Below are 116,790 nucleotides of genomic sequence, written 5' to 3'. Positions count from 1 at the left end.
ACTAATTACATCTGAGAGGAAGATGGGTATTGAAGAAACTCATTATGGAGTTTGCTTTCAACATGGCAAGATTAGCCTTTTGGGTAAGAAACTGCTCTTGCCTGTACTGTTTGACTGATGCTGTATAAACTGGACATGCAGGACACACAGGAAAGTGACTGAAGAACTTATAGACAGTCCTACAGGGTTCCTGTTTCATGGAAGAGTCAGCCAGGAATTCTGCAGGACACAGAAAAATGACTGACAAACTGCCAATACAGATGGACAGTTTAAAATTTCCTGCTTTACTGAGAAGTCTGCCAGACACACTGTGACCTACGGGATGAAGTTACAGAGGCACTTCAGGCAACTGTCCAAGTAGTGAGATGTCTCTGTCAATTCTAGAGTTTATATATATCCTTCTGTGGTCTTTGATGGAGTTGAAGACAGCTAGTTATAATTATAGTTTTCCTTAGTTATGATAAAATATAAGCTATATTTAAGATTTTAGACTCATACAGATAGGATAGATGATAAAATACTTCTTTAAATCTTACTAAATATTAATGGACTAAATATTGTAACTATAGTTCTTGCTTGATAACTGTTCTGTTATATATAATTTGACTGTGTTAAAGTTAAAACCGTACTTTTTATTTAGACAGGAAAAAGGAGGTGATGAGGGAAGTCCTTCTGTGTATATGTTTTCTTATTGGTTTATTAAATAAAGCACTGTTGGCCAATAGGGAAGCAAGATAGGTGGGACTAGGAGTCGAGGAGGATTCTGAGAAACAGAGACACAGTCAGTCATGATGTAGGACACCAGAGGAGTAAGAGGCCTGGACCCTTTCTCTGGTAAGAGAAGACCAGTGGAAATACTCAGATTAGTCAGAGCTAGCCAATAAGAAACCAAGCAAACTGCCAACAGCTTCATAATGAATGTAGTGTTCCATATGTTATTTGGGGGCTGAGACAGCTTGGGACCCAGGCAGTTGGCGGGAAGACTACACATTACACAAGTGATTTTTGGCATAATCTCCCATTTTAACTGGAACAAGAAGGAATGGAGTAGGGATGTGTTGAAAACTAATTGGTAACTCAGCCAGCTCCAAATCATGGTGATGGTTTGAAGTGACAGAGTATTGGTTTGTATGTTCATAGTTTGTGAGTTTGTACGTGAGTATTTTCATCTGGTCAGTTTATCGCAGTACATAAAGTATACATTAGCTCTGCGGGTTAATAAAATCATAACTTGTAGGCTGAACTGTGGGTTGAATCCTTTCCCATGTACTTGTTTCTGTATCACATAAGTGGCAGTGAAAGTCTGATAACCAAAGGATCCATTCTCTGAGCTTTGTTGAATTCTTTGCAAGGTACATGCAGTCAGAAACCACAGGTTACTCCATATATGAGTCAGATGCAAGAAGGTAAAGGCTCTAGGAATCCTCACTGGTGGGCGCATCCCATGCCTCAGGGCTGTAGAGAACTTTAGTGGCAGTACAGTGGATATCGTTGGCTGGTAGGAACTGGCAAGCTGTGTTGTCCAGTGTCCTCTGGGGTAGCAGTAACATCTTCCCTGGACTTTCTATACTTCTGGTGGCCCAGTATCCAGATCTGGATTCCTAGCATTATTTCATGAAATTCTTCTTTATTTAACAAAATTGTACTGTTTGTTCTTATTTCTTAACAGATAAACACACATATTGGTAAAGTAAGCTCATTTACACATTCTAATGCATGGGGATCTGCCCTGCACTTCAGTGGACCCTTTGTTACAAGTTACACCTCTGCAGTGTAGCAAATATAGGTATGTGGGGATGTGGTCAAACTGAGAAGGTTCGTTACAAGGCTACAGGATGGAACGGGAACCACGGGGACTCAAACATCCAAACTGCAGTGACCATTTCTCCACACGTCACTCAGACCTTCCAAGCTTCTGAAAATTATTTCTTCCAAAAAAACTTTGGATTCACCTGGATTTAGAAACTCATTCACCATTCTGGCTCTGGGGGCTGGCTGCTGCTCCTATCAGAGCACTTCAGCCAATCACCATGACTAGTATAGGACAGCCGCTCAAGCTCTGACAGGGGCAGAACTTCTGTGGTACTCAATTGAGGATTGGGTGGGTTGGCAAAGGTTGGTCCTGATTGGATCTGCTCAGGTCCTAACATAGCCTAGAGCTTATTGAGATAGTTCTAATTCGTACTCATTGGCTGCTTTGGCTTCCAGAGCATTTACGTGACACCAGGTAGTTGAACAAAGTGGTTAAGTAACCAATCTTTGCAGGAAACCATTTTTCCTTGATGCTAGAGCCCAGTAGTTGGACTCCTGAGAAAGTTACTATTCTGGACCCCCTGTGGTTTAACTATGCCTCATTCTCACACAGGTTGAGGCTTGGCCCCCGGTTTACTGGTGTTGAGACCTTTAAGAGGGATCCATGCTTCTCTTAAAGTTCTGAATTCTTGCCCACTCGTGGCAGATTGCTCATCAAAAGAAAGGTTTGTTGTGAAGAGCACTTGGCACCGCCCCATTCTTGTACAAGTGATTTCCATCATGTTTGTTCCTCACTATCATAGTTGCTCATGCCGTATAAATCAGCCAACCTCACTATTTGTTACAGCTAACCTAAATCAACTAAGAAATGAGTTCCCATTTCCTGTTGTATTTTGACCTTCATGAATTCCCATTCCACTTGTTTTAACAGGCAGGGTTACATGTGTGTGAACACCAAATGAATCAGAATTTGTGATTTTTGCCCAGGAGGATATTTGACCATATGTTAAATCTGTTGATGACAATGAACTGTAGCAAAGGTCTTTCTTAGGAAAACTCAACAGTTCATGTTGAAACTCAGCCCATGTTAAACATCGAGCTCCATTCGGAATCATAAACCAAGTTCAAAATGAAGAACAAGCTGGCTATGTTGGCATATGCCTATAATCTCAGCACTTAGAAGGATGAAGCAAGAGGGTTGCCATAAGTTTAATACTGGTCTGTCTCAAAACATCCTGTCTCAAAACATGAATAAGAAATCAGGGCACAGAAAACCTCTCGGTTAAAATTGTTTGTATTTTTGCTACTTTGCAACCTAAACTTAGTATCCGGGAAAATTTTGCCTTATAAATGATTGATCACAGGCCAGATGGTGATGGCAAATGTCTTGAAGCCCAGCACTCAGGAGACAGAGGCAAATGGATCTGTTAGTTCAAGACCAGCCTGGGCTACACGAAATTGATCCAGTCTGAAAGAGAAAAGAGCTCACACAAAGGTGATCTCAGCACTTGGAGTGACATGCCTTTAATCCCAGCACTAAGGAGGTGGAGACAGGAAGGGATATGGCTGCACAGAGAGAGGAATATAAGGTGGGAGGAGACAGGAGCTCATGGCAGTCTGAGGCAGCAGTCTGAGGTGGCAGTCTGTAACAGGCAGTCTGAGAATGCAGTCTGAGGACAGGGTCATACCTTTGATCAGAGCACTGGCAGAGGTAAGAACTCTCTAATGGCTGGCTGCTCTACTTCTCTGATCCTTCAGCTTTCACCCCTGATAGCTGACTCTGAGTTTTAGGGTTCGTGCTGCAATGGAAAGTAAATGACAGTTATTGGTGGAGGTGGGGGAGCAGACGAGCAAACCTGCAAATAAGATACTCAGACCAGCTGAGCTGCCTGGAAGAGATGAAAGACACTCTCCAACCTGGTGAGCTACTGAGGACTACAGTATGCTCCAGGTTCCCAGCTTATGTGAGCTGTCATTCATGCTGAGATGGACTTTGGTGATGGAGCTGCCTTTCCAACATTTCTGCTCCTGTGGATAACTCTTCACTCATATTCCTATTAAGTAACCACAGTAAAACTCATTGGTTCACCAAGTTGTACTTTGGTGTGATTCCCTCCTTTGATCTGTCAGTTCCATACCAGGGGGAGTAGATGTTTGCTTATGTCTCTCCAGGGATAGTGTCACACAGTAGTGTCATTTTCGTAGCTTCTATAGTTTTATCTTTTCTCTTAAGGACTTATTATATGTCTGCTTGTGGCTATGTGTGCATGAGTGTCTGTGTCCTCAGAGGCCAGGCTGTCAAATCCCCTTGGAGCTGGAGTTATAGATCATTGTGAGCCACCTGATATGGGTGCCAGGAACTGAGATCCCCTGGAAGAGCAGCAAATGCTATTAAATCATTGCCACTCGCAGTTACACATTATGCTAACTGGCTCCCATTCATTACAATTACACCCCTATGGGAAACAAGTGAGGAAGCTAGTTCAGTAAACCCCCACGTCTTGCTTATAATACAGCTGGTAATTGGTGAGTTCCCAGTCTTGGTTATAGAGGCACAGACGTGGTTCTGAATGGCTAATGTGTTCACAGAATTTATGACCAGAGACTACCTGCGCTGTCTGCTACTGCATTCCACAGGAGAACTGGCCCTGGAGAAGAACATAAAGGAGAGCCTGTTAGAACCCCTGGCGCCCAGCCCGGCATCCAGCTTTCCTTCATTAAGCACTGCATTTTCACATCTTTCAGGGGTAGCACAAATGGATGTGAGACATCGCTGCTAGTGTAGCTCGCTACCTGCACTGACACAGACCCTCATGCCTGCCTGGGTGACTGAAGACTACGCTCCCTTCTCACTCAAAGGCCAGAGTCGGTTAAGTTTCTCAAACCACTGACACTAAACCTGGAAGAGAAACCAGACTCTATCCTGTGCTCAGGTACTAGGGATCTGGAACTCCATTTAAAGGTTATGACACAGGTTCTTAGTCACTTTTCCTGTTGCTGTGACAAAATACAAATGCAACACAAGGAACCAAAGGTTTATTCGGGTGCACAGTTTGAGTGTACAACATCATGGTCATGACTAGAGTGTGAGGTAGTTGGTCACATTGGGCCTGGGTGCAGAAGCAGAGTCAGGGTTCTCTAGAGAAATGGAACTGATTCTCTCTCTCTCTCTCTCTCTCTCTCTCTCTCTCTCTCTCTCTCTCTCTCTCTCTCTCTGTGTGTGTGTGTGTGTGTGTGTGTGTGTGTGTGTGTGTACATGCGCGTACACAGGATTACAGGCTATGGCCCTACTATTCCAACAATGGCTGTCTCTCCAAGGTAAGTCCAAGAATCCTGTAGCTGTTCAGTCCGCAGGGCTGAATGTCACAGCTGATCTTCAGTATATGCCAAAATCCCAAAGTAGGCTCTAATGTCAGTGAAGGAATGGACTTGCTAGCAAGGTGAGAACAAACAGGCAAAAAGAGAGACCGCCTTGTCCTTTATAGAGGCTGCCATGTGAAGATGTGGCCCAAACCAAAGGTGGGTCTCCTGACCTTGAGGATAAGGAGTTTAGGTGGGTCTTCTGGCCTCAAATGAACCAGTTAACTAAAAATCCCACAAAAGTGTGTCTAGTGTTTTGGGGTTTTAGTTAATTCCTGATATAGTCATGTTGGCAACCAAGAACAGACATCACAGAGAGATTTCTCAGCTCACTTTGCCATTATCTTTATAAAGTCCAGTCTAGGGGGTGGGGTGGTGCTGACCACATTCAGGGTGGTTTTCTCTCCTCAGTTCACCATCTCTGGAAATACCAGATAGATAGCTGGAGGTATGTATGCATGCCAGGTGCTTCTAAATCCAGTCAAGCTGATAAGCTCATCCATCTCATTGTCATGTTTATACAACACATGTGCTTTTCCTGATTTTAATGGTTCATGTTGCCTAGTAGATTTTTTTCAAAGGAGATGGAGAAAAGGCCAAGAATTATTGACTAGCATAACCCACATAGAATATCTGCTTGATGGATGTTTGCAGCATGGTCTATTCCTGAAAGAGTCTTTCAGTGGAAAGATTCTCATGACGGTTTTCTCTGCTAGGAACTCTCAGTTAAGAAGGGTAAGGGTCAGCAAATGTGTAAATATTTTTCAAAAAAATCTTTTGCTTTTTATTCAGAGCTCCTTGCCTCCCATTCTCTGCCATCTTTCCTGAAAGCTGAAAAAAGCTATGTGGAAAGCGTGAGAACATTGAATCCTAAGTGGTCAGTCTTGATTGCAATGAAGCCAAAGCAAAGGTTCACCGTATCTTTAGTTGTCTCGGGGTGGGGGAAAGGGTGTCACATGCAGCTGGTTGTACTCTGAAATAGCTACACCGTTTCTGTGGTTATAAGCAAGTTGCTGAAGGGAAGGTGAAATGAGATGGCAGAGCTGGGAAAACTTACAAGTGTGATGAGAAACCTTGGACACACTCTAGAAGGAACCCTCTCCCTACCCCACTCCGCCCTCCATACAACAGCTGTGTGAATATGTACACCGGTGCTCTTGGAGGTGGGAAATCAACCTGTCGGTCATGACCCCTTTGAGGGCTACATATCAGATATTTACATTATGATTCATAACAGTGGTAAAATTCCAGTTATAAAGTAGCAACAAAGTAATTACAGCTCTTATTTTGAAGAGAAACACCACAGCAGCGGTTCTCAGACTTCCTAAAGCTGCAGCCCTTTAATACAATTCCCCATGCTGTGGTGACCCCCCCCCCAGCCAAAAATTTATTTCATTGTTGCTTCATAACTGTAATTTTGCTACTGCTAGTGAATTGTAATATGAATATCTGATATGCAGGATATCTGATATATGATCCCCCAAAGAGTTTGCGACCCACAGGTTGAGAACCTCTGATTTAGAAACACAGACTAGAGATTTCCAAACATGTAGAACACGGAATGTAATATAAAACATAGACAAAGCAAAGCAAGCTCATGCTGGGGGGGGGGAGCCTATTTCCACCTCTTCTATATTTGCTAAATTGAGCCAAAGCAATTAGCAAAGGAAGCTGAAATTCTGTTGTGTTTTGTCCACCTAGATACAGTGGTTCTCAGCCTTGCTGTGGCCCTTTAAATACAACTCCTCACGTTGTGGTGACCCCAACAATGAAATTATTTTCATTGCTACATCCCAATGGCGATTTTGCTACTGTTAGGAATAGCAATGTAAATAGTTTTGGTGACAGAGGTTTGCCAAAGAGGTCACAACCTGCTTGTTGAGAGCCACTGACCTGTAGGCAGGCATGACAAAACTTTAGTTTTGTAGGAAACAGGAAGTGCAATAAATCCCCTTTTTATTGTAAGTGGATATGTTTTATGGTGCTTTCAAAAGTCATGTAACTGGGGGACACAACTTAAATTCTAGCTTGTGTATTAGTGAATAGCCTCTGCTGAATTACACCTTGCTTATCTATTTAACCGTGCTTTGTAAGATAACTGTCTTCGAACTGTAGGTAGCAGTTTCTTTAACTGCGATTCTGAGATGCAGGGGAAAAGGCACTTGACACTGAGCATGTGAGTTGTTATGAGTAGTTACATTGCCTGCTGAGTCTGAGAAGGGGATGGTATATTGTAGCTCATTAGTTTGAACGGAAACAAGTTGGGTGAGGGGTCAGGGAGATGGCTCGGTGGGTAAAGCACTTGCCCCACAAGCGTTGGGACCTGAGTTTGAATCCCCAGAGTCCATACCGATTGCAGTAGCAGCATCTGTGCTGCCAGTGCTTCAGGAGCAGCATGGGGGATGGAGACAGGGGAATCCCTGAGGCTCACCGCCTGCTCGTTTGGCATATGGACCATTAAACAGCAACGAGACCATGTCTTGAACAAGGTATAAGACAAGGAACAACACTGAATGTGTGCACAAGACTACTACACTTGTGTGAGCGCTCTCTCTCTCTGTCTCTGTCTCTCTCTGTCTCTGTCTCTCTCTCTCTCTCTCTCACACACACACACACACACACACACACACACACACACACACACACACAATGAAATCCATAGCATACCCAAGGCTCTGAATGATATTCTAACCCTAACCTTTCTTAGCGCATTCAAGAGAAAGTCAGGAGAGCAACTTTCTTCAAAAGTAAGAAGGGGCAGGCTGGGAGGTCCTATTTTTTTTTTTCTAGACCACAAATGAAAGCCAAGAAACTTAAAGTGCAAGGGAGAATCTCTCATGAGCCCTAAAGTCAAAAGCTTTTCTCCATGTGCTGTTTCCACACCAAGTGCTGTTTTCTCAACAGCAGCTCAGGAGGGCACAAGCACGGCACAGACGCCCCTTCTGCAGCTGTCATGCACTGCCCCAGGGCGGGTCCTCTGCTGGACACCAGGGAGGATCCCAAACTTCTAAGGCCGAAAGGAAATACTTTTATGAAACTTGGGACACAGACTGGTTATGCCATTATAAAGGAGACACTCGAAGGTGATAGCCTCTTGTGGACATGACCACATTCCCTTCTTTGTTATTAGACTGAGAAGACAGCCCTGATGGAAAAGCAAGAAGGAACGTGATGCCAAAACATATTTCCTGTCCCCAGACCTCCTAGCTCCTGGTAAGTTAACACAGAAAAATCAGTTAGATGGCTTACTCTAGGAAAAAAAATAGAATATTTAAGTCCATATATCATAAGAAAGGTCTTGCATAGGACTGGATACTTTGAAAAACCTGGGGTGTTCCACAAAAACAAAAACAAAAAACTTGAAATTGCTTAAATCATGTTTCAACTAATTGGTGGTTTAGCTTCCTAAAATTGGCCAGAGCACCTAAGAGATCAATAGCTAATGGTTCAGTTGTTGCCAAGTGAATTGTGAGACTGAGGCCATAATCACAAGCCCATATAGTCTGGGAAATACAGCTCTGCCTGCAACAAAATCCAAAGGGCAAAACACTACAATTAAAAACTGGGACTTGATGGGACCTGGAGATAGGGCTCAGTGGTCAAGGGCACTTGATGCTCTTCCAGAGGATCTGAGTTGGGTTCCCAGCACCCACATCAGTCCACTCATCACCGTGGCTCATGTCATCTGTAAGGTCCTCTTCTGGTCTTGTCGGCATCCACATGCATGGACATGTACTCACAGATAGACACACATGGGTAAAAAATAAAATCTTTTGACAAAGAAATATTGGAACTTGGGAAACAGTAACATATAAAATACGATATTTTTCTTTCAGAGTGATATGACTTAATACCAGATCTGATTAAGTCCGGCAATTGGTTGATCTATTTTAATTTTTCATAGTGCACACCATTAAAATGTTTTTTTCCTGCATTTTAAGTAATATTTCCTCCTGGAAAAACATTTATATATTTACTGAAGAAAATTCATGTTAACCCGGAAATTTACAGAAAATCAAAGAATACAAACCTTAAAATCACCCTGAATTTCATTCCTCAGAAAGTTTTTGTTAGATGTTTTAATATCAACAGCTATATGTAAAAGCATACTATATGGAGCCGGGCGTTGGTGGCACACGCCTTTAATCCCAGCACTCGGGAGGCAGAGGCAGGCGAATCTCTGTGAGTTCGAGACCAGCCTGGACTACCAAGCGAGTTCCAGGACAGCCTCCAAAGCCACAGAGAAACCCTGTCTCGAAAAACCAAAAAAAAAAAAAAAAAAAAAGCATACTATATGGAAATAAAAATTAAAATCCCATTTCTGTCCAAAAGCATATATAATAAACATCCTACAACTATGTGTTTCTATAAATATATTTATGTTTACATCTACAACTGTGCATCTATCCTGACATCTTCTACCATCTATCTCAGTAGTTATGATGACATACTTTCATAACATCATGCAATAATCCCTGTTAGAGAATAATTGTGTGTGTGTGTGTGTGTGTGTGTGCTTATGGGAATAATAAGAATGAGATACAAGGCCTTGTGCATGGTACATAAATGTGTTTGATAACTTCAAATTTTTGAATATACCCTGACCATTTCTCCATGCCATTTTCTTCTCCTTTTGTCTAGTCCAAATTATTTTAATAGTTTATGCTTATGTAGCATGTACCAATATCTGTTTCTTCATTTGGAACATTTACAGTCACAGAATTCTGGGTTAAGGTTGGAAGAATTCTACCCTTTTGTGACCCTTTGTTCTGTAAACACCACCTCTATTTTTCCTAATGGAATTTGACAGACTTGCTTCTCCACCTCTTACCAAACATTATTTCAAGGTTTTGTTGGCTCTTCTTAATATGGACAAGTTAAGTACCACATACACAAAGACACACACACAAAACACACACACACACTAACTCAATGTGGGAACACCAGACCTTGAGCAGAGACCCACTTCCCCTTCTGCCTGGGAGTAGGCAGCTGTAAGACAATGTTTACTAAAAACATGTTTACTAAAAACAATACAATGTCCAGGGGCAATAAGTTCCTGGAAAAGGCCTGCCCACAGAAACCACCCTCGACCTTGTGCAAAGACTAACTGCCTCTTCTGCCACGCCCAGATCAGTTTTTGGTGTCAGAGCAGAACCAGCCAGGGGAGAGGAGAGAGCAGAAGCTTCGCTGATGGGAGCCTTTCTTAGGAAGTTTTCTTGAACCGTTTTGGGGCCTGCTTAAAGGTTTCTTTACATCGTTGAACAAGTCTCTGTGTTGTCAATCCCCGACACCCTCCGCATGTTCTCGGACACAGGCCGCGCAGCAGACGCGACAACTCAACGTAGTCTTTGTAATGAATCCTGTGACGTAAGTCATGGGAATCTTCAGGTCACCTCTGTGACCTCTCCACCCTTTCATTTCCCCCAGCCACAGCCTCCTCACCACTCCTCCAACCTGAGACACACACACACACCCCTACCTTAGGCCCTATTGCCATTGAGTCTAGGACTCTCCTCTCTAAACCTTACCCTTCACTTTCTTTCCACTCAACTGCTGTGGAAAAGCCCCCTCCTGTAGAAGTGGGGGAAGAGCCTGCACTTCGTTTGAAAAGAGATTTTTAGCTCTTCTTAATAGGATGTTGAAATAGACAGTTATTTGAGGCACAATTTAAAATGTTGACTGGACTAGGTTTTCCATGCTCGCTGAAGAGTCAAACATTAGGTGGAGATGAGATGCAGCCCTGTGGGAGAACTCTGACCTACAACTTGCCTAGCAAGCATGAGGCTGCAGGTTCCAGCCGCTACCACACCAGCAGATTAGTGTAACTTCCCATGTTGCCGATGTCTCATCCCCTGAGGGTTCAGTCTCACCACTGCCAAACTATTTAAGGGACATTTTCAGCACCCCAAGAATTTATGTACTTTGTGCTGCTTCAACCTTCTCATTTTCCTGTGCTTTTCTTTCATTTTTCTAAGCACACACAAATCACTCACAAAGACATTTGTTTGCATGTGGAAAACATGACAGATAGTTCAGGAAAATGGAGAGGTTTCTATCACAGGGAAGTCAACATCAAAATGAAACATTGGATATTTCTGACGTTGGAAGTGCTCTGGCTGTTTCGGCACAGCACGCTCTAGTTTGTCTAATGACATTGAATGGTCATGAGGGTGACGTGACAGGGAGGGTGAACATCTTGAACGAAGCCCAGCGTGGAGAAACCATTAGCCCTCACGCATCTCTTACTCTCGTTTTAATCACTCATGCTGTTGCTGTGCAGCTAGATTCTCTTTCTTTTCCTTGCCCCACATCTCCTTCCCCCCCTCCCCTGTCATAACCCCTCTCCCTCCTCTCCCTTAGCCCGCTCCCCACCCCCAGGCATCTAAATTTGCTTTTGTTTCTGGTTGGCTACAGATCTTCAGTCCCACCCATCTGAGATGTTTATGAAAGCATTTCCTAAACAGATACTGTTTCTTTTCTAAGAATCCTGGTGCCAGTCATTAAGATAAAACATTTTGCCTCCCCCCTCCCCTAAGTACTTGAAGCCTGGGTAGAAGATTTACTTAAGTTAAGGATACAGCCCGGATTCAGATCACATTTCACCCCCACGTCCCAGATAATCTAGCTACACAATTTGCTTATTGACCACACAATGTGTTTCTTTGCTTTGTTGAAGGAGCACACACTCCTGGCAAGGTTATGTGTCTATATTTTGTTCTCACTCAAAAGCTCTGAGGGGAGACGTGCCCAGTCTTTCCCCTCCTCTGCCAATGTCATTATGTGGTTGAGTCCATTACTTATATGTCTTCTTATGAAACCTTTGTGATCATTTGGCTTTAGGTCAAGAAACAAAATCAGAATTATTCTACACTCTAGAGAGTTCAAATTAAAACTACTAATAAAGTCACGCTCATGACCACCACAAGGAGACAATGGTGCTGTGTCTAAGAGGATCTGGTGTGGGAAGCTATCTTTGCCTGGCTGCAGTCAGTGTTAGCCAACTTGCCTGGTTGGTACCTGAGAGGGGGAGTGTGGGTTGAGAAAGGGGAGGTAAAGCCAGTAAGACAAAGACAGAGACACAGGATAGAGTCAGGAGGGCAATCCAGTTAATACTGAATGCCCTAGTTTATCTTTCAACATTCTTAAGTACCCAACCAAAAAGGGGGACTTGGTAGAAGACGTCTGTTATCATGTATAACGAGCAAACAGACTTAACTTCCCTTAATCCTCCAGGTAATTGGTAGCCACACCTGTTATCCGGCCTTCAGGGTCAAGAGTAAACACACCTGAGCCCAAGTCAGTTGCTATTTAGATAAGACATCTGCTACCAAGGTGGAAAAATCCTGCAGTAGCCAAGCATTAGACCTTTAGATCTTTTGACTTACTAAGGACAGTTTTGAACTCTCTGACTTTGAGGCAAGATGAAGCGGACCCATCTTTATGGGCCCCAACAATCTGGCACTTGTGATGGTGCATATTTATACTGCACCAAGATCACCTGAGTGTTGTCTGACTGAGCTCAGATGGTTGGCAATGCATATTCTTTATGAGAAAACAATGTCTTTCTGATGCTTTTGCACTATTATGCTGATCTAGCAATAAATATATGGGAACTTTTATTTTGAAAACCTGATTAAGTGAATAGATCAAACAAAAATATATTCAGAATTCCTTTTGGTGGTGGATGCCTATGTCTCAGCACTCAGAAAGTTGGGACACAGCAATTCTTGAGTATAGTATGAGTCTAGCCTAGGATGCGTAGATGAGACCCTTTATGAAAACAAAACAAGCATGTTCAGTTCCAAGAGGAATATAAGTGTGTGTGTGTGTGTGTGTAAGGGCATTCTTTTTCAGATGGAGTAGCAAGCTTTAAATTATTCCCCACAGAAGCAGTGAAAAACTGAAAACAGTTACATGGAGACCATTTGAGACTCAGCAAGCAGCGATTTCAACTGGAGGAGACAGTTTTGGGAGTATGGTAGGGTATGGGCACTTGTGTGCATGTCTGCAGGAATTGTACACCTTTGCAGCAGCAGGGGGTGGTATTCATTTGTGGAGGCACTGTCTAGAGAGTGCGTTCCTTTCTTGTGTCTGGCTGAGGGGAGGTTTGGGGTGTGTTTCTTTTAAATCTTATAGGACATGTTGCATGAGCAGGGCCTCGACAGATCAGTCTTCACTCTCTTTAATATCCAAGGATTCATCAACACCCATTTTGTGTCTCCTGGTGTTAGTGACTAACAAAAAAAAATCCCTGAATTTTACCCTCCTTGAAAGGAAGAAGGAAGATGAAAGGTATCTTATACACTTCATAGTGACACTGCGACACTGATTGAAAACCAGTAAGAACAGTGTCATCTCTTGCCACCTAAACCCCATCTTCACAGAACTTGCCAGCCCTGGTATTCATACTGTAGCTAAGAAGGGCTATTTCATTTATAACCAGTGAAACAAAAGCATACAAGTGTTGTGTCAGAAAAAAAAGTGCAGAGAAATGGACAGTGGTAGTGAAGAAAGATCAAGAGAAGATAGATGGATGGAAGGGAGGGAGGGAAGGGGAAGGGAGAGGAGGGAGGGAGGGAGGGAGGGGGAAGGGAAAGAGGGAGGAAGGGAGGAAGGAAGTCAAAGGAGACAGGGAAGAAAAGGGGAACAGAAATGTGTTATGCAGAATATTCTGGGTCTGAAATTTATTTTATATTTGCTATATGAATGGAACCTGGAAGCAGGGTGGACCGGTTATTGAGCAGCTTTGTCATAAGGATAAGCATCATGCCATTGTGTTATTGTTGTAATCTCAGAGCCTGAAACATTGCCTAGAGCAGAGAAGACAGTTTCAGTATTTGCTGGATGAACAGATTCATGGTTTTCAGAAAGACAGGCTGCTTTGTGTTTGTTTCCTGTCTCTTAAAAGCAAATGTGAAATTTCCTTCCCCCAGCAAGGTGATATGGAACTGGACAGGCTGCACTGACTCAGCTTTTCTGAAATGGAATCAGTTTGACTTTGATGGAGATGTGGAGCAAATCACAACTGCTTTGACTCCTCCTTTCAACCAGAAAAGTAAATACTGAAACTTGGAGAATTTTCACTTCTCTGTGCAAAACTCTCCACACCAGTTACAGAAAGCATGTAGATGGTCTCCTTAGAAAGGAAGGACACTGTGACAGAAGCTATCACAGCCAAAGCCAGAGATTGTTTCACTGACAGCCATCAGGAATATCACTACGTGGGGAAAGCCCAGAGTTACTTTCCTGGCTTTCAGGTGGTCATAAACTCTTACACAGAACAGGATGGGCAATAATTTACTACCTAATTTCTTTAATGGAAAAATATGAGCAATATAGGAAAATACAAGGTCACTCTGACTAGTGAAGAGACCCAGTATAGTCGGTACCATAAAACCTGGGATGCTTTGAGGCACCCACATGACATGAGGGTACAGGATTTTCTTTTGGATGAAAAGAGAGATGATGATTTCAACAGCAATTAATAATAATTGCTAACATTTATTAGTAATTAGCAAGCACTACTGTAATTGCTTATACATTTTAATTTTTCATAGCAAACATGTGCAATCAAGGACTGTAATATGGTCAGCTCACAGGGGAGGAAATGAAGGCTGAGAAAGGTTAAGACCTTTGCTTAGGGCTACCCACAGAATTGATACCTTCAGCAGTTGGGAGGCGGGACAACACTACAATGTGATGAGTCAGGGAAGATGAAAGTCCTCAGGAGTGTGTCAGAGGTGAGTCATAGGCATAAAGTGCTTGCTCCATTTATAAGCTCTGTAATTCCTCCTGGTTGCATGTGCTGTCATCCTCTCAAATTTTTTGTAAAAAATTCTCTTGTCAACATTTTAAGTGAAAAGAACACAGAAGTTTATCTTTTAATGTAGTGGATGCAATTGAGCCTAAGACCAAGAAAAGATCAAAGATGGTGGCTGAGTCCACCAAACCTTCAGCAAAAGGAAAATTCCAAGCACAGGTTTTGGCAATAGCAGAGACATTGGATATAGCCAGATAACTGCAGCAAATGTAGACTATTTAATAGAGAAAACAGATTCAAGACATTACTAAGTGAAGGCTATGGAATGTTCTTTTCTGTAAGTGTTGAGATTTGGAAGTTCTTAGGATCGTTTCTCTGTTTCTATGTCACCATAAAAAGGAGTATGGTTTTCTCATCTGTGTTCACATTCTTTAAAAGATTTTCCACCCACACCTGCCAGCTACTCCTGACTTTGCCTAAAGAAGACTTTGCAGAATAGAAAAGAATCTATTCACATTTAGACCAGATGACTTGTTGATGATGGTATCAGTGCACTGTAAGGAATAGTGACAAGCAGGAAGAGTTATGATTTGTCCTTCAACACACTGAATGCTGATACAGACCTTTACAATGAGGGACAACCAGGTAAAGGGTGTGGCTCGAAAGGTAAGACCAATGTAGGCTACCAGAATAAGGAAAGGACTCTTAAGTTTATCTTAGTTATCAGCCTGGGTGGAGCAAACACTGCTTTTGAGAAACAGTTTCACGTTGACTTGGAGAGAAGAAAGGCTGGGCTCTGTGGAAAAGAGATCCTGTGAAGTGGTATTGCTTGGTGAGGAGAGACTGGCCTACACAGTTGGAGTATGACATGGGTCTAACAATCCTGACGCAATCCTTAAAGGACTTCACTAAAACTTGAAAAGGTAAGTCTTATCCCAAGGCTTCTTCTTGTGTGTCTTCCAGAAACATGAGTCTGGGGAGGCTTAACACCAGGATTTTGGGGTACAACCTCATGCTGTGGCTTGACATAGACCTCCCTGAGCTTGGTCCTCCCCAAAAATGAGGGTCATAGTGGATAATTTCCAAGAGCTGATTGTTTCCTTCCTTTCACCCCCTTGAGATGGATCTCGTTTCATTAGAAAAATGTGTTGTGAAATTTAAAATCCATTATTTCGTTTCAGATCAAACTCTCCCTCATCTCTCCCTCCCTCTCTCCTTCCCTCCTTCCCTCCTTCCCTCCTTCCCTCCTTCCTTCCCTCCCTCCCTCCCTCCCTCCCTCCCTCTTTTGTTTTTGTTTTTGTTTGTTTTTTGAGGCAAGGTCTCACTATGCAATTCTATGCTTTCCTAGAACTCTCTATGTAGGTCAGGCTAGCCAGAACACTCAGAGATCCATCTGCCTGACACCTGAGTGCTGGGTTAAAGGTATGTGCCACTACGGTCAACTCATATCAAATTCTTAAAGAGCAAAATGTTTCTGTAGTAGGAACAAATAATACATACTCTATTTAGTTTTCATTCATTCCCACAATCTACATTCATTCAACATCAAATAAAGTATTATGCTACTAAGAACCCAACTCATCTTTTTTGTGTTTGGTTGATTATTTTTTCGTAAGTGACAATATTTCATTATTTTTGGCAGAGCAGAATTCAGCTGTGCATATACAGCACATTTTCTTTGTTCACTCATCTGCTGATGGGCACCTGTGTTGACTTGGTTATTGTGAAAAATATAGCAATAAGCATGAGATCATTGATAGCTCATTGGCATGATGATTTCAACTTCTTTGCACATATATCTAGGCAGGATAGAAGGATAATATGGGAAATTTAGTTTTAACTTTTTGTGAACCATTCCCAATACCATTCTCATCAGAAGTGTAGAAGTGGTCCATTTCTCCACAGACTCTTCAGCATCTGCTGTTTTGTGATCTTTAAATTGTAGCCATTCTAACCAGGGTAAATACCAAACTGTGGTTAGAGAGGTACATCATTGGAGAGGTATACCAAATTGTAGAGTGCATGGTGGTTTGAAAGAAAATGGTCCTCAAGGGGAATGACACTATTAGAAGGTGTGGCTTTAAGCACTGGGAGTCAGTTGAAGAGAGGGAGGAGGGATTATTTGAGCCAAGGGCATCAAGATCATGATGGGGAAACCCACAGAGACAGGTGACCTGAGCTTGTGGGAGCTCACAGACTCTAGACCAGCAGCTAGGGAGCTGGCATGGGACTGATGTAGGCCCTCTGCATCTGGGTGACAGTTGTGTAGCTTGGTCTGTTTATAGAGCTCCTAGCAGTGGGACCAGGACATGTCCCTGTTACATGAGCTGGCTCTTTGGAACCTAGTTCCTATGGTGGGATGCCTTGCCCAGCCTTGATGCAAGGGGAAGGAACTTGGTCCTGCCTCATCTTGATAGGCCATTCTTTGTTGACACCCTTTGGAGGCCTTATCCCTTCAGAATGGAGACTGAGGAGGAGTGGTATGGGGATGGGGAGAGGGAACTGCAAGAGAGGAGGGAGGGGAACTGTGGTTAGTATGTAATATAAATAAATAAATAAATAAATAAATAAGATTAAAAAAAGAAGAAGGTATGGCTTTGTTGAAATAGGTATGACCTTGTTGGAGGAAGTGTGTCACTGTGGGTACAGACTTTGAGTTCTATGCTCAAGATACTGCCTAGTGTTACAGTTCATTTCCTGTGGCCTTCTTATCAAGATGTAGCCAGTACCATATCTGCCAGCTGGCCACCATGCTCCCTGCAATGAAGACAATGGGCTGAACTTCTGAACTGTAAGCTGCCACCTCAGTTAAATGTTTTTCCTTTCTAAGAGTTGCTGAGATCATGGTATCTCTTCACAACAATAGAAACCCTAGCTAAAACAGAGTGTCTCACTATAGTAGGCTTTTCAGGATCCTTCGAATCTCCTAAACACTGTATGGAGTACTGGGAGGGAGGAGCTTAAGTCTCAAAGCTTAAATGACAGGAAGAGAGAGCCTCATTTCTGATCTCATCAGCAGGCATTGCACACATGCATTGAAACATTCCGCTGCATCCTATAAATGTGTGCAATTACTCTGTGTTAATAAAAAGTCAAAATAAGCCTGGTGGTGGTAGTGCATGCTTTAATCCCAGTGCTTCAGAGGCAGACACAGTAGAATCTCTGAGTTCAAGGCCAGCCTAGTCTACAGAGAGAGTTCCAGATTGGCCAGGGCCACACAGAAAAAACAAAACAAAAAACAAAACCCTGTCTTGAAAAAAAAACAAGCCAAAAGATAAAAATAATAATAATAAAAAAGTCCGTGCTGAGAACACAAAAATGGATGGAAATTAGCTCTTGCCTTCACAAGAAGACCTTCCCTGGTGTGGCTCATATCATGTTATCATGTGATTCAAACACTTTCAAATTGGAAAAAAAACACCAAGTACATACCCCATTATGCTTACTTTTCATAACCCTCAAAGAATGGGTTTAGCCTTATTTAGCCTTCTCAAATCTGTGTGCCTCAGAAAAAAGGAAGGGCCAAATGCTTAGTTAAATAATGCTAAGCTATGTTGTTGTTGTTGCTGTTGTTTTTTTTTTAATTTTAATTTTTTTTTATTTTTCAGTTTAAATTTAGATAAGAAACAAGGTTGCTTCACAAGTCAGTTCCAGGGCCCTCTCCCTTTCCCTCCCCTCCTCCCGTGCCCTCCCCCCAAACCCCCCATTATCCCCTCATTTCCCCAGGGAGGGTGAGGCCCTCCATGGGGGTGTCCATAGTCTGTCATTTCATATAGGGCAGGGCCTAGACCCTTCCCCAAGAGTTCAGGGTGAGAGTGCACCTCACATTGTTGGATGGGAGTCTAAAGTCCGTGTGTATATTCGGGATGGGTACTGATCTGCTGCCCAAGGCTCAATAGATTACCTAGGGCTCCTCACTGACACCTACATTCAGGAGGTCTTGATCAGTCCCATGCTGGATTCCCAGGCTGATGCCTGGGATTCAAGAGTTAACCTTTGTCAGGTCAGCTGTTTCTGGGGGGGTTAAACCAGCCCAGTCTTAATCCCTTTGGTTTTATCCAATCACAGGCCTTAACTGTCATGGGCTCATTCTACAGTGTCACACACTAGTTCTACAGTGGCTCACAGAACAGCCTAGCAATGGTGTTAATAGTTTTACAATTTTATTCTGGTAACAAGGGATATTTTTACTGAGCAGGAATGACACATAAGATGCTGTATGTAATAGATGGTTTTAAGACTTTCCGGGTTAAAGCATTTTTAAAATTTTATTGCTAACAACATTAGGTTTTTTCTCTAAAAGCCTTCTTTTGTCAAGGTAAACTTCTGAAAGTGGGAGAAGCATCCTAACTGCTCTGACAAGAGCAGATGAGCTGTGGCTATTTACCCAGATCAGTGTGTATTTCAAGTCTTTCCTACCCGACAAAGCCCAAGGGGAACGCATGATTTCAGCAATTTGTGGCATAATGCACCTACATTTTAGGTTGCCCTTTCTTAATCTTCAGGGATATAAGTCCTAAATTCTTTACTTTTAACTGAGCAAACTCAGCACAACTAAATTTAGAAAACAAAACCAAACAAAAAGCCCCAAGCCAAACCAACAAAACAGCCAAAGGAAATCTTTGAGGTTTTTTTGTTTGTTTGTTTTATTTTTAGAAAGAAATTGAGGTTTTTGGAACATATTCAAATATTGCACTAACAAATCTTTAATTGGGCGCAGTAGGTTTGGTTTTATCCATTTGGTATTCATGTTTGTTTGCTTAACATGTATCTACCAAGAGCAGCACATTCACAAAATGCAATAAATTTGTGGTTCCTTCTGTCTGTTGATACTATGGACTGTCCCTGTTCTGGCTGTGTTAACACTGATGTGGAATCTAATTAGAACCATGCTGTGATTCTTTGGTCAAATCAGGATCAGGACCATCAGAAGTGGGAAGACAGAGGTAGGAAGAGGCAGTGGGGAAACTGGTTGGAAAGCTTCTGTCCTTTGCCTTGGTACTGTAAGGGTTAAAGTTAAAACCTATAAGCCTCACTCACCCAAGGACTGATAACTTCCCGGAATGCTGGGGGTTGTTGTTCATGTAACAATTGACTCATTTTCACTTCTGTGACGTTTTGGTGGGGTGGCCCCACCTGCACAGGATATGCTTCATCACAAGTAGGTGGGAGGTACAGAGACAGAAGGGATGCCAGGATGTGTGCTTGCCTCCAATTCCACTAAGGTGGGGCGTACCACAGTGGGTTTTGCCTTTATGAGCACCCTACTAACCTAATTCAGCAGCCGTTTTCTGGCAAGTTCCAGGTGTGGACCTGGCCAGTGTCCATCTTCCCGGCTAGTATTAAATAAACCTTGCTTTAATTAGACAATCAAGGATTTGGTCTTTCTCCTCACAATTTTCTCATTTAATAGTACTATCCCAAAAGGATTCCAAGCCTCCATGAATCATTATGGTCTTTTCTTCTTTTTCCTCTATCTCCCTAAATTATTGTCAGTAATTAAGACATTCTTAAGTACTTCTGAGTGAATACAGTGGACCTAAATTGCAAATATTTTATTGAGTTGTTTTAGCATTGAAAAATAGCTTTAGAAAACCCATATATGACTAGCAAATAGCCAAGTAAGTGAAAATTTAGCTAGAGTTAACTAGACTTTACATATGTGTAGAGAAAGAAGAGAAGCAGGGGAAAACTTGGCTGTGTTGAGAGAACGAAGTGTAAAGGCTGCAAGTTTGGGAAATTTGGCATCACGTGTAAATCACTTCTTGAGCCCCATTCAGAGTCCCATTTCAGGTCCAGAGCTTCATTTTGTCTGCTGTTCCTCTAGTACATGTCTCATATTATGTTGAACATCTCTCTCTGTCAGATGCTCCACTGATGTTTTTACAGTGGCTGCCTTTAGACATACCAACAGCTCATGAGAACATGTTAATTAATTTCATCAATGGGCTGGTGGCAGCACAAGATAAACCTGGAGAGATGTGTGTCGAATTGCAAGCAGGTTCACACAGGAGTGTAGCTGCTATTTATGGATGTGGCCTCAGAATCTTACAGTGGTTGATAGCATTAGCCTCGAGGTGGATCAGACTTCTGAACAACACTCACATGTAACTCAGCCTTGGCCCTCTAAAAACATACAGTCTGTCAAAACCACCTCAGGCCTTGGGTTTCAGAGGCAGGCTATTTTCAGCACACCATTTGTTCCATTGTATATTTGTGTAGTATTTAATGTCTAGGGCATTTTGTTTGTAGACAGGTAAAGAACAGGCAATGTGGGAAGAAAATTGATTGGAGTGGGGTTGTGAAATATAAGAAAAGGATAAAAATTGAATCATTAGGGTCTTTGTAAATTGCATTTTTGCTTTATTATTATGAGGCCCCTTTTCTTTGACTATATTTATAAAGATAGATGCTATTATGTAAGCATGGTGGTTCATGTCTGTGGATCCCAGCAGTTGGAAGATGAGGGCATAAGGATCAGGAGTTCAAGATCATTCTCAGCTATGTATCAAGTTTGAGTGACAGGAGACTTTGTCTCTGAGAATACAACTAAACTAAACTAAGCTAAACTAAATTAACTCTAGTAGATATATTCTTAAGAATGATATCTTTAGATCTTAAACCCGTCGTTTTTGGTGGTGTACTGTTGCATCACTGCAGATAAACCTCATCCATCTTGTTATCCCTGAAGTAGAGAAGAAGATGAGACTTCTGGTAAACCGGAAGGACACCACCCCCCCCAAAGGTCTATCTGCTATCAACACAAAAACTCTCACCCAATGAGGGTAAGAGATGTTTGTTCTATAGTCAAAATTGTATAACCATGGCCCAGGCATATAGTTTTAGGCTACTGTACACCCATGCTCAAATGTGGAAGCAGTTTCATGAAAGTTTTATATTAGCAGAACCTTAAGTCGGGTGGGCTCTTGCAAGAAAGCAGAGGAATGTGTTATCTGTAGACCTCAGGTGCTACCTGCAGACTCCTAGGCCTTTGGTGGGTAGAAACTACAGTTTTGTTAATACATTGCATTAAGTTTTATCCATTAGTCATAGATGGTAGGCAAAGAATGGCTATTTAGAAGGCTAAAGTCCGGCCAAGATCAACTGTAATTAGTCTCAGAACTTGCAACATTTCCATGTCCCACGGTCACTGAAGTCCAATAAGTCAATCAGACTTGTTTCAGGTCGAAGACATAACTGTTTTCTGGAAACCTTCACACTGACAACCCAAGTTAGAACCAACCCAACAGAGAAAGCAATCGAAGCTATCACTGACACAAGTTCACTGGAGACCATGGCTGAGTGGGTCTGGCTAGTTTGGGCCCTACTAGTCATGACAAGTATGTGAATACTGGCCCATCCGGTTTCCTTTGCAGGCTCCCCAGAGTGATCACAAAGGGCACCAAGAAGTAGGAGTTCAGAGTGTTCAAAGACCTTCTTATCACCCAGAGAAGTTGCTCTTCTGCCCGAGCTTCCCCTGTGCCAGCATCCCCTGTTTTCTCTGTGTGGGAATGTGCTCTTACTTCCCTGCAGGCAGAGCTCATCACAGCAGTCTTCCTCAGCTCCAGTGCATGCTGTCTCTGCTTCTTCCCCCTTCTTCCCCGGCTTGGAGGGCTTCATGCTGTGCTAGTCGCAGGCCGCCTTGTTTTCCCTTGAAAAATTTAGCAAATATTTACCTTTTCTGTTTCCAGCCTTTAAAATCGATTCGACACAGATTTCTTTGTGACAAAGCTGGTGTTGAGTGCAGGCAAAGGTTAAGCACAAATGTGGTCATCCCCCTTTTTTGCCTTCACTTTTTCCTAACAATTTATTTCCAGTACAGAGAGTAGCCATAGTAATACTATCTGTAATAATTTACAACTGGAAACATATAACTTAACATACTTTAGATCTATGTAGGAAATGAAAAAAATCTTAATTAAATTCAGGAGAGAAAAAAAATTAAATTTACGTTTAAGTGGAAAATATGAAATGTATGAATACTTTAGAAACATTGCATTTGTAAAAACAAACAAGCACGCAGAATACGTTCACTCATAATTGGAACCTAGAAATTTCTGTTTGCTAAGAGCAGTGGTTCTCAACCTTTCTAATGCTGTGACCCTTTAATACAGCTCCTCATGTTGTAGTGAACCCCAACCATAAATTTATTTTCATTGCTACTTCATAATTGTAATTTTGCTACTGTTATGAATCATAATATAAACATCTGACATGCAGATAGTCTTAGAGACTGCTGTGTAAGAATTGTTTGACCCCTAAATGGGTCAAGACCCACAGGTTGAGAACCACTTCCTCAAAGGCAGGAATAGATCAATAGAAGCCATCAGGAAGTGGCCTGCTGAGATAAGCATTTCTTGTCTAACTGTAAGTGATCTTTTCTCGGCAATTGCTTATTGCTTTTGTCACAGCTCACTGTGAACTGTTATAAATATATGCACTTCTGCTTGCTTCTTAAATGCTTCACGGCCCATCCTTAGTTCACCGCTGGCTTGACCACATTCTTCAGAGGAAAAAGCACTCGCAAGCGAGATGCATAACAGATGTAGAACCCGACGATCCCATCTAGCCTCTCATCACAAGTGACATTTTAGCCACAGGTCATGCTCACTAAGTGGGTGATGCGCCACAGACTGACAGCATTCCTTGCATTCGGCACAAACCTGGCAATTATGGTCTCAGAGATACTTCTAGCTAAAACCTTTGGACCAAGAAGAGGAAATGCAATGTTCTGCAAAAAGGCATGCCCACGGATGATGTGAGAGGAGGAAAAAATAAAATGAAAATGTGGACCTATAATTTGGCGAAATGGAATGACAAAACTTCACTTGTGAGCAAAGAATTCCTTCAAAGGTATACTTTGAAGCTCTTGGTAGCCTCATAAAATGCCCCCTTAATTATTTTCAAACTACCAGTCTTTCAAAACCTCACCTTTCAATTACTCTCGTTTTCAATTATGTGCAGAACTTACCTGAAGAAAACAGGCATACAGCCTGGTTTGTGGGGCAGTTTCATCCAAGTCCTTTGAAAAGAAATGTGTTCTCTGTAAAAAAAAAAAAAAAAAAAAATATATATATATATATATATATATATATATATGTAATTTTTTAAAGATAGGATCTCATGTAGCCCAGGCTGGCCTCAAACTCACTATGTCATTAAGGATGACCTTGAATTTCTGCCTAACCCTCATACCTCTACCTCCTGAGGGTGAGGATTACAAGTGTGCACCACCACCTGCTTTAGAAGGTGCTGAGGATCAAACCCAAGGCAATACTCAACTAGCTACATTCCAGTCCTATAAGATTTAATTTTTAAGGATCCAGGTCAATGCTTGTCTTAGTTAGGGGTCCTGTTGGTGTGATAAAAAACATGACAGAAATCAACTTGGGGAGGGAAGGGTTTATTTCACTCACTGTTCCATATCACAGTTCATCATCAAAAGCAATGAGGGCAGGAACTCAATCAGGGAAGGAGCCTGGAGCTGATATGGAGACCATTGAGGAATGCTGCTTACTGGCTTGCTCCCTGTGGCTTGCTCAGCTTGCTTTTTTATAGCATTTGGGACCACCAGCCCAGAGGCAGCACTATACACAGTGAGCTGAGCTATGCCATATCAATCATCAAGCAAACAAATGGTCCACAGACTTGCCCACAAGCTAATCTCTGGATGTTTTCCCAATAGAAGTTACCTCTTCCAAAATAACTATGGCTGTGTCAAGCCGACATAAAACTAGCCAGCACAGCAGGGTTAGTTGTTATGCTGGTTTTTCTATGCTGTAGAGAAACCTATTAGAATTAAGGTTTTATGACGGTCTGCACCCTGATTTGCTTGTTGCATTATTAACCTAAAATTGCCTGGTATTTAGAAAGTGAACACTAAGGGCTTATTGGAAAAACAAAATGGATTATTTTTCCCAGAACAACAATATTTTTGATACCTTCTTCGGAGATTTTATTCTACTTTGTCTCCAAAAGAACTTTTATTGTTTCTTCTATGTTCTGTTCATTCAGTTTAACCCTATTAGACACAGCATTGCAGATATGAATAGCTATGTGCTAATCAACTGCATCATCATAAGAAGAAATAAATGAATAGTCTCTAATAATAGTAGAAAATAATAATCAGAATAATAGAATAATAATTAGAATAATAGAGTAATATAATTAGAATAATAATTAGAATAAATGGGCTCTAAGGGACACATCCCTCCAAGGCCTTGTCAGGGACCAATACCTATTCTTATTCAAAGCAGATCACATTTTCTCATGCTAATTAAAAGGTTTTTTACTTTTAAAAGTGGGAAAAACAGGAAACCCAACAAGAGAAATTATATTCTTGCAGAATATTTCATTAACCTTTTTATTGGTGATTACTAGTGAAATGTTTTGACACTTGAATCTCTGTCAGATGGAATGAAGATCTTATAGAAATGTTGAGCTGGGGCAGAAGAGACAGTTCAGCAGTTAAGAGCACTGCCTGCCTTTCCAGAGGACCTGAGTTCAATTCCCAGAACCCACATGGTGGTTTACAACCATCTGTAATGAGATCTGGGGCCCTCTTCTGGCCTGCAGGCATACATGCAGGTAGAACACTGTATACATAATAAATAAATAAATCTTTAAGAAATGTTCAGCTGGTCAGATGACTCAAAGCCTGACAATGAAGATTAAATCCCCAGGACCACATGGTAAAAAAAGAGAATCTATGCCCATAAATTCTCCTCTGAACTCCCCATGCCCATGTGGATACATATACTCAGTAAATAAATATAATTAAGGGTTTTTTTAATTATATAAATTCTGTATTAGGAGAAGCTGAATGTGTATTGCTTGCTTAACTTCACCAAACTTTCTTTCTGCCAGATCATGAGAAAGGACGGGTAACTTCCTGTCTCTGCTACAAATAACTTACGATGTTATAACACACAAACCGAGCACTCAGTAGGCAGAGGCAGGCAGATCTCTGTGAGTTTGAGGTCACCCTGCTCTACACAGTGGGTTCCAGGACAGCCAGGGCTGTTACAAAGAGAAACCCTGTCTTGAAAAACAAAAAACAAAAAAACAAAAAACAAACAAACAAACAAAGGAGCTAAAAGTGGAAACAACCAAAAGCTCAACAATCGATTGTAGCTGGAAGGCTTTTCTGCATCCAACCTGGTCCTGCAGTCATTTATAAAATAATCACAGAGAAGCTTAATTATAATTGTTTGGCCAATGGCTCAGACTTGTTACTAGCTATCTCTTACAACGTAAATTAACCCATTTGTATTGAACTATGTTTTGCCATGTGACCCTGGTATTACCTCATTTTCTATATGTCTTGCTTCCTCGGCGGTTGGCTGGCATCTCTCTAGAACCTGCCTACTTTCTCCCTGTATTCAGTTTGGCTTTTCTGCCTAGCTATATTCTACCCTGTCATAGACCAAAGCAGCTTTATTCATCAACCAATAAAAGCAACACATATTCACAGTGTACAGAAGGCCATCCCACATCATTTGCTAGATAAATATACACTATTAGATGTATTCATACAGGGGGGTCTATCTATCAGCCATAAAAATGAATGAAGTACTATGCCCAAAGAAGCCAGTGGCAATGACCACAAGTCACATGAGTCTCTTTACATGAACGGATGTATGTACATTCAGAGTAGACCCATTATACAGATGAAAAAACACTGTTGACTGTCTAGGGTGCGGGACTTTGTTTTAAGATACTGAAAATGTTCTTAAAATGATTGTGGCAATGGTTCACAGGCATGAATAAGCTTTGAACCACTGAATTTAAAGGGTGGGTTTTATAATGTGTAAATGACACCTCAGTACAGCTATCACTACAGCAAATATATCAGAAACTCAGCACAGAATGCCACAGTTGCTTATGCTGAAGCCGATCAAACTGTTTCCCATAGGCATTGGGCCTTGATGAGAGGAGTGCATTTATTGTCCTTCAAAAGCTTGCAGTCCTGAAATAAGGAGACCAGGAGTGAGACCCAACACTGCAGCTGGCCTGCGTCAATTTCCAGGGACCACCCCTGGAAAGGTGGGTTTGCCTTAAGTCGTGTTAAAGTAGTAATTTGTTCTTTAATGGAATGCTGTGCTTTCCTTTCCAGAATCCTCAGCCCTAGTGCAGAAGCTTGCAGACACGAAGGGCCCTTATGTCAACCCACTTTTCAAAGTCACCTAGGGAAGGACAACTTCTCTTTTGCTATTTGTCTTCTACACATGCCACTTGGGGCTTTCCCTCAACATTTTAGGATTCCTTCCTCTTTCTCTGAAGCCTCCCTCCCTGCCACGTGGCTGTCAGCCTTGTGTTTGAAGTCCGTGTCAGTCAAATAGCAGGACTTTGTCCTTCTCTCCTGCATTTCCCTCCTCCGTGCCCTCGGTGCAACCGCTGAGATTTCACGGGTTGTCTCTCCGTGATTTTCCTGTTAAATTGTAATAAAGTTGTCCTGTGCTTCCGTTTGAGTTCATTCTTAGATTCTTTTCTTAATGAGACTGAGAATCCAACAGGGGACCTCAGTTCCCCTTATCAGCTAAAGAACCTAGATTTGAGTTGTGGCAGGAACTCTTACTGAGTCATGGGATTTGGCAAAATCTATTTTGTGACATAGCAGCCAACCACTTGAGAGAAGGAGGAAAATTTTTAATATAGTAAATGGATGTGTAAGAAACAGTTTCCATAGAGAATAACAAAACAGAGGAAGAAGGTGTTTGCCCCTCCCTTCTTCTAATGTCATGTCTGTATAACTGATTAAACGTGATGGAGGAAAGAGGTGAGATGCCTGCGTTTACCTTCTGAGACTTACAATTAGGATGCTGTCTAGCTACTAGCTTCACTGTTGAGTAGCTAAGCTTGTTGGCTTGGAGGAGATTGCACTTTTCTGTCCTGAGTTGCAAGACACACAGTTTCTTGTGATGGAAGAATGAAAAGGACAACTGAAGGGTTGCTAGCCAGAGCCAGAAGTGTTAGTCGGTGATGGGAAGAGTGGTGATGCCAGGGACTCAATGAAAGAAATCGTAGGGAAAATTACATGGACGATTAGTGAGATGTTTGGGGCTTAGCAAAGACAGCCAATTAGGATATCTGCATGGTACAACTAGCTGGCTAGTGATGCAGAGACACTAAACCTCCTCCCAGGCAAGGTTCTGCTTGCATCAGGAGGGTCCAAATTAAGACTTAGACCATTGGCACTGGCTAGATATCTTGAGGATTTTCACTTTGACCTCAGAAACTATTCAATAACCATTTCTATCATTATGATCAACATTTCCTCTTTAAAACTGAGGGGATATTTTATTCTTTTTTCTAATTTCTTTTTTTTGTCTTTTTGTTTGTTTGTTGTTGTTGTTGTTTTTTTTTTTTTTTTTGGTTTTTACAAGACAGGGTTTCTCTGTATTGTTTTGGAGGCTGTCGGTCCAGCCCAGCCTCGAACTCACAGAGATCCGCCTGCCTTTGCCTCCCGAGTGCTGGGATTAAAGGCGTGCGCCACCACCGCCCGGCTTTTTGTTTGTCTTTTAAGATAGGGTCTGTCTATACAGCCCAGGCTGTCCTGGAACTCCTTCTGTAGACCAGACTGGCCTTGAACTTAGAGATCTGCCTGCTTCTGCCTCCCAAGTGCTGGAATTAAAGGCATGTGCCACCACTGCAAGCCCCCCCACCCCTAAATCTATAAATATCTCTGTCCTAGGTTAAAGAAAAATCTGTTGGCTTTAGTAATTGAATGTAAGTGTCAGCTCTAAAGATATATGTTCTCATTATCACATATCCACAAATGTGTTTCACTTTCAGGGCAGGAAATCCAAGCGGCCTGAGAACCAGCTGGGTGATTGCTTCTTAGTGATTGTTTTGTGGATTTCAAGGTGTACAGAGATCGTTTTATGGCTATTTTCTAATTTGACTGTTATAGTCACTGTTAATTATTTACAATATAACAATCCAAAGCCCCACGTTAAAATGAACTTTAGGCTATTGACTGTCACCTCTGTCACTATAAAATAAAATCAAAGAACAAAGTAAGTCCCTTAAAGAGATAAGAGGAAAGAGGTAACAAAATGTGTGTGTGTGTGTGTGTGTGTGTGTGTGTGTGTCTATTTAGAATAAAAACATGCAAGAGCCTGTCTGTCATCATCTTTTGTCAAAGGGTTTTCAATCATTGCATTGCATACCTATAATCCCAGCTCTCAAGAAGTTGCAGCTGGATCCGGTAGTGAATTGCAGTTTTGTCTACACAATGGCTCATCCTGGGCTACTTGAGATCCTAACACACACACACACACACACACACACACACACACACACACACACACACACACCACCCATACGAACTCAACAACAAACAAAAAAGTACAGAGAAAGGAAGGAAAGAGAGAAAGAAGGAAAAAAGAAAAAGAGAAGCAATGTAGGATGGTTTGGGGTTTAGCTGACATGAAGCATAGGGAAACAGGTCTTGGATGTGCTGGAAACCCCAAATGCTTTGGGACTGTTTGGATAATGTTAAGGAACTGTATAAAGAGAACATTGCTATATTTGATTTCAGATATATTTAAATGGTACTTGGTGATTTGATGCAGAATGGCATAACTAGAACATGAACTGGGAGACACAGTGAACTACCAATGACCTTCATTTGTGAACTCGGATTTCTTTGAGTCTTATGTAGGAGTGGGACTTTTGGGAGAAGGGTGGGTGACCTCATTGGTTGAGTTTCATTTTACCAAGACACTGAATGTGGTTGGGGGTTTGTGCCATGACCCCTTAGGAAGGCACATTACATTCCAAGTGCCTCGTGATTTTAATACTCAGTCACATTAGTGCTATTATAATGGCTTTTGCAGAAGTAACAGAAATAGATAGACCTTCCCTTAATCTTCTTAGATTGCTTTATAACTCTTGCTTCCAGTTTCTCAGTCAATAAAGAATGTCAAAATCATGAGATTTTATTTATTTTTTTATACAATTTCAATAGGATGGAAAGAACTGACGAAGGATAAATGTCAGTGTCAGTTATCTTTCTCAAATGCTCTCCACTTTATTTTTTGAGACAGTGTCTCTCACTAAATCTGGACTAGGCTAGACTCTCTGGCCAATGAGCTCTAGGGATCCTCCTAGCTCTACCACAGAACTGGGGTTATGGACATGTGCCTGCTGAGCTGACTTTTTATGTGGCACCAAGGATCTGAACTCAGGTCCTTAATGCTTGCACAGCAGTTACTTTACCAACTTAGCCATTACCTTAGCCTTGACAGGATAGTCCTCTAAGAAGGAGTACCACTGGAGAACTTCTGAGAAATGCAAGTCTTCACACCCAAAATCAATGCACTCTTCAGAAATCCTAGGAGCCCTGCTCGGTTCTGATCCATCTTCCGAGCTCCTGCAGACGGTTCTGGTTCATGCCATGGGTTGAGAACCTCTCCCTTAACACTGCTGTGGGTAATAGGTGGGAAGCTGTCATTGAAATGTGGAGAGTATCCCAAAGTGTAGACTATCTTAGGGGGAGGCTATGGGATGTGACACTATTCCTAGAAAGATATGAACAAATATCAACTCACCTCAGACAGGGAACTGACAGCAGGCCAAAGTACGGATATTTCCAAATTCAAATTTAGTGAGCCGATAAGTTTTATTGGATTAATTGCAGCACTATGGGTGAGGAATTACCTTCAGGAGAAGAAATGACTCAAAGACAGCTGTGTCACCAAATCCCACCCCAGCATGGGTGACAGCTCACAAAACCTGGGAACCTGGGGAAGGTGTCCTTCCCAAGCAACTTAGATGGTTTTTGTTTTCTTCTAGGTAGCAAGGCCTTTCAGGGACAGGACTTCTGATCCATGTATGCCTATTATGATAGGTTCTGCTGCACAGATCATGCATTGAAAACTCTGAAACTATGAGCCAAAATAACTCCCTCTTTCTTTCTTTCTTTTCTTTTTTTTTTTTTTTTCAAGATAGAGTTTCTCTGTGTAGCTTTGGAGCCTGTCCCGGAACTTGCTTTGAAGACCAGGCTGGCCTCGAACTCACAGAGATCCTTTCACCTGCCTCTGTCTCCCGAGTGCTGAGATTAAAGGTGTGCGCCACCATTACCAGGCATGCCTCCAGTTTTTAAGTTATCTCAGGCATTTGTCACAGTGACAGAAAGCAGACATCTGGACTCAACTGACTGTTTTCATATCAGCTCTGCTTATAGGCATATAAGCACATTTCTTTCTTTTTCTCTCTCCTTTTGGTTTTAATTGAGAAAATTGATAAATATAAACTGTATATTAGACTTTTCTTCTCTTTGGTCATGGTGATAGTGCTAGGACCATTCAAACACTGGCTCATTTCTTTGTCTAAAAGATTTGAGATGAACAGAAAACATGTTTAACAAACTATCATATTCATTGTTCACCTTAAAATTTATCACAAATCCCTCCTATATTTCTTTGCCCAGTAAAGCCCCCAAATATTCTAATGTTGACAGTTTATAAACCTTTCCCAGCTCAATTTTTTTTGTTTGTGTCTTGTCATTTTTTATTGAGTTCGTTTATATAACTTTTGGCTTTGTTTTTTCTTAATATGACACAAAAATAATTGTAAATCAGGAATAGTTTATTTATTAATTAAATGGTACCCTGGTCGCCATCTGTTGTTGATTTCCTATGAAGTGGACACACTTCCTTCTAAAAACATTGAAGTCACAGACCGCTGTTAATGATCATTTTAGAGATAAAAATTCCATAAACTCAAGTCAGCCTCTGACATTCCCTAAGTGCCATTGAGCCGGTGCAGGGGATTAAATCCGTACCCCACTCTGTGCTCTTGGAAGTGGAGACTGACTTTCGTTGCCTAATACTGACAGAGGAGAAAGGCTGGATAATTCAGGACTATTCTAGTGACGTCAGGCTTTGTTGCAGGTTTTGCCTCTGCGCACCCGCTGTCTTCTGACACTGCAACCCCTCTGCTCGACGGTCTTCCTCTGAAGGGGCACAGTGGTTGGGCCGCCGCAGGACTTCCCGCGTACAATGCTGTGAAAGTCAAAGGGGCAGCCGGGGTGGAAACGGAAGACTTTTGGAAGGCGTAGCCTGTGAGGGATCTGTTTTATATTTTCTCCTCCGGGTTGAACTCATCTGGATGAGAACCGTTTTCCTGTTTACTATTATCATTACCTGTATGGGGTAGTCTGTCTGCATCGTTTTATTTCCCGTTAGATGAAACTTCCTGTGGGAAGAGTTAGATAATAAAAGTAATTTTCAATGAGAGACTTCGGGGCGGGGGCGGATCCAAGTGCTTTAGTCTCCACTCTTATGCTTTAAGAAGGAAAAACTTAAAAAGTTCCGATTCTACAGGGCAAAGAAAAACTCGCAAGGAAGGGAGGAAGGGAGGGAGGGAGGAAGGAAGGAAGGAAGGAAGGAAGGAAGGAAGGAAGGAAGGGAATTTCTCGTTCCTGTGGGTCTATTTGTATTTGTATTTGTTCACATTTCTCCACAGTTACTCCAGTCACAGACCCCTGGGGCCACTAGTTCTCGCTGGATGGGGCCCGCCACGGCTGGGGGTGGGGGCGGGCGACGTGGACATTTAAAGGGTTTTTGCTCGCGCCTTCCAGACTCCATTCTGACTTTCCGCAGGCGGAGATCCTCTCTGGTTTTCAGTGAGGGAATAGCTGCGGGGAGAGAGGGACAGAGTGGACTCCTGGGGCGGGGTCGAGGGGACTCCTCCGCGGGTGCGTTGAGACCGCTTCTCCCGTGGGGACCAGGGGTTCGTCTCTGGAGCCAGAGCCCGGAGTAGAGAGAGGGGTAAAGGTGCACGAGAGCATTGGGAGCTACCTAGGGTTACCGCATCCTCACTGTTAGGCAATGTCCCACCCAGTCCCCTGAAAACTCACTGCCTTCCCGGAAGGAGGAGCCGGAGGGCAGGGGACCACGGGGTGGAGCTCTTGTTAGCCGAGGTGGGAAGGCGCAGCTGCAAGCCTAGGCTCTGACCTCCCCTGAGCTCCTCCCGCGGCTCGCAGGATCTTCCCGACCCCGCAGGACTTGGCAAACTCCTGCCTCCGCTCGCATTAGTTCCATCCCACTCCCCCATCCTTCTCACTCTGCAGAATTCATCGCTTCTTGCAACACCTTTTTGTTAACACCCCAGAGCTCCGAGTCCCCAAGCTGAATTCGACTTTTGTTTTCATTTCTCTCTTGCTTCCTTTTCTGCCCCTCTCATCTGATTGATGTGCGAAGGCTGATGCCTCTGCCAGAGCGAGAGGAATAAATAGATGCTGCCTCGCCCAGAGGCTTAGACGCCTGGGAAGAGCAGCCAGCGCGGCGAGGCCCCCCGGCTCCTCCAAGCGCGTGAACAGGACCAGAGGATTTGGATCCAAGTGAGCTGTGATTGTCCGAGGGGACAGCTCCTGGGTCGTAGTGCTCGCCCCCGGAGTGCAGCAGACCGCGGAACGCGCCTGTCGCGTTCTCCGCCCGGCTGAGCCCTGTCCCATCCTGCCGGCGTCATGGTCTGTGGAAACCGGGGACGGATGCTGCTGCTACGGGCCAGCGGGATGCTAGTCCTGGCTGCACTCTGCCTGCTCCACGTCCCCAGAGCCCAGGCAGCAGCCTGTGAGCCCGTCCGCATCCCCCTGTGCAAGTCCCTGCCCTGGAACATGACCAAGATGCCCAACCACCTGCACCACAGCACCCAGGCTAACGCCATCCTGGCCATCGAGCAATTCGAAGGTCTGCTGGGCACCCACTGCAGCCCGGATCTGCTCTTCTTCCTCTGCGCCATGTATGCACCCATCTGCACCATCGACTTCCAGCACGAACCCATCAAGCCCTGCAAGTCTGTGTGCGAGCGCGCCCGGCAGGGCTGCGAGCCCATTCTCATCAAGTACCGCCACTCGTGGCCGGAGAGCCTAGCCTGCGAGGAGCTGCCGGTGTACGACCGTGGTGTGTGCATCTCTCCGGAGGCCATCGTCACCGCTGACGGAGCGGGTGAGTCCTGAACTGTGCCCGACCTCCTAGGAAGAGTTAGTTACTTATTTGCCTTAATCTTCTCATTCGCTCTTTGCTCTTCAGATCACTTAATCTCTCCTTAACCATCGAGTCCTGTTCTTTTACCCTTCCAGTCTCTTCCAACAGGTGGTCTGATTCATCCATTCGTCCCCCACTCTTTACCCCAAACCTCCATGGCCCTCCTTCCCTGCTCACTCTTCCCATGCAGGAATAGTGAGTTCCCACACTTAACTTTCTCCTTTGTTTCTTGGTTGATTCTTTTGCAATCTCAATCATCGAGTTGCTTTATCTTTAGTGTTTTCACCGATCACAACTGTATGGAGACCTCAGAAAAGTGGAAACCCTGGTTTTCTCCTAATCATTAAAAAATACTAAAATAATGTCAATAAACTTCTAACACAGTGATCTGTTAGGGACATGTGTTTGCTCAAAATCCAATGTCATCAGTACTATATCACCTTAAATTTCCCCCTCCTTTCAATGAAATAGATGATAATTCCAGTCAGAAACAGCAATGTAATATTACTGCTATGTGCTGCTAATTAGCTTCTGTGGCTCACTTCAGTCGGATAGCTGAGGAACTGAAGTAAATTACAGGCCCTTTTCAGATGCCCACGTGCCTTCAAGTCATTTTGTAAAAGGCATAAGGGCAAATGGAGTTATATTTTAAGCATGTTATCTTCATAGCCTTATATAATTTCATTTTTAATCTCACCCTTTATCCCATCCATACTCTATGTGTATAGACTATCCACACGTTAGCACTCTCCCCACTATAAAACTGAATTATAATTCTACATTTCATGGGTTTTACCACCATTTTTTGTGTCAATGATGTTTGGTCTAATTGTGGCATTCATAATTTTAAGCCCCGCCCCCAACTCAATGCAGTAAACTCAATAGTTTCCTACTGATTAGCCCAAATCTCAGATTTTCCCCTTCATGTACTTTAACGGTAAAGATTAAGCAAACTAGTGGTCCTCTCTCAGAATCTCTCAGGATTGTTGTTGTTCTTAGCTGTGTTTCACTTGGTTGTATCATCTCTATTCATTTAATCGCCATTTCCTTCTGTTCCTCAACTTGCTCAAACTAGGCTCATGTCCTCAGTTTGTAGTTAATGAATCAGTCATTACGGGACTGATTCAGAAAAATTAAGTTCATTAACTTAGAGTGGGTGAAAGGGGAAAAAAGCACAAAGGAAAAACGAAGACAGAACAGGAAGATCTCACAGCTTTCTGGTGATCACTTTACTTAGCTTAGCACCATGACTATAGGAGCTGTCTTCTGAAGGTCAATTAACAATCGAGAGCTACTTTTATAAGGTAATCCAAAGGAAACATTCTTTTTACTGTTTGGCTAAAAGAGCACTCCTACCCTGACTGAAGTCACAGGCTCCTCAGACACTGCTAGAGCTCGATGCAGTTGCTATCCTTGCTTGACAAACACTATTAAAGTCAGTTAAATACTAGCACTCCTCTCAGGCCAAGCACTAGGAATGATGTATTTCCCTCTGAAATGCATGTTCCCCTGAGAAGACAAACTTTTCTCCTAAGCCTAGAGAAGGACCAGGAATGAGTGAGGTTTGGCAAGTCTAAGTGTGCTCAAAGGCCATAGTCAATGGAGATGGGAAGCAGTCACCCTGAGTTACCTATCACCGTAGACCACACATGGCACAATTGCCTCACTGAAGCACTCAAATAGGACATGCATAGGAGCGATTTGTCAGACCAGGAGGTAGGATTGCATTTGTTCTACTGACAGCATCCTTGGAAGAAAAGCACCTGAGGGCAGGGCATAGTTAGGATGCTCCCAACCCTCAATTCCATATGAAACAGTGACCAGGAGCTGAGGACAGGGTTGAAGGTGCATGCTGACCTGAAGAGGCCCCTGGCTGCCAGTCTACTGAAAATTACCCAGTCTCTGTTGGGTGAAACTATCAGAAACCTGGAATTATTTAATCCTGCAACATGGAGCTGGAGAGATGGTTCTGTGATTAAAAGCACCAACTGTTCTTCCAGAGAACCTGGGTTTGATTCCTAGTACCCCCATGGGTACAGTTTAACTGTCTGTAACTCTAGTTCTGAGAGATTCAATGCCCTCTTCTGGCCTCCTTGAGTACTGCACACATATGGTGCACATGCATGCATGCATACATACATACATGCATACATACATATATACATAGCTTAGAGCATAGAACAAGGTGCTGAATCCCTACTCCATGGGTACTACATACATGTGGTGCACAGACATACATGTAAGCAAAATACCCATATACATAAAATTAAAAAATAAAGCCTACCACATGTCACCATTTTAGTTAATTTATTCTTTGGTTTATTGGGATACAATAGTTTACAAAACAATGTTTTTTTGTCCTTCCTTTGTGTATAAGCAGAATCTCTGTGACTTAGGACTAGATCCTGTCTAACCAGATATGAAAATGAGATTTCTTTAAAGAATGGTATAAATCTTCACATTCCTGTATCAGGAAAATTTTAGTCCATTCATACCATTCATGGTTCTCTGTTTATACTTAACATATTGTGACTCAGCATCAAGCTTAGGTCATTTAATAGAACAAAGTCTGAATGGAGCAGACCGATGCTTCAAACTACCTTTTATTACTCAAACACTAAGCATCAGCACATTTTTATAAAGAACATGTGGTATGTTGACCATAGCTAGTAATTTCATGTTAAGTTTATTGTATATTTCATGCTTGCTGTAAAGTAGGACTTTGAGTACTGCTATTTGAGAACTCAGATCACCTTGGCCATTCTGCTGGTCATTTGATCAGATGAGATTGGGCGTGTTCAGGGTAGTATGGTCGTAGACATCTACTGGTTATTTGAGGCATTTAGGCAAAGTTTTAAGATTGCATGGTAAAGCCAGGTGGTGGTGGCACACGCCTCTAATCTCAGCACTCAGGAGGCAGAGACAGGGAAATTTCTGTGAGTTGGAGGCCGTTTGGTCTACAGAGTGAGTTCCAGGACAGGCTGCAAAGCTACAGAGAGAACCTGTCTTGAAAAACAAAAACAAAACAAAACAAAACAAAACAACAAAAACAAAAAAAGACTGCACAGTGAGTGAGGCTTAGAAACCAGGTATGCAGGCCCATGCCACTCTGGCTATAGAGAAATGATATGACTTCTACAACCCTTTCATGTAAGTAAAGGCAAACGTGTCTGTATCTTAAGTGCAAGGTGAGGACTAGACAGTATGTGAACTGTTGAGTCTTGAACCCATTGCCAAGAGATCACTGAACCAATTGCTACTGCAGTTTTCCTGTTTTTACTGCTGTGTATCGAGTGGACTCACTTTTCCTTTTCATTGGTTTTTTTTTTTTTTTTTTTAACTCGACAAATGCAGACCCAGTCTCTTAGCACTTCTGCTCTGGAGAGCAGGATTTACCCAGGGGTCTGATAGGAGAAACAGGTTTTATTGCTCCTGAATATAGAAAATTAATGTCTAATTTCATACAAACAAAGCTAGAATTTAGGCTAAGGAGTAAATTCCTATGGGAATAAGGGGGGGGGCGAGTAGTTTGACTGATGTCTGCTAACTAGAAATAGTTTAATGGGGAAGGGACTCTCAAGCCTCTGCCCCTCCCTGAGGACCTATAAGCAGTTAACAGTTGCTGGGAGCATTGGGAGGGGGGAGGGGTGGAGGTGGATCTGGAGACTCTACCCCTCCCTGAGTATCTACATAGGCGGTTGTGGCTGCAGGGAAGGGAGAGACATTTTCTTCAGTAGTGTGGCCACTGGTAAGTGGCTCTTCCCTGATATAAGTAACTCCTCACCCATGCTTCTATAACTAATCCTAATTAAAGTCACAAGCTTATCAAAGAGAGAAAAAGAATGAACTTTTTAACAAATATATACATGGTAGGGTATTGTGCAGCTCTTTCTAAAACACTTAGAGCCTGCCATGCCAAGAGTGTTATAATCCCCTGTAAAAACACCCAGTTATTGCTGGCTTCCAGTTAGTGCTAACATGCTCCCCGAGCTCTTGCACAATATATTCTTCAGGCTGTGGCCTGGCAGAGTCCTGCCACCTTTCACATGCAGAAATGACATTTAATCATCTCTCCACTCTCCGAGGAACAGGCAGCCGTTTCTTTCGTGCTAGCTCTGGTCTACAAATATTTGAGGGACCAAATACCAAGAAGGGAGGATGTGAGCAAGAACGTAGGATGAAAAGACGTAAAGTTTTAAGTTAGCACTAGAGAGAAAAGCACGATTCTAGGGAGCCTTCATCATGTCAATGCCAAAAGGCATTCTTCCTGGCTTGGGAAGAGAGTCTGTGCTATTAGTTTTATTTAGCAATAACCCAACTGTCAGAGCTAGTGAAATCTTAGACTGTCCCTAACTTATTTTAAACATTCACTTTTTGAAATAATTGTTGGAAGAGAAAAAATTGACCATTTTGTCTTTGGCCTTTGTCTTTCTGCTAGGTGTGAAGCCTAGTAAGAGGCGCTGCATAGACATACAATTTTGAATAACTAAGCCTCAGTCTGTAAATTTTTAGACAATCACAGTTTCAGCGACACAAACCCTTAGTTGGTTTTGTTGTTCATTTTCAGAAAGTCACTTGACTGGCATTGGTTGGCATTGATGTATAACAAACGAAATGAATGATTGGTAATGGAGAAAGCACAGAATGCATGCTTAACAACTACACCAGGGAGAGAGCCTTCTGTCTCAGGACAAGTATCCTTAGTGGTGACCGAATAAAAGGCATTGTCATCTGAGCTGTGCATATGAGGTCTCATAACAGATATGTGGTCAGCTGTTACACCCATTTTATAGGAAAGACTGCCAAGGTTCACAGAGTAGTGACTCATCAATTTAATTCAGTGTGTAAGAAAACAAGGGTTCAGACAGAGTCTCTTCAGCACTTCCATCTTCTCTTGCTAAGAAAATGGATTTCGATCTTTCAGGGAATCTGTGTCTTTTGTTCATTAGGTTAACGTTAAAGGAACAAAGTATTTCCATTGTGTTGATTTATGGCTTAAAAAAATAAAAGGGCCCTCAGGACAATGGGTTCCAAGAGATAAGGAATGACTGTTTGGTTGCACTATTGAGATAGGATAGGATGTCATCAAATCCAGGCTCAGAGTCCCCAGAGCTCATGCTTCCCTGGCCTCCCCACTTACTCTTCTCCAGCATGCTTTATGCTGTAATTATTCAGGCTTAGGACTCTGCCTTGATTCTGTCTTTCTTCATCACTGGTGTTCAGGAGGTATCAAGTTCTACCACTCTAATCAGAATCAGATTTCTTTCTTCTCTCCCTATCACTCTCTTTGGGATCACCATACCTACACACCCAGGACTGACTCTTTTATCTGCAATATCCTCTTTCATCTCCTGGCAAGATGATTTTTCAGAAATGTGTATCTATTGTTTACATCCTTTAGATCACCTCCTCTGTTTAGATTCACTCTTTGTTTGCTCCAATCCCTACTCTAGCCATGCCAGAGGACTTTCAGGTCCCATAAAGAGTGCTGGATTTGTCACCCGAGTCCCTTTGCAACACTGTTCTCATATAGGCTCTTCCAGAAATCTCTGTGGCTTCACTAGAAACCCTTGAAGTACAAAATCTATCAATCCCACAGCAGCTAACATTTCAATTCAGGATAATTTTGATGGTAGAATTTCAAATTTTGACTATCAGAAGAAAAATGATCAGGAAGCTCTGGTTTTTTGTAACAGTTCTAACTTTTTTTTTAAAGTGCAGAAACATCTCTGGCAATAAGAACATGACACAAGGAGAGCATTCACCTTGTCTCAACTGTTTCTTAGGGGTTCCCCACTCCAAGGAGCTTTATTTTTTTCATCTCATAAAAACTTTAAATGCTAAATGTTTTACAAGTGGATCAATAAAATTCATTTATCTACAGGGAAGTTGCTTTATATAAACCAAATGCATGGAATAGTAGTACTGGCATATTACTTTAAAACTTGGATACATTTATCACAAATAAAGTTTGAATAGGATAAAAGTCATCAAGTTAATGGCTTATGTCAAGTGTTTGTAGAACGAGTATTTGTTGTTTATTCAACTATTTGGAAACCTTTGCTTTTTCTCTGATACAGCTTTTGGCCATGTATGTAGCTGGGTGGTAGAGCCCATATTTAGCAGGCATGAAGCCCTGGGTTTAATACTCAGCATCTTAAACCCTTCCTCATTTATGTTTTTTACAACCTATGAAGAATAAGGACAGGGGAAGAATGCTTTGTTTTATCAGGCTAAGTAGAGGCATTGTTTAACATTAAGTGTTAATACAAGTATACAACTCTTGTATGAAAGTGTGGGTTGAGTTCAGCAAGAATCCACTGTTAGTTACTGTGTCACTCAGCATGGCACTCTGCAGGGACACACAGCACAATTCATTAGAGGTTGCTCTTCTAATTAGAACACAGAAGGCCATTATGATTACCATTTTCAGGAATTGCAGCATCATGAAAAGAACCAATGGTGAATCCTAATTATTGCCACATCTATTAATTGTACTGGCTTGAGCGATCTACAAGTGCTAGGCTTCCTTTCTACTGAACTGTTTAGTCTGCATTTAACAAAAGGCCTGGAGTTCTTTCTGGATTTCCCATAGACACTGTGCCAGTAGAGTGTGACACAGCCATTCATTGACAAGGTGTATTTGGTTCTATCTGTCACAAAGTCACACATATGGGCCAGTGCCTAATATTTATGTGGGCCTTACTGAGACAGAATATTCATTTATAGAGTTTATGAAATTCAAGAACACAGCATTTATTAAATACTACAATTTTATGCATAGGTGATGAGGATTCATGAGTAACAACTTTCAGTCACATCCAAGAAAGGGCCTCAGCCTTATTCAACCCCCAATAGTGTAGATACCTCAGAGCACTAATGAAGGACCATGTCTTAGAGACGCCTGGTCCTTATCCAAGTCAGGCTGTCACAGAATTACATTTCATAGGTGAAATCCTGAAGTAATAACTGTTACCGTTCTTTATTTATTCCATCATCTTTCAGACTTTCCTATGGATTCTAGTACTGGACACTGCCGGGGGGCAAGCAGTGGTGAGTACATTGCTTTCATTTGATATGGTCTTAACGCTTAAGTTTCCTTTGAATACTTGTGTCCCATTTAAAAAGTAAACATAAAGATGATTTCTTTATGCTGACTTGACTTTTAGTAAATTGACCTCTTAGTGTACCGTTTGGTAAACAAATTGTTAATGAATGTATAGATTCTTGTAGCCGCAGTTTAGGATGATTCACAGATTATTCACACAGATACAGAATAATTCTATCACTCCTCACCATACTCCTTCAGGGTATATTTTTTTATAATGCATGTTTTCACCTGCTTTTAAGCACTATCTGTTCTCTGGCACTATGATGTCTTTGGGGGATTGTCAGAGGGTATCTAGGGATGCAGCTTCAATGGCAGAGTATCTAATCTTTCAAGGTAATTTTTCACTCAGAACACTGCCTCTGAGAATTACTGAAGTTATTACGTGTATTAACAACCTATCCCTTTTGCTGAGGAACAAGTCATTATTTGAGTGTATATCATTTATTTATCTTTTTACCACTTGAAAAATATTTAGGTTGTTTTAGTTTGGGGCATGTATAAAAAGAGTTGCTATAAATACTTGTGTATTTTGTATGAATATTAATGTTCACTACTCAAGAGTAAATATGCAGGGATAAGGTTGCTGTTCATGGGGTAAGTGTTTATTTAACTTGATTTTAAAAATGCAAAACTGTTTTTAAAATAACTTTTCGGGGCTGGAGGTGTAGCTCTGTTTGTAAAGTGCATGCCTAGCAGGTGTGGGGCCAGACCTGCAATGCCCACTTCAGGTTGCAGGTTGTATGGAAACAGATTGGCAGATGACAGACAAGCATGATGAACCCGCTGTTGTGTGATGGGCCCAGTCTCCTTCCCTGATCTTTCTGTTGCCTCTGTTTGAGCATTCCTAAGGAGCTGCTTCTTGAGTGCTCCTCAGGGCATGTTCAGTGAGAGAGAAAGAATCTTACCACACAATAAACCTTTTAATAAAGTGCAAAAAAAAAGTACAAGCAAAACCAAATAAGCTAGAGAATTTTTTGTAGGCACTGTCTTGTAGAGACCACACACCAGGAAAGTTAATGTTAGCAATGTTCTAGAAGCTTCTGGGTCACTGCCACATTCACATTTCTTTACAGTGGTGGCTTCTAGTCAGCACTCTAAAACTGCAGTTTAATTTTGCCCAGTCTTGAATTTTGTGTGAATAAAGCTAGCCTTTTGTTGCACAGAGGCTTTCTTTGCTCTTCATGATGCACACGTAGTTTTCTTTTACATTATTAACACTGCCCATCTTAAACATACCAGCCATACCATACCATACCATACCATACTATACCATACCATACCAAAACCCATATCATAATGATACTGGATATTTTGGTTGTTTCCTATTTTTCTGCTACTGTGTCTAAAGGCTGCATAGTTTCTGCATAGTTTTTTTTTCTGGTAATTTTATTGATTTTGGTCTGTACACTATATTTTGTCAGATACCTTGTAAGTGAAAGGGAAACATTTTTCAATTCATGAGTAGGTTCGAAATACAGATGTTTCACTCATGGATGACATCCATTCAGTATTATCATCAGGTTAGCAAGTATTTTACCTGTCCAGCAAATGTGGCCCTACCAACCATTTACCTTATGTAAAAGTAACTGACTTAAAATAATTTAGAATTTTTAAAGGATTTATTTATTATGTATAGTGTTCTGTCTGCATGTATCTCTGCAGGCCAAAAGAGGGCACCAGATCTCACTACAGATGGTTGTGAGCCATCATGTGGTTGCTGGAAATTGAACTCAGGACCTCTGGAAGACCAGCTAGTGTTCTTAACCACTGAGTCATCAATCCAACCCTTAATTTGGAATTTTTTTAGATGAAAGTTTTGTTTTAGTATAATGCAAGGGTGGAGGGGGGTTGGAGAGTACAGAGAGAGCAAGCAGCCATTACTCTGATTAGCACTGTGTGCTCATTTCAATGGCCATGGCTAAGCCAAGGGTGCCAACCCCTGCATCTTGATTATCCACGCCTCCCATCAGCTCCCAGCCTCTCACCCTGATCCCGAGACAGGAAAAGGCGCTGAAGAGTACCCCATCCACACCCACAGCATTCTTCATGACATAGCTGTTTTTCACCCTGCTAAAGCAGCTAGGCTGCAGATGCCCCGCAGGGACCCAAGGCGACCTAAATCCCGCTTTCCAGAGGGAGCTCACCCTGGGTGCTTATTTAGACAGTTTGTCGGAAAGTTATGATTAGAGCTTCAATATGTCAATGAGCAAAGACATCAATAACACAATATACAAAAATGTGAGTTCCAGGACAGCTAGGGCTACACAGAGAAGCCCAGTCTCAAAAAACAAAAGCAACAATGACAAAACCCAAGAAATAAACGCTCCCAAACAACAACAATAACAACATAACAAAAAAAATCGACTTGGAAAATTACAGAGTGCATGCAGTGTTCCTGGGATCAGTGTTTTGTTACCCTTTTCAAAAAGTCCCCCTCCCCCCATATAATGGGAGCAAGAAAACAAGAGGGAAGCCAGAGTACATTCTGTCTGTGGGGGGAAAACATTGACATAGTCACATGTTTTCAAAAGTAAATGTAGTTTGTTCACACTCAGTTTTATTCTTTATTGGAGAAAGGAAGCAGCTGAAAAGGCTCATGATAAAACAGGAAATGAGGAAGCCACAAAATCATTATAACCCACATTATGACCCCTTTCCAAAATGTCAAGCTGTTTGTGTCTGGAATTTGGGAAAGACGTTATTTCCCTCCAATTAGTTTATTTGTTGCCTTAACACTTAACATTCCCCCACCCCACCCCCTATTTTTTTGAGATTATGACTCTGAACAGCTTCCAATTTGTGAGTGTATTTTACTGTTGTAAATCTACTATCATAAAATAAGTAGATATTCTGTATTCACACAGTATGGGATGTGGAAAAAAAATCAGTTCCATTCCACTGAGTTCACGTCATCAAATCAACATGGAAAAATTTTCAACAAAGGGGTGTGGGTTTTGTACATTCGTATTTTGGTTTAATTTTGTTTGTTTTTTGAGGAAGGGTCTGTGTAACCCAGACTGTCCTGGAGCTCCATATGCAGCTGAAGATGAATGTGAACTTCTGATCCTCCTACTTCCACCTCCCAAGTACTGGGATTATAACTGACACCACCACTCTTAGTTTTAAGCATGGTGGGTGAGGAACCCAGGTTTCATGCATGCTAGCAAGCACTCTTAACAGCTAAGCTACAGTCCCAGACCAGGATGCTGACCTTTAAATTGAAATAAACAAAAAAACAATTCTGGTTTTGTATGTGTGATGACAACTGATTTATGAGTATTGACATTAAGAAACATTCAAAACTTTCCAGGGAGGAACCAGTTGATAAATTCTGATGTATTGTATGTACGTGACCAAATGACTTCACTGGTCTTTCCCAATATGCATATCAGGTTGCATTGGCTTCTGCTCCCCTTTCTGTAAATGCTTGCTGACTACAGAGGCTGAATTAACCAGGCACAACTGGAGAAAATCAGCATGGGCAAACAGCACTTTTTGTGATGGTGCTGCAGTTTACAATTGCAGGTCTTTCCCCAACCCACCCATTACATATGGAAACTGCTGCTTTGAATCAATTCTTTCTTTGAACCAATTCTTTCCTTTACATTCTCCTCCTTGAACTGTTAGCACAATTGTCTTAGTTTTTATGCCCTCAGGCACAGCACTTCCCAAGGCTCTCATGCTTGGGCCTCTTTTCCTCTCTCTTCACAGGGGTTCTTTCCTGTTAGAATTCATCTGTTCACAGAGGTTCTTCATCATGTTGTTGACCATGGTGCTGCTTCACTCTCCAGGAAGCATAGCATATTTCTATTTCCCATCTACCTATTCTTTCCACATTCCAAATGTTTAACAACAAGAAACAATCTCTTAATGAAAAATTTCCATCTTGAGTGATGCAGCACCATCTCCTTCCTAGGCTGCCAGCATGAGGGTTTCAGAGTCGGTTTTAGTCCATCCATCCTCCCATTCTTCAACACGTAATGGAAAGTGGCTTCTCCCAGACCTCCTGTACATCAAGGGCGAATCAAAAGATGAAGCAGCAAACAGTGGCATTTCTCCCTCTTTTCCATACATGACATTAGGCAGACATGATGCTGTCATGGCAGGGGAGCCCATTTTGCCCCTTTGTTTTCTGACTTCAAGGACATCACAAAACAGTTAAAGGGAAAACAAAATTGCATTGACTCGTATTTTAGACAATTTGAATGACTCTTAGACCCCAAAGCATCATGGATAGCAATTTATTTAAATATTTCTAAAAAATCTAATCTTGAAGAAATCAGTGGAATTTCCTCTTCTTGGTGATGCAATGTTAGTCTTTGCAATCTTAAGCAATTTCCTTTTGCAAAGCACAAATCATGATGAATTGAGACCTTTATTACAAAATTTGAGTTTTATTTTTATAGCTGAGTTGAGCCAATTTTACTTTTGGTTTCCAAAACTTTTATCTGTTACTTAGGTTCGCCAGTCAACTTCATCATAGTTTTCTCCAACCCCAAGTAAAATTTCACACACACACACACACACACACACACACACACACACACACACACACACACACACACAATTTGCCTTATGCAAATACTCACAAAATAAAAGTGATTTTAAATATCTGATGAATAACTGCTAAGCCACTTCATGTTTTATGGAAAAAATGAAAAGAATGTCCTGTCATTTTTATGTTAGTGGGCATTTACTAAAGTTTAGTTTAGAGTAAAATGAGCAAATACCAGGTGGGTGCTGCTTTAAGCTCTAACAATGTCTGCGCGTGTGCAGTCATCATTTAGACTAGGATAAAGAGTATTTTTGTCATCCTTAGAGATTTCCCAGCCTACACCAGCGGGGTCCTAATTTTTATTACTATACATTAGTGCCGTTAAATCTTCAGCTTTGTGCAAACAGATCAATTGTACAGTGTATCCTTTGTCACTGGCAGCTTTTGCTTATGAGATTTATCTGTTCAGTTGTGTTTGATTATTTTCAATGTATGATAATGCGCTTTCCAATGCATTAATACCAGTAAAATTAGAGCCTTTTAAATATTGTCCCCAGCTCAAGGGAGTCACTGGTTTCTGATTCTGCAGGAGTTGTTCTTTTGACACCTCCCCTACTCCCTTTTCCCAGTTCCTGTTTTATCACTAAGCTCAGATAACTAGGATTTTGATGGCTTTGGTTTTTAACATCCTAGGGACAATAAGACTCTAGAGATTTTCCATAAGGTATCCTTTGGGTGATTTTAACATCAGGGTGAGTGGGTGTGGTTGGCCCTAGTCTCCAGTGTTTTCCCATCTCCCTATTTCTAGAAGGGTAGTGGAAATAATCCTCCTGAAGGGCACGTTGTCTCTGGGGTGTTCTCCATCAGAAAGTTGCTCAAATAAGCCTGGTATCTGCTATGTTGCTGTTTGGATGCTTTGTGATACAGCAGATGGACTGACTTCCTAGCTTCTACTCACTCACCTGATGCCCTGTCCTGCAGCTATTCTCTTCCATGGGCAGGCTTTACTTCGACATGCGGTGATGGTGTCAATTTATAATCTTAATGTCAAGCTTCCCACACTTCAACTACTGCCCTTTCTTCCAGATAATTCATTCTGGAACAGTAGCTGATTTTTCTTACTCCTTTAAGACTGTATGTCCACCAACCGCCATTTACTATCTGTCCTGTCTCTGCCTTCTTCATTCATGTGAGATTTCATTGTTTACAGGAATAAGTGGTTTTCTTGAAAACATCTTTAATTCCCCCTATGCTGTTTTTGTGGCAAATTCTCAGTTAAGAGTCAGTGGAGTAACTCACTCAAATGTGTGACTGATTCACTTCAGGAAAGAAATGTTATTGGAGAAGCAATTTGTGCGGCGATTTTACCTACTACCAAGTCTGTCCTTTCATTGAAAACACCAGCCTCATTCTTCTTCTCCACACATCGCCCAGCTGTGTGCCTTGTCCTCAAGCTTCACAGTTGACAGCATCACTCCATCCTTCCACGGGAGGAGAGTAAGAGCCATTGAAGAGACGGCTCTCATCCTCCCCCTAGCAAATTCATCATCCCGTCACTTCAGTGCCCTCTGTCCTTATCTCTTGTGCAGTGGGTAAGTGTCCTGGCTTTGAAAGCCCTGCTCTCCTTGCTTTTTTTCAGGGCCCTGTCATCTCCTTGCCAATTAAATTCAATGGGCCCTTTTATTTCTTAACTAACCTCAGCTTTGAGGCTCATTTGACGCAGAGATTGCCCTTCTTTCCCCTTAGAATTTCCTGTTTTCCCAGCTTTTGTGACTCCGTGTCCTCCTGTGCTTCCTCCCACGTCTCTGGATGCTCCTCCGAAGTCTCTTTTCTGTACTTTAATTTTTTTTTTATATCAGGTTAGCAAAAAGTAGTTCTTGACTGGGTGACCATAACTTTCCAGATTTATACTCGAAGACCACTTCCACAGAGGACTATGACAGCCAGAGTGGTTTAGACCATCAAGTTATGCACTGCACGTATATAATACACGTCTTTTCCATAGCACACGCACACCAGGTTGCAGATTGTCTGTGTGTCACTAGTTTGCACCCTCTGCACTGACCATGTTGTCCATCAGATGTCCTACAGTCCTGGGACAGAGCCTAGAATGTGGCACATGGCAAGTAAATATTAGCACAGCAAATAAATGAACACGCCAGTGACTGAAAGGCTTCAGCAAATGTTCCCTTTCCTTTTCCCACCTCATACTTAGAGAAGCTTGGCTGTCCTTGGGTTATGAAATAGAGGACAGTATCTTTTCTGCAGCAGGAAGACACAGGCATGGCGTGGGATATTCTAGCAGATGTTTAAAACTACTTAAGGACAGACTTATGAACACTGCTACTAGGCGGTTGAAAATATGTCAAGGTCAGAGTTGAGGGTGTAGACATTCACATTGAATGAATTTATTTTGTGAATCTTTAAAAGGTTGCCATGGCCTTCTCCTAAGTGTCTTAGAGTGGAAGGACAGGGACAAGTGGATCTTGGGTCAGAAGCAAGGGTATGCACTGTTGGCACAGATGAAAATGCACTCTGATCTCATTAGAATGGTCAGTCATGAGAGAACAATGGAAATGTAATTCTAAGAATTGTAGTTTCTCCTTTTCCTCTCACCTGTTGGCCATAAGTCCTAAGTATAGACTGGCAATACTTTCTTAGAAAAATCAGAAAAATATCTACTCAACTTTCCAAAGTCAGAATTGTTTTATGAGCTGTTGTCATCTGGTGAAGTTAATTATAGTCATACAGCTGTGAGTGAGATCAAAATGAGTTCAAACAAAGTTCAGCACTAGTTGGAAAGTTGTATCACACTTAAGCTGGGTCTTAGACAAGGTTGTGTTAAACAGCAAAAACCTAGTCAATTACAAATTCTATAACTGTATCAGTTCTTTAGAATTGTTTCTGTCTTTTAAACCCATATAAAAATAGTACTCTAAGCGTTTCTAATAAATGAGCCTACTGTCATGAGCAAGCCTACGTGTATAAGGGTGTGATCATTGCCCCAGTGGCTTTTGCTTATCAGAAGTCTCACTGGAGAGACTCTAGGCCGTGAACTAACTCAAATACTGTGAAGTAACTGGGAGCATCTCAGTGCTGGGGATGGAATCCAGGGCCTAACATATGCTAGTTTTGCCTTTCATCTTTATCCCTGCAGATCTGCTTCTGTGGGGGTCTTGTGCCTGCTAGTTTTTCATTTGTATGAGAGTGACAAACTCACGCTTATATTAGCATAAAAAAACAACATTTCCAGCAGAATGGCTGAAAGAATTGTGTGAAGAAGGGAGATAACAGAAAGAGCAGCTTAAGATAGCGTCCTAGTCATGGCCACTCATGAGATGAGGGCTGCATTCTGCTCCACAATCCATGGCATTGTGTTTAATTCTAGGCTTTGAAGGGAAGGATCTTCTAACATCAAAATTGTTCATTTACAGACTTTTCTCATCACTTCATTTTTTAAAAAGCTCATTTAATTCTAAGTTCTCCTAAAATAAACCACGAAGGCAGCCTCTAATTATTTTATAAGATTTTATTCTCAGTATATAAAATCTTACACAAATTTGAGTATTTTGCCATCTGAGAACCAAAACTTAAAGTCTTTATCTCACCAGGAAACTGGGAGTCGAAGAATACTAACAATTACACTAGTAATAATAACAATTCTGTTGGCTCAATAAAAAGTTCAGTCATCAGGAAATCAAACTGTTGGTCTGAAAGAAAAATCAACTGTTACAGCAGACACACAAACTGCAATAGATGATTCACGAGGCTTCTCTTTCCATGATTTCTGTATTTTCCTCATTCTTAGACTTTGTGGACAGTGTGTGTGTGTGTGAGAGAGAGAGAGAGAGAGAGAGAGAGAGAGAGAGAGAGACTTAGAAGAAAGAATGTTTTAGACTTATTAAGGTAAGGCATAAATATTTTTGATTAAATAATCTTAAGTGGAAAGAAGTTCTACATTTGTGCTTGACAGATATAAAATTCTACTTATTCTGTTGACAACACATTGAACTACTAGATAATCAAACCAGATTTTAGAATATTTTCTTATAGCAAGAGATAAGAGCTAAGGCAAAAAGGGTTATTTTTTAATTTTTATTCTTTGGGAATTTCATATCAAACACCCAATCCCACTCATTACCCAGTCTCTCTGTATGTGCCCCTCACCCTTGTAGTGGCCCCCACAAAAGTAAACAGAAACAGAAGTGATAAAAACAAAAACTAAAAATAACTTAAAAATACAAATAAGAATATTAATTTAAAAAACAAACAACAATAACAAAACAAACAAACAAAAAGCCATTTTGTTTTTCCATCTCCCTGCCTCTCCATTGTCTCTTCGTTCATCTTAGTGGCTTTGGGAACTGCTATGTATCACACAGTACACCCTTTTGTGCAAACAGCTTTACTTGCAAATGTTCTTTGGGTAATGACTTGTTCGTCAGGTTCAAAGGCCTCTGGTTTCTGGTATACTATCAATAATGGGCCCTCACCAAAACTCCTTTTAGATACCCTGCTTTTGTTCTGAGTGAGTCATGGAGATCCTGCAGCCTTGTACTGTAGGATCAGTCCCTTCACAAACTCCAGCAGATGGAGTAGCTGTTGGGGAGTGCCAACTCAAAGCCCTGGATGTGTGTCTGGGTGGTAGCTAAGTTTATCTGACTGGGGCACTAGGACCTCCCATCTCAGGCCAGAGGGCCAGAGCCAACTCTCCCATGCCTGTGGTGAGGGGTGGGGCTAGCTTCCCCAAGTGTGTGTTGGAGGGGGCAGTTCTCCTATTAGAGGCAGTGCCAACTCTCCTGTGCTAGGGTCATGGGGGTCTGCTGTCCCAGTGTAGAGAGGATCAGGGCCAACTCTCAGGTGAGGGGGTGGGGTCAGCTCTGCATGACCCTCACACCTCAACACATGGTCCAACTTGGGCCTCTGTGACAAATGGATGTCAACACAGACAAAGGGTCATGTTTTTATGTAATCTGACAATGTTCACTTGGTGACCGGTAAGAATAGTGAGTCATTGCAGAGGAGCAACTACTGGTCCCAAGAATATATTTGTCCAGCTCCTCATTAGCTCTTAGGGAACAGTCTATGTAGAGGGAATTGACATACCACTGTGTAAATGACTTCTTGAAGTATTCCTAAATCACTTTATAATACAACTGAAAATAATCTCTGCCTGGGAAGTTAGATGTAATACATTTGTTTATCCTTCAGGCAAAGTTATATAGTTAACAGTATCAAATTAGAATCAATTTAGTGGCAGTTGGTATATATTTTTGACTAAACTTTTTAATTAAAATACAGGAAATTTCTGGATATTAGAAATGTATAACTAGTTTATCAAAGTGTACTATCTTTATCTTATTTTTGCAATGCTGAGCATCAAACCCAGGACCCGTCACGGCTTAGTAAGCATTCTAGAACTCAGCTAAAATCTTAATTCCTGGAAAGTATTGTGTTGACACATAAGTATTTTTAAGTAGAGAAATAACAAATCTATATCTTTATGAGGATAGTTTTTAAATTCACGCTATAGCATTTATTGCTTCAGAAATATTCTCATTTTTAGGAGACCTTTATAAAAATGTTTAAGTTTACAACGTATTAGTACAAAATCAAATACCGTACAAGGCAAGACCTCAGTAACTTTCCATTTTCTTTAAAAGGGAATACAAGCTTTTTAGAAATAGGAATATTATTTTTGAAGTAGTTCTCCTTATTAAAATTATGTTGGTATCCGGGTGTGGTGGCACATGCCTTTAATACAGCACATGGGAGGCAGAGGCAGGTACTCTGTGAGTTCAAGCCCAGCCTGGTCTACAGACAGAGGTCCAGATCAATCAGGGCTGTTACACAGAGAAAGCCTGTCTCAAAAAACCAAAACATTTAAAAAATCATATTGTTGTCAGTGTGTGTGTGTGTGTGTGTGTGTGTTCATGTGTGAGCACATGCACATTATGTAATGTCTGTGAGGGAGGTCAGAGAACAACCTTTGGGATTTGGTTCTCTCCAACCTTTTTGTGGTTTCCAGGCATTGAACTCGGCTCCTGTGCTTGCTGAGCCATCTTGTCATCCCTGGAGTGGTCCTCTTCAAAGTGTCCACAAACACTGATAACATCCGTTGTTTACTGGACTGAGCTCCTACAGAAGTCTGATGAAATCCCCTTGTAGAACATAGGAGGGAAGATGCCCTGTGTAGCATTGAGACATCCTCCTTTACACCATGCCAGGAGCAATTACTTCTGTGGCTCACCGACCCAGGAAAGATGCTTATTTCTAAACATGAAAGCTGCCCAGCAGGGTACATCGGTCCTTGGGACTGGTGCTGCTGCTGCTCATTTACAGGTTCTGCTGAAGAAAAACTAATTTTGATTAGAATATACAAGGACTGGCAAGATGGCTTATTAGACAAAGACACCATCTGCCAAGTCTGATAACATGAGTTCGATCCCCAGGACCCAAATAATAGAAAGAGAGAATTTACTCCTGCATGTTTTCCTTTGACCTCCACTCATGCACTGTGGCATGTATTACCCCCCCCACATATACACACATGCCTGTACATAAAATAAATAAATATGTAATTAAACATTTTAGAAAAGAGGGCTGAAGACATGGCCCAACAGAGAGCACCAGCTGCTTTTCTAGAGAACCCAGGTTTGATTTCCCACACCTATATGGCAACTCACAAGCATTTGTAACCTCAGTTCCAGAGGCTCCAGTGCCTCCACAGACAATGCACACACATGGTACACAGACAGACAGACATTCAAGCAACACACCCAGGCACATAAAATAACAAATATAACAGCAAATGGTCAACATGAGAGTCTGCCTTTTCATTGGTCATCATACTAACACAAAAGAATTTTAAAACAGAACTAAAAAGTTAGCTTCCTTTATCTCATTCATGTGCTCTGTGTCACCATTTGATTATTTAATTTTAATTATTTAATTTTTAATGAAGCTTTCTCAGGGGTGCCAGTTTGAAGAAACCTTTACACATAATCAGATATCTTCCAAGAAAATCATGTATTGTATTCTTTTTACATTGACTTTACTGAGTATTTGCTGTGCTTATAATGTGTGCGTGCATGTGTATGTGTTATTGTGGACAGCTCATTGTCTCATCAATCTAAGCATATACATTATAACTGAGCTACATCCCCAACTCCAGTTTCTCAATTAAGTAACTTTGGTAGTATAGCTTTTCCATAACAGGTTTAAAAATATACTCTTGAAGATGTAAAATCATCTACAGTTGGAAAATTTTGAGATAATCAGATTTTATGACACACATTTCTTTTAGGTTAGATAGATTCAGGTCACTGCTCACAGGTATCTTTTATGACTTATTTTTTCTATTAATGATTTTTAACTTTTGAAATTAGGATGCAATTCTAATTTCCCCTTTCCTTTTCTCCCTCCAAAACTTTCATACACTTATATACCCCCTTGCTCTTTCTCAAATTCATGACCTCTTTTTCTTTAATTGTTGTCATATATATGACATATATGACATACATGTTACACAATACATATATTCCTAAATATAGGAATACAACCTTCTCAGTCTGTATAATGTTACTTATATGCATATTATTTCAGTGCTGGCTATTAGTAGATATTTTAATAAATAGGATTTGTACTTTTAAAAGATGTATGTGCTCCCCAACAAGCACAGAAATACCATTGCATGTAATGGTAGCTATTTTACCTGTGGAAGGGACTCACCGACTTATTACAATTTTTGTTTATCTTGAGTGGCTTTCTGATCCAGGACCTAGTATGTGGAGGAATGCCATGTAGTCTGTCAAAAGCACACATACACAAAAGAGGTCTTCCACAGAGCCACACGGGCTGTCTACACATGCCAGAAGATTGCTTTGTAGTGCGCCTACGTTCTACTTCCAAAAAGGACTAAGTAAGCCTCTCAGCCTGGGGTGTGGGGGTCTGAGCTCCTGGTTAGCCCAAGCAGGATGGTGAGCAGTGGTATAGCAGGACTGGATGGGAACTTGAGGACCTCCTGCCGCTGAGAAGCAGGCTGTGTAGACAGGAGGAACATCAAGTTAGTCCCAGGAGAAAACAGTCAGATGCAGAAGTGCCTCGACCTCTAGTCACCAAGCACACATGAGCTTCCTTAAGACACACAGGTGAACTAAGACAGCTAATACAGAAAAGTCACTTACCATTACCTGTTTTTCAGAACGCTGCAAATGCAAGCCTGTCAGAGCCACACAGAAGACCTATTTCCGGAACAACTATAACTATGGTAAGGACACCTTCACAATCCACAAATAGACTGCTGGGTTGAGAAACCTGCGTGTATATTACACACATGTGCTTGCATGTGCATAAACGTGTAGTTTAAACATAAGGCTTAAAAACAGAGAAGGACACGTGCAAGGGTTGTCTCCAGCTTCAGCTAATTAAAATGTTATTATGGTTGCAACACTCTCATTAAATGCCTGATGTGCTCACTTTCTTCTTTTAACTTAAAACCATAGCATTGAGTGAGTATCCAGAGATCAGTTTCAAAGTAGATGTTCTCATCCCGGGGTTAGTACCTGAGGTGAATCTGTTCTCTAATAAAGTGAGTCAAAGGACACTGGAAAGCAATACTTAATAGTTCTTGATATCCATCTAAGGGGATGTTTTGCTATTTAAGTTGATCAAGCAGAGCATTTGCATAAGCTAAATGCTAATTGAAGAGCCACCTCTACAAACAAGAGGTGACTTAATGGGACAAACAAGAGTTGACTTAATGGGAGGATGCTAGCTCTACCAGTGACTATTTTGGGTTATTTCCGGGAACTGTCTCATTTAATTTCCCCAACTGTTCATGAACACTCTTTGTATGCTGGTTTTATGAGTGATTATTGAGCCAACGCTGTCCTTTCTTTCATTTTGTATAATGTGCTTTTGGACACTGTTACCCTTCAATAAAGATCACTATCAGGTCAATAAAAATCACTGTCATGTTTTGAAGATGCAGTTAATAGAGTTCTTCAGCTGGTATAATATAGGTCTGCTTGGTGTTGCTGTATTCCACAGATTTTTACTATAATTGCTTTGGAGTAGAGATTGAATATCCCTTTTCCAAAATACTTGGGGCTGGAAGTATTTAGCATTTCAGACTTTCATTTTGCATTTTGGAGTATTTGTAGATATGTGATAATCTTTGAAATGGAACTGAAGCATGAAGTTTGTGTTTCATAGACATTTCCTGAAGGTAATTATAGATGTGTCTTTGATTTGACTGTGACCTGTCACATGAAGTCAGGTGTGGGATTTTCTATTTGTAGTATTGTGTTGGATGTGACAGTAGGGATGCCCAGCCTGTTGAGGAGACTGACAAGGTCATGCCACTCTCCCCTGACGTAATAAGTAAATGGATTGCAGAGACCTCCAAAGGGAACTGTATTATTAAAATAAGAATTTTGTCTTCATATGCCTTACTTTGGAGGATATTGGGCATGTAGAGATTCATGTCAACTTCTACAGTTTGGGGACTTGGAATAAGAGAAATGTGAAAGACCATGACTAAATTATTTTTAAAGATCGTAAAAGTAACTCCTGGGGATAGGAGAATCCAAATGCAACTTCTTTCCCAAGTTTTTCTTCAGTGGAATCAGTTTTTATCTTTTACTTATAATTTATTTAGTTTTAGATGAGGATTCTGTATTTCAAAGGCTGGCCTAGTATATGGTGATATATTATTTATTTATGGTTTAGTAAAGAGTGCCTGAGGATTCAGAAAGCAAAGTCAGCCACAAACCATAGAAGTCAGGCACATGCCTTTAATCCCAGCAGCTAGAAGCTAGGAGGTGGTGGTATACATCTTTAATTCTAGAATTCAGGATTAAGAGGTAGATGGATCTCTCTGAGTTCAAGGCCACCCAGGGATACATGAGATTGAATCAGTCTAAAAGAGTAACAGATCACATGCCTTTAATCCCAGCACTAGAGGGGTATAAAAGATAGAAGCAAGGTTTTCAGTATTAAGTAGGAGGCATTCAGTCTCCAGCCACACTGAGGAGACGTTACAGTCTGAGATTTGGTGAGAGCTCGTGGAGACAGGATCAGCCCATTCAGCTTGAGGTAAAGGTAAGAAGTTAGTGACCAGCTGCTTTGCTTTTCTGATCTTTAGCTTGAAGTTTAAACCTCCAATATCAGTCTCTGGGTCTTTTATTTTTCATATTACACTAGAACTTGCTGCATAGCCCAAGTTGCCCCTGAATTTATATTCTCAGCCTCTCTGGAACTAGAGTTATGGGCTACCAGGTTCAGCTGACTGCTTATCTTCAGCAGAATCTGCTGGCTAGAGAGGGATAGACTTCCCAGGGTTGAAGGGTTAGTTTACCTAAGAATCAGATGCTGAAGACCCCACCCCTTATGGAAGCCCATGTGACTGCAGGGGAAAGGAGGTCTTTGTTTCCAGAAAGCTAGCCCTATAAAATTGATAAAGGTTATGTGAACTTTTAAATATAGTTATGATAAAGGGATGACACCAATTGGCAAGCTAAGCAATAGTGTAGAGACCACCCCGAATGCCCATTCCTGATAGTGAACTTGATGTCTATAACCATCCTGGAGCCTTCAACTAGTGACTGATGGAAGCAGAGGCAAACACCCACAGTTAAACACTGAACTGAACCCAAGGAACCCAGTGACAGAGAGAGAGGAGCGATGAGCAAATTGGCAAAGAATGGGCTGGCAAAACCAGCAGACAGCTGATCCGAACAGGGGAGAGCTCTTGGACCCCAGACCGACAGCTGGGGGGGCCAGCATGGGACTGATCCAGACCCCCTGAATGTGTGAGTCAGTGAGAAGGCCTGGGCAATCTATGGGGTCCTGAGCAGTGGATTAGTGTTTATCCCTCGAATACTAACAGACATCGTGTGTCCATAACACAAAGAGGGATGCTCTCTCAGCCTGGACTCTTAGGGGAGTGCCTGGACCCTACCCTGAGTGAAATGACAGACTCTAGATATCCCCTATATGGAAGGAATTGGCAATAGGGTGGGAGGATGGGGGGGGGTAATGGGCGGGTGCAGGAGGAGGGGAGGGAGAGGGAACTGGGATTGACATGTAAAACAAGCTATTTAAAATTAAAATAATAAAAATATAAAAGATAGTTATGATAAAAAAATAAATTTGCACTAGGGGCCTAGCAGTGTTGAGAAAGTGCTTGCCAGACACGTATGGGACCCCGGATTAGATCATCAAGCCCACCTAAAACTGGTTGTGCAGTTCAATGTCATCCTCTGCGATGTAGTAAGCTGGAGGCCAACCTAGGATACATGAGAATCTGTGTCCAAACAAGCAAACAAACAGCAGGAAAAACAACAAACCTCCCCACATGCATACACACTAAAAAAACACTAGCAACAAAAATTTATTCCAAAGAGATAGAGTCATTTCTATTTATCTTCTCATACTGCCTTTGACTTTATGCAGCTTCCCCGTGAGCCCAATACCTGGTGGTACTCTTGTCGTTTAAAGTTACAAATCACTAAAAAGAGATCTTAGAAAAGGTAGCCGAATGAGTATTATAAGATCAGCTATGGATCACAACTGATAAAAAGAAGGAGCCTTGTGTGGTAACTGACATCTATAGTCTGTTCCAATGCTTGGGAATAGAGCCAAGAGGATCAAGAGTTCAAGGCCCACCTCGACAGTGTTGCAAGTTCAAAGCCAACCTAGGTTTCCCTAGTCATGACTGGGGGAAAAAGAGCAATTTTTTTTTCATAGCCAAATATTAACTCAGGCCATCCATGATTTAAAGTTAGCTCTTAGGTGGAACTTATAGATTCTTAAGGCAAAACAGGTACGCCAATGCTTGGCTAGGAGATAAACTAATGGAAAGGCAATATTTTCTTAAAAATATATTAATTCTCACTTTGTGTGTTTGCATGTATCTATTGGGAAAACAAAGTACAGGCAGGAACAATTGGCAATTCCTATAAAACCTCTGCCTCATTCTTGACTAATTCAGTAAAAATTTGTGAGTTTTAGCAAAATTACTTAAATAATAAAGTAGGTGTTGCAGAGAGGTATTTTTTTTGGAGTAGGTACATGTGCTAAAAATTTCTAATGAAAACAGTGGGTGTACTGGGTAAATAAATCCTTAGCTAGAGAACATTTGCCCAGCTGCCTAATCGCTAGTGGCTGGCAGGCCCCACGAAGCACACTCATCTAAGTCACGACTCACACAAGTCTGTCTGCTAGCCTTCAGAACTTACCGTCTGGAAGGAAGACCTTATCTCTTGTCAACATACAGGGCCGAGAGAACGGGAATAGAAAGGGACTCAGTTTGCCAATCAAGCCAGGCACGGCCAGCTGGGCAGATAGACCTTGTCTGCCACAAACTCTCATACTTGCATCGCAACAAATGAAGACTCTGAAGACTGAAATAGCCTTGAAGCAAAACTAAGGCTTATTCCTAAGGAATCACAAATTCTGGTAACTGAATCTCTGTCCTGTACATCACTGGTAGACCATTAAGTTACTGCGATAAAGTTAGAACATTGGTGGAGGAACGGATTGCCAGTTGGCTTTATGTTTTGTTTTGTTTTTTTTTTTTGGTTTTTCGAGACAGGGTTTCTCTGTGGCTTTGGAGGCTTTATGTTTTTATGGAGGGATTTTTTTTTTTTTTATCAATCCTGTATAGTCCTGAACACCTGAAGTACATGGGAGGGTCTGCAAGTAGGGGGTTTGTTTATACATGCCTACCTACAAAGCTTTCCCAAAGTGGATTCATTTGACTACATTGTGATTCCTCTGTGGATTTTGTGCTAATACAAAAAAGCTTCCTGAGCCATTGCTGTTGACTTTTTATTAATTGACATTTTCACATCATTCTTAAAAAAAAAAAGCAACTTTTCTGTAAAAGTGCTTATGTACCAGAAGTAGAGATCTACACAATGTGGCTCTTCAAAAGGAGAGACACGGGAGAGCAGAAGACATGTGCTTTCTAGATTCACACAGTTTGACTTTGCAATGGAGGGAGGGCTGTTTGTCTTTGTATTGAGAAGTGGAGCTGAGTTCCATAGGATAAGGCAAGTGCTGGTACTTGCATTGTGGGAAGGAGACTGATGCAGCTGGCATGATAGAATGTTCTCCACAACACAGCAGGGACATGGGGTGGCAGAGTAGCTGAGCACAAAGCAGATGGAGGAGACAAAGTCTAACAGGCAGCTTTCATTCAAGAAGAAGGTTCAGTATACTTAACAAAACATGACCTGAAGGAAGGACGGTGCTGACGTCAGGATGCTGAGCTGAGCTGAGCACGGTAAAAAGACAGAAGAACTCATTTGGGAACACTGCTAAACAGTAGTGTTTAGCCCTTGCTCTAGCCCTGAAGAGATTCTGCCTTGGGAAAACTGATCATGTGAAGAATGCTGATGAAGGGATGAAGTATAGAGTTGAGTCTAGGCCTTTACAGAGGGTGATATTGGTGTAAGTTAATTCCTCTTGGCAGCAATTGGTGCTGCCCAATGCATAATCATACATCCAGAGTGAAACTTTGGAGGGAAATATAGCAGATTACACAATCAACTCTGATTATCCAAGTGGGTTTTTGAAAATCGAACACTTGTACACACACATGCGTGTATAAACACCAATGTGTGTATACACAGACACACAATTGGCAGGGAATTGGGGTTGAACATGGAGAAGGCAGGGATGGCATTGAATTTCACTGAAGAAAAACATCTGCCTAATTTCTTTCTAACCACTGAGTATGAAATTGAGAGGAATTGACTAGAAAGAATCCTCCTGGCTTTTTTTGAATGGTGTACCTACGGTGTGCCATCATATAAATCAGATTTGCTTTCTTTTATCCAGTCATCCGGGCTAAAGTTAAAGAGGTAAAGGCAAAGTGCCATGACGTGACTGCTGTCGTGGAGGTAAAAGAGATTCTAAAGGCATCTCTGGTGAACATCCCAAGGGATACCGTCAACCTCTACACCACCTCTGGCTGCCTCTGCCCCCCACTTCATGTTAATGAGGAATACATCATCATGGGCTATGAAGACGAGGAACGCTCCAGGTAAGTTCCCCTAAGAATTCAGGGTAATGTGTTTCCTTTCCAGCCATTGCATTCTCGTTACACACCTCACTGTGATTGTCTTACCTTTGGTTCTTTCTGCTGCCTTGGGAACTGTGGTTATCTTCTAATTTTATATATTGCATAGAAAAGGATATAAGCATAATTTATGGGTATAGATTTTCTGGACGGAGGGATCATAACTTTGTTTATTTCTAGAAGAGGTCCATGACTCCTAAACAGTTAAGACTCTTTTCAACTCTCGGGCTTCCCTATTCTAGAGTAAACATATTTAGTTTTTCTTGAGACCAGTGCCTTGAATTTTTCAATAATATACTTTGTGGTCATTTGATTTGAAAAATGCAGGCTACTCTTGGTGGAAGGCACTATAGCTGAGAAGTGGAAAGATCGGCTTGGTAAGAAAGTCAAGGTAAGATTCGATTTTATGTTCACAGTAGTTAAGTACTGGGGCTAGGGACAGCTCTGTGGTACGGTGCTAGCAAGCACACTCCAGCACCCAGCACCAGAAAACCAATTCTGTCTGGTAATGTAATCCTTAGAAAACCACCTTTCATATAAATTAAATAATTGCCCTCAATTACATGAGAATATTAAGACTTGATATACATACATATACATGTGCATAGATATACACACATACATGGAGTATTCTAAGAACTGAAATTGTCTTTATTGTCTATTCATTTAAGAAATGAATTCTCTGTACATGTATGAAGCTCTAACTACATTTACCCTACCTTCTTGTGAGACTGCCTGTAGTTAGCCAATCACCACAGACTGGCTTCATGTTATCATTTGAACTCCAGCTCCTGATATTGGTAGGGTGTCACCTCCATCTTCATGCGCAATAGAAGTCACAGAGGACTATTCTTCCACCAACATCATACTTCATTTCAGGCGGGAAGAGAGGAGGAGGAAAACACGCCTTTCCAAGAGTTCTTTCTAGAAACTTACCTTAGAACTTTTGATCAGGGCAGGTGCTGTGCTGATCTCTTGTTATGAGAATAGGGAATACAGGATTTTTATTGCTTCTAAATAAATTGCTCTTCTCCAGGAAAGGAAAAAAAAGTAATGATAAATGGAAATATACCACAGTGTCTAATGTACAGACAATAATTCCTATGTACAAGGTGATACCACAGTGACCTGACCAAACTAGGTCCTGAGAACTGTAATGTGACTTTAATATTTTATATTAAGATCCTAGAAGTTACATATCAAAAAAATCAAGTAGTGGATTACTTAGTAAAAAAAATTTTCATTTCTTATTATTGAATTAGCATGTCTTTTTCAAAGAAAAGGATGAATGGGGGAAATGCGTAGGAGGCCAAAAGATCCCCTAAGATGTGTGCTGGGATGGGAATTTTACCAAACATAATACATCCTCTTCTCTCTGAGCGTGGAAGGCTTGGGAAGCATTTACTGGGTAAGCTAAACACCCGTAGGCAGTTGATCTTATACATCTGGCACTCAGTCCAGCAGACACATGTGAATTGAAGTGACCTACAAAAATGTGGAGGGCATTTCATAGATAGAAACTATCACTACCAAGTGCCTCTTGTCCTCAGTGTTTTTGTCAGCAGTTGAGGTGCGTTTCCAATGCTGATCGAGATCGTTCTCTGTTTTCATTTCTCATCAGTTAACCTGGTGTTTAATTATTAGTGGAGAAATGGCTCATCTTCAGAATCTTGGGATCTCTTTTCATCCTTTCAAGTCTGTTTTCTGCTTCCTAGTGCAGAACAAGAATTTGTCCTAAATTCCTGTACCAGTTGGAAGATCTTCAACACCTCTGCTGGCATGGGTAACAAGCCTGGCTGGCTATGTTTTCCCTGGGTGTACTGTTTCTTAGCCATGGTGGATTTTCTTCCCATTGCTTCCAACAGGGAACTCACAGTTTTTATGAAGTCACTGATGTTCTCAGACTGAATTTAAATACACTATGGAAACAATTAGCCAGTAACTTGAATAATTTTTTTGAGACTGTGCCTTGCTGTGTAGCCCTAGCTGTACTGATAGTTCCAATTTAGCCCTTGCAATGTATCACAGGCTGACCTTGAACTCCTAGCAGTCCTCCTGCGCAGGCATTTGTTTTTTTTTTTTTTTTTTTTTTTTGGTTTTTACGAGACAGGGTTTCTCTGTATTGTTTTGGAGGCTCTCGGTCCAGCCCGGCCTCGAACTCACAGAGATCTGCCTGCCTCTACCTCCTGAGTGCTGGGATTAAAGGCATGTGCCACCACCGCCCGGCTGGGCATTTGTATTAAAGTAACACATCATTGCACCAGCTCTCTTCCATTGTGTTTCTTTTTTAAAGAATTTTTACATTTTTATTTCATATGTCTGAATGTTTGTCTCTGTGTGTGTCTATGCCTGAAGGCCCAAGAAGGCCAGAAGAGCTTGTGCTATCCCTTGGAATTGGAGTTATAAATGTTTCTGCACTGTCTCTTGGGTACTGAGAACCTCTGGTCCTCTGCAAGATCAGCAGGCGTTCCTAACCACTGAGCCCTCTCCAGACCCAATTGGCCAATTTTTAATTCATGTTTATGCTCTGAGCCAGAAGTTTGGGGTGGGAAACTCTTCTGGCTGGAATTATTAGGACCCTTATTACAGGTTTTTGGTTAACTCAGAAATGTTAAAAAGACTTTTATGAAGGACATTATTTTTTGTAATCCAATCAAAGTTGCTCTTTACAGCTGATTTTTCTTTTCAAAGTCCATTTAAAAAGACCTTTTGCCATTCTTCTTTGTACATGATTGTTTGCCCTAAGTTCTACAACAGCCAGTAGTTCAAATCAAGATATTTGAATAACCTTGGAGAGAGTTAAGGATCAGATTGCTTTTTAAATATGAAAACAATATTGTGGGACAAAGTCAGCCAAGAAGAATAATTCAGTCTTCATAATACTTCTATTATTTATGTTATTAACCTCAATATAGAGACAATAAAAATGCCATTGATTAAGTTCAAAATATTTGCATAGTAAGTAGTGATTTATAATCAGAACTTGGGTAATCTGGCATTAGCTTCTTCCTACCTAAAGTGAGGTCACTGATCCAGTAGCCCCAGGAGCACTGCAGAGCACCAGATATGGAAATCATGGGACCCCATTTCAGAGCTGATGAACAAGAATCTGTTCCCAGGAGGATCCTCTGATGATTCCTATGCTCACTGAAGTTTGTCAAGTATGGATGTTCCTATCACTTCCTGTGCTTTCAAAAATGGAACCTCCATTCAGTTCCTTATATCATAAGTAAACACTATTGACATTGCTCATATTAAATACAAGCAAATATAATATATCTTATTAAAAACAGCGCATGCAACAACTACAAACAAACAAAACCCTACAATACATGCATTGTAAAACTTGAGACAGAGGCAGGGTCTTGTGGTTTGACTGTAATTGGTAAGTATTAGAAAGCTATTCTAGGAACACCTCATGTTTTCACTATTCAAGTCAGTTAACTTCTTGTGCGTGTGTGTGAGTGTGTGTGTATATGTACTTGTGCATGCTGGTGAATGTGTATATGATAGCTAGAGGTCACTGTTAGTGCCCTCCCCAGTTGCTCTCCATCTTACCTGTTGACACACATCTTTCCTTGAAGCTGACACCCAACTAATTAAGCTAAACTCACTGGCCATGAAGCTCCAGGGACTCCTCTGTCCCCTGCCCTCACTGCTCACTCAGCACTGAGATGATAGACTTGTACCACTCCACTTGGCTTTTCCCAAGATGCTGGATACCAAATATTAGGTCCTTAACACTTGTGCCATCTTCCCGACCACTCAATTAACTTTTAAAAGGTTATATTGCTTTGGTCTTAGGAGGTTAAAAAATAGCCCCTTTTCAAATTTATCAACATATTCAAGTCTTCCACCTAAATATAAACTTGGTAAGTATGGATACTGCTGACATTTGCATCATTTACAAACAAGTGAATTTTATTTCTAAGTTTTGGTATGATGACATTACTGAATGTCTTATAGATAAGATGGCCTCCTTTGTGTTTTTTGAAATCGGCATTGAGTCTATGCAGTATCAATTTCATTGTTATCCTTGGATAGAGATTTCATGCTTTTGGGAAAGTAGTAAAACACTTTAGAGATCTGATTTCACAATCTCCCCCAGCTACTAACGTCATAGAAATGATGCTCCTTGTGCTAAGTCCGTGTGACAGTCTTCTCTTTTACATTTCACAGCGCTGGGATATGAAACTTCGTCATCTTGGACTGGGTAAAACGGATGCTAGTGACTCCACTCAGAATCAGAAGGCTGGCAGGAACTCTAATCCCCGGCCAGCAGGAAGCTAAGTCCTGAAATGCGAAAGACCACACCCATTGACTCCCTACTAAGACTTGCATTGCTGGACTAGCAAAGGAAAATTGCACTATTCCACTATTGTTTACTACAGATACCATGTGGCAACAGATGTTACTTCTGCATCCTCTTCTCCTGCTTCTAAATGGCCTGAGTTAGATCCTTAAGTATGTTATATATTCTATTTTACTAATCACAGGGGAACTGTTCTTTTGCAGCAGTAATAATAAATTAAACATGCTGATACTAAGTTCTCTGTACCGTCGTCCCCAGGTATTGATTTTGTGTTCTGTACCCAAATTGAGAATGCAATATTGGATGTAAGGAGAGATTTCTGGTAATATCTCAAAAACTAGATAATTGCTGAAAACTGGACTCTGCTGGTGTTCTTCCAGCCTTGTTTTTGTATGCCTTTTGGGCATTTCCCTCATGCTATGAAAGATCTAAATGTTTATTAAAGGTAGAATGGCAGTTTGAAATTAAATACTGCACATGCAGAGAAATGCAACACCAGGAAGCATTTATGAGGAAATGCCACACAGCATGAATAATTTTCAAGATTGGCAGGAAGCAAAATAAACAGTGTTAGGAGCCAAGAAAAGGATATTTTGCCTGACTAAGGAGCATGCTGGAACCAGTAGCCCTTAAGCCATTAACAAACAGCCATGTATTTGATTTGTTCATAAATATATTAATGGGCATTAGAGAAAGACGTATAGACATCTACTATTATCACCATCACTGCTTCCTTCTAAATAAAACCCACAGTTAGATGCCCCCCTTCCATTCATAATACATTTGCCTTGCTGTATTGGCCAGAAAAAGAAAGTGTTAAAGTAGCTTGCATGTATACCAGGGTGATGTTTTAAAGAGGTATGTAACTCCATAAAATAGTGTATAGGACAGTGAAATGGGCAAATTTGTTTTTTGTTTGTTTTTTATTTTTTTGCTTTGGGTTTGTGATTTTGGTTTCTGGCATGTGTTCATTTGTATTTTTCCAGGAGTGCGTCTAAGCCGACACACATTCAAGTTGGCCTGCTCTTTGGCCTAGACATTTTTGTTTGAATTTGTACTGTTGAATGCTCAGTTAAAATGTCTAACAGAAGGAGGTGTGGTTGTCAGGAGAGGGATTATTCTGACTCTTAAACAACAACAACAAAACAGTGCAATGCTTTTATTATTCAAGCCGCAGAGATCCCTACAGACCATGGGAAACTTGTGATGTCATTTCTTCCTTCCTGCAGCAGGGATCTTTAGAGCTCGTGCCAATCACTTGAAAGTCTCGTTCCTTGCAGTTTACACATGTGACAATAGTAGACCCAGATTTCTAAGCGATGGTGTGCTGAAAATAAAACATGTATGGAGCAAATGATGCTGTGTTTCCTTCTGTAAGAACAACTGTGCAAGGATGAAATTCATTCCTGATCGGAGATTTCTTATGTTGGTAATTCTTTTTTTTAGAAGCAAAAAAGCATCCTCACCTTCCAATGAGCCCTAAACACCAAAATTTCCCCCAATTCCAGAAGCAGAGTCCCATGTTTGCCTATAGTAGGACAGCTCAGGCTTGGATCGACCATGTGGTTACTTTCAGGTGCCTTGTACTGTATTCTCTGATATTGGGGTAGGGGTGTATCCTCCTGGGCGCTATTGCCATCCCCTTGAGGTGAACTTTGTGTCACTAAGTAAGGGTGAAGTGTTGAGATACTGGCCTCCAGTCTTTCCTCACGGTATCTGCATTAGCTTTGGGTTCCCAGACTGAATGCACCCATCTTAATTTGGTTTTTCTCTGGGCTTCCACAGCAACCCTGGGAAAGGGCAGGACTTCGTTACAGGAGACTTGAAGGATCTGGCATCTGGAATCACTAACATGCCATCAGTGTTCCCAGGGCATAGTTGAAGCTATTTTTTTTGTTTGCTTGGTTATTTGTTTTTGAGACAGGGTATCTCTGTAGCTTTGGAGGCTGTCCTGGAACTTGTTCTGTAGACCAGGCTGGTCTCGAACTCACAGAGATCCGCCTGCCTCTGCCTTCCAAGTACTGGGATTAAAGGCATGCGCCACCACCACCCAGCAGTTGAAGATATTTTAAGTGATGAAAGTTTGACTGCTTGTTTATTTACTTTTTTATGGTCCTGAAGATGGAACCAGGCTCTAGGGATGCTAGGCCTTCTACCACCAAGCTACATCCCCAGCCAGTGATTAAATATTTTGATATAAATGAAAACTTGCACGTGTTTTGTGCAGGTGCGTAGATTGGAAAACATAATGGTCATCAGTATACGATGTTCATATATAATAGATTTAATTCATATACAACTGCATTTATAGACAAAAGGAGGCAATCTCTCAGATTAAGCAATATTTTTACTACCTTCCATTTTAGTCAGCTATACTGGTAATGTTTGGTCTTGCCTGTTTGAGACTTGTTATTTATTCGAACATTTTTTTTGGAAGAAATATTTATTTTTTTTAATTAAAAACATGCATGCTTCACATGTCAATCCCAGTTTTGTCTCCGACCCTTCCTCCCTTGTCCCTCCACCAGTCCCCCAACCCCCCACCCAATCCCCACATCATTCCCCAGGGAGGGTAAGGCCTTCCTTGGGGGGAATCTCCAAAGTCTGTCATTTCATCCAGGGCAGGACCTAGGCCCTTCCCCATGTGTCCAGGCTAAGAGAGCATCCCTCTATGTGGAATGGGCTCCCAAAGATCATTCACACACCATGATAAACACTGATCTGCTACCCAAGACCCCAGTGATTTCTGTGGCCTCCTTACTGACACTACATTTATGGAGTCTGGATCAGTCCCCTGTTGGCGTCTCAGGCATCAGTCTGGGATTCAAGAGCTCCCCCTTACCTGGTCATCTGTCATTGTGGGTTTCACCATCATGGTCTTGACCCCTTTTTATGTGAACATTTTTAATGTGACAGCACCTGTGAACTCTGCTTTTGTCATATATGTCTTACTAGTGCCTCCCTACAGGCCCTTTATGCTTACATTGAAAGCCACTAAAATCCAGGCAGTGGTGGTACATGCCTTTAATACCAGCACCAGGAAGCAGAGACAGGCAGATCTCTGAGTTCAAGGCCAGCCTGGTCTACAAAGCTAGTGCCACAAAGCTAGTGCCACGACAGCCAGCGCTACACAGAGAAACACTGTCTTGAAAAACAAAAACAAACAAACAAAAGCCACTAAAAATTTAACACACATGCCTGCTTTTTAGTAACTCTTGAGGCCTTTAAGGTCAGTTGAAATTTTCTTAAGGAAAATTTGCTCACCTTGAGGATCTTAGCTTTCTTAGCCAGACAACAAAATAGTCATACGCTTGCTAAACGAATCAGTGCAAAATGAACAGCGAACTCGTTCTCCCTTTCCCATGGATCCATGAGTATATTACTGTATTGTGTATAGTGTAATCTGACTCGGTGCCATATGGTGCACTGAGCATTGGGGGTGGGGTGGGACAGGCCCGTGTCTTTCCACATCTGTTGCCTATTAAGAAGTCAAATACAACAGTTGCAATCACTGTGAGTAAATAGCTCTACTTATTGCCTTCTGCAAGAAATTATTTGCTATTACATTTCAACAGTAAAATGACTTTTTAAAAAGCATTTCAAGATTGGTAATTGCTTAGCCGTATGGATTTTAAAGTTTTAATACAGAAAAAGCACTAAGGAGGATGGTAAAAATGAAGCAGAGAGTTTTAGTAATGTGTCCCTGAGATGCAACCTGGAGAATTAAAATATATGGTTCCCAGCTGCACACATGTTAACAAAAATAATGTACTCATACCTTTGATGGAGATCTCTTTGGGGTCCTTCTAGCAGTGGCAAGAAGTTATACAAAACATTTACATGTGTCCTATCGGTGCCTTAAAAGTTTATGGTTTGATTCCCACTTTATAGATGAATTCAAGGTTGAGGACTTCAGGCATCCTAAGTGGCAGAGAGGGGCTTTAGAACCTCTTAGTCTTCTATTTCCCAAGTTGTGTGTTTTCTGCTGTAATTACTAATAAAACTATAAATGTACCGTAATGTGGCTTTAAAAAGCACAGTGTAAAATGAGTGGGAGATCTACTCACTCCGCAGCACCAACATGACAGTTAACAATGATGTCAGAAAATCTACATTGCGTCATCCAATACTACCCCCAAAAACTGTCATTTTACTCATGCAGGTGCCCCCCATCCTGAAGTCAGAATTTCAGTGTAATTCTTCTAGTTCTGAATAATTGGGTAAATAAGCCAAGTGATTCTTTTGACACTGGTGGCCTAAAGATACATGGTTTTGAACTGGAGAGTAGTTATCTTTCTGTCTTCCCTTTGAATCTGGGAAGTCTGAAGTTCCTAGTGTTTCTCAGTGCGTGGAGGAAGGGGAAACCAAAGCTCTGTGGCTGCTACACAGAAAACTCAGTGGCTGCTTTCCAAATGGGAGGGACTGTCGCGTCCTAGACACATCATCACCTTTATGGCTGCACCAACAGGGGTATCATAAGCGAAAGAGGAACTCTTCCGTGTGGCCTATTTCCCCAGCTTGTCATTCTTGAAGTACTTTTGTTATGACAGATTCACCATGCCATTGCAAGACAAAGATGCTTTTCTCTGGATGAAATGCAAACATTTAAGTTTATCTGTTTGGTGAATGTTACAAACTTGAACTGCAGGCCGGTGAAGAAGGAAAGGGTATGATAGGTACTTCAGGCCAGCTTGTCTAAAAGGAAAGGAAATGCAAAATGCTGAGGAGCCTGGTGCAGCAACGAAGGGAAATGTGGATAGAAACTTTTCAGTAACCACGGGGAGATGAGGGCGAGACAGCACTCGCTCTACAGTGGCATTGTAGTCACATGTCTGCATAGAGATGTGGGATGGATGTTACCAATGTAGGTGCTTCTGCAAGATGAGTGAGGCAGGAAGCATGAGCTAGCTCAGAGATGTTAGTCTAGATGGGGCAGCAGAGCGTTTCATCAGAGTGTTTCATCACATTGAATGGTAGCTGAAGCTCATGAGTAAAGCCGGTGGTATTCATTCTAATGTCGATTTCTACATCATTTGGGTGTTTCTATGGAGAACATAGCTTCTTGGAGGTTATATCCCTGTGTGTTGGTGTAACTGGAACCAAAATTTCTGAGGGAACAACTGAACAAGTGTGAAGATTTATTTTAGGGCTCGAGAGATGGCTCAGCGGTTAGGGGCACTGACTGCTCTTCCAGAGGACCTGGGCTGGTTCCCAGCACCAACATAGATGTTAACAAATGTCTGTTACTCCTTTTCTAGGGGATCCAACACTCTCAATCTAGACATACTTGCAGGCAAAACACCAATGTACATAAAGTAAAAGTAAACTCCTGCACATTTTTTTCAAAAAGATTTATGTTAGCTTCTTTTCGGATATTTGATCTCTGTTCTTGGTTTCGTTGACTTTTCATCCATTGTGAGGCAGAGCACTATGGTGGGACACTGTGATGGAGGAGGCTGTTCCCCTCATGGTAGACAGGAAGCAGAGTACAAACATCAAAGACACACCTTAGTGATCCACCTCTCTAGCTAGCCCCAACCCCCTAAAGCCTTCAGAAGGTCTCAAAGTGGTGTCATGAACATTCAACATTTCAGTTACGAATTGATGGACCATCAATCATGAAGCAAATATTAAAAACTAGTATTCTTTAAATTCATTGTTCAGTATTCATCTAGCGCATTTAATTTTCTTTTGGATCCCTAGATCAAGCAGTCTGGATCTCTACCCACAATTCCAGAGCTGAAACTGCCAACCCTCCTCTTTCCTTGGAGACAGCCCTTGACATTTAATCAAGACCTTTTTGTAAGCGTTTTGGGATGGGTCGGGACAGGATGGAACAGGAGTGGATCAGGTATTCTGGCACTCGGAAGTCACAGAATACTGAGTGTTATACAGCTCAGGTGGAAAGGTATCCTGGAGCTTGGGAGCCACAGAATACTGAGTGTTACACAGTTCAGGTGGAAAGGCATCCTGGAGCTCGGGAGCAAAGGATACTGAGTCTTACACAGCTCAGACGGAAAGGTATCCTGGAGCTCTGGAGCCAAGGACCACCACAGGTTGCAGTAAGTTTAGCAGCTTACAGGCTTGCCTCAGGGGAAGGCTTCCCCAGTGTATCTGCTCCAGCAGGACAGGGTCTTCCAGCTGGGGATGTTTGCCTAGTGTAGCAGTTTTGCTCCGCAGGAGGTTGCTACAGTTCAGCTCTGCTCCTGGAGAGCAGAAAGCAGAGAGAGGGGAGCTGGGGAGCAGAGTGTAACAACTCCGCTCTGCCAAGGGAAGGTTTCCCCAGGCAAGTGTTACAGCCCTGGTCCCTCTGCGCGCTTTGCTCTGCCCAGAGTCGCCTCTGCTCAGTCACTGCTGCAAAAGATCTTTACCCAAAGCTCATCCGAAGGGGTTTATTGGAAGGCAGCTGGACCAGCCAAGCTGAACATACACAGGGTTTATATAGGGATTCTTGGGGGGGGGGATTTTTCCAGGGTAGGGATTGGTCCAATTTCAGTGCTGAGCTCAGATTGGCTAGAGCTCTGCTCGAGGATTGGTTACTTTTCTGCACAGGATTAAGGTCAGATTTGGCTCTGGTTTCAGGGTCAAAGTGTGTTTCTTTCTCTGGTCCCTTTTAGCCTTTTGGCTCCAATTTTAGGGCCAGGGTGCATTTCTTTCACTGACTCAGATTCCAGGGACAAAGTGTGTTCCTTTGGAGCTGGTTTCAGGGTCAGGGCACATTTCTTTGGTTCTGGTTATAGGGCCAAAGTGTGTTTCTTTGGCTCTGCTCAGGGTGTGTTTCTTTGACTGGCCCCTTTTCCCTACACTTTTTACTACAGCTTGAGAAAGCTCTAGGGTTGGGTATCTGTTGTTAAGCTCCTAGTTTGCTGCTGTCAAACTACACAGCCTCCTGGCAAATTAGGAACAGGAGAGTAGAGCTGAGCAGAGTAGGAGCATGGTAGATGCTTAATAAGTATTGGGACCATTCTGTCTGTGACTCCTAAATACTGAGAAGTACATAGTTCCTGAGCAGGGCTCTAGCAAATGCTCACTAAACAGGAAGGAAATTAAATTCCCCAAAGATGTTACCCCATTACCCTGAGCTCTCTCATATATCTTTAGATGCCAGACTCAAATACAATCCTCAGCTCACCTCAAGCTCACTACTGAAGTGCTTTCCTTTCCTCTTAGCCAGGAAGATATGTTTAAAAAGCCGCAGCAGGTCTCTGAATCTGAAGCTAGCCTAATCTACAGAGTGAGTTCCATCCAGGTCAGCCAGGGCTATACAGAGAAACCTGTCTCTAACACCAAACCAAAAAGCAGCACAGGAGAGTACTGCATGCCTATGCAAGGGGCTGGAGAGTGCTTCAGTGCTTAGGAATGCTTATGTTTCTTACAGAGGACCCAGTTTCAGTCCCCAGCACCCATATGGCAGCTCACGATCTCCTGGAACCCGAGTTCCCAGGGTGTCTGACCTCCTCTTCTGGCCTCAGGATGCTTCTGATGGCACAGTGTGTGCAGAAACTCCACAAAAACACATGCACAGACATAAAAACAATCTTAAAAGCAGAAAAACAAGTGTGCTGGCCAGTTTGCTGTAGCCAACCACACAGAAGTCATACTCATCCGAGGACAGGAATTCTCAATTGAGAAAATGCCTGCATTGGTTTACAAGCCTGTAGAGCATTTTCTTAATTAGTGATGTGGAGGGGTCAGCCTATTGTGTGTGGTACCCCCACCACCTTGAGCAGGTGGTCCTGGGTTCCATAAGAAAGCAGGCCAAACAAGCTAGCAAGCAGTACTCCTCCATAGCCTCTGCATCAGCTGCTGCCTCCAGTTTTGAGTTCCTGCCTTGGTTTCCCTCAATGGACTGTGACTCAAGATATGTAAGTCAAATGACCTCTTTCCTCTCCAAGTTGCTTTTGGTCATGGTGTTTCACGACAGCGATAGAAACCCTAGTAAGACAACAGGCAAAACCACTTTCTCAATGTTATTGTTAAATGTGTTTTTTTTCCTGAGAGTCACTGTGTGTACCCCGAGGCAGCAACTAGAGACCACTTAGAGAGATACATGTTCCTAATAAGAGCTGAATTTTTGTTGAGTTGCTTCTAGATGTTTTTCATTTCCTAGGGAGTTACAGAAGTACTAAATGTATATTGAAACAAAGTGTTTATGTTCAAAACAGTACAGGCTCTGCATTCCAGGCTGCACACTGAAGAAGGGGCTCAAGACACAGGGTGCTTTTCCAGCATTGGGAAGTAAAATCAACTCATAAAGGGCTTCAGTTAGTCTATATTGGAAAAACAGATGACAACCTCCGGAAGAGCTGAAAGGGGAACAACCTAATTCAGAGGTGGCAAATTTTTCTATATGGAGTTGCATGGAAAATATTGAAGGTTTTGTGCATCATCAGGTCTGTTGTTGCAAGATTTCAGTCTGCCACTAGAGCTAAAAACACACACACACATTGATAACAAAAGCAGGGCTCTGTTCCAATAAAAGTTGTTTTCAAGAATGGCAGGGGTCAGGATTCAGTAAACAAGCTGTGGTTTGTTTACTTTGTGGGTCTTTTGCATTATTTTATCGTTCTTTGGATTTAATGAAATTAATAGTTTCGGTGGTATTCAGAAAATCACTACGGGGCGGGGGGAAGGCTGTGTATAATCTGGGCTTTGCCTAAAGTTTTACCATTATAGATTCAGTCTTTTGGCTCAAACATTGTTCACTTCATAGATCTGTTGAAAATGGAGGGCTTGTGGAATGTATCGAGTCATTGTTTCCTTTGTTTCTATTTTCTTATTAAGGGGTTGAAAGGATAGAAGTCTCCCTAGGGTATACGGTTCCTGGAAAGGAAAAATAGGATGGAAGGAAAAAAGGGAAGTGTTTAGTCCTCTACCTGCAGAAAAAAATTATTCATAGTAACAGTTTGCCACACAATTAGATTTTGTTTCTGGAAAAAAAATGCTTCTTTGTTTTTGTTTGTTTGCAGTGCTTGGGGATGGAACCAGCTGGGCTACTTGCAAAGCCAGGGAAGACAGTGTCAGTGAGCCACACCCCAGGCAGAAAGCACATTCTTCATGGATAAAGTTTTATAGCAGCAAGACTCACATCCTGAGTACCACACAGATGATGGACTCTACAAAAGAGACAGGAACAAAAGTTAATACTTTTTTTTTTGGCAAATCCCTAGAGTTCTTGGTCTCCTTTCATTCATGTGGTCCCTCCCATTTGCTCTAGTTGATTTGGATCTGGCACCCATTGTCTTATATTGATCTACTGGCGTTTGTGTATGAATGTTTGTGTATACAGCTGAGTGCATCAGTGCTCACAGAAGCCAGAGGGGGACACTAGATGATCTGTGTTGTTGCTGGATAACCTTATTCTCTTAAGAGAATAAGAGAATAAGGTTCTCTCACTGAGCCTAAAGCTAGGCTGCTGGTCTGCATGCTCTAGAGATCTTCTTAGCTTCCCCCCCCCCAAGGCATTGGTGTTGCAACCATGAGTGTGACCAGGGGATCTGACCTTAGGTCCTTCTGCACTCTCAGCCACCAAACCATCTGGCTAGCCCCCACTCTCATTTTAAAAGCTGACATGGATACTAAAAAATGATAATAATTATGTCAGTTATCATTTTCAGTATTTGTTTTGCAGTGCTGGGGATCAAACCCAGGTCCCTATGCATGCTGGGAGTTGTCAGTTTTTCAACCCCCTTTTGCTCTCTGCCCTTCTTTAAGTTGCTAAAGTTTAAGAGAGAACCTAGGGAGTCTCTGGAGCACTCCACCCTTCTGTGTGCTTAACCCATGCTTGATTTACAACTGCCTTTCCTGCCTGATGGATCCCACATGCCCCATAATTTAAACATCTTAATTTGGTCTCACTGGAGTGCCCTTTTATTTGGATGTAAATTGATCCTGAAACAGCTCCCAATCAGAAGTTTGTGTTTGATATACTCTAGCTCAGAGTGAAATACGGCCATTCTGAGGCTCCTTCTGTCAGGGGAAGGCCTGAAGCCCTGTCCCTGCTCTAATTCACCTACCTTGGGTTAATCTAGTCATAAAGTGTACACTGTGGCTGCATGTTTAACTTGTCACACATAAGTAAGTAGTAGAAACCCTGAGCCGCTCAACAGTGAAACACAGCCTGTGACTGCAATACAGAAGGATCTGAGTTTATAACTGCGATTTTGTTATGAATGTTAACAGATTTTCAGTGGAAACTAAACAAGATTTTCGTAGTGTGCTAGGCCTGAAACACCATCAAAGTCTTCTCTTTCAAGTTAGCCGAACACTCAGCCTATGGAACCAGAGCTTATTTGTCCCACTGAGGAAGACTATGATGGGAGATAATTACCATTTGTAGATAATTCTAGAATGTAATAATAACCCCTTCAATGAGCAATACACACTGAATATTTTAGCACCAGAAAATGTCAAATTATAAGAAAAAGTTAAGTTTTCTTGTTGTTGCTTTTGTTTTGTTTTGTTTTTTTGAGACAGATGCTCACTATGTAGCCCAGGCTATATTCAAACTTGTGATCCCCCTGTCTCAACTTCCTAAGTGTTGGGAGAAAAATATTTATTGTTGCTGTTTGGGTTTCTTTCTGTCTGTTTCATTCATTCATTCAGAGATAGGGTCTCATGCAGCCTAGGCTGGTCTCAAACTCAAGTTTGACTTTGGACTTCCATTCTTTCTCTACTGAGAGAATTTCTACTCACATGAGAGGGCATATGAGATTCAGTGTTTGAATCCAGGCCATCAGTCCCGATAGAGCTGTTAGGCCAGAGCTGTTAGAATGAGTTAAGAAAGAAGTTAATGCTGCAAGGACCTCAGGACTGATATGAGCCCTTAATGGCTTTGCTGAGTACTGTGGAGGGGTGTGGAAGCATACTGGAGGCTGAGATTGCTTGCAGAAGGTGTGGCCAAAGGACTGGCTTGGAACCTGTCAGAACCAAGAACCCAATTTGAACTGTGAGATTGTCAGTGAGAATACAACTCTGTCTTCCCTGAAATGGTCCAAGCAGTGTGAGCTGGGCCCACCAAGCTTGTCAAAGGTGGGTGTAAGCATTTTGACGAATCCTATGGGATGGACAGGGATGGATTATAGCTCTCAGTAGCCAAAGAATACTGAGTGTTACAGCTTGGATGGAAAGGTATTCTGGCACTCGGGAGCCAAGGAATACCACAGGTCACAGCATAGCAGCTCACAGCCTTGCTTCAGGGAAAGGCTTCCCTAGTGTATCACCTCTGCTCCAGCAGGAGAGGGCTTCCCAGCTGGGGATGTTTTCCCAGTATAGCAGTTTTGCTCCAGCAGGAAACAGTTTCCTGGGCGAAGCTGCTACAGTTCAGCTCTGCTCCAGGGAGAGTGGAGAAACGGAGTGTAACAACTCTGCTCTGCCAGGGGAAGGTTTCCCCTACCTTGCTTACTCTCCTCTGGCCAGGGTCATCTCTGCTCTGCCGCACAAGAAGGTCTTCACCCAAAGCTCATCCAAGAAGTTTATTGGGAGGGAAGAATTCAGGAGAGTGGCTTCCCTGTGCCAGAGTAGAAGAGGACAGCCAGGTAGCATGAACAGCCACAAGCTGAACAGACACAGGGTTTATATAGGGCTTTCAGGGTGGGATTGGTCAGATTTCAATCCCTGAGCTTAGGATGGCTAGAACTCCTGCTCAGCGGTTGGTGAGTTTTCTGCACAGGGTTAGGGTCAGATTTGGCTCTTGCTTCAGGGTGTTTCTTTCTCTGGTCCGTTTGGCTCTAGTTTTAGAACCAGGGTGTATTTCTTTCATCGGCTCTGATTCCAGGGACAAAGTGTATTTCTTTGGCACTGGCTTCAGGGTCAGGGCACATTTCTTTGGTTCTGTTTGCAGGGCCAAAGTGTGTTTCTTTGGCTCTGCTCAAGGTGTGTTTCTTTGACTGGTCCCTTTTTGCTACAGTGGGGAAACAGGTAGTGTCCCCACAGCAGTACCCCAAGGAAGCAGGATGGCTTATGGGGAATGACTATGGATTGCAGAAAGCTGCGTATGGTAGCACGTGCACCCATGCCACTGCCCCCAAGTTGCTTTTATGATGGAACAACTGGTACAAGTAACAAAGTCTTTCAGCGCTTTATTGGACTTTGATAACTTTTGAAGAAAAATATTCCCTGCTACATTATTTACTCTCCATGCTGCACTACTAACATGATTGGCAAGGTACAAGTTCTGATGTCATAGTGTCAAAACTGAGTACAACCATTTGCTTTCTGACTGACTTTAAGACAGAAGGGAACTCATGTTTGGTACAGATAAGCCATGGCAGAGATCTATAGTTGGGAGGGTCATAGGCCCTAGTGGAGGAGCTATTATTTTTATTTTGCTAAACAGAGGAAATGTTTACATTGTAAGATGTAACAATGTAACACATTGCCTTCTAAATTCCCATAGATGCTACAGTCTTGAAGATAAACTTATGGCCTTGGGTGCCAGTTACTATAGAGATTTAAACCATCCAAAGAGGTGAGAGAGTGACTCTTGTTGTGGCCCAATGATCAACCAAAATGGAAAATAATCAGATACTTGTAGTACTGCTTCCAGTGCTCAGGAAATATGGGAGAGAGGACAGAGGAAATGTTAGAATTGGAGGAAGGGGTGGGATGTTATATAGAACCATTTCCTCTGGATTGAAACATTCCCTCCTAGTGGGAGAAGGGATGCTCATCAGACCTATGGAGCTTCCCATCAGGCACCTCTCCAGGGTGTTATAAGCCGAGAACATTACTAAGAGGAGAGTCCTGGGTAAAACTGTATGAAGTTGTTCCGGGGATTCCAGTGTGCCACTTTTGGGAGTTGACCACTATACTCTCCTGGCCTTTGATGATGCAGCTGCATTTGAGTTGTTCATTCTCCATGAGGAACCCATCTCCAGATGTATTAGTTACTCTTTAAATCCTGTGACATGACAGACACCTGCAAGAGGCAGTTTAATTAAGGCAGGTTAGATTTGCTTTGTTTCCCAGTTTCAAGAGGCTGTAATCCAGCAGGGCCAGGGGTTGGGGGAGATGTGCTGGGACTGTGAAGTGACTGATTACAGTGTGTCTTCGTTCAGGAAGCAGAGGGAGGTGAGTCCTGGTGCCCTGGTGACTCTCTCCTTTTCCCTCTTTTCGTTTGGTCCAAGACCCTGGCCAATGAGCTTGCGCCAGTAAAAGTGTAAACTGCATCTAATTTCTTTCATGGCTAACAGGAAATTCTGGTGTGGTTGTGATAAATTTGAGAGGCTTGGTGGGCAGAGAGAAATGGTGAGTCAGATTAGCCTAGTAGCAGTTTGTGTGAAGGAGTTAGACATGTTTAGGGTAGACCTTCCTTCCTCGGTTATAGCTCTCTGAAAATGCCTTCAAAGCCATGCTAAGAGGTATGTCTCCTTGCGGACTCTAATCCCAGTAAGGACAACAATGAAAACAATCCTCAGGCCCATCAGACCCATGCCCTTGTTACAAACCTAGTGGTTTTGCCAACCTTGACTTAAATGAAACAGTTTCTTTGGTCTGTCACTGGTGCTGTCCCTTGGTTGAAAAGACATTTATTCATGTCTCCCCAAGAAAAGGCATGCTATAGTTAGCTACTTGGAGAAGCTGTGGGTAGAGTAGAGGGGGCTTGGGGAGAGAGATGGGAGATACAAGGACCTGCGTAAAGAAGGGGCTGTGGTGTTAGGAAGTTTTTTTTAATGTCAAAATGGGGTAGAGTGGTCTAAGCAGCAGAATGCTGCAGCTAAGTTTGTTTTTACAAGCTTATCTAGACTCTGCCGGGAGACTGACTGTGGGGTGAAGGTATGGTTAGATAAAGAAGGCAGCTGTGGTATTTCAAGGGAGAGGTGGTGGTGACTGGGTTGTCGAGTAGTAGTGCTTGTGGAGGGAGATGGTCAGAAATAAAGCAGAGAGTAGACTGTGATCAGAGGACAAGCTGATGGGTTGTGTAACCTGCTGAGAGAGACGAGTCAATGTTGATTCCAGTTACCAGATGTGAGCCATTGGGCTGATGGCAGCTACCTCCACCTTAGTGAGAAAGGCCTAGGCAAAGAAAAAAAAAACTGAACACCAAGGAAAAAAACTTTATCTACCCTCATGGTTTCCTTTAAGTTTAACTGAAAATTCTGATGTGGTTGTGATAACTTTGAAAGACTTAGTTATTCTGCAGGGTTCTATGTGGACAGTGATATATACAAATCTGTAACTTGGAGACTGTAAAAATTCAGAAACCAGCAGCTGTCATTTCTAAAACACATAGTCTGAGTCAGAACAGTAAACTGGAGGAAGTGGCAAAGTGAACGGAAGAGGAGTTTCCATGGAACTGCGGGACTCTTGAAAGACGAAGGGGTCGAGCAGAATCGGGGGTTGCTCCAATCACACAGGACGAAGTTGTACTGGGAACACTGAGGAGAGCAGTTATTAATACTATATTGATGTGGATTTATGCATAAATATCTTGGTGAAATGTCTTGGAGCGTGATATAGGGCAGGATCATGGGTTTAGACACGACTATCATTTAATCCCACTTGAGTGTGCAGGAAGGAATTAGGTATACGAAATATGTACACACAGCTGTCTTAACAAATCAGACTTCACCTTTATGATTCGAGTGGCCTGCAAAAGCAATTATGCAGTTGCCATTGAATCATTCCAATCAACGAAGGGATTGCTTTGTCAAGCACACATGAGATATGGCCAACCTGTGTCCCAGTTAACACTTTGACTTTTCAAGGTTCTAGTTAGGGAATGTTTCCCTGGAGTTAAAGACTTATTTTTATTATTGCAAATAAACAAGTAAGAGACACATTGGCTAGTGTGACAATTCAATAAGTGCCATGTGTAATCAAGCAGGCTCTGGGGGCAGAGAGTCCTGACATGAGCTTGGGGGCGGTGTCTATAGTGTTAGTGATAGTTCCAAAGTGCAGGAAAATGAAGATATTATACATAAAGGAAGAGATGTTTATTGTGCTGTACTCCAGAATAAAAACAAAAACCTAATGTTTATTTTCCTGGTAACACCTGGATCAATGTACACAGCCACTACTTACAAAGGCAATTAAAAAGGTGTGTCAGTTATGAGACCTGGGCTGTCTATGGGGCCTCTGGAACCAGTACTTATCCCTAGTGTGTGAATGGATTTTGGGAGCCTATTCCCCATGGAGGGATAATCTCTCAGCCTAGACACATGGGGGAGGGCCTAGGTCCTGTCTCAAATGACTTGACAGACTTTGATGATCCACCATGGAAAGCCTTACCCTCCCTGGGGAGTGGATGAGGAATGGGATAGAGGGGTCAATGGGGGATATGGGAGGGAGAGGGAGCTAGGATTGATATGTAAAATAACATTGTTTAAAAATTTATTTTAAAAAGGTGTATATTTGAAAACTATGTCTTTTTTGGGCTTTGATTGAAGAATTGGGATACAGCAGGAGATCTTAAGGCTGTAATGTTGGGAGTCTCCAGGGATATCACCTCTAACTATAACAGGAAGTGCTGGATTCAGCTAGGTACTTGGTGCTAGACTGTCCATCAGCAGATTCTGTGGGGATTAGATTGCATCATAATTAGCACTCCCTTCTTCTGATTCTTTTCTGTCCTTTGATGAGAGTTGGTCATCTGTGGGTTTCAAAAAAATGTTATTGTGTGTACATGATATGTGTGGTCTGTGGGGGTGGTCATGTATGCCATGGCACAATTGTGTTGGTTCTCTCTTCCCCCTTTCTATGGGCTCTGGGGATTGAACTTGTGCAGCAAGCTCCTTTGCCTGCTAAGCCGTCTTCCCGCTCCATCTATGGGGTTTCATATCTTATCTTTGTATGGTCCCTGCCTCCACCCACACAATTCCTGAAATGTTTATTTTGAAACTTATTAGTATTTGACTTGATGTCTAGTCCAGAAAAAAAAGATAAGAATGAAATATGTAGAAAAAAAGATAAAACATGCAGATACAACTGGAAAATTGATGTCAGAGCTATATAAGAGACCCTGTCTCAAAAAAACAAAAAACAAAACAAAAACCCAGTGTTTAGCATTAGCATTAAAATCTAAAACTGTTGTGGGATATTTGTACGCTGGGTGAAGTTGTATTGCTGTGACTGGTGTAATAAAAAGCTGAATTTCCAATAGCTAGGTAGGAGGTATAGGTGAGATTTCTCGGGAGAGAGGGGAAGAGGAGGAGTAATTGAGGCACGAAGGAGACATCAGGAGACATGGAGAGGAAACAGGAGGGGCAAGATGGAAGTCAGGTAACACTATGTGATAGAATGCGAATTAATACAAATGGGTTAATTTAAGCTAGAAGAGCTGGTTAAGAGTCTATGCAATAGGCCGAGCTTTTGTAATTAATAAGAAGTCTCCATGTCATTATTTGGGAGCTGGCTGGCAGGACAGAAAAAGACTTGCTACATAGAACTATGTGCTTATGGTAAGAAAAATTTTAGAGAAAGACAAGAAAATGAAGCTTAAGGGTATGATTGTTAGTAGTCAGGCATCTAGACTAGCCTGTCTTTGGGGTTCTGACAGGATAAGCCACTAAGAGCACCACCTGTGCATATTTAATATGTTTCATTTTAAAAGGGCCCTGGCTACCTCCCATCCTCTCTCTCTCTCTCTCTCTCTCCTGCTGCTCCTGTCTACAGAGACTGGTCTCCCCTCTCCCTTTTCCCCTTTTTATGATCCCATTCCCTAATAAAAACACCTCTGCTTGAACCCTGTCACACACATGTTGTCTTTCTTTTGTGCACTGCTTTTCTTAAATTACAACAATGGCAGCATTAAAATAAAGTGATCCAGAAGATGCCAGGAGCACTGGAAAGAAAAGCAATGAAGCATTCAGACTGTGCCCGCTGCACAATCTTAGATGTGTGAGCTGAACTGGGCAGGCAGGCAGCTTCTTCTCTGTCAACTACTGAGACCACAGCCCTTATTGTCTCTGCCTTCAACTCGTGTGCATCTTCTATGTTGTCCAAACTTTAAGTCAATTAAAAGTCAATATTTGTACCTCAGAAATCAACAATGCTAACTCTGGCTACTTGTGGGAGTCAGTTTTCTCCTTCGATCATGTGGGTGCCTACCAGGGGTCCAGCTCAAACTTCCCAGCCTTGGAGGTATCCTTTCCCACTGAGCCATCTAACCAGCCTTGCTCTTTATCTCATTGTTTGCCGTGTGTAGCTATTGTTAAAGGTTGAAGAGTGAGAAAATTAACAAATTTTCATTAGCTACAAATGGAAAAAATAGCTTAAGTCTGTGACTTGCTGCAAGATGAATTGAAATTTGGAAAACTAATCAGATTCGTTGTCTTTTGTGTTCTTCAGTAAGTGTGTAAGATAAATGCATCATGGCTAATTTTGCTTCTCTGTTAATAAAATTAATTGCATGTGCAGTCTTGTTGACCTGCCCTATAGTGCACAGTTGCTTTGGTATGCTAATTGAATTGTCAACAATAAACACAGGAAAGGAGGCACTTAAAACTACCTTTTAGGGCTCCACAACTTTCCCTTCAAGGCCGCCTGCTGTTTCTCCCAGCTAAGCATGAAAAGCAATTAAGGAAGGTCTGTATAAAGGCGGTCTGCTGAATCAATGGCAAGCTGTATGTTGGAACTCACAAAAGACACACAAAGGGCTTGCAAATCTTCTCAGGCCCGGACTTCGTGCAGTGGTGCTTGTTAAGAACGTGTGGCCCAATTAACAGAAAAGCACTTAGCCAAAAGTTAAATGGCCCTGTTGCCTTTTGCTCTATAAACTGGTGTCTAGCCTTAAGCTTGAGAACTCTGGCTGCAGGCTTATTTACCACGGCAGAAACACAATGAACCAGATAGGACCAAGCCTAATAACTACTCCAGTCCAGGGCCAACTGTTAATGAAGAACTATGCTGAATGAATACATACTTCTTTGTTCTAATTGTGGTGGCAGAAAGGTTACTAAGTTCCCACATGTGAGGGCACAAAAGATACTTTGCTAATGTCACTGCTCCAGTGGGACACCAGTGGAAGGGAAGGGTTACCAGTCTGCCTGCATTTAGACTAGGTTAAAAAAAATTGACACTGGCTCACAATTGCATGTGCCATCATTACATAAACTTAAGTTACCGCCGTTAAAAGTGAAGTTATTCTGTTGCTACTAGTAGCTTATAATTTTGACTAATACTTAAATACTTTGCAAAATTATTTATAGACTATTCTAGGGTCTGAAGGACACCTCCCTTTTAAGTGTTATTGAAACAATTCAGGGGATAATTTACCCATGAGATTTCTTACACCTAACGCTGATCACTGGTGGTGGAGTATGTAGGACAGCAGTGTCTGGGCTAATCCAGGACAGACCATGAAAAATTTGCCTACAAAAAAATGAAAGGTTTACTTAAAGTTGCCAGTCAACATTCTCTTAAAAATAAGATATGAAAAATATTGAATTAAAAACTTGAAGACTGCTAAAAATACAACAGCTATTTAAAAAGTTACTCCTCACAAAACATTGTAAACTTGGAAATAACTTAGAATGGTTTTTGTTATGTCACATACATGAAGGTAGGCACAAACTTTAACTTGTCTGATAAGAGTTTTTAAAATATCGTTATGTTATAGCAGTCTAAAATTGCTGGAGAGTGCATTTATATGCATTATTTCTTAGGAGTGAAATTATATTCTAAGAATGTGGAATGACACATTTGTAGATATCTAATTTTTGAAGAATTATTTGTGCTACTTCAAGCATCGACCTCCAGTGCCTTTACTGTAGACAGCAACAGTCTTTGTTCTGCCAAGTAAAAAGCAGCTCTAATGAGAGTGGGTTCATTGCTTCCGTGTCTCTGTCTTAGGTAAACCATGGATATTCTGGCTATTTATTTTCTTCTTCCCTTTGCAGTGTCCAGGGAAAACTAATTATTTTAGCATAATTAAGGTCCACTCTATACAACATGATTTGAAATAAGAGACTGTGCCAACAAAATGGATTGGACTTTTTTCTCTAATGCCAAAATGATTGCACCCACATCCTAATATTCCCACATGGAATGGATAAACATATTAACCAAACTAGATCACTTATACTCATGTTGGAGCACTTCTGTGTTTAATCATTTGATCCCAGGAAAACATGATGACTCAGTAGGGGGTTGTAAGCCTAACTAGTAGACAACATTTTTGTTTCTCTTTTGCACATATCATTTTGATTTCATCCTTCCTTATAAACAAAATCCTGTGACAAGAACAATTGGCATTTATAACTTTCTTGAAGTCACTGTCCTCACTTAATGATTTCAAGTAGTTATAAAGGTTAAGAGATCAGATTAATTTCAAAACATCTCTGAAGTAGAAAATGCCTGTGTTACATCTTACTTGGCAAAGGTTTGTTCTTCATGTCAGAACAAAGTTCCCCTTGAGCCTCAGTGAAGGCTGTGTAATACTTACAAGTACTTCTGAAAATATTCTGAGACAAAAGCAGAAGTTAGTAGAGGAGAGAAAACCAACCGGCCCAAGGCATTGCCCCTGGATGCTTGTCGTCAATTAAAGCTCTGTTAAAGGTTAGGCTGGAATTCCCCAGCAGTGGTGTTCCATGTAAAATAAAATATTGCCAGCTGTGGTCAATTATTTGATTTCCCCATGAAACTCAAGACTCATGTAATCACTGTTAATATGGTAAAAATTGATGAAGTGTGACATGCCGTATAATTTACTGATTGCAATAGTCCTTAGGTACCAGCTCAGAGCAGATATACTGATTACTTTCCAAATATCAAAGGCTAAAGCAAGATTGACCCACGTATTTCTAATTTTGCTTTATACCACATCACAGATGATTGGTGAAAAGACCTGTGATTTAGCCACTTGACAGTAAAGTATCAATTTTTAAATGGTTTTTTTAAGTATATGTGTGCAAACAGTTAATAAAATAAGAAGTGATTTTTGGTTTGTTTGGTTTGGTTTTGGTTTTCAAGATAGGGTTTCTCTGTGTAGCCTTGGCTGTTCTGGAACTTGCTCTGTAGACCAGGTTGGCCTCTAACTCAACAGAGATCTGCCTACCTCTGCTTCCCAAGTATTGGGATTAAAGGTGTGTGTTGCTACTGCCCAGCAGGCAATGTTTTTGATAGAATATAAATGTGCAAAACAGGGCTTAAAGTTATGTGTGCAATGATTCCAGTTATGTGAAAGTCTGAGCTTTAAAAATCCTATAGAACACACACACACACACACACACACACACACACACACACCCTTTGTTTTTGATCCCCATTTCTATTAGAATTACATTTAGCTATCAGCATATGGTATGGGAAAGTTGCAGGGAAGAGGTGTGTTACAATTAGAATAAAAGGGAAATAAAGCACCCACAAAAAATAGGAGCCTGAGATCCCAGAAATTCATTTTCACAACTTGTGCCAAGAAAGTAATTCCCATGCTGCATGTACGAAAAACATTCCTGTTATCCCTGGTAAGGTCAGTAAAGACAAGGCTGTATAATCACTTCATGGGCCGGGAGGGGGGGGTAAACTCAGGAGGACACCATAAATCTGCTGCTTTCAGCTTTCTAATCTACAAAGTAGGAGTAACATTATCACCTCCCGAGAGGGACTATTATACAAGCAAGTACATAATACCCCATTTGGCCATGGCTGAAATCTCAATAGATGTCACCCGTTTTAATCTTCAAAATGTCTCCACTTTGTGTATAAGGTTTTTTGTTATTGCTATTGTTAATTATGGAAAAAGGGTCGGTGTGATGAATGGAGCACAAGCCATGGAGAGCAGGTTAACCAAAGATTATTATAGCGAGACCAAAAGGGGGTAGACAGACATGACAGAGAGAGAGAGAGAAAGACGAGAGAGCGTAAGTGGGCAGGGATCTGTCCTTTAAAGGGGTCCTTTGCACCTGCGTGCAGACTGGTTCTCATGGAAGCCTGGGCTGGCCAGAGTGCTGCCTGAGTGCATTCTGCCAGGTAACAGAGCAGGCCAGCGTAATGCCCGAACCTTTCAATTCCTGTTATCACTACCATCATCACATCTATTATATGTATATATGTATGTGTGCATGCCACTGTGCATATGTGGGGAGGTCATAGGACAATTTACAGGTGTCTGCTTTTTTTTCTACCTTGTGGGTCAAGATGTTGAACTTAAGTCATCAGGCTTGTCCCATTTGTACTCTGAGTCACCTCTCCTGTCCTATATTATTATTATTTTTTTTTTTGGTCAACTTGACAAACCTCAGTAGAGAAAATGCCTCCATCAGCTTGCCTGTAGACAAGTCTGCAGGGTATTTCCTTAATTAATGATTGAGGTGGAAAGCCTGGTTCTCTGTGGGCAGAGACACCATTGGATAGGTGGTCCTGAGTTGGGTAAGAAAGTAGACTGAGCAAGTGAGTAATAAGTGTTCGTCCGTGGGCACAGCTTCAGTTCCTGTTGGAGTCATTGCCCCGACGTCCCTCAGTGATGGAGCATGACCTGAGCATTGTAAGATGAAATAAACCCTTTCATCCCCAAGTGCCTTTTGGTCATGGTGTTTTATTACAGTAATAGAAACCATAACTAAGGCAAATGCCATCATTAAATTTAATGTGCCACATCTTTCTGTAACTTACTTTCTGGACTTTTGTGATGTGCTTAGGGCTCTCTGGTTTTGTCCTCTCTTCTTTCTTTCTTTTTTTTTTAATTTTAAAAACTATCCAAGCATAGTTGAGGAGCTCTGTGAATTCAAAGCCAGTCTTGTTTACATAGTGAGTCTCAGGCCAGCCAGAGCTACATAGATAGACTCTGTATCAAAAAACAAACAAACACAGATTAATTAATTAATTAATTTAAGAATATTGTTTATTTTATGTGTATGAATGTTTTGTCTGTAGATCTATTTTTGTAATGCCTTGCATGCTTGGTCAGAAGAGGGCATGAGATTCCTGGGACTGAGTTATAGGCAGTTGCATGCTTGGTAACTACAGGCAGTTGCATGCTTGGTAACTGCGGAGGTCAGAAGAGGGCATGAGATCCCTGGGACTGAGTTACAGGCAGTTGTGAGCCATCATGTGGGTGCTATGAGTCCAACCAGGGTCTTCCAGATCAGCCAGTGCTCTTAGCTGCTGCGCCATCTCTCTACCCCCTAAATGCTTTCTACTTCCATGTTAGAACAATCTTTTAGGACAAAACTTCCATCTACATCCTTCCTCATCAGAAAATATTTCCTTTTTAAAAGCCTTATCAAAGATATATTCTATACCTCAAGCTTCTTATGTCTTCTTTTCTTACTTGGTATGGTTCCTTTCTTTTTCTTTTAAAACTTTGGAAGACATTTAAAAAATGTTATATCTCAATGAGAACCTAAGGGATATTTCAGAAACACATAAAACATAGACATTGTATCTTAAATATCTAGCAACTATAAATATGAAAAAAACCCTGTTAATTTACCAGAAAACATTTCTGTTTTCTCTTCCCAACAAATTTGAGTTAACTGACTCACTAGGAATTCAGGTTCTATTATAAGAGGCACTTGGAAATGGTCTTTGTTTATTTAAAAGGATTTAGCTCTCATTTGGGCCTTCAAGGTAAAGAAAAAGTGGGGTCAAATTCTGGCATTTTTGTCTAATTTGGGTTATCTACCTGAGAATTAGTTACTCTGTTGCTGTGATAGAACACCATGACCAAGGCTACTTTAAAAGAAAGAACTTATTTTGGGCTCATTGTCCCAGGGGGATAAGAGGCCGATACGGCAGGGAAGCATGGCACCAAGCCATAGTCATGCTGGCAGGAGCAGAACGCTGGGGGTCACATCTCGAACTGCAAGCACAAAGCAAACGCAGCAAACTGGAAATGCCCTAAGTCTTTAAGCAAACAAGTAGAATTTCAAGGATTTCTGAAACATATTTAATAGTACCAGCAATACCACCTTAATAGACTTTAAAAAGTTAAGAGTTTATAAGACAGTATGCATTTGTCCCATACTTTCTTAGGCACAGAGTGACATACAATTACATGTAAACAATCCTCATGAATCTATACCACACATTGAGGAGAGCATAGCAGTCTGGGATTGCAGTCTGAGGTTTGGTGGAGTCAGGATCGCCTTTCAGTCTGAGGTAGAGGTAAGAACTAGTGCCCGACTGCTTTGCTTTTCTGATCTTCAGCTTGAGGCTCGAACCCCAAAATCAGTCTCTGGGTCTTTTTTTTTTTCTTCATGCAACATCTATGGTCTCCCTTGTCCTGCTGTTCTGAGTCTTTCAGATCTTGGTTGCTGAACACTATAAAGGTGACATCCAACAGCTAAGTCTATGCGGTCTAAGGTCCATCAGAGCTTCATGACCGTCAGGGCCTGACTGGCAAAGGAAATGCTGGTCATGAAGGAGATTTGGGAACCATGTTGGTGAATGTATGAAAGCCTCATTAGCCAGTTGAGAAATAGAGCAGTATTTTCTTTCCTTCTCTGGGTAACCTTGCTGAGTAAAATGTTTCATTCCTGCAGTGAGACTCCATCATCCTTCTGTATGAGTCCCTGACAGAGTGTTCTAATCCTAAGCAGTGAGTTCTGGTCTGCAAGGGTTAGAACTCCTGGTAAACAGTTGATAGTATTTTCAGCAATTTTTATCTGCATGCCATCTGGCTTCTTCCCAGATCAAGGCCATCAAACAGTTAGGATGGGTATAAAATCTTCTATGTAAGGTTATAAACTAGAGTTAAGGTCTGAGGATTACTAGGAAATCAGGACAGGCCCTGTGCTTCAGAAGGGGACTGCAGTGAGGTAATCTGTCACACTTGGGCTAACTAGGCATTACAAAGACCCCTCCCCTAACTTGAAGTCGCTCCTTGATACATCGCAAGAGGTTAGGGGACTGGAAGAGGATGCAGGTTCTCAAAGAGGCAGCTTTCAAATGCTAACACCTCAAACTGCTTCATCAGTGCTTACTAAAAATGAGCTGTAATGGGGGCTCTAAACCAGCACGCAATGGGAGCTTCAAATTAGAGGCCCCGCCCTTTCCTTCCATTGGTCAGTCTTTCTGTATATGCTGATAGGTATCAATCAAATGGAAGGCCATGCAAATATGTTCACTTTCTCCTGCTAGGCTCTGCAGGTCAGTAACATGTGGGAGCAGAGTTCAAGTCATGCCTCTGAGAAGTGTGTTGCATGTCCAACCACCTCAGCAGCCTAGCTGCATTTGAGTTTTAGTGAATATGTTATGCATATGTCTGGGTTCAGTCCGAAGACTGCCTTTCTAGTATCTCCTTCAGCTTCCATTTACCTTGGGATTTGCATATAAATTCCAAGGCAAAATTGAAGCACTTCTGGAATCTCAACAGATAGTTTTGTGGTGAATATCCATTCCAGAACTCTGGAATATCATGGGGACGACCTTTTTGCTCAGTTACTATCATGCCAGCATGGCATAGAGCCCATATCTGCTACAGTTTATTGTCACTTAGCATGGAGACAGACTGGTCTTGAAGTTTTTTTTATAAGAACCACAGGTCTCTCTGTGGTTCTCCCTTTACTGTAGCTACACTAGAGTCATCTCATAAACTATGGATTTGGAGCTAATTTTGTTAGAAGAAAGTTAAGGTAATTCTTCCAAACAAGATAAAAGTACTGAAACTTGAACTGATCAATGCTTAATTTTCTTAAAAATAGGAGGTTCTATGAGCAATGCCATGTTATATGATTATTCAAGATGAAAGAAAAAAAATGCCCTGAACTGAATCAGCAGATAGTAAATAGAAGAAAATCTAGTCACAAAAGATAAGTGCTTATATTATTTTATCTAAGGATAAACTTCACTAGTTAAACCCCCAATAAGTGTCTCATTTCCATTAGGGAGAAATGTAATTTGTGTTTTTTCCATTGTCTATTTTGGGTCTTGTGAAAGGAAAATAGAAACACAGCTTGATGAGGTGATGGTAACGCTTCCATCCACACCCGCCCCAACTTCTTTCCCCACAGGGTTCAGTCTGCCGAGCCTCTAACACTTGCTGCTATTAATAAAGCTGAGCAAAATGATGCCTTTGTCTGGAGACATTAGCAGGGCTGTAGTCGGGTTCCAGAGGACTCTGGGGGTGGAGGCTGTGAGGAGGCCGTTGTCCAAGGCACCAACCTGAAGGACTGCTAAATTTGTTAAGGGGGAAGGCACCCAGCCAGGCATCTCTGACCGCAAATACAGTGGCTAATCTAGGTGTCAACGAGGCTCAGAATAAAGCCCTATGCCACTTTGAATTTCTACATTTATATGCTTTAATGAAGCGATGATAAAGATTTAATATGCACACTTTTCTTTGAATCTGTCCATGACTAATTTAGTCATGCTATAAAGATATCTAGATATCTTAAACAAACCAGGAGAATAGTACCATTTAAACCTCCCAACCAACCCTACGAGACAGAAAAAAAAAAAAATCTCTGTGCCTGTAGTTCTTATTCGAAGGCAGTGCAGTGTTTTAACACCTTGAGCGAAAATAAAGTGACTAAAACTTGGGAGCCTACCTCAGTCCTGCTGAAACCAACCTGGAGTCCAAATTCTCCGCAGCTGGTTGTAGCAAGCATTTGAGGAGAAGGACCAATAAGAGCGGTAGTTACAGCACTCTCCGGCTTTAACTTAAACCAGAAACACCCAGGGGGGCGCTTTTGAAAATCCCATGCCCAGGATTTGCACTCAGTGGGTCAGGAGGGGGACTATGTTCTAGTTCCAGAGATTGCTGCTGCTTCCGGTGCCGCATGCTGAGACCCGAGGCTGTGAAAGGAATCCGGGGTCAAGGTTTCTGTACCTGCTAAGGCACTCTCATGCCTAGGAAAACGTTCTGAAGACTGCTGGTTTTTATGGTGGCGGCTTGGGGAAGGGGCTCCGAGTTTAGTGCCAAAGAGGCAGGAGCACAGGAAAGAGGTTTCAAGGGAACCGTTTAGGTCAAATGTGGTTCAGTATCAAAAATGGGGAGAAAGGGAGACCCGAGTTTTCTAAGTACAAGCCGGCTGGCAGAGAAGTTTTCTGAGAAAAGCAGGGGGCGGGGATGGGGATGGGATAATGAAAACATGGCCACATTGAAGAAGTCAAAGAGAGGCCAGGCAAGATTGCTAAACTGCTAAACGGTTGAAGGCTCTGGCTGCCAGCTTGATAACCTGGTTTAATCTCTGGGACCCTCACAGTAGGAGACAACCACTCCCCAAAGTTGGCCTCTTGTCTTCTTGAAAAAATGATCATGTCAGAAGATGGGTCTGATGAGTATCCCATCAGATACATCAGAGTCTGCTGCAGATGTACTTTGAACCTAGTTTTTGAGGAACAGAACTGTCTGTCTTTGACTAAAATTCTAATTAAGTAAAACTCAGAGTTGTTTTCTTGAGTTTGGGGAAGAGGCCAAAATAAGATTTAAAATAGCATGGAGGAACCAGGAGGGCCTGTTCTTCAAGGTAGGAGTATACGAAATAAAATTACACACACTTCAACTTGGATAAACAAGAAATTTGTCGACAGTTTCAAAAGACCTTAAGAATTAGGGTTTGTTTTTTTATTTTTGTTCATTTTTGAGGAAAATATGGGTGTTTTGGGCCCTTTTTGGGTGGTGTAGAGATGTTTGCATTCCTCAAATGACATAGAAAATATAGATATGATTTACTCTGTAGACTTCGATTCTGATTTTCTTTTTGTTTTAACAATCCAGCAAAGCAGTCATTTATCTACATGTGAGTTATATTTATTTCCATTCTTTGCCCTATTTCTACCGAATCTCAGAAGTAATATGTTTTATTGCTGAAGAACAAAGGTGTGGCAAAGGAGAAGTCATAGGGATAATAGACAACAGCTTAAAAATACTAGGATGCAAGAAAAACTACAAAATTAGATGTAAAATTTACCTATTTTGTTTTTAGATTTGTGTTTGTGTGCGTTCATGTACACACCATAACAGGCACACAGGCACGTGAAGGTCGGAGGACATCTTACGGGAGTTGGTTCTCTCTTTCCATCATGTGGGCCCTGAAAATTGAACTCAGATCATCACACTTGGGAAAGTGCCTTAACCTGTTGAGCCATCTCACCAGCCCAAATATTAGCTGCTTCACTTGATTGTAATATTAAATCAATTAAGAATTATATAGGATCATGAAATTTCAAATCACCATAATCGACAATGTATGACTTGTCATGGACTTCTCTCTTACAAAACTTAGTTTTCATTGAATTATAATATATGCCGCCTGTCTTTATTACACAAGCTATTGCATGGCTTTTTCTGGGGAGATATGAACAAATGTCCATTAACCATAGATAGGGCACTGACGACAATCGAAAGAACTGATTCCACCTAAGCCTAGCTTGGTGAAACAATGGGTTTGGAGGGAAGGGGGTTATTTAGAGGCATATGAGGAATGCAAGGCAGGAGTTTGGATACCTCAATGCAGGAGCATGGATATCTCAAGGCAGCTGCATCAGCAAACAGCATATCCCAGATGGAGCAATGACTCATGAGAGGACATCTTTGAAGCTGTCCAAATTGCAGGTAGCTTCACTAAAGTGTCTTCTCTCCCATTACTGCTCACATAATCTTAGGAGCAGGCCTCATGAGCCTCGGAACTTTATGGGCTTTCTGAATCTTATAAGTTTTGTGAGTTTCCTGAGCCCTAAATTTTATTAGCTTCCTGAGACTTATAAGTCTCCCTGACCCCTTCAGGAGGGGTGTTTCAATTCGAAGGAATACATGTGCAACAAAACCTGTCCTCACAAAGGAGCTTGACTCTAGATGCGTCTCTCTTCTCTGTGTTGCTTTTGCCTCTACCCACAGATCTGCTCAAGACTTCCCACTCGGAAGACAGCTGAGTCCTGTCAATGCAACGATGGTCTTCCCGTACTTCTCTTTTGTTCCCTTCCTCCATGTCTCCACTTTTTTCTCCTTTCTTCTCCATGTCTCCCTTTCTGGTTCTTCTCCACTGTCCGCTCCTGGCCTCATCTTCTCATACACTTATGGGAAAAAGAGTACCCGCCACTTTATAGTGCCATCCTGAGTTCAGGCAAACGTGAAGAAGCTGGAAGGATCGGGCTTGCCTTCCAGGGGCTTGTGATCTGCTAACGATGACGGACATTTGCTAACTAGTCACATCATATGTATTCTAGTCAGTCTGCTGCACTTGAGCTTAAAGCTCTAGTCTTGGTCACCTGTGACTGCAATTCCAAAAGCAAGCATCCCCTGTTTGTTTGGTTGTACCATTTGTTTACTGCTTACCTAACCTTAGGGAGCAGCCTCATGAATCTTGTACCTTTCTCTCTCTCTATCTTCAGCCCTGATTGGTATTTGCTGTTTTCCAAGTTCCTGAGCAGGTCTCCCTGCTCACATGCATTCAGCGTTTCCCTTGCTGGGTCTGGTTTCATCAGCTCAGCTGCCAGGTAAGTAATTGATTCTATCTCAGCTTTATCAGCTCTCTCTTCATTTGTTTCCTCTTCTTTTGGAGAAACATTGTGTGTAATTCCCCAAATTATACAACTGTAAATAAGGAACAGAAGGGGTTTCAAGCACTGGCTTGTGTGGATAAGATTTAGACTGAGAAAAATGCCACAAGGAAATTGCTACTTTGAGTGCTAATTATTTTCTCTTAAATTCGAATGGAGATTTGAATGACAAAAAACAAGTATTCTAGGCAGAGAGGACAGGAAGTACGAAGGGCCAGTGACAGAGGATGCGTTTTGAGGAACCCACCAAAAAGAAAGACTAGGGTGACTGAAGGGTGATGAGCAAGAAGGAGGGAAGGGTCAAGGGAGAAATTAGCAGAAGTTACAGCACTAAGCTTGTCATCAGTTCTGGAGGCTTAATTTTATTGTGAGATGAGATACACCAATAGACATTTGCTAAGCAAACAGTAAGAGCAAAAGGTTTGCTAAGTGTATATTTCATATAAAAAGTGAACTGAAACTGTGAACAGCATGGTGGGTAGCCAGGCAGCTAACAATGATTCCAGGTCATGGAGAATTAATTTCCTCATAATGTTAACAATATCGGATAAAGTCATGTTGATGCAATGGAAAAAGTTTTACATATTTATTTTTAATATACTTTCAATTTCTGTACTATTAGCAATGCAACACATGTAATTATTCATTGCTTTCTTTACCAAACTTAAATCACAACTAACAAAAACCATACAGCAGACAATGACAAGGCTATCTAAAATTACTCACTTTGCAAATTCTAGAGGCCAGCAGGATGGTTCAGTGAATAAAGACACTTGCTTCATGATCTGAGTTCAATCCTGAGACTCACACGATAGACAAAGTGCATTGACTCCTCCAAGTTGTCATTTGACCTCCATATATGTGTGCAAATTCATACACACACACATACACACTGTAAATAAAAATAATAAAAAATTTTAATGAAACTTTATTTGGAAAAAAGATATTATGGTTGTATTAATAAAAACAACCTTATGTGAAATCCATGTCACAATACAACTGATCTGCACTGCACGCTTCTGCATTTGCTAGCATATGAAAATGCATTGATAACCCCCAAATCAGGGTTGGTGGAACTTTCGCTGCTTTAGATATGTACAGGGTGGCAGAAAGCTGAGTTCCTAAAGTAAATAATCCCAGCGAAAAAGAAATCAGGTGACACTGACATTCTGCTTTCTTGTTTCTTCTTCTTCCTCCTCTTCCTTCTCTCCTTATTTTTCCCCCTTGGGTTTTTTGTTTGTCCGTTTGTTTGGTTGATTTTTTTTTTTGAGGTAGCCTGTATAGCTCTGGCTGTCCTAGAACTCACTCTGTAGAACAGGCTAGCCTTGAACTAGCCTCAAACTCAGAGGTCCACCTACCTCTGTCTACTTAAAGGTATGGCCATGACTTCTGGTCCTGCCTAGTTTCAGTTCTGAACGATAAAAACAGACAAAGGAAAGAAAAACACCTCCTCTTGGTCTACTTTAATATCATGTTTCTCATGTTTTTGTGCATTTTTCACTTAAAAATGGTTCTCATGCATAGAGCTGACATTCTGGCTAATATTCCTAAGTACAAAACTCGTGTGTCTATTGAGAATATGTGTCTATTAGGAAGCTTCAAGTAGGCATGAGTTACAGTGCCATTGGACAGTATATTAAATCAAGCATTTTTAAGCAGAAGCACACATAAAACAAAGTTATGTGTGGAGGGACCAGTGACAAAATTATGACTAGAAGTTTATAGTGACCTGACCTTTCTCCTTGCCCAGGAACAGTGACTTAGTAGTACCTGCCAGTTCACTGTTGGTAGTGACTTTATTTACCACACCTGCTAAGAGTAGAGAAAATCAACTGTGTTTATTGATGGAGTGATGTGATAGCTGGGTTTACTTAAAAATAATCCAGGGAGGCACAGACATTTGGGTCTAGGCATCCGTGAGACTAGTTGGCAATGAGGTGCAAGCTGTTCAAATTGCATGGCGCCTGCCTGGGTTTTGTCATCTGCCTTGGGCTTGTCTTACTGTCTCCTCGTGGACAGAGGTAGGGGTAGAACATGCACTTCTTGTGCATAAAGTCCTGGGTTCAAGATCTAGCACAAAAACCCCAAAAGGTGTTCTTTATTTTAAAATTGTGTTTGATATGGCCCATAGTGGAGTCATCTTTAAAAACTCCATTTTTGCTATTGAGACTCAAACTTCATTCTGAATTTTTTCATGCTTTCAATCTGTGTCAGTATTAAAAATTCCCTTAATCATGCTGCTTCTCCAGGTTTACTCTAACTTACTACTGTGGCTAAACTAAAATAGAGTGAAGTGAGATTAAAACATGAGCATTATGAAAAAAACAACTGAATTCTGCAGACCTAGAAAGAATGAGTTTGCATCTGGGTTTTTGTTCACCTCCCTTTTGGAGCCTTGTCTATGCATCTCTCCCTCTTGCCTTGAGGACTCTGCCTTCATTTGTCCTTCTAAAATAAATTTGACACACAAACCCCTCTGCTATCCCAGCAAGAACAGCCAAGAAAGTTTGTAGAATGGTAGGCCGTTAGTATCATGTTGACCTTGACTTTCAATGTGGAGGATAGTCTCAGGTCCACCCTTGATGTAGACGTGTCTAAAATGGCCAATGAGGTTTGCTTAATGAGCAGGAGGGATAAGCCACCAGATTTGTTTATTTGCTTTTAATAAAATAACAGCCCAAATGGGAAGAGACAGGAGAAAATATGGGGGAAAAACCCACTTAATTGTACTTTGCATTTTCCTAATGTTCTTTGCCTGGAGCTCAAAATATCCTCTGAGTATAAACCTAGGCTTCAGTAGTTGCAGAGGACACACAGGACAAACACTGTTAGCTTCTTGTGAGAGATGAGGTCGAGCAGGGCAGCAAGTAGACAGAGCCAAGATTAGGACTCTGAACTGAACTCCTATTCAGCAGCTAGCAAACTGAACCTAGGGACCTGCTCACCCTTTGCTGGGAAGGCTTCTTTCTTTTTCTTTTTTTTTTTTTTTTAAGGAGCAAGCCACAACGAACTCGTCTTTTTTTTTTTAAATTTATTTATTACACATACAGTGTTCTGCCAGAAGAGGGCACCAGATTGAATTGTAGATGGTTGTGAGCCACCATGTGGTTGCTGGGAATTGAACTCAGGACCTCTGGAAGAACAGTCAGTGCTCTTAACCTCTGAGCCATCTCTCCAGCCCTGGAAGGCTTCTTTCTTTGCCTTGGTTCAAATCATTTCTTCCAGGTAGTCCTCTTGACATATTTTCTCATCAGCGTGTCTTCCCGGATCCCTTTTCTAAGTAGTGACTCCAGTCACCCCCTTACCATCACTCTTTCTTCTTTCAATGTTTTATGATTCTTTGTGTCTCCCATCGGCAGACATATTGCTTATTTCTGGTTCTCTCCATTGTGATGCTCCACAAAAGCATGCTGCACTACTTTATCTCTGATGACTGTAGAGCTGTAATAGTAGTCAATGGTAGTCAGAGCAGTAAATAGTTCTTGACTAAATCCCTTCTTCTTTGAAAAAGGTTTGTTTTCATATATGTATAGGTGTGTATCTACATGCATGTTGTATGTACATATGTGTGCAGGATGCCTTATGAAGGTATTGGATCCCATGGAGCTGAAGTTACAGACAGTGTGAGTCATCCCACTTGGACACTGGGAACCCAACCTGGGTCTACAAAAGCAACAAGTACTCTTAACAGCTGAGCCATCTCTCCAGGCCCTAAATATCTTCTTTTATACAAACCCATTTTTGTTAGAAACCTAATGAGTTGAAAATTTTAATGATTTCATTATAATAGGGAAAAAACTCTGTTTCTGAAACCCAAGGAAAAAAGCTCTAATTTATACCAATTGAAATTTGGAGAAAGTATTTTTAATGTTAACTTATTCTTTGAAAATTTAAATGTGTATATATGTGACATCCTGGTCACATTTACCTCCCTGTTGATTCTTAGCCTCCTCCCACCCCTCCCAAGCCCCACAGAGTCCCCATCACATCCATGTGTGGTTTTTTTTCTTGCCTTTTGATCCACTCAGTTTAACCAGAGCTGCCCATGTGGGCAAGATCGTAAAGCTCTCCACTGGCACATTAGTAACTCAGCAGCGGCTTCATTTCTGGGGACAGTGACTTCCTCTTCCACACGCATTCCTAGTGGCCAATAGCTCCTTGGGCAGGACTGGGTGCCATGAGACTCTACTCTTCTGTTTATGGTCTCAGTTTTGTGTAGGTCAAACATAGCTGCTAAGAGTGTGAGTGCCATGGCCGTTTTATGCTCACAAGATAGTGTTTCATGACCCTCTTCCCTCTGGAAGAAATTTCCCTGGAGTAGGCCATATGGATGTCCCCTTTGAGGGTGAGCACTCAATAGTCACTTGTTCTTGTCACCTTGGGCAGCCTTGAGTCTGCATTAGCTGCTGTTCATTACAAAGAGAAGATGTTTTCAATTAGTGCTAGGGACAGCTCTATTCATAAACAAATCTGTAGGAGGCAGTTTGGCAACATGTCCTTTTAGAAAAACAAAAGTAGCAGGCTCACTCCTAGAATAGCCTATGATTGCCCAGCCATTTGACTAAGCCAACAGCACCAGCCATTAACTCCCCTCTTCAAAATAGTCTGTTGAACGAATCAGAAATCAGTTGATTATCTCCTTTACAGCTATGCCTCTATTGTCCTAGCAAGCACAATGTTCTTCCATGTAAAGTATGCATGTAACATGTAACATGTAACATGTAAGGTCCAAAGCAGGGAAAGACCACTTCTTCCTCAGCTGTCCTTAGCATCTCTTCTGGTACTACAGGAGCTATCCAGTAGGGAGGAAACTTTCAACTCATTTTCAGCATGGCTTCTCTGTGCTCTGTAGACAAGGTGCATGGTTTCTTCAGCAATAGGGTCGAACCATGCAGTTTTGATGGGTAGCCATGGGGCTGTGGCCATAATATGGGTACTTTTGTGGGGGTCTCTAGGGCTCTCTTAGCAAGCAGCAGCTAGGGAGGTGTCCCACTATGGCACTAGGACTTTTGTTGAACAAACCATGGTTTCTGGTGCTTTTTCAGCAGCCGCATGGTACAAAGGACTTTCCTCATAGAACCTATCATCAGGACAGAGTATAATGAAAGAAATCAGGGTACAATGAGACTTCTAGTGTCCCTGAAACAGGCAAGCACAATATTAAGGCCTATCTAGCTCAGTGGTTCTCAACCCTCCTAATGCTGTGACCCTTTAATCCAGTTTCTCATGTTGTGGTGACCTCCAACCATAAAATTATTTTCATTGCTTCTTTATAACTGTAATTTTGCTACAGTTATGAATTTTAATGTAAATATTTGTGTTTTCTGATGGTCTTAGGTGATCCCTGTGAAAGGGTCATTCAACCCCTAGAGGGGTCACGATCCATAGGTTGAGAATCATGGATCTAAACAATGTGGCTGTGCTGTTATTTGTTTGTTTGTTTTTTGAGACAGAGTTTCTCTGTTTTGCTTTGGAGTCTGTCCTGGAACTCTCTCTGTAGACCAGGCTGACCTCAAACTCACAGAGGTCCGACTACCTCCCTCCTGAGTGCTGGGATTAAAGGTGTGAGCCACTCCTGGCCGGCAAGAATTACTTATTTTTATTATATGTGTATACATGTTTTTCCTGCTCTGCTTATACACTTAGTGCATACAGAGATTGAAAGAGGGTATTAGCCGTGCAAGTAGTTATCAGTGGTTGTGAGTCACTGTTTTAATTTTCTTGTGTATATGATTTTATTTAGTCCCGATTCGAATACCATCAGGTTGGGGTTACTATTTTAATTTTAGAAATGGGGAGACTCAGCATGGATCAGTGATAATGACCACTAAGATCTTAAGTGTTAGAGATCTAGGGCTTAAAACTCAGGCCTGTTGGCTACCGCTGATTTTTTGCCTTAACAATGAAGCTGGAAGTAAGGTTAACACACAGAGTAGAAATTGTAAGGCCCTGTGGTCTTGCTGGAGACTGACCACAAATTTGCCTCTAAGATTCTTGGCAGACAAAGCCGAGAAGGGAAAATGATCCATGACATGATTCACAGTGTTGAGGAGATAAAAACAAGCCAGTTACTCAAGAGTAGCATAATTATTTCTGGTTAGGAGACCAGGAAGAAATTTCTCTGTAAATCTCACAAAGAAGTTACTATGTGATAAAGAGGACACTATTTTCCAATAAATCTGACAGATTTTCACAGGCCCATTTTTAATAACATCCCACAGTGTTTCATAATGTATAACAAACACCCAGGCCAAATTCAGTGAAAGGCTCTCCAGTGGGGGGTGGGGATGGCAGATGTGGTTAGGTTTGTGGTGCTCTGCTGCTCTGGCTTAATTTGGGAAAACATTTTAGGCTATTTAGAGAGTTGAGTAGACTGTAGACCCTAAAGTCCTCTGGCCAGAATTATTCCCCTCAACTGAGTTGCGTAAAAATGTTGAGTGGCAGTGAGTGTGGGGTTGTGTCCTCTCCAGGGGCACTGCTCTGTGCTGACTGCAGAGTTCCAGCTTCCACAGTGAACTGAGGTGGGGAACAGCAGATGTTCTTTTGAAAAACAAAAAGTCAAGGCATATTGCCATATGATTTGTGCATTTTATGGAGTGCTTTATGGCAATGCAGTGCATGAATACAATGTGAAATGGTCAGGATGAGGTAGGTGAACTGACTCAGTAGACAAAGGTGCTTACTGCCAAGCCTGAGGATCTGAGTTCAAATCCCGAGACCTATGTGGTGGAAGAAGAGAAGCAACTCCCACAAGTTATGCTCTAACCTCCATATGTGTGCACTATTACACACCACACACACACACACACACACACACACACACACACTTAAATGTAAAACATTTGAAGGTCTAACACAATCCAAGAATGGAGTCATGTGAAATGACATTATTTGGTGTTCATTTTTTCCATTCTTTCTATTCTGGTAGTTAATGTCTTGTCAGAGGGATAGCTTGAATGCATTTTAGTCCCTTTGTCTTTCTAGTTAATTTTGTACTTATTTCTTTTGCTGTGAAGAGTCTTTTATGTTTGATATAGTCTTAGCTGTCATTTTTGCTTTTGCAATGGGTGTGGTTTGAACATGAAATGCTCCTCCATAAGCTCATAAATTTGAATTTGGAAGGATGTGGGAATTTCCATGTCTTTCCTTGTTTTGGAACTGTGGGGTGGGATGGATTTGCCTCAGCCATCTGAGATATGTGCCGTTGATCCTGGGGACTATGGCATCAATAACCATCAGATGGAGGTTTGGGGCCAGAGAGATCTTCCCTGGGTCCCATGTAGCAGTGGAATTGGATACTGTGGCTTGTAACGACTGTTGGCTACATTCATGCAGCTGCAGATGGACAAAAGAGCAAGAGATTAAAGATAACTGGACAGTAAGAAATGCGTGTGGTTTAGGCAGACTGCTTATAAGAGGCCTGTAATGTGTATGGTGCAAGCGAGATAGGTTAAACAATAAGCCTTTGGACTGAGCATTAACATGAGGGATCAAACAGGCAGCTAAAAATGAAATCACTCAATTCTATTAAAAGCTTCATGGTAATTAAAGGCTTCATGGTAAGAAAGAGACTGAATGAAAATTTGACATCATTCTTTGAATTCAAAATTTTGTTCCCTTCCACAGGTCCCAGAATCTTTCATAATGATCACCCACTACACTGGTGTAATCTTATTTGATTCAATTTCAATGTTGCTTCAAATGACGCATTTAGGTCCACAGAGACCAGTGCATAATTATTGCACACATGATCATGATGCTGCACATACATTTGGGAGGCTATGGCTTCATATACCTGTCTTCTTTTCTTTCATTCATTTATTTTCCCACAATATTTTGAGCCTTGACTCCATGACCTAGAGTGAAGGAGACAGGGCCACAGCTTTCCAACTGTGTGCAGTCTGGAGCAGGGGAACCCGACTGCGATTTCAAACCGGGAGGTGGTGGCTCAATTTAAAACTTACATGCTCAATACTTTCTAAAAATGCAAATGTTCTTTAAATGTCCATTTTTTAATGAAATTTTGATTTTTGAGCACTAATAAAACTACTAATTCTAAATAGAAACCTCTATGCTAAAAACCACAAAATTCTGGGGTTGTTTTTGTGTCTTATCAACATGCTTGAGTGTTTGCTTTTGACACATTTTGTACTGTTTATACACCAGAATGCTAGATTTGTTAAAGAAAAGTGAGAGTCACAAAAGGATGTAGGCATTATTGCAGCTGCTTCCATAGAGAGGAGTACTTGGAAGGCCAGGTGCAGAACTATTATAAGTGTGGACAGTGTTTTATGAGCAACTGTAGAATCATCATGGACAAATCTATCTTCCCAGTCTTGTATCAGAACACACACTGACTTCTAGTTGGACTGAACTATTCAAATTCAAGATGTTTATATATTTTTTTTCTAAATTTCACTCTACGGTAACTCATTTCATACTAATTTGACCAAAATGGTATTCAAAATATTGTGTATAAATGTCCACCTAAATTTACTTCTCCCTTAATTTCTAACTTTTTTAGACTGAGTGAAGAGTTTTTATGTTAAGGCTTATTCACACCAAGGCAGGATAGCTTTTGTTGCCAGCTAGTTATGATTCAGGAGGACTGAAGCCCAAGCTCTAGAATTTTCTTTAATTGGAGAATTATTGCTTGGATTCCAATTTTATGGCTCAAGCCTGTAATGGATGAATTGCCCTACATCCGAGGGAACACATTTCATGCAGGGTAAATCTCTGTGTGGGTGTTTATTTTTTGAATTTACATAGTTCATACATACTTCATTGTAAATGAAGAACTATTAAAATGTTTACTTGAAATTGCTTCATCAAGCTTAACTATTAGAAGAATGAACAAAGGGATAAAGAGTAGGAGTGGGAACGGAGAGGAAAGTCTGTTCCTAAGACAAAGCAAAACAAGTACGATATCAGAAAACTCATCAGCTTAGCTGCAGTCAAACTGATGAGCTGTACCATGAAGTATCTGAATTCTGTTCTAGAAGGGAGGGTTCCGCAATTTTCTTCAAGAAAATAGATTTCATTAGCCAGTGACTCTTATCATATTTTATTTAGCAGATCTAAACACAAGTATTGTTCAGATGTGTATGAATGAAATTTTTGTGCTGTAAACATCTCAATTTTTGTTTTCAGTCATGTAGATAAATGAAACCATTATCCATTTTATGGATAAACCTCAGCAGGTCTTGAGTCTGTCTGTATTAAAACAAAAACAAAATTGAAACACCAAATGCCTCCTACTCTTGCTTGAGAGAGAACATCATATGTGAAAATCAGGGGATAACACAAGCCTGAATAAAAGTGTGTGTGTATAAATACCAAGTCACATGACTGAGAGTTAAGTATCTTTAGAAATTCACAGATCATTGTAGGCTAAGTAAAACAGTCAACAAAGGCTGTACAGTCGAAGATGCACATTGGAATTTAAGGATTGAGGTATAGAATGAGAATATCATGTACACAGAATAATGTGAATTGTGGTATAAAATGCAACTAACTAAATTTCTAAAATTTTTTGATATAAAGAAACAATAATCAAAAGAAAAATCTATCCTGACTTCCGCTTGCCCTCTTTGGGATCTCTTGGCCTGGGGACTGCGGGCAGGTTGACTCACCCCAGGCTGACCAAGCCATCCATAGTGTGCTAGGCCTGCCCCCTATCTCCTGGCCTCGGGACTGCTGGCAGGTCGACTCTTCTCAGGTGGATCAAGCCATCCAGAGACTGCTGATATTGTGGTGCTAGTCCTGTACCCACTCACCAGGAGAGGGAGTGTCTCAGACCTGCCTGTACCCACCATGAGACCCATTGGAGCATTTGGACCTGCTTGCACCCACTAGAAGAGAGCCTCGGACCCGTACACAGCAGGAAAGAAAGAGACCCCATCTGCAACCACTGGAAGAAGGAATTGGAAGATGACAATATAAGAACACATTCAACAACAGAAAAACCAGTATGACACTACCAGAATCTAGGGACTCTACACCAGCAAGACCTGAACATCCCAACGTAGATGAGCAGAAGAGAATGACCTTAAAAACAACTTCATGAAGATAATAGAGACCATAAAAGAGGAAATGAGAAAATCCTTTAAAGAAATGGAAGAAAAAATAAACAAACTCAAGAAATGGAGGAAAAGACAAGTCAAAAATTGGGAGAAACAATTCAAACAGTGCAAGGTTTGAAAACTACAATAGAGGCAATAAATAAAACATAGTCTGAGGGAATGCTGGAATTAGAAAAGCTGGGTAAATGATCAGGAGCTATAGATGCAAGCATAACCAACAGAATACAAGAGATGGAAGAGAGAATCTCAGGTGTTGAAGATGCGCTAGGAGAAATAGATTCATTGACCAAAGAAAATCTTAAGGACAACAAATACTTAACACAAAATATCCAGGAATTATGGGACACTGTGAAAAGGCCAAACCTAAGAATAATAGGTATAGAAGAAGATGAAGAAACCCATCTCAAAGGAGCAGGAAATATATTCAACAAAATCATAGAAGAAAACTTTCCCAACCTGAAGAAAGACATGACAGTACAAGAAGTCTACAGAACACCAAATAGAGTGGACCACAAAAGGAAGTCCCCTTGCCACATAATAGTAAAAACCCCGAACATACAGAATAAAGAAAGAATATTAAGAGCAGCAAAAGAAAAAAGCCAAGTAACATACAAAGGCAAACCAATCAGAATTACACTTGATTTCTCCATGGAAACTCTGAAAGCCAGAAGATCCTGGATAGATATTCTAATAACAGTAAGAGACCATGGATGCCAGCCCAGACTATTATACCTAGCAAAGCTTTCAATCACTATAGATGGAGAAAACAAGATATTCCCTGGCAAAGCCAGATCTAAACAACACATCCACTAATCAAGCCCTACAGAAAGTACTGGAAGTAAAACTCCAACCTAAGGAAGTTAACTAAACTCACAAAAAACATAGGCAATAGATAATTCCACTTTACCAATAGCCAAAGAAAAAGTGGGGTAAATCCAAACACAGTAGATGAGCAACAACAAATCCAAAACAAACAAGAATAAACAACCAATGGTCCTTGTTTTTCTTTAATATTAATGGTCTTTTTAAAAATATTAATGGTCTTAACTCGCCTATAAAAATACACAGGCTAACAGAATGGATATGAAGAGAGAATTCATCCTTCTGCTGCATACAAGAAACACACCTCAACTTCAAAGACAGATGTTACTTCAGAGTAAAGGGTTAGAAAAAGATTTTCCAATCAAATAGACCCAAGAAACAAGCTGTTGTAGCTATCCTAATATCTAACATATTAGACTTCAAAGTAAAATCAATCAAAGGAGATGAAGGAGGTCATTTCATATTCATCACAGGAGAAATCCAGCAGGATGAAGTCTCAATTCTGAATATCTATGCCCCAAATATAAAGTCACCAACATTCGTAAAACAAACATTACTAAAACTCAAATCACACATAAATCCTCACACACTTATAGTGGGAGATTTCAACATCCCACTCTCACCATTAGACAGGACCACTAGACAGAAACTTAACAAAGAAACAAAAGAGATAACAGAAGTTATTACCCAATTGGGTTTAACAGACATCTATAAACATTCTATCCAAATATAAAAGAATATACCTTCTCAGTGTCACCTGGAACCTTCTCAAAAATTGACCACATACTCGCCAACATAGCAAATCTCAACAGATACAAAAAAAAAATGGAATAACTCCTTGTGTCTTTTTTTTTTTTTTTTTTTTTTTTTTGGTTTTTCGAGGCAGGGTTTCTCTGTATTGTTTTGGAGGCTGTCCTGGAACTTGCTTGGTAGACCAGGCTGGCCTCGAACTCACAGAGATCCGCCTGCCTCTGCCTCCCCAGTGCTGGGATTAAAGGCATGCGCCACCACTGCCCAGCACGTGAAACTATTTTTTTAAATTTTAATTTTTTAATTTTTGTTAATTTAAATAGAAACAAGGTTGCTTCACATGTCAATCCCAGCTCCCTCTCCCTCCCCTTCTCCCACACCCTCCCGCCACCCCCCAGCATTCCCAGTCCCCACTCTGTTCTCTAGGGAGAGTGAGGCCCTCCATGGGGGATCTCCAGAGTCTGTCATTTCATTCAGGGCAGGGCCTAAGCCCTCCCCCTAAGAGTCCAGCCTGAGAAAGCATTGTGGGATGGGCACTCAAAGTCTATTTGTATGCTAGGGCTAAATACTGATTTACTATCCAAGGCCCCATAGATTGGCTAGGCCTCCTCACTGACACCCACATTCAGGGGATCTGGATCAGTACCATGCTGGACTCTCAGCCATCAGTCTGGGGTTCAAGAGCTCCACCTTGTTCAGGTCAGCTGTTTCTGTGGTTAAATAAGTCCAGTCTTGACCCCTTTGCTCATCAGTTCTCCCTCTCTGTCACTGGGTTCCAGGAGTTCAGCTCAGTGTTTAGCTGTGGGAGTCTGCCTCTGCTTCCATCAGCCACTGGATGAAGGTTCTGTTTCCCAGACTCTCTGGCAGTGGGATTGTAGCTGGCACTCTCCTGATCCATGTCTAAAATCCATATATGAGTGAGTACATACTATGTTTGTCTTTTTGTGACTGGGTTACCTCCCTCACTCAGAATAGTTTCTTCTAGTGCCGTCCATTTGCCTGCAAATTTCAAGATTCCATTGTTTTTTTCTGCTGACTAGTACTCCATTGTGTAAATGTACCACATTTTCTCTATCCACTCTTCAGTTGAGGGGCATCTAGGTTGCTTCCAGGTTCTGGCTATTACAAATAATGCTGCTATGAACATGGTTGAACAAATGTCCTTGTTGTATGAATGTGCATCTTTTGGCTATATGCCTAAGAGTAGAATTGCTGGGTCTTGTGGTAGACTGATTCCCATTTTCCTGAGGAATCTCCATACTGATTTCCAAAGCGGCTGTATGAGTTGGCACTCCCACCAGCAATGGAGGACTGTTCCCCTCTCTCCACATCCTCTCCAGCATAAACTGTCAATATCCTTAACCATCAGGGAAATGCAAATCAAAACAACTGTGAGATACCATCTTACTCCTCTCAGAATGGCTAAAATCAAAACCACCAATGACAGTTAAATGCCCTTTTCTGATTATGAGACTGATGACTACCTTATATGCCATCCTAGAACCTTCATCCAGTTGCTGATGGAAGCAGAAGCAGACACCCACAGCTAAACACTGAGCTGAACTCCTGGAATTCAGTTGCAGAGAGGGAGGTGTGATGAGCAAAGTGGTCAAGACCAGGCTGGAGAAACCCACAGAAACAGCTGTCCTGAACAAGCGGGAGCTCATGGACCCTAGACTGATAGCTGAGAACGCAGCATAGGACCAACCCAGACCCTTGAATGTGGGTGTCAGTTAGGAGGCCTGGGCAGTCTATGGGGCCTATGGTGTTGGATCAGTATTTATCCCTAGTGTATAAATGGACTTTGGGAGCCCATTTCATATAAAATGATACATACTCTCTCAGCCTAGATACATGGGGGAGGGCCTAGGCCCTGCTCCAAGTGATATGACAGACTTGGAAGATCCCCCATGCAAGGTCTCAACCTCCCTGCGTGGCCAGGGGAGGAGGGAGAGGGAACTGGGATTGACATGTAAAACAAGTTTGTTTCTAATTTAAATGAAAAATGGTATAAAAAAGAGAAAATCTAAGTCGGATGGGGTAAACACTTACCTGTAATCCCTGCTACTTGGGAGATTACGAATTTAAGGCCAATCTATGCTATACAGTGAGCTCCTTTCTCAAAACAAAAGTGTAAGCAAACAAAAAGAACCCAAGACAGACTGTCTAAGAAAACGAGTTCTGGTCAGGGAGCATCCAAGAGATTTCCCAAACAATCTAGGTTATTTCCATTGACTTTGGTTGCCTCGGTTAGACCCTGTTGCTGAAGACAGCATCCTACTATTGAAGACTCCACACCGTTTGGACATAGGACTTGGAGGAATGAAGTTGGAAATGATCTGGAAGACTTATCTCTGAAGACTAGCTCTTGTAAGACCTGAAAATACTATGTAAGCTGACAAGAAGAAAAAAATCCATCAGAAGTTATATTTAGCTACAAAGTCTACAAACCACAATAATGACCAGCCCAGAAACATCCCCAATGATGTAATAGTGGTGCTTCTATATTGGGGGTAACCAGCAAATGTCTATTGTACCCATTTCTGCCCTCAATCTCTGATGTAAAAAACTGTTGATGACTGGGCATGCACCCTAAAGATCTAAGGTACATTTGACTGTTTTTTATGCATAAAATACTAAGTTTGTGGTTCCTTCAAGATTCCTTAGAACATTAACTTTCAAGATAAATAGTAATGATTGATTCATTGTAACCACAACATGCAGCCTGCCAACAAAAGAGTTGCCTATGGAAAAAGTACTTTCGGCTTGCTTATGTTGTTAATCAGTAACAAGTTACTTAGATGCAAATATATATGGGTTATTGGGGTGGCTGTTTCTGATCTTGTAAAGTAGATGGAAAAACATGTTTTTACCTTTACTCTGTAGGAGTTTATCAGAATCGCTGTATGGGGTAGATAGTAGAACGAACAGCTGTTTTTTTTTTTTTTGTTTGTTTGTTTGTTTTTTTAGAAGTACTTTGGCCTTGAAGAATCCTTGTGAAAAACAGTGATTGTTTTGCTGAAGGGGCTTTGCAGCCATTCCATAATGTGGTCACAAGATGCCTCAGGCACACCTGAGACTCTTGTCTTCTTGTGTGTTGCACATGATGCATAATGAAGAAGTAGAGTCACGGAGGAGGCATGTGATACTGTCCTTCAGTAAAGGAGGCATGTGACACTGTCCTTCAGTAAGACATGTAAATTAAGGCTAGGGACCTTGGGGTGAGGAACTACTTTGTATAACAATCAGTGAATACACCTTTGCACAGCTGGTCATAGTCCAGTCCAGTTCATCAGAAGAGGCTGGACCTCCCTGCTGTCACATAGGCCTTGACCCTTGACATTTCATTGTGGAGTGCCTTTTTTCTCCAACTGACAATGAAAGAACACAGAAAGAACATGAAAGAATAGAGAATAAAGAAGGAAACCATCAAGAGAGAGTGTGGGTATCCTTTGCCTCCATAGCCATGGTACTTTATTACAACAATAGAAACCCAAACTACGACAGCCCTACTCCTATATGAAGCGCTATAGGCAATCAATGGCTGCTGAGAGGGGGAGAACCAGTTTCCTCCAGGAACTAGCTCTCTGGTGTTATTCAGTCTTAAGTGGTCAGCCCTGAACAGATGTACACATGAACAACACTGAATGGGTTCAGTGGAGAGGTTATCATCAACAACCCCAAATCAACCTTTAGGTGAGGATGCAGAGATTTTGGGATTCTGTTACACGGATTAATGGAACTGTAAATAGTGTGGCTAATATGGAAAGTAGTATGGTGGCTCCTCCTAAAATTAAAAAATAATTACTGAACAATGCAGCAATTTCACTCCCATAAGTATGTCCCAAAGAACTGTAAGAAACATCTCCAAGAGATTCTACACTCCCTTGTTCACAGCAACATTATTCCAGTGGCTCACAGAGGAACTGTAGTACCCAAGTGTCAATCAACAGATGAATGGGTAAATAGCATGATATATGGGTATATATATATATATGTATATATATATATATATATATATATATATATATATATATATATATACTGGCTGTTACTCCGCCTTTAAAAGGGACATTCCAGACAGGTGTCACAGTGTAGGTATTCCAGACATTAAGAGTAGTGGGTTCAGAATTCACTGGGGCCTTGGGTCATAGATCAGTGTTTACCATGATGTATGAATGATCTTTGGGAGCCCATTCCAAATAGAGGGATGCTCTTTCAGCCTGGCACATGGGGAAGGGCCTAGATCCTACCCTGGATGAAATGACAGACTTTGGAGATCCCCCAAGGAGGGCATCATCCTCCCTGGGAAATGATGTGGGGATTGGTTGGGGGGCTGGGGGCGCTAGTGGGGGAGGCGGGGGAGGAAGGCTGGGAGAGGGAGCTGGGATTGACATGTGAAGCATTTATGTTTCTAATTTAAATAATAAAAAAGAATAATGGGTTAAATGAAAGAAAAGATCAGACTATATGGCTTCATTTCTAAGTGGAGTCTGGATTAGCTAAAATGATAGTTTTAGACAATAAATATAGAATAGCAATTTCCAGAAGCTGGAGCCTATGAAAGTTGAGGGGCTGCTTAGTGGTGTTTCAGTTTTGCAGGATGAAACATTATGGAGGGTTGGTCACCAGTACGATCTCTGTTAGTGTTAAATAGCAACAGTTACCTCTGTGTGCTATGAGAAAAACCATTTCTGCCATGTGATCATGAAGTCCCCAGAAGTTGTCCATTTCCAAAGACCAGTAAATACCTTTCAGTATAAAATATATTCAGTATAAAAAATTCTTTGGCTAACTCTGAGATAAAGATATGCACAAGATTAAATGTCTTCCTTTGTTTTCTGGAACTAAATAGTAGACATGGCAGTCTCTTCCATGCAGAAGTTTCCTTTTGAGAGAACTATTTCAATTCCATTGTTACTTTCTAGTCATTTCCCAAGCTTTATAACTTTATACAGTTTTACTCTAGTTTTCTCACTTATTTTTTAATGTGTGTGTGTGTGTTGAGATGTGTTGGGGAATGTGTGTCACAGGACATGTGTGAACAGACAGTAACTTCGTGGAGTAGGCGCTCTACTTCCATCCTCATGTGGCTTCCTGGGATAAAGCTTAGGACGCTACTGTTGGGCAGCAAGCACCGTTAACCACTGAACTCTCTTGCTGGACCCATGATTCTCTTAGTAATGGTTCTCAATGTTTGTCGTGACTATTTCTGAGGTTACAGCATAAGAGAAGGATGTAGTTTTTCTTCTTATTGTTATCATAGAAATACCTAACTCTTAAAACATTTTTTGCCTATTACAAGTCATTGCAAATACATATTCTGTCCTATACCTATTTTATTAGTAGTAGAGCTGGTTTGAATCTGAAATTGCTAATCACATGCATCTTGACCATAAAGACATGAGCTATCATCTGGGGCTTTGACAGATACCCTTTTGTTCTAAGCAAGGGTAGTAGATCATGGGTTTGTCATAAATGCTTGAGCAGTAAAAGTTATAAATTATTCAGAGCCTAGACACTAGGGAAGTAACAGATAAGGAAACCAGGCCCATACTATTTTCCTTTTCAAAACAATTTTTAAAAGACTTATTTTATGTATATGAGTGCTTTGCCTGTATGTACATTGTATGTCACATGAGCCTGGGGCCCATGGAAAAGGTATCAGAAAAGGGTATCGATTCCCTAGAACGGGGGTATAGAAAGTTTGAGTCGTTGGGCGTTGCTGGGCACACGCCTTTAATCCCAGCACTCGGGAGGCAGAGGCAGGCAGATCTCTGTGAGTTCGAGGCCAGGCTGGACCGACAGCCTCCAAAACAAAACAATACAGAGAAACCCTGTCTCATAAAACCAAAAAAAAAAAAAAAAAAAAAAGGGTTTTGAGCCACCATGTAATTGCTGGGGACTGAACTGAATTTCTCTGCAAGAGCAGCAAGCGCTCTTATATTTTTGGTTGTGAGCCTAGCCTTTAACGTCTGAGCTATCCCTCCAGCCCGACAGCAAGTGCTCTTAACCACTGAGTCATCCTGAGCCTGGAAAAGCAGAGACTATGACAATGAGGGTGTGACAGGCACGTTGGTACAGCCCAGCTTAGCTTAGCACGCATAGCTCACCAAGTCCATATTAACTGCAACAAGAGGTTTCGTCCATCACATGTGATCAGTTGAGCTAAAACTGACTTGATGAAATATATACAGTTGAAGGAGACACTAAAGACTGAGTGAAGATAGCTGTGGTTCTGTCACTCTCATCCATAACTAGGATTCTTTTTCATTCATGAGATAGTTTTCAAGATAAATTGTTTTTGTATCTAAAGTTCAACATCACCTATTATGAATGTACCAGACAATTTCATATCCATGTAATATCAGTATTTGTCAATAAAGTAACAGATATTCTAAGTTGCATCAAAGAGAGTAATATTTAGCAAATATTCCTCAATTTTACACTTTTTCTAACCATGTCAGTGTAAATATATTTATGTTCAGACAAGTAATGTCTACTGCTCCTGCAAGCCAGGTGTAGTTTTTCAATCTCTTGCTGAGGAGGCTGTGATCAAGTTTGCTGAGTCATCTTTGTCCCTGGTCCTCTCTGAATGACTCACTGTTACCATGCAATGTGAGGGAGAAATAAAGTTTTACTGTGGGAAGGTATGAAAATTTTAGTATTAATTTGCTCATGTAGCATATATAGTGTATTATGATTAATAGATGAATAGAAAAATTAGAAAAAACAGGAAAGTCACAGAAAAAATAATAACTAATACATATATAAAATGATTGGCACACGGAAGGGCCATTGAAATATTTGACCAGTATAATGGACAACGTGGAAGATACTGGTACACTGAGTCTATGGTGTTGGGTGAGTAAGAAAGGCCAGAACCTTCTACTTCTGGTCTAAGTAGGAATTTTCTTACTAATCCTAGTCTGCTAAAGCTCCTGTCATGGACACAAACAGGGTGGCTGATCAACAGCAGACTTTTGTTTCTCTGAGTTCTGAAGGAGGGAAAGTTAAAGATCAAAGGATTCTCAGGCATTGGATGAGGATCCACTTCCTGGTTTCTATCATAGACAGAACCTTTTCATTGGGTCCCAGGCCAGCTTTCTGGTTCTACATCATGAATTTAGTCACCTCTCCAAACCCACCTCCTGATATTGTCACTTGGGGGTTAGGATTTCAATGGATGAAACTGGTACTTGGGTGTCTGTGCGGGTGGGTGGTGGTGGTCACTAACATTTAGACCACAGTTCCTAAAATAGTGTCTAGGCCTTTGTAAAATCTGGAAACATTAAAACAAAATATTCAGTAGTTGAATCTTCAATTTTACTTCTCTGAAGCCAAAGGAATTTCCTCTTTACACTGCTGCATTGATTAGGACTTAGTTTATACCTCTAGCTTGACATAACGGGGCTCAGCTAAGAGTGTTTCTGGCCAAAAGAGTATTTAAACTTCTATGGCTCATAGCTGGTACATGCAAATGAATCTTGCAAACTATTCTAGGCTCCTTAGAGATTTGAATGTAAGTAATATTAAGTAATGATGGAAACGAGGTTTAATGGTATGCACCTGTAATCCTGGCACTGAGGAGGCTGAGGCAGGAGGATTCTGAGTTTGCACTTCATACTTGAAAAGGGAAAACATACAAATAAAAGGACTGGTGAGATCTAGCTTATTACACAGGGCAAGGGCAAGGAAGAATGTCCTCTGAGGAATATGAAAGCCAAGGGAAATTGTTTGCCTTTAGAATATACAAGGTTTGTGTGTGCATACATAACCCACATCCAAGTCCATGAGTCCATCTCACACATCTGTTATATGACTTTACCATTGTATGTATGGTGCCTTAGATAGAATTAACTTTGTTACCTGAAAAGTAGTATTCCCAGTTCTGGAGAACTAGTTTAGATGCTGCATAATGCATGGAATTCCTTTAAGGACAAAGTTCTAGTTTCTAGTACGTTATACTTTTATATGGAGATAGTACAAAAAGAATTAACACCCCCCCACACACACACACAGAAAGAGATGTGGGGAGAAACTGAGATTCTCTACTGGAAAAACTGGGCCTTCCACTGCGTGGCAATAATCACTGACAGGTGGTTATTCAAATCTGGGTACTGGTGCTGCTGTTCCCCATGTCTATTCTGCTGGGGCAGCAGAGGTCACCTTAGCTCCCTAAGATGGTTGGCCCTGTCCTGAGTTGGTTGATCTTCCTTGGAGACAACGGTAGGAGCTCTGAGTTCCTGGACTAGACAAGAAATCTAGTTGGTGGTTTGTGCTTGAGGCTTCAGTCTCAGGCTTCAGTGTGGAACAGGGTTGTAATCTCCCAGAACTCTGAGAGGAGACTAGTGCTGGACTCCAAGGAGACAGAAGTAAAGGAAGGGAGATCAGCCAAGCTGGCTCCTCGATCCAGACAAATCGATTTCTGTGTGGTGAACTCCCTGCTTCTAATGTAATGAACTAATTTATTGGCAAACAATTACTAATGCTTATTTGTTATGCATTTTAAAATTAAAATTTAATAGAAAACCTTTATCGTGGAATATTTCAAAGTAGCGCATTAACCCTTATCTGGTGCCTCTCTTCAGCACTTACATTTTAGAATAGCTGTCTCCATCCTCAGGATTACTTCTGACTCACCCCTACCCATTTTGTTTCCTCTATTTTCTGGTTATTTTGGAGCACATTTTGGACATTGTTATCATAAAAAAAAGTCAGTTCACTTAAAAATACTCCTATCAAACACCACTTCCAATTTTCTTGTTTCTTTCCAGCTTCTCCTCCTCTCTTCTTCCCGGTCCTCCTCTTCTTACCTGGATTCCCTTTGTGAGGTCTATCCCAGGCCCGAGTCTGCTCACCAGTAACTCTTCTGTCTTCAGCCCCTTCTTTGTCTTCTAATGTTTGTTTATTTATTTATTTGTGCAAATCTAGGTTCAAAAGTCCACACACTACATTTGGCTGATATGACACAAAAAATCCTCCTCTTTCGTTTCAAAAAAATTTCTACATTCTTGATTTTTGGTTGCACATTTTTAAAAACATGTAATTCATCTACAGGACTAACTGATGAAGTAGGCAAAAGACTCTTTTCTTTCTTTCTTTCTTTTTTTACTTAGCAAATTGATCATGATACAGAGATAAAGTAAACAAAATTACCAAGCTCACTCAGGAACTGGGTCACAGGACAGGAAATCCATCTTTTAGACCAACAGTTTTTGATTTTTGATTTTTACAACTGAGAATACGGTCTTCTGCTTATTAAAGTAGTATTAAGAATCGCAGAAAATCTGAGACTTGAAAAAGTATCACGATTTCGTGAAGCAATACACGAAAGGAAAGGTGGTGGTGTTCTTCCGGAGCCTGCTGAGCTCGAAGGCACGTCTGGAGCCTTCCACTCTACCACAGTCTGAGGGGCCATGTGGCTTACGATGTGTCGTCCCACTGTTCAGTTTGTCATAGTACATCAGATCAACGACTTTAGTTTGCTTTCAAGTCCACTAGTCAATACCTGATCCAGAAAACAATGGGAACCAGGGCGGTTACCCAGGACTGACTGACACAGAAGACTTTCTTCCCTCTGGGGGAATGAAGTCTCTGCTTACTTTTCACTGCCACCTACTGGTGCCTGATGTTTCCAATTAGAACCCTCAGGGCAGCCTGTCTGAGGGATTTAGGAGAAAATATCCTTAACGAAGAAGGCTCTTTTCAAAGACTTTATAGGCAAAGATAGATTTGTAACCAACACCTTAAAAAACGCTGATTACAATACTCTTATGCATTGGGAGGGCTACTAATCCAACCGGGACCATCAATGATACATATTGTGACATTTGCACTTTTCTGAGCACAGCATTTTAATTATATACGAGGTATACAGTACACTGTATAGTGTAAATTAAGCAACGGGCTGCCAACTCCATCTTTCCAGGAAGCAACCATTCTTACGTGTTGACTGTGTGCCCGTTAGTGCAGACTTAGAAGACATGTGGGCATGCATGTGTCGTGGCACACACAGGAGACACCCGAAGGGACTCAGTTCTTTCCTTCCACCACGTGGGTCCTGGGGACTGAGCACAGGCTGTTTGGTTTCAGAGCCCGTGTCTTTAGTCCTTGAAGCAGCTCACCAGCTCTCTTGCAGGGCGCTTTACCCAGTTACTTTGCTGAAGAGCCAGAAGGAAGTACAGGGCTGTTTGACCAGCCCTTATTTTACTTCTCCTGGCCCGCCCCCCCTCCCCCTTCCCTGTAGTTTACAGAGCAGCAGTAGCCACCTGGGGGGGTGGTACTTCCCTGTGCCTCCCTTATTTCACGTAATACTATCAACCCCAGTTCTCCAAATGTTGCCGCCACAGACAGGACTCCATTTCCCTTTTTAGCAGCTGAAGGATGTGTCATGTGTGCCACACTTCTGTTTGTGATGACAGCCATTGGAACAGGTGTGTGTCCTTGTGATCTTGTGATCTGTGGTCTGGTTTGCACTTCATTAGTGAGGCTGAGCCGTTTTTTGTTTTTGTTTTTACTTGTTGACTACACAGACAGGTATTTCCATCTTTTTTAATCTGGACATTAAGATCTTATTTAGATGAAGTTTGTTCTTTCATATTCTATAAGGTTTTTTGGAATTATTCCTTTGCTATACAGCTTTTTAGTGGAATATAATTTCACCTGTTTGTGCCTGTGCCTTTTGTATTTACAAAATCATTGATATACCAAAGTGTTCCCTCCTTATTTCCTTACAATAATTACAAATTTTGGGGCTTTACATTAGGTTTTTAATTGATTTTTGTGTATGGAAAAAAGGAAAGAATAGAATTCCCTACTTCTGCATGTATATCTGATTTGCTAGGATTTAAGGGAGACCCTCTGCTCTCTGCTGTATGTTCTTGGAATCTTCGTTGAAAATTGTCTACTTGAGTACAGTTTAATTTCAGGGCCCTCTCTTCCACTGACCTGCCTGCCAGTTTTATTGGCACGATAATATTTTTCAGTTACTATGATTTTACAGTACATTCTGAAGTCAGGTTTTGTGGTATTTTTCCAGTTTTCTTCTTTCTCTCATCACTCTGGCTGTTTTCTTTTTCCAATTTAGTATGGATTTTAGGAGTTTTTGTTCTGTTTCTGTGACTGATGAAGTATTTGTATTCAGACAGGACAGCTACTATCACATATGAAATTATAATTTACTAAACAAATCTTACCACAGATGAATTATTAGCACAGTAACTTGTATTAAAATTAGAATATACGTCTAATTAAGATACATATGTACACCTACAGGTGAGACCATGCTCTAAGCTCTGGGTCTGGCAAGAATTACAAAAACATGGCTGGAGCACAGCAAGAATAAGTGCTATAGTCATGGGTACTGTCATCTGGGCTAAGAAATAGTAAAGGTTGAGCCAGTGACATGGCTACAAACAGGACAATGAGTTGTTTCTAATTAAGATATTGTGCTTAATAAAAACAAGATGAATTCTAAAATGTGCCTATTCTTTGTAGTAAAATACTTTTTATTTTTGTGCCTAAGTTGATACAAGGTAAACTAAGTTCCCTAAGTCTTGATGAGGATCTAGATTATGGGCCTTTTATCACAGTACTGAGTTACATGAAGACAGTGACTGGCTAAGGGAATAAACAAATCCCAAGACAGTATTGTCAAGTAAAACCCAGTGTTACAGTAAGCCACATGAAATACTGCTGTTAAATGTCTGAAAAACACACATGGCTGACTCACTTTCCACCCTCGACAATGCAAGACAATTTTATGAACTGTCTTTCTAAGCTCACTGACATTATTCAACTGTGATGTGTACATACATTTTTAATTTTTAACCTAATGGCCTGGAATAAATACTTTCATATACAGAATTCTTTGCTGGTTAACTGGCTCCCAAACCACATTCTAGTTAATGCTACCAACATTTGCTGATGCTGCCACCAAGAATTTGGCATTTCTCCTTTTAATTTTCCTTTTACTTGATCATTGACACATAATATGTAATTAATCAGTTATTTATAGCTAAAACATGCCTTTACTCACCTTTTCCAAAGTCTATACTTAGTTATTTTATAAAAATACCTTTTGAAATTAAACCTTCAGAAAAGCAGCTGTGTATGCAAGAGCACTGTGTATAATTCAAGTAGCTCATGGTGGTTAACAATGAGGGCAAGCATTTCCAGGGTGACATGCTCCTAGGTAATGCAAAGTCAATGCAATCAAGTGACTGGCATAATATTTCTTGGTCAGATACTGAAGCCAGTTTTGCTTCTGGCCACAGTTCTGAGTCATGACCGCCCCAACAAATCTACCCAGTTATTTGCAAGGGATCTCAAGACAGAATCTCAGTGAAATGCAGTTTGTAGTTGAGTGTGCACACATGCCAAACATGTGGAAACCAGAGGTTGAGGTCAGAGGTTTTACTCCATTGCTCTTGATCTTACTTGTGAGACAAGGCGTCTCACTGGACCTGGCACTCACTAATTCAGCTGGACGGGCTGGCCAGCAAGCTGCAGGGTTCTGCCAGCACCAACATTACAGGTGTATACCAATGCATCAAGGTTTCTGCATGGGTGCTAGGAATCTGAACTCAGCTCCTTGTTTGTGTGGCAAGCACTTTCCTTTTGTTTAAATAGTTTGAGTGTTTTGCCTGCAGATATTTGTGTGTATGTACACACACGCTGGTGTCCAAGAGGTCAAAAGAGGGCACTGAATGCCCTGGATCTGGAATTACACAGTTGTGAGTTCCTTCATGGGTGCTAGGAATCGAACCCAAGTTCCTCCAGAATAGCAGAGGTAAGTTATCTCTCCAGCCTCTGCTTTTGGGATTTTGAAGAGTATCATATGCAGCTCTGGCTTAGCTAACTAACTAGCTTTGA

General features: G+C 41.5%; 1 protein-coding gene and 1 long non-coding RNA gene across 2 annotated transcripts; one reads left to right on the top strand and one right to left on the bottom strand.

Moving 5' to 3' along the window:
• Positions 1-15,683: 15,683 nt before the first annotated feature.
• On the top strand, positions 15,684-65,231 carry Frzb (frizzled related protein). The gene is made up of 7 exons (XM_005065113.4): positions 15,684-15,798; positions 33,085-33,831; positions 40,876-40,923; positions 53,680-53,745; positions 59,325-59,529; positions 59,893-59,956; positions 63,745-65,231. The coding sequence occupies exons 2-7, from the start codon at positions 33,351-33,353 to the stop codon at positions 63,853-63,855; spliced, it is 975 nt and encodes a 324-aa protein (XP_005065170.1). The 5' UTR covers positions 15,684-15,798; positions 33,085-33,350; the 3' UTR covers positions 63,856-65,231.
• On the bottom strand, positions 31,448-33,089 carry LOC110342589. The gene is made up of 2 exons (XR_005877239.1): positions 32,742-33,089; positions 31,448-32,519 (listed from the first exon to the last, which is right to left on the bottom strand). It is a non-coding gene; the product is annotated as an uncharacterized LOC110342589 (long non-coding RNA).
• Positions 65,232-116,790: the final 51,559 nt, after the last annotated feature.

Source organism: Mesocricetus auratus, unplaced genomic scaffold (assembly GCF_017639785.1).
Source record: "Mesocricetus auratus isolate SY011 unplaced genomic scaffold, BCM_Maur_2.0 Super-Scaffold_100004, whole genome shotgun sequence".
NCBI lineage: Eukaryota > Metazoa > Chordata > Mammalia > Rodentia > Cricetidae > Mesocricetus > Mesocricetus auratus.
Note: the sequence above shows the minus strand (reverse complement) of the source record. Positions and strands in the feature narration are given on the sequence as shown.

What these genes read in the sequence shown, in the direction of transcription:
- Frzb (XM_005065113.4), top strand. Translation starts at nt 33,351, where the DNA reads ATGGTCTGTGGAAACCGGGGACGGATGCTGCTGCTACGGGCCAGCGGG. An exon ending in CTGCCGGGGGGCAAGCAGTG is followed by an intron (nt 40,924 to 53,679) that starts GTGAGTACATTG and finishes CCTGTTTTTCAG; the next exon opens with AACGCTGCAAATGCAAGCCT. An exon ending in CCGGAACAACTATAACTATG is followed by an intron (nt 53,746 to 59,324) that starts GTAAGGACACCT and finishes TCTTTTATCCAG; the next exon opens with TCATCCGGGCTAAAGTTAAA.